The following is a 144179-nucleotide window of genomic DNA, read 5'->3' as shown; positions in this document are numbered from 1 at the left end:
AGTGCTCTGTATTGTATGTTTCCGAACGGTGCTTAATTTAATGCTATGTGCGACGCGAATTGGGTTCCCTTAGGACCAAACTAAAATGCCTTTGGCATATCGGGACATCCAGAACAAGACCTTCTTATAAATGAGAAAGGTACTCAGTCGACCGCAAATATACAAATTTCGGACGATCTGCTTAAATCAGAGAAAAAGAAGGGCTACGCGTTTTGTTTCTTGACAAGGACCGAAAACACGACCAACACACAAAGAACAATGAAGTTAATGGCCCATGTTGTCGCGTGACATTGGACGCAGGTTAATGTCGCAGACCACATCACGTATATCTTATGCGCATAAAAAAAGATTGTTCCCAGTGCAAGGGAATTCGCCATAGTAAAAGAATCAAGCCCCGCACAGCTTTTCGTCCCAACAGTTTCGAGTAGCGACATTTGTCTTCAATCTTCTGTAGCCTTGGCCAAGCTGTGTTTGTGCGGCCGCACGCTGAAACACAGAAGAGAAGCGACGTCGCGTTTCCCACTCTGAACCTTAAGCTCAGCGACGCTGCCCGCTTATGCGAATCATTACGGCACTGTGTCGCGGAAAGCATCACTCGCTGTTCTTGATGCTTAGGCTTTGGTTGTTTTGGAAGTCGCTACCGAAAAAATGTTAGCCTAGACGCTTCGAGCGGTCGGCCTTACATAAACATATGCAAAATGCTTATTACTACCACCACAGCGGCAAATAATTACACACCTCTTCTAAACAAGAACGTAAAATTTTCGGTCTGCTTGCTATATCTTTATTCAGGGCAAATGAGTATACATGGCGGCGCTCAAATGATAACAAAATCACAGTCTCGTCAGTGAGCAATCAATTTCGGCACAATGCAGTACCCCGTGAAAATGCTCAATGCGTGAGGTTTATCTTCAGTCAAGATGATTGTCGTGTTATAGTCCCCCATATTGGCTTTCCGAGAACTTAACTATTCTAATGCGCTACAAGACAGCCTGTTTTTTATATTCTCATAGCACAATTTTATTTTCAATAAGTTTTTTCTCATGCTTTCCAACCCGGTTAAGTTAAAAGTAATACAATAACAACCGAACTAGCTATCTATTCAACTGATAAAATAGGTAACATTTCGCGTCTGTTCAAGTGGAACCTCATCACCAGATGTCATCAGAGAAGAACTAACAAGGGACACCGAAAACATTTGATGACTTATTCTTCAGTTTAAGTCGAGGTGCAACATAACTTTCGCAATTAGTACAAAAAGTAAATATATCTCACTTCTCGAAGCCTCATTAAGAGCAAAAGTCAATTCTACCAGAATGCCTTAAACAATTTCCTAGTTTTCTGTCTTGATTCTTACAGTTCACGTCGTGTGCAGTTTATTTTTGCATGTATTTGTAGGAAAGGCACTCTTTACATCTTGAGATTACTAATGTTACGTTCTTTCGAAGCTCTCGCATGCAAAATTTTGAAGTTGGTATAGGAAGCGCCTTTGTGCGATGTGGGTTCGCTGCATGAGCAGTTGTTGCAAGTTGTGACGGAATGAGGCAAAATACCGATGCAGAACAATCTTTATACGATGAGGGGTTGTTGTTGTAATTATTATTACAAGCGTTATCAACCGAGTGAAACACACGAGTACGCTAAAATATGGCGTAACAAAGATTCATGCCAGAGACAAATTGAGTTTGTCGTTCTCTTCGTGAGAGTGACTTAGATAATATGATACGTAATTGAAGGTCCAGCACAATAGATGGAATCTTCTGTCCATTAAGGGGCACCTAGAAAGGGCTTTCATTGCGAAATAATGTAAAAATTAACATGCAGGAAAAAAATAAAAGACAACAGCGGCAATGTCCACGCAAAATTCACGCGGCCGTAATTGCAGACGTGTATTTGGTAACAAGGTAACTGCGCAATTATTTGGCAGAGCTTCAGTATCACTTAATAATGTAATATCATTTTGTGTGTGCCTCAGGCGGCCAAATTTAGGCCTGTCTAAAAAGGATTCCGGCGTTTCATGATCAGACCTGGAGGTATTATACACGCATGACTAGCATTAAAAGTATGTTATAAGTGGTAGAGTTGCATTCTTTCCATGCCTATTATTTACTTAAACACCTTGGCCTAAAGCAGGTAGGCTACAATGCTAAAACATCTGGGATCCCTGCTTATTAGGGTTCAGTGATTAGACTAAGCAAAAACCGCTTCTCTTACTACTTTCCACGGGCTGTTTGGCACGTAGCAGCGACAAAGAAACTATGAAATAGGTACAGGCCAATAACATTAGCTCGGAAACCCGAAATCTCGAAGTCAAGGCAACGCCTTAGTCTTGATGAATTATCGTAGAATTGCAACGGCACCTGGCTCAAACATCATTTGAGAGAAAAAGAAGAACAAGAAAAAAAAAATACGGCGCTCTCGTGCGCCCGCTGACTTCGTTCTTATGGTCTAGTAATGCCGAGCGCAATTTCATTTTGCGGTTGGTCGCTTTTATGCGCTGTGCATTTTGTAGGAGTCTTACTTTGTATGTGCTGCCATGTCGATTACTGAGCAACGAATACGTCTGCAGTGCTGCCCATCGACTTCGTAAGTGCTGTTTTAACCATATAGCACAAAAGGAGTGAAAACGACCATCGAGTATGCAAGCCCACTGACACAAGTGGCTGTAAACATAAGCTGCTCACACTTGGAACGAAGTGTGAGCGTGGCCGCCCCAAACAGCCAAGAAACCGAAAAGCAATGTTTTGAGAAATCCAGATTTCGCAGAGAGGTCGTACATTGCAGGAGCTATTTTTTCCATGGTTGACAGTGTTTCTATTTTGTCAAGTGTGATTATTTTTATTTATTAAAGCGGCTTGGTTGCCTTAAAGAATTTTTCGCAAATTTTTTTTTGGGGTGTGTGGGTGTGGATTTGAGGGTGGCAGCCTAGCCCTTATTTTATATTCGACCACCGTGAACCTGGCGATGTTTGGCACTGCGAACGACCGCGCCGCAGCTGCCTTCATTGCAAAAGCAAAACTCTTTTGGAACACTTTTCCCTTGCCTCTATTATTAAACCATACAGTTCCGTACTCCTTCCAGTTTGGATGTCAACGCAGCCACAGATAGATTGATGGCATTTTTATTGCTTTCTAGAAAACGTAACCGAATTTCAGGGTTGCACTTTGTTAGTGCTCGATCGATATATTGTTCCATGTTCCCACAGTATGTATTGGCATGCGGTAGTCATACGCACCGCTCTGAGACATGGTGTTGCGTTTCAGCAGCATTGCGCTATTCAGAGCGCTAAGTTTCAAATAAAGCTTGGCCGAAATTATGAGCTTAATAAGGGCGACGTTGGCTAACGCAGGAAAACAAGCAAGGTATGACTGGTTGATACTACAGTGCAATTAAATATGTTACGCTCAACTTAAAAAAACACACATTTGAAATTTGCAATGCGATTATGTTAAGATACGTCCAAATAGCGGCGTTGGAATTACGAAATATTTATAGCCGTCACTAATTCATGACTAATGCAACTTCATAAATAATGCAATAAAGCCAAATATATATTCCAATACTGAAATTGGGGATCAATACAGATCCCTACAAATACAGACATATCGCTACCTTTTGCTGTTCGGAAGCTCCTTGCGCACATTATTCTTGAGCAAACCACTTATAAAATGAAAGTACATTGTTACTTGGCCTATGCGGTTTCTGCCAAGGCCTTTAAACGAGAAGAGAGTGGAACTCCTAGATAAATTAGTCCATAGTACAGCAGGAAAACAAATACAGTTGCAGTTAATAGACTTTCCTAAGACTTTTCATCAGGTACCATATATAAAACTAATATCTAAAGTTAAAGTAAAGTTAGCGAAAGGTCCCGTGGTAAATTCATTAATCGATTGCATCACCCGCCATACCCAATTCTTTGCAATTCAGATGTAAGCCTTATACATAGATCGCGTCACAGTAGAAGTACCTCTCCCCAAATAAGCGTTCTGGCTTCTGTCTAATTTCTTCTAGTCATCGATAACCAGCCTGCTAAAATCAATGTACACGTAAGGTGGTACGCAGACGACTCTACTTTATAACTTGAATTCAAAAGCAGACCATGCCACAGTAAGCGCCTTACAAGTCAGATTCAAGTGATGCATTGATTGGAATATGTACCTCAACATTATAAATATGCGGTTCTTTAAGTAACAAAATACCGTATATCTGCAAATACCTAATGTAACGGACTCAGTACAACATTCAATAAATAGCATGAGAGTATCGGATTGATTAAAACACATGTCATTTGATGGAGCCTTCACAAGGACAATAGGTCCCCTCAAGTGCTTTCAAGTGACCTTGTATATACATACAGCACAGACTGTACTTTGCACTTCCTGACACAACATCGTTCGCATACAGCACTTAAGTGACACCCGTTTCAGTACATTAGAATATTTTATAGTATGCATACGCTAAAAAAGATACGAACAAGCTGGTGAAAATACAGAGGTGGTGGTCGGGACTATTTACCATAAGTACAAATTTTTCCATCGGCAGATAAAGCTTTTTCAAAAATATAGAACGGTCCAGAAATCACCAAATGGAGATTCCTCGCCTATAATTATCTATCAAACACGCTACCAAGAAAGAAATGTTGACATGCATGTTTCCTATGTGCCAAACTATCTATTTTTCCATATCTGAATAAAGACTAACTATAGATGCTAACACGACCGAATGCTACCAGAATACTAGTTTGTCAGTGAATATGTTAGGAGTTCTTTTTCTCTGTTACCGCTAGTAAATAGAACTGCTCAGACGTTTCTGCTGCTAATGTCACAGAAATGAATCAGTTATTTATAGGAATCTAGGATTACGTATATAACGAATAGTGCGTATGTTCATTAGAAATGGTCAATTCTGGTACATTACATAATTGGTAAGGAATATTGTGGCTCTGAGTATTAAAAATCCGTTTATGCTACTTTAAATTTTAACTTCACAGTTTCTCTTTCAGTTTATTACAACTTTTTGGTTATTTTATGCTAATAATAGTGCACAAAATATTCGATCGAAATGCAGGTGTTCTTGTATGCACTTGCCCCATTTGCTATCTTCATGAACAGGATTAGCACTATTTGAAATAAATAAATAAATGTATAAATAAAGTAAACTAAATAAATAAACAAACAAAGATTGTTTTCCTATAGAATTTTGCTGTTCCCAAATATGTACTCATATTATATAAAGAACTGTTGCCTGCGACTCTAAAAACTCCTGAACGCGGAGCTGTGCTAATTGCTTATGCATTTAAGCTTTGAACACATCCAAATTTCACTTCAAGCGTCTGACAAAATGCCCATATTCATAAAGATTCTTACAGAAAGACTGGGTAATAAAATACACTCTTCGATTTCTAGTGTCTCTGTGGTAGAGTTGTTTCAAGAAGAATTGCCATGAACTTTGATATATAGGCCAAATGGCGCAGCTTCACTGGCGAGGCTCCCTTAGTACAGCATTTTTTTGTCTTATGTGCTCCGCCACAAGAGCGTGAGCGGAAGAGGCCTGTGTTGTTTAGTGGTGAGCAGCTGAAAGCGCAGTCAGAAAAAAAGGATGAACAGGAAGTGCCGGTGTCGGTCGCTTTATAGTACGAATACCGCTCTATGGTGCGCCGCAGATTCTTGGCGTTCTCACTACTCTTCATTAGCCGTTATCGATTCGCACCGCATTGAAAGTTCAGAAGTCAGCGCCGTGTATTTGTCTCCGTTCGCCTTTCTTTAAGCGCACTTCCCGTTTTACGAGTGCATCGTCCTTTTTACGCCCTGTTTATGACCCTGCTGCTGAGGTCTTTGTTGGTACGACATTCTACGTTGGAACAAGAGGTCGAAGATCGAATGCTGACCTGGATGGTCGGACGCATGACGGGGCGGAATGCAAGGACATTTGCACGCATAGATTTGGACACACTTGACATATTGTAACGGATACGAAAGGCGCGGACAAGAAGAGAGAAGAGAAGACGAAGAGAACAAAGAATTTGAGAGGCCGGGCTGCGCTACGATCATGCTACGATCATCATCCATCGCCTGTATATAAAACCATTTCTTCGCAACTCTTCGTAACAGTTGTGGTGGAAGGTGCGGGGTAATCGACACCCGAAGACGGAGGCTGAAGCAGAAGTTCTTCGACGGAGCCGTCGCCTTGCTGGACTCCCACTGAATCTACCGGAGTTCAATATGTCCCACAATGCAGACGAACAACGGCCCATTCCAACAGCGGTGCCGAAAAGTTCCGTTCTACAACTGAGAGATGCGCGTCCCCTCGCCGGAAGATCGGACGAAGACATCGAGGAATGGCTCATCCATTATCACCGGGCGAATGCCGCCAACAAGTGGAACAGCGCTTCTCAGCTTTCGAACGTCGTGTTCTTTCTAACGGATACTGCGTTGTTTTGGTTCGACAATCACGAAGAAACGTTTACATCATGGGGAAGATTTGTTTCCGAAATCGAAGAGCGATTCGGCGACTCCGCGACGAAAAAGAAAAGGGCAGAACAGACGCTACTGCAACGTGCTCAAGTGCCAGGCGAAACCTGCACGACCTACATTGAGGCGGTAATAAAACTGTGTAGGATGGTAGAATCTGGAATGTCTGAGGTAGACAAAGTCGGGCACATCCTGAAAGGAATTGCCGAAGACGTTCATAATTTCCTCATCGTAAAGGACAACCTGGCTTCCGTCGCTGACATAATTCGGCACGGTCGTACTTTCGAGCAACTGAAGACGAGGCACATCGCGCCGAAGTTTGGCAAGCTAGCCAATGTGACCACAGTTGCAAGCATGGACAGCAACCAGCCCCGCGATCTGGCATCAACGACACGACAAATAGTTCGGGAAGAGCTCAGCCTGCACGCGCAAGTGACACATCCAGGCACTCATAGCTTCCGCCTACCACCAGATTTCCAGCCAAACGTGGCATCCTTCTCCCCGTATCTTGCGGCGAGGGGCACTGAGGATTATGAACTCGCGCCCCGACAGAAGCCAGGTCTTTACGACAGAGGCCCTAGTTACGACACTCGGCCACAACGAGAGCCGCCGCGTTTTTACCGCCGAGGCCCTGTGACTTCTGTCAGGCCGCGACAAGAACAGCACCGACCCTACTACCACGACCCGACTTATGAATGATATAACGGATTTCAGCGAGCCGCAGAGACGCGTTATCCACATGACAACGAACTTTCTCGCCGCCCGCAGCAGCCTAGCATTGGTTTCGAGGAAGATACTGTGAACCGCGACCCTCCCGTGTGCTACAACTGCGGTTCCACAGGCCATATAGCTCGGTATTGTCGCCAAGGCCGTCAATTACAAAGAACACCACCGATGTTCTCGCCACCCAGAACCCGTACTTCATATGACTAGCGGACGACCGATTTGTTTCCAATGGACCACTTCTCACACGCGACCAGACGCAGTGATTCGCCAACTTCTGAGCGGAGTTTGACGCCACCAAGTAACCGTCCCCGTCGCTCTCCGTCCCCTCGGCGCCGTTCTTCGTCATCGCCGCCGGGAAACTAGCATCTGCGGCCAATGGAGGTATGGTCGCCGGACGGTCTTTGCAAGAAATACCTCTGCCTGTTGTGATGTTCAAAAACAAAGTGAATGTCTCGATTGACGGAATACCGACCATGGCGTTAGTTGATACTGGGGCGACTGTGTCTGTGATGAGCCTCGCTTTCAAAAACCGCCTAGGCCACAAGGTATGTTTTCTTGGAACGACGGTATTACCTTTCGCGGAGTAGGCATCGTGTGGCTTCAACCCCTTGGTGTTTGTGCTTTGAGTGTTTTGTTGGCTGGGAAAGTGTTCGTGTCGGAATTCCTTCTTCTTTCTCGTTGTTCACACGATGTTATTCTTGGCATAGATTTTCTTGAACAATACGCCGCTTCAGTGGACTGTGGTTGAGGCGAAATACCATTGAACAAGTTATTTATATCAGCACAGTCCGGACATAGCTCGGGTGGTGAAGACAGGGACACAGAAATTCCCAGTGTTCTTGATGAAGTGATTGCACCATCCTGGTCCGTGTTTCTGCAACTACTGTGGATGCTGATTGCGTTGACCTTGTAGTTAGGCCTCTCCGCATAAACTGTGCTAAAAAGATATACTTGTGCCCTGCTCTGTCGTGTGCATGACGAAAGGAGTCGCCACATTTTGGGCGCTGAACTGTTCCGCCACGCCGGTTGTCCTTCCTCGCGGTATAAAAATCGTTCTCTTCAATAAAGCCGCATGTAGCTCGATAGCGGCACTAACTACTGACGTTCCTACAGCTTGCTCTCCTTGCGATAATCGGCATTCTGTAGAGCTAATGCTCCGCAAGATTAGCAAGGCTCTCGGCACAACGGAACGGCAAGCGCTGGTACAGGTCCTTGCCAGACATGAGGCTGCATTCGACTTCACGCATGGAGATGCACCCCTTCATTTACCGTCGACTCGAGCTCGTCGCAGAATATATACCGCCTCATCACACCCCATCCGCCGGAAGCCTTACCGAGTGTCATCGTCCGAGCGCAAAGTTATTGCAGAGCAAGTCAAGGAGATGATGAACAAAGGTGTCGTTCAAGAGTCGTGTAGCCCATGGGCAGCCCCACTAGTCCTGGTGCGAAAAGAAAAGGTGGCTCCTGGTGGTTCTGCGTGGACTGCAGACATCTAAACGCAGTGACGAAGGAGGATGTATATCCACTACCGCGAATCGATGACGTCATTGATTGCTTACACGCTGCTTCTTACTTCCCAACACTTTATTTGCGATCGGAGTACTGCAAATACCTATGCACCCTGCCGACAAGGAAAAGACCGTTTTCGTGACTCCAGATGGCCTATTCGAATTTAATGTTATGCCTTTTGGCCTTTGCAGTGCTCCTGCCACCCTTGAAAGATTCATGGACACAGTACTACGTGTTCTAAAGTGGGAGATATGCATGTGCTACCTCGATGATTTTGTAATCTTTGGCCGCACGTTTGAAGAACATAACGAACGCGTCAGCCTTGTTCTCGATTCCATTGAGAAAGCCAAAGTGGTCCTAAACTCAAAAAAGTGTCGGTTTCGCGAACGTCAAACACTGGTCCTGGGACACTTAGTCGACAAGGATGGCGTCAGACCCGATTCTCGTAAGATGGAAGCGGTGAGCTCCTTCAAGCTACCGCAGTCAGCACGAGAACTCCGTTCATTCATTGGCCTATGTTCGTATTTTCGTCGTTTTGTTCCCCGGTTTGCCAACATCGTTTACCCGTTGACATGTATTTTGCGACAAAATGCATGCCTCAATTGGACACTAGAGTGTGACGCATCATTCTCTCAACTGAAGTTTATACTAACGTCAGCAACCCTCTTGCGGCACTTCGGTCCATCTTGCCCGACTGAAGTTCACACTGATGCTAGTGGAATCGGGATAGGAGCGGTGCTTGTACAACGTCACATTGGCTCAGAACATGTTGTCGCATATGCCAGCCGCTGCCCTAGCAAATCTAAACGCAATTATATGGTTACGGAACAGGAATGCTCGGCAGCCTTTTTCGCCATGCAGAAGGAATGCGACTTTGTGGTATCGTACAAGAGTGGGCGTCGTCACGCTGACGCAGACAGCCTCTCTCGGATTCCTCTTGCGACTAGCGACTGCGATGTTGAGAATTTTGACCACTGTCTCGCTGCTGTTACTTCTACGTTCCCTGACGCGGCAGACTTTCAGCGAGAGCAACGGAATGATGTTACCCTCGATCCGCTTTTTATCGCCACCCGTACTTCTAAAGGCAGCGGTCGCTTTACTGTCCGTGATGAATTGCTGTACAAACTTAATTACTCCGGGTATGGAGCGCGTTTTCTGCTCGTTAACCCCGGGAGTCTTCGTTCCGACGTTCTACGCGCCATGCATGACGATGTGACATCCGGCCATTTCGGCTTCGTACGAACGCTGCAGCGCACGCAGGAGCGCTTTTACTGGCCCAAGATGTACGAAATCCCAAGCGTTATGTCGCTAGTGGCGAAACGTGCTAAGGTCACAAGCGACCAACCACCGCAGCCCCGGGTCCCCTTCGGCCATTGACACCACCCAGTACGCCGTTCGAGCAAGTAGGCATTGACCTTTTGGGTCCATTCCCGTTATCTAACAACAGGAACCGTTGGATAAATGTCTGCGTAGACCATCTTACACGGTATGCAGAAACTGCAGCCATACCGTCTTCTACCGCTGCTTGGGTGGCGGTCTTCCTGCTGCGTTCCGTGGTCCTTCGTCATGGCGCACCAGGTGTCACCATCAGCGATCGTGGTCGCCAGTTCACTGCTGATGCCATTGAAGAGTTACTTTGTTTGTGCACTTGACAGTTCCGTCATTCCACGCCGTATCATCCACAGAGAAATGGCCTCGTTGAAAGGACGAACAGAACGCTGACATTATGCTTGCCATGTACGTCTCCTCCAATCATAAAAACTGGGACGACGTGCTTCCATTCATCACTTACGCATACAACACGGCCAAACACGAAACCACGAACTATAGCCCATTTTATCTTGTGTATGCAAGGTTACCGCGAAGCCCTCTGGACACTTTCTTACCCTTCGTACTGCACAGTGACGATTCTGTATCGAAGACTTTGTGTCTCGCCGAAGAAGCCCGTCGAATAGGTCGTCTTCGTACTGTGGCCTCGCAAAGTTGTTCGAAAGAGCGATACGACGACCGTCACGTACAAGTATCGTTGGAAAAAGGTGACTTGGTTCTTCTTTGGACACCGCAACGCAAGCGTGGATTGCGCCAAAAGTTCTTGTCAGATGTTCCTCTCACAGTTACTTTAAACTTTTTGGGGGTTGCACGAAACTATTCTAAACGTAACCCACTAAGACAGGTAATGTTCGAAAGGGCTGCTTGACTTGCAAGCTCACCAAGTTGCTGTATTTCGAGGGATTTTCTGAAACCGCTATTCGTATCCAGTTTACTGAAGCTTTAGCTCCTGCAAACACGCTCTCGATATCTTATCTTTGTGGAAGCTAAAAGTGCTCCTTTTTTTATCACTTTGCCCGCCCCTCTCGGATCTACGCAATTACGGACCTTCACTTTAGTTTTACAGACAACTAACAACCAGTGGGCGCCCAAGTGAGGTGGTTCTGCTGTTTTTGTGATGACTGCTGCTGGTTTCGAAGTGTAGCACTTGCTTTAGTTGAGACTGCAATGCTAGGGGAACACGCTTTGCTGGCTGCGATACTGGCCGTTCGTCTTCCAGTGAGGTCAAGCTGTACTCTCGTGGCAGCTTGCTAATTCCCTTAAACACGTTTTCAAAGACGAGCTGCGTGCATTTTATTCACGTTCGCCTGGCGTAACGCAGACTGTTTCATGTCCACAACTCCGCACTGCTCACGCTATCGAAGCCATAGTCTTACCAGTCTTCCTTCTTTCTTGATAAAAAAAACTTCTGGCTGGCACTGGGATCCTAGCCAGAAAAAAAAGCAGATCTCTACCATGAGTCTAACTTCATTTCCTGCGTAACTGTGAAGAATAGCATTTGCGTGCCGTGAACGCTGGTGGCCATATAATACTTAAAATACGCAGACAGGAACCACGTTCGCTTGAGCACATTTCTCAATATGTAACTTCAACTCACTACATAGGAGAAGATTAGGACTGAGAATCAACGGTAAAAATCTCAAGAACCTTCTATTTTCAGATGATATTGTTTGGTTCAGCAACAGTAGGAACGAAATACAATTAGCTTTTCTCAGGCGCCTTATCTCTCTTTATAATGTTTACACCACAGTATGCGATTATATCTCTCAGCCCCTTTCTTGATTTTGCACAAATAATTCCTTACCTCAACTCAGAAACCTATACAGTGGGATTGAATATTAATATGCGGAAGAAAAAGAGAACGTTCAATAGCTTGGAAATAAAACAATGTTTCTTGATCGCCAGTCATCCTCTACAGCACGCACGGGAGCACGATTATTTAATTCAATTGCTCTCAGGAGACTCTCACCACGAGAGCAAATTTTGCAGAAGGTTAAAAATGGTTCGGAGTGCATACGACAGGTATTACCAAATCCTGACTGGCAACTTACCACCATCTTTGAAAAGTGTACCATCATTGTGTTCTTCCGGTGAAAACATATGGGGCAGAAACATAGCGCTTAAGAAAGAAGCTGAAGAGCAAGATAGGGGCCACGCAAATTGTGATGGAACAAGAATGCTAGGGATAACGTTAAGAGACAGGAAGAGATGAGTGTGGCTCAGGCAGAAATAGGGTATAGCTGTAATTCTGTTTGACATTAAGTTAAAAAATGGAGCTGGGCAGGTCATGTACTCTTGAAGGGGCAGCGCAATATGACGAAGACAGAAGGAAGGAACACGCAGGACCTGTTCCCGCCTTCTGTCTTCGTCATATTGCGCTGCCCCTTCAAGATGTTGAACCAATACCAAGTCGCCGCAATTTCGATCCTTCTACAGGTTATTTAATGCGTAGGGTAGATAAACGGTGGACCACTGCAGTAACACGATGAGTGTCAAGGGAAGTAAAGCGAAGGACGAAGCAAAACTAGGTGGGATGATGAAATTAGGTAATTTGCAGGCGCAAGTAGGAATCAGCTGCCGCAATGCAGGGGTAATTGGAGATCCCAGAAAGAAGCATTCGTCGCGCAGTGCACATAAAAATAGGCTGGTGATGATGATGGTAAATAACAGAATGATGCGAAATAATTCGAATGGCTAGTACTGTTTGCATTTCTTATGAAGTTATAATATTTCAGTTTTTATGAAACGTGGCTGTCATGTCATGAACACTTTCATCGGACGTGTTTATTTGTTTCTTTTTTTCGCAATTGGTCTGATTTTTTAGGCTTTATAAAACAATAGGATCAATAATACAAATGCAAAGCCACCAGTTATTGGGTGTTAGTGCACTTTTAAGCAAGCAGTGTGACAGTATTAGCTGTCGCATAATTACGTTCTTGTTGTGAACATCTTGTAGCGCATATCGCGTCGTATGTTGGCTTCTCACCGCTCCGGCTAAAAAAAGTATTCAGTAAACGCTTGCGTGATTCAATAACTAATCCTTGCGAAATCAACCTAGCGCACTATAGCTGATCTAACTATCATCTCCACTATCTGGATTGCCTTCTATTTTATTGCGGAGGAGATAATAGTGGTCCTCTAGTTCAAGAGCTGCTAATGCAACGCATGAACTCGCAGCCGTCCCCCCTTTCTCATTTGTCTTTATAAAGTATTTCTACAGTATTTTGTATAACTACATGAGCCCCGATTATTATTGTGACAGGAAAACCTATTATTTATTCGTTCCCAATAAAATGCTGCGTAACTTTAAAATTTGGCATGGTATCCATGAGAATAAACATAACGTTTGTTTTTCTAACAGACAGATCTACACATTTCATTACAACTCCGGCAAATTGAATACGTAGAATAAGCCTTAAAACAAATCCAGGGCTTTGGCATCCTGTGCGGAAAAGATCCCGAACAGTGAGAGGTGCGCTATTCTTTCGCACGGCGTTGCAAGGACAGTTCTAAATTTGCATTTAGCAAAGGCGGCGCTGGGTTTAAATATTATGGCGCCAGAATAGTGATTATAATGTCCGCGATCATGAGATGCCAGTGAGCGCAGTCCGGAGAAACTCAAAAGAAGAGCATCACATTCGCAAGGAAAAATACCCTCCCTCTCTCGCGGCGAATGTAAAATAAATTTCAATGCGATATCACTCGAGGACAAGATTTCGTCCTTTAAAATCTGGTACTCAGCTTATTTTTTCTCAGTTACCATTGTTTTCGTGTGCGCTGCTCTATGCTGTGTCTAGTGCCACTTAAGCAATTGCAAAACGTAGGCGCAACAAACTACTGACACGAATACTACTGCCACGAGGGACCACTCGCTTGCCAGCATTGTGAAAACTTGGGTCGCAGCAAAAAAGGGCCCATCGAGGTATTTCTCTGCTTCTACTCGTAAAACAATATTCGTATGTCTCCAGGACGTTGCTTGCTTCTTGAAACGTTGACCCCGGTAAAGGACATTCCTTGTTTGGCCTATGTTAAGCACTTCGCGCCCTCCTCCAGTTAACCTATGCGTTTTATGGATTTCAATTCGTCCTTCTTGTTGGGTTATCTTGGCGATCACGCCAGTTACCGTCGCCCGCGCTTGGTAGAATGGACACCAAGGTTATGCCGAGCCCGCAAAAAGGCGCGTAACAACAAACGGCATTTATCGTTTCGTTTTTGAGCCTACGCGAACCACGATTCTAAAGGTTTCTTGACTTCACGCTGGCGGAATTCGTGGTCTATCATTTTTTTTTGTACTACGAAAACGAAACCTGGGCCGTCCAGCAGGTCTCGGCGGCTCTTGAAAGACAAAGGCCAATTGAAACCGACGGAACCTTGCACCTCAGGGCGACCGACCCCGGGAGTAACCCGCGCTGGAGTTGACTAGAGACCACCCGCTGAGAAGACGTCAGGGCCTGCGTCGCGGCGCCATTTAGTCATGGTGCCGTTCTGCAGGCGGCTAAATAAAGTTGTTTATCTCCCTCTGTCTATCGGTGCTGCCAAGAAGCCTTTTTGCTCGATATAATATTTCTGTAACTTGTCGTCACAAGTGTGAAAGGTAGTGGTGCTTGTAAAACAAAGTTGTGTGGCAGAAACTACCTATAGGCACACGTCTCATTAAGAGAAAAATTCTAATCCACGTGGTCACGTCGAGATAAATATCTCGGTTACCTTTATAACATTTCCATGTATTATCACGACTTCCGGCTTACCCGGCACCGCCCGGCACGCAGTTAGGTACAGCGGGCGGCATATCCTCACCTAGACAAGAACCCCATCCCACTCCCGTCATTTCGACGAGGTTGTGCAGGAAGTTCCGCCTGACGTTCGGAAAAGCATATTGGTGTTACCAATGCCAAACAGCATGCACCACCACGACCACGTGGCCACACATACAGCTAGAGTCAAATGTCGGCGCCACTACATCTAATGTCTGCGTAAACAATTTGGAATCGTCTTAACTGTTGTACGTGCCGGCATAGCCATCTACGCTGTGCAACGCGACGTAATCACGGCCGTAAACGCGCATTTGCCATTATTCACTAGCGCTTCGTTACGCACCACCTCCGCTACGAAGAGAGAGGCGGCGGCTAAAATATTACCGTCCGCAACATTATCGGACATACTGGAAAACTGCCACAACCTTGAGGCTGCTCGAATCCACACAGACCCACCTTTACATGTTGATTTGCTGTCCGGACTACGCAGGGCTCGAGGGTAACGAAAGTGCGGACGCGTGAGCGGATGAATTTAGTAACCGAGCGACGATCTCGGACTCTCGATCGTCGCCCGCTCCAATTCTAGCGACAGAGGTTCTGGCTCAAGCGTTTCGCGCGCCAAAATGATTTATTTGTGAGAGTGCCCAAGAAGAGCTCTACGTCTTAGTATTTCTGCCCTTGTGTTGAATGGAACGCCTCACATGTCACTTATCGTAGAAAAAGTCACCAGCCTAAGAAGAATACAGACTGACTTATATCCGCATCTTTAAAAACATGGAATACGCCCGGCACTTTAACCGGCTAAATATCCGTGGTTCCGGACGTAGGCCAACACTCTACTAGATTTCGTGGGGTGTGTAACCAAGCTCAGAAACCTGAACTCTAGTTTAGGCCATCAAACAGTAATTATTACGGAGCAGTGGGAGACAGCTCGCCAGTTTGAACCAGGAAGTGGAACTAGCACTTCTGGATCAAACTTGGCGGGCGGTGGAGGCCAGTGGAGCCCTGGACAGAGGGCCGCTCTCATAAGACTCCAACATTCATTTTTCTTTTGAATAAACTTTTTCGTTCATTCTTTCACTCACTCATCCACATCACTGTAGTACGAAGATACAAAGGAATCGCAGACCGATGTATCAGAATATAGCTTCCCAGATGAAAGAAACATGGTGTTTTTGCATGGATTGAGCCCGGGACCAACAACTGTATCGGGCGGTCACTCTACCATCTGAGCGAACCTGGAAGCTAGGAAATCACCGAGCGGGGCTGAATTATTCGACCACTGGAAATACAGGCACACCGAATATTGCAAACCATTTTTCAGAAACATGTGTGTTGAGTAGAGAAGGTATACAATACATTGACAAAAAATTGATACGACTGACGCATTGTTTGACTACGTAGCAAAAAGGCCCAGTCTTATATTTGTTAAATAACACATACCACATAAGAAATGGCTAGGTGCATGGCGTGTAGTTAATGGCTGCAGTATTTATCCTTCTTATGCAGAATGCAAAGAAAACCAAGCATAACTATTCATGAAACTGAAGAATAAAGAAAGTGAAAAAAGTAAAATCATTGTTGACAAGTCATACAGCTATCATGATCGTGAGGGGAAGATTACGAGAAGTATAGAAATTTCTAGTACACGTAGCAGCAAGCCCGTGAGAGCCCGCTGTATTCGTGATTCAGGGAATACGCGGCCTGGATAGCAGCGCAGTCGATATTGTAGGATAAAAGTTCCGCACGCATTGCGCGTGTCACTGCAGTAATTCCCCTGCTTCATTTTTTCCCGCCGTCAATTCTTCCGAGTTCGGGTATAGAATAGAGGCACCGAAGGTTAAAGGAAGCCGTCGCATGCTTTCTAGTAAGCACGAGGAAACAATACCAACTCGCAAACTCATCTGCCGTTCACAAGCGGTGCAGGGCGGCCTTTTGTACGATAACAAATGTTTGACGAAAACCAATGCAGCCTCAAGGAGAGTTCAGCGATGTGCAAAAAATGTAACAGGCAGCCGTGTTTCCAGCTCTAACACAGTTCAGCTATTTTCTACGCGAACATCTCATTGTGCAAACAAGAATACGGGAGGGCACGCCTGCCACCCGTGTGTACCATTTTTATGCAGTGTAGGCTGACTGAAATATAGAAAATATAGGGGGGCATAGAAAAGATATACAACGGAGCACACAAAGCTCCGACTTAAAGCGAAGCTGTTTTATGTTGTGAGACGTCGCCCGAAACAATGTTTTATTTTCCAGAGCAGCTGCACAAGACCGGCACAATAAAGGAGAAGAGGGATGATTAAATTAGAGTGAAGTCATTTCGTTTACACATACTACCCTCCAGGAAGACGTCAGTGTGACATCAGTTAGATAAGGTAGGAACAGCTAAGGCAAGTTTTCAGGTTATAAACTTGGAGAACAGCGATGACGGCTGCTAGTACCGGAGTTGGCGGGAGCGACGCGAGCATTAACGACACTTATTTGCAAAATAGCATGTGAAATGAGATCACCATGGAGGAATGCCCCACAGACACTCAATGCGGGAGGCGCACAGGTGTCCGTATTATTGCTCGTTGCCTAGAACCAAGCAACTCTAGACGTCGCATCATAGTAAGTTTGCTTTTGCCTTTCTAAATTATCAGGTGTCGAGTGCCTCTTACCGAAGAGATGCAGTCGAAGAGTGAATACCGCAAAACAATTGATGCGCAAAAGAAGCAAAATGCCGCAGATCGAATGTACCCAAGTTGGAATCTACATCCGACGGAGTTTACCATAAATGCATAACAGAATCGTGTTCCTCTTCATGTGATTGGGTTTTGGATACATAGAGTACATATTGGACAATTATTGATTAAAGCGTTCACTGAGACCCCCAGTAGCACGCGTGTGTCCTCAAGGCTGTGGAACATGGCGACGGAGTGGTATGCATGTTGGATGCACCCCAAGCGTGCCTACTCCGCTGGGTCACTTCTAAAGCAGCATATCGATAAGCAGCCGTGCTCGTGGAAGCTACTCTGAGCAATAATATAAACGTGGAAGTTTGGTGCAGAGAGGCAGCTTCTGGAGCGTTTACTTACAGATCTGAAGCTGCATTAAGAATTGTCCACGTTTTCCTTGCCGTGAGTACTGTTTTCTGTGTGCCTCTTCATTGTACCTTTTGCCCGATATCAAGATGACCAAGGTCATCCGATCTGTAACCGATTTCGATATCGTCACCTCCAAAATGCATGTGGAGGTATTCGAGCGACCTGTCTACAATAAAACTGAAGCTTGGAAGCCCCTGTTTAAATATACGGGAGCAGAGAAATTGGTAAGGTAACAGGTGCACCAATATTGATGCGGTTTATTCTATTTATGCAAAACTCAAAATATCTTTATATGTAAAGTGGATGTTAAGTTCTTTCGCATATCTTAAAGTGATTAGCATTCTTACGACTTTCCACGCATTTTCCGGTATCTACCTATGTCGTCAATCTCTTACGGTTTTCGTCACCCACATCAAATTGGGTCGCTGACTTTGCCGTATGAATTTTCCTTCAATTTGCTAGTTTTCACTACACATGAGTCAGCGCAAATGGGAAACCCCGCAGCAGCTTTTCTGTACATTCGATTCCATATTCATGTTCGTATGTGCTTCTCCTCTCTTGACAGTTTACACTGAATCTGAGAATAGTATTTAACAGATCTAGTTACACTCATGTTTCTGTTAACAGCTGTTATCAGCTAGAAAAGTGGCCACTCGTGTTCGTTGCAATAGTGCTTTGATTCTGGTACCGCAATGGCATGACTGATCTTGAGAGAGATTACGCCTTCGATAAAAAAATTATCCTACTTATTTAAACCAAGCATTGCAGGGACAGAGCACGACGCCAAGAATATTATATATTCGTACAATATGACAATACAGACAAGTCAAACATGCGTGTATATTTCCTTTACTGCATGCAGTTAGACGTAAACCGAGAACGTATCTTCGCGCTACAGGAGGAGTACAATTGTTTAGAAAATTTTATTATATTTGTTAACTTGAACCAGCATAATCTTCAAGAAGATACACTGTTGCATAGTTTTTTGAGTATTGAGCAGAACATGTGAATGAAAGGATGTAGCTTATTGAGAATGGTGCGGCTCTGCGGCCTGTGCTAGGGCACGTAGGAGGGTGTACAGAATAGGGGCAAGTTGAAAAATCTCGCTGTCTGCGTAAATACGTTCGATACTTCAAGATATTAGACCTCGAGCCATCCAAGGATGCTCTGGACACTCACGCGCTGTCTCGTTTCCTGGCTTACAGCAAGTGCCACTCCATCATCCTTCCAGCTAAATTGTGCGCCGGGACCAGGCCTAGTGCCTCCTGGGACGCAATGGCGGCGGTAGATTGGCCGGCGCCGCTTATTACGACGAAATTACCGGCCGCACAATCTATAACTGAGCATGGATCCCAGCTGCTGGTTCCTGCCCCAAGTCCTTCGGCTGCAGTCCGTCGTCGCCTTCTCAATATGCATATCACACCGTGAGTGATCTGCACTCTAGGCGGTCCGAGTGACCCAGTGACCAATTGGGAATGGGGCTCTAATTGTTGTGCCCTAGGAACCGAATACCAATATGGACTTATCTCCTCGCCACCTTTTGCGCCGCCGGCTCCCCGTGGTTCTCAGAATTGTCCTTCGGGAAACTCTCCACCGTATTCGTCTTCGGCCAACAGCGGCTCCCAAACAAAGCGTTCATGTCTAACCACTGACCACCCAGCATGTCGACGCCGGGCTCTGTTTGATCTAAAGCAACCATTAAAGCTCTCGCCCCCACAAACCTCACGGAGATCCCAAACAGGATTATTGAGGCGATCCTAGACGCGTGTTTTCGCACCACAGGCATCCGCGGCTTCACGTCCAGGAAGAAGTCAAATACTATCGCTATGGGGCTCCCGACATTGGCTACTGTCGATCATTTGCAAATATTTCAGCGTCTCTCCATCACAAGCGAAGTCATGGCGCCGTTCTATGTGTATCCGGGAGAGGGCTCGGACCTACAGCGCTGTGTTGTTAACAACGTTCACGTTGGCGAGGATCAGATTGTTCTCCAGCGTGAGCTCTACTGCCCTACCGGCCGTGTAATCAAGGACGTAACATGGGAAAGGGTGTTCTTGAATCGCAACCCTGCAAGGCCCACCAACTCCCCCAGCCTGCCTGTACTACTGTGGTTCTATTCTACAACCTGGGCCCTATAAGCCTACTGTCGTCTATTGTTACAGCTGTTTCCGACCTGCGCACATGCGCCGATCCTGTGTGTTTACAACACCAGATGAAGCTGCACCAGCCGACAGAGTGTCTTACCGATGTGGACTTTCAAAGACCGACGACCGCGACATCACCTTTCAAACTTGTCCCACAAAGCGACATATATTATTTGGGAGCTAAAAGAGAAATATAAAAGAAAGGTGCTTCGGCCGGTACCACTAAGTATAACAGGCCCCTTAGAAGGTTCGCCGCGGGATTCATAACCAATGGCCTCAACATGCTGCCACACAACCACTGCAGATATATAACAGGTCTGCGGGGCTCCAGTGGGATAGCCACGACTGGCCGGAGCTCTCCGATCCCTACCGCCTGCACCCCTAGTCAACAGACTTACAGTGAACAGGTTCGCAAAGGCCGCTGTCGCCTGTTAGTTACGCAGAAGCAGAACATGCTGGAACAGCCGCGTGATGATATGGCAGCAATTGACAATCAAATTGCTCGTCTTTTAACGGAGGTTTCTAAGATCGGAGAACACCGTGAACTATTTGTGCATCGCATACGAGCAGTGGAATCTCACACCAACGCAAATATCGATTCCGCTGCATCATGGTCTATGTCGCGCCCTGCTGTATCGTTGACAGATTCTACCAGGTCTTCTGCTCCGTTGCCGGATAACTCCACAATGGCCCTTCTGCGGTTCATGGTCAGCATGTTATCCATCTTGACATCTGTGATTTTACAGTGCCTGCACCCATAATCAAAATGGCGGGCACAGGTTTTTGTGGTGTGCTCCAGTCGAACAGAAGAGGCCTCTCCACGAAATCGGCATAGCTTAAATCCCGTCTTCGCATGCAAAACCTGCAAGTGTGGGCCCTGTTACAGCAGCAGACCAATGCCTTGCCTGCCATTCCGGGCTTCAGTGGAAACGTGTCTCCGTCGATGAGCGACTTTCGCATGCCAACGGCTGCCCCTCCAGGAAAAGCGGCGGTCTAGGCTGATACGTGTTATCCCCAGGTCCGCGTTTCTCTTGAAAACTGGTGTAACTCATATCAGGAGCCAGTGCGGGTAGCTGTGAAGGTAACGAAGGTAACAGTTGTGGTATTGTCATTCTACGTAAGACCAGCCGGTGGCTCTTCACACAATTACCTGGGCTGGTCATTGAATGTCCGTCGTCAATGCCCAAGGTGTCCTATTGCGGTTACTCGTGACTTCAACGCCCCTCACCCAGATTGGGGGTACCCCCCCTCTAGCCCCCGAAGTAGGCTTGTACGGGACGCCTTCGTGGATGCGTTGTTAGTTCTACTGAACCATCCCTATTCAGCAACGCGGGCTGTGCCTCAAGCTTCGCGTACAATAGACGCACCGAATCTTACGAGGTGGTCGGGTGCCGGCACTTCAACTTAGAACCTGGAGCCTGACTGCTGTTAGTGACCCCAACGCTATCATCATCGGTCTTTATCTGTCGCAGGCCCGTAGATTGCGCCGCAAGTGTACTGTGGTCAAATGAGACACCTTTCGCATCATTTTATAAGATACCTCTGTGGGCTCGTCAGCACTACTTGATGAACGCATACAAAGTGCGCTCAATGAAGCCACAACCATCAGCTGGGTAGACTTCGATAGACCGTTGCCAGATGTCGGCCTGCTCAACTCCGGGATGTTCGCAGACCAGCTGAGCTGGCAGCATCCCGAGACCCCACTTCTGCACAAGCCCGTAAGAGACTGAATTTTCTTTCTACTAAGGGCCGCAGATATGAACGCGACCGCTCGCGGCGGCAGTAACATACGTGGTGAAAGCGGTTTTCATCGAAGACATTCAATGCTTATTTCTGGCGAACGTTCCGTGCCATGGAATAGTTACCGCCGTCTCGACGCGGCAGCCACAGGCTGCATCGCTGCTAACTTATCGGTAGATGATTCCAGAGAAACAGCCCGGAAGTTTTTTTCCCAGTACGAAGGTGTTGCCTCAAAGAACAAATCGTGCTTGCTTGGCAGGCATTCCAGCACATATCGATAACTTACCATCTGCAGCAGACGCCGAGGGAATCACAACCTCTTTCACCGTGCCTTAGTTTCTGGCAGCGATAGATGGTGACAGTCTTGAGACCGCACCCGGTTCAGACTCTATTGCTTATGAGTTTTACAATAACCTCAGCTGCACGGTGCTGGCTCAACTCCTCGATACCATTAACAAGCTATGGCTAGATGGCATCGCCCCTCCGGGCTGGAAATCGTCTTTTGTGATCCCGATTCCGAAACCAGGCAAGCCGCCGACCATCCTTTACAACTTCCGACCCATTTCTCTGACATGAACAATGTGCAAGCTTTCTCAGAAAATACTAGCCACATGACTGTCGGGGTGGCTAGAGCACTACGGTTTCTACCACTCTGCTCAAATTGGCTTCTGTTGATCCATGCGCACTAAAGATGGGCTGGCTGTCTTCGCATCCTCAGTTTTATTATCAACTCGCAGCCGCACGGTCCGTACTGTCCTCGCTATGCACGTCGAAAAGGCGTACGATAACATCTGTCATGATGCCATCTTGGCTTCAATTGACAAGCTGCATTTCCCCCGAGAGTACGGAATTTTGTCAAATCCTTTCTTGAAGACCGTCGACCGACACTTTGCAGTCCGCCTCAGTGATCTTAGTGGTCACGCAGCCGGCTCATTTCTGCTTAATCGCCGCATATTCCAAGGATCGGTATTGCCACCCACATTATTCAATATCGCTTTCAGCCCGATTGCATGAAGCTTACACGATGTGCCTAACGTAAACTTATTGTCGTATGCTGATGACATCACGGTTTGGAACAATTCGTAGTGACCTGCAGACTCAAGCCGCTGGCCTTCAATTGGCTTTAGACATTGGGTCGAATTACGCTTTTTCGTTCGGCCTTACGCTTTACGTCAGCAAATCTGCTTACATGTCAGTCGCCAACCGCTGGGGCTGGCGTAAGCTCTCTGCAATAACCATTCGTATTCATCTATCCGGGATCCCACTTCAACAATGTTTAATTATAACAATTTTGGGTTTCGCAGTCGACGAGTCGGGAACTGGGACTGCTTGGCTCTCCAGAGTTAAAATGAGGCGATTAAGACGTTGGGTATGATTAGACGCATTGCTTCTAAAACTGGAAGCGCACGCTCATATATTGCGCGAAAGCTGATGAATGCGGCAGTGCAATAACGCTTTGTTTATCAAGCCCAATTCCAGCCTTTGACAAGGACACAATGGGATCCTCTTGAAGCCGTTAATCTCGAGGCGATGAGGGTCATCATTAGCCTTCCCCGCTTCGCGCCGATCGTGGCTCTACAAGAGCATGCACAGCTAAACACACCAGATGAGCGTTTGCAGCAGCGACGTAATTGATGCCGGCTTAAGGCCAGCCTTTCGCACGCAACGTGTGCTCTCACTGCTTACGCTTTCTCGCAATCCCCTCTACCACCACCATAGCCAGTTCCTCTTTCTTGGAGCTTTGTACAGCTGAGCGATAACGAGGCAAGAAATATACGTCGCCCGACGTCAACTCAAGCAGCGGCGTCGCTTCGTGGCCGAAATATAGCGTAAGACACGCACATACCACCTGGCTCCATCGTACTTTACGTTGATGCAAGCATCCAGGACTGTGAAACGACCACTGCACTTTATTGACCTTGCGCACCTCCCTGAATAAGAGGGTCCGATTCGAAATTTATGCGCCTCTTTCTTCCTTTTGTGCTGTGCTCCTTGCTGTTCGAGAAGCGCTGTGATCTGTTGCCGCATTTATCATGGTCCCCACAGCCCGCATCGGCATCCGCAGTCATGCCGTGCAGGTGGCACGGCTCCTACAATTCTTCAGTCGCAGTTCTGAAATATGTCAGCAGATCCATCTCCTAGCGGTCCACATCCCACAGCAAGTATCTATCGAGTGGATCCCACGTGATCTTCTGAGTCTCCAAAGCCGTGCGGATTCTGCGACCCACCTAGCGACCTGTCCATCGTCACTGCCTCAGCTCGTTCGCCTAGATGATGCCACCCTCCTTTTAACAAGAAAGGAGCACTTTCGCCACGTCAAATGTGCTCTGATACCTCCGTGTGCGGTAACCATGCCCCCGCGATATTACCCGTGCAGAGAAGGTTGCGCTTCAGAGTGCCCGGGTCGGAGTTTGCCTTACTCCTGCTGTGACTCCGAAGTCGCCGTACTTTCGCCAGTTAAATCCCCACCCTGGGCGTCCTTTCTGCAAGTGACGCATTGCTGAAGCCGACATCCGCCACCAGCTGTGGGTTTGCCCTTCGTTGAAACGGAAGAGGCTCCGGCACCTCGCAGAAGCGGGACTTTCGCCGCATAACCCTAGCCAATACACTGCTTGACGCAGGGCCCACATTATCGATCCCTCTTGGACCTTATTAGCGCCGCAAATATTTTTTCATTTACGTAATTATCCTTAATCGCCCGCATCCCTTACCCCTGTATGCCCTGAGGCATTAAGCTTCACTTACAAAAAACGCTGTTAAGAAACACCCGGCAGTGACGAAAGGTGCCTTTCTACCACTGAAAGCCTAGATCCGGCAGGTCTGGCTAGTCTCCGGGGCGAAGTTCCACAGAGATTGCAGAGCAGCCCTGGCTACCACTCTGGGCAGAACGAGTCACTCGTCCAGAGTTTTAGGTGCGCCACGAGGTAGGTTACGGGAGTCTTGGAGCCCTGGCCAATCCCAGAGCACTTGGTGTATAGTGGGCTAGCGTTGGTCCTGCTATGTCGAACAATTGGTCAGAGTGGTTACGATTGCACGAGGCCAATTTGTGGCACATAAGCTATCCACTTCTCGAGTGCTTTTTCAGTGAAAAAACAACTTTTATGTGTCCGAATGGCACTTAATGCAAGTTAGTGACGTTACTCAGGAATATTTCTTTTCCCCAATTTTGTTGCTTGAGAAGCTTTGTTCCGTTTCCATAATTATTTTAAGGAGCTCGTTCAGTATGATGCTACAGGTGAAGCACATGTGTCAGCGTACAAGTTACATAAGAAATAGAATGAAAATTATAGCTTTTCCACTTGAGCAATAATGATCATAATGGTCGGAAGTCCTTCATCATGTGAACCACCACCACACCGATATAGGCAAAAAATAAAACACTGGAATACAAGAAATTTTGCAACATCTATTGGTTCCTTACGAAACGGGGTATCTTAAAAAATCGCTTAGGCTGCTTCGTAAAAGCAGGTGGCCACCAGTTGTTCGGCGGGTATTACAATATAGAAAGCAGCTTTGAATGACATAATTTTTCTGACCAAATTATATGAACTCGGTGACTGTGTCGCCGCTAAAACGCAGCTGTGAACTAGTGTATGTGAAGCGTAGGCCAGGTTTGTTTTGCTCGCTACCGTACAAGGCCAGTGCCATTTGTAAGTGCGGCTTCTTCCATCAAATTTGAATTCCTGCCCTCTGTCACGCAAGTTTTAGAAAATAATCACTTGGTCATCTTTATGCAAATTATACTTTCGTATAGCCACATTCAACAACAGCTAACCTAGTTTAAACTATAAAGGTTCCTGCAAGATACGTTTTCGGAATATTTGTTGTTTAACTTTATTGCGGTATTGAGATCTGGCATACGAAGCTCGGCAGCAGATATATACGTTGACAAGCAAAGCCTTGGAAATGCCATAAATCCGTTACTAATACCAATGTCATAGATCGATCCGCATACACACATAATGAAATTTATTGAACAACTGCACTAGATTCATCAAGAGCTGAAGATTTTGGTTGTGATTAATAAGGTGTGAATCAAATTCTTTCTCGGAAGTTCCACGGAAAGAAATAAATGAACAAATTGCAGTGTTACGTGGCCATTTCATTTAAAGTGGTATTTCATTCCGTGGGAATTCTTACGTAGGTTATGTGTTCTTTTTTTCAGCGTAAAAAGTGACCAGCAGAAACATTTAGGAAGAAGACTACTTTCAAGCTGCTCACCTCGTTCAAACTTCAGGGACCTTTATATTTCCAGAAGATAAAAGATGTCCGCCGATTGTTTTTTGTAGAATTGATATATTCTGTGATATAAATGCATGTTCCAGAGTTTCAGAGCGTTCTTATTGCCCTGAAGCTACGCAATAGCCTCAATATTTTGTAAATTTATTTTGGTTGGTACCTTTCACTGTGAATTTTCCTGGGAAAATTTTGATATAGGTACTACTTTTCTTGTGAATATTTGCTCTTCTAACAGACACATCGACGTGTCAGTTTGACGATCATGACGATCCAACCGCTGGGCACCTCGGATTCTCCCGGACGCTGTCGAGGATACAGGAAAGGTATTACTTGCCGCGTCTGACCGCCGACGTCACCCGTTATGTCAAGACATGCCGAGACAGTCAGCGACGCAAGACACCACCGACAAGGCCAGCAGGATTACTACAGCCGATCGAACTTACTTGCGACCATTTCAGCAGATTGGGATGGATTTGTTGGGACCGTTTCCAACGTCAACATCCGGAAATAAACGGATTATCGTGGCGACGGACTATCTCACCCAGTTCGCTTGCAACTAAAGCTCGACCGAAAGGAGGCGCAGCCGAAGTGGCGATATTTTTCGTCGTGAACATCCTGCTGCGACATGGTGCTCCAGAAGTCCTCACCACCGACAGAGCTCACTGTAGGGGCAGGGGCTAAAGGCAATGAAGCCTGACAAAGGTCCCTGTCCCTCCGCAGTTCGTGGCAGCTCACATGCTTCGAGTTCAACAGAGTAAAAAAAAAGGATTGCAATACATCAGTTTCAGGAAAATGGACAATTAGCAACTTGCAAGAGTACACCTAACAAATCACATAAACAAGAGAAAAATTTACATAACATCTTTAAATATTCATAAGGAAGAGGTCGCGCAGGCCATAATATATAGCTACACAAAATAAATTCCAAAAAATCTGAAACTGGGAATGCATGAGGATACCATGAAATTACATTATACATGGAACCACTCAGAATACTAGTTCTTGAATGATTTAAGCATTGGTTTATGCATGAAAATCCACAGGTTATTGTTGATACTGTATGCATGTGGTAATTAATAAGTTCTTTACTTGTTTTTTGAATGTAGCACTACTAGCTTTAAAGTTCAATCTATCTGCAAGGATATTCAAAACATGATGTGTCTGGTACGCAGCACTTTGTTTTCCGTAATTAGTTCTTACTTTAGGTGCTCGTGTCCTTTGTTCTCGTAAACAGTAGTATGGTTTTTTGATGCGGCTTTGTTCATATAATTTAGTTTGTTGAATTACTTGGAGCAATTTAAAATGATACAACTGATCAACCCTGAGCATGGAATGTTTTATGAACAGTGGAGCAGTTCGCAGGTCTTGTAATTTTCCCCTGTACTTTTCGAAACAACGCGATATTTTCTTTTGTATAGTAATAAGTCTATGGTAATTTCTTTGCGATGTTGTTCCCCAGACCAATATCCCATAAGTTACCTTAGAATGAAAGAGTGCATAGTACATATTTAGTTTTAACCTTAATGGTATTAAGTGTACTGTTTTGTGAAAACAACCAACTATTCCCGCTAATGCGGTAATCAGGTGATTTACATGTGTATTCCAGTTTAATTCCTCCTGAAACAACACACCAAGAAATTTTTGTTCCCTAACATTTGTAATACAATGTCCTCCAAATGTGACACGCATTTTACTTATAGGCTTGTTTACAGGTCGGAATATCATATAGGTTGTTTTTTTGGCATTTAAGCGTAGCTTATTTTTCTATAACCATTCTCAAAGATGCCTTAAATACTTATTTACACTGACTTCAAGTGATGTTAAATTGTCTGATGAAAAGAAAACGTTTCTATCATCAGCATACATAATAAGTTCAGGGGAATCAGGAATCTGTACAATATCGGTTATATAAGCAGGGAACAATAGTGGACCTAATATGGACCCTTGGGGGACTCCTTGGTTTAACTTTATCTTTTTAGACATTGTGCTATTAATTTGCACGAATTGATAGCGATCTTCAAGGTAACTTTTGAAAAGTTGAAATGCGACTCCACGCACTCCATATCTCGACAATTTCTGAATTAATAGTTGAAATTGTATGGAGTCAAATGCTTAATGGAGATCAAGAAAGAGCCCAAGAGAGTATTTTTTCTTTTCCATATGAACGATTATCTTATCCTTTATATATAACAGAGCTTGTTCTGTTGACTTACTTTTTTGAAACCCATATTGACTTTTTGTTATTATTTGATGTTTATCAAAAAAGGATGCAAGTCTATTGTAAATTACTCCTTCAAATATTTTTGATATTGTTGGAAGCACAGATATTGGTCGATAATTTGCTAAACTATGGATATCACCATCTTTATGTACTGCAGTGACTTTTGCCACCTTTAACTGTTCTGGAAATACACCGGAAGTGATGCTGAGGTTGATAATATAGGCCAATACATCACGTATCAATGGTGATATCAATTTCAACTCAGCAGACCCTATTTCATCAATCCCTGATGAAACATTATTTTTAAGCTTCCTGATTAAGTTTTCTACTTCAACCGGATCTGTGGGTACCAAAAAAATAGAATAAGGCACAGTAGACTTATCACAGTTGGGGCACTTTCCGCATCTCCATCGGTTGCAACGCAGGAGCCCGCGTTTATAAAGCGTTCGTTCATACCATTGGCCAAATTTTCGCCGCTGAGTCTTTCGCCATTAATTGTAAGGTGCTGTGTCCTATGACAGCCTTTATTCCTGTTCGTAAGGCCATTTATGACTTCCCATAATTTCCTCTGATTTTTGTAAATTTTTTCAGATAACTGCTCAAGTAGTTCATTTTAGCCTTTCTTATGTCTGAAGTTAAAACATTTCTATGTCTTATATTTAGTGAACGCGTCAGTCTCTCTCGAGTGCATGAAATCGTGATACAACTTATTCTTTATTTGAATGCGCCTGTAAAGATCAGAATTTATCCAAGGCTTTCTACATTTTTTATTTATATCCCGTGAGAACTCATGAAGTGGAAATGCTGCCTCATAACTAGTACGCAACAGCTTTAGGAAGGCATTATAAGCTTCATCAGGGTTATTTTGCCTATAAACAGTGCTCCAATCTAGGTTATGAACTAAGTGAAAAAAATTTTCCCGAGTTTTGCTGTTTTTAGTTGGATGCAGAAATGTCTGGGTTTTTGGTATGCAAAGGCGGGAAGTAGATGATAGCAGAAAGAAGATGGGCATATGATCACTGATGTCATACGAAAAAACCCTGGTTTTTATATTCTGCGAATTTAAATTTGAAGCACATATATCAAGCAGCGTAGCGCTTGCTGATGTAATCCTAGTAGGTAATGTTATAAAATTTGTACTTCCATATGTAAGCAATAGCGTTTCAAATTCTTTCGCATAGGAATCATTAGAGCAGAGGTCAATATTTATGTCACGCATAATTATGCAAGGAGTGTTCCAGAGAACAGTTGATGATAACACAACGTCAAGGAACTGAATATTTTTTTTCTGGCCACGGGGTGGCCTATATGCACCAATTACTAAAAATGGTACAATACACTTAGTCATGCATTCAATATCATCATTCATGACAGAATATTTATCAAGCAGTTCACAAGAAAGCGCAGCCTTAAAATAAATAGCGAGATCTCCACCTTTTTGCTGTTCACGACAAAGGATTTCATTTCGATAACCTGAAAGGAACGGTGCATCTTCTTTGCAAGTCATCCATGTTTCTGAGAAAACCAGCACATCAAACCAAATTGACAGAGACTGTAGAAAAACAGCAATGTCATCGAATTTTCTTTTTATACTTCTACAATTTATATGTAATGTGGAAAACAAGTTCTTGCTACAGCGGAATTCACTATTAAATTCCGCAACATCATAATACTTGCGGGTATTGACAAGATCAGACATAATAAACCGTTTTCAATTTCTTATTTCACATGGCATGTTCAATTCCCTATTTTAGTCAGGCCTGCCTCATCCGCACTGTGTATCACTCGTGAACCTTGATCCTTGCGTGCTAGCACTTGGCCACCACATGTCCAGACAAATTTCCAGCCAGTTTCTTTCTTTTTCTGTATTGCCGATGCAAGCAAAGCCTTACCCTTCTGAGTCAAATGCTCATTTACAAAAATGGGCATTTTCTTCTTATCCCCAAACACAGAGCTACCCAGCCTTTTCTTTTTACACTTCGCCAGAATATCGTCACGTTTTGTTCTTTTGACAAAACGAATGATTACCTTCTGCACACCTGGTTTAGGAGCGTGAATCCAGTGGCATTTGTCGATGTCAGCCGGATCAAATGTCGTGCCGACAGCTTCCCCTATCTTTGTTACAACAGCCACTGGATCATTTCCCACCGGGGCACCTTTTATCTCAAGATTGTTTAGGCGTTGATACTGCTCGAGCTCATCGCATTTTTGTGCCAGTTTCTTGTTTTCTGCTGTTAGTTCCATGTTTTGTCTGATAAGTTCTTTCATTTCCGCTCTCATATTCTTAATATCAGTGGCTGCATCTTTCACCTCACTGCAAATATCAGAGCAAAATGTTATGCTGTCTTTAATTTGCCTCATTTCTATTCTGAAACCACGTTTGAAATTTTCAAACGCTTTCGACAGCTCTTTAAGATCTTTTGCGTCAGTTGCGTCCTTCTCTGCATCTTTTCCGGCGTTCTTTGCGGAGTCTTTCACCATTAGCAAAGCAAATACACTTCACGCAACACAAATACACTTCACCCTGTGTTCGGCAGCAGTGCACAAGAACAGAAGCAATTTTAAAAGCAAGTAACACCAAACTCTCACCTGCAAAAGCAGAAGGTGTATTACGATTTGCACTGTCTGTGCACTGCCGCCGAACTGCATGGCCCACTCGGTAAAGCCGTCCTTTTATGCGTCTTCCTCGGCCAGCTGGCGTTGCGGCCACGTGAAGATCCAAGCGCAAGCGCAGGACCACGGTGACCAAACTTGCAGCGCAGCGTCCGTCCACGAGGTTGCTAAGGGCGGTTTTCCGTGAGCCGAGCTAAGGACAGCGAGCTGCAAAAGGAGAAGGTGTGTTACGAGATTTATCCCTTCGTTATGCATGTCATTCTATTCCAGAGACTTTCGTGGTAAGGGTGCTCCACTGCAGTTCTCCTGACATGAGAGAAGTATGCCTACGGTTTGTACATGCGTCGGAAACAGTGTTGCCACGACACATAAAAAATATGTACTAGATTTTAACGCAAAAAATCAGTAGAAATCAGTAGATATTTAATTTCGATTTTTGCACTCAGTTGATACGCCCACAAATTCAGCGCTTATATTAGTACTCTGTTGTAGTATTGTAGCTTCTAAGAAAAAGTACAAAAATTGACCCCGAGATTCTTGGCGACATTTTTGAAAAACCCAGGGATCCAGAGAGCCATTGTCAAGAACGAATTTAAAAACAGTGAAGCCCTCCGATGGCCTGTTCAAAGGCGTCAAATGGTAGTTAGCACCTGAAAGCTTTAGAGTATAGTATCTTCCAGACAGGGGTAATTGGAGATCGCTGGGAGAGGCCTCCGTGCTGCAGTGGACATAAAAATAGTTTGATCATGATGATGATGATGGTGGTGTCGTAGTTGTGGGGTACGGTAGCGCACCCACTTTCACGGATTCACCGCTTCACCTTTTCCCATAGAGTTTCATATTATTTATTTAGAAACTTTATGCCTTTTCCCCACTTTGCTCAAAGACAGAGGTATCGCCACGATTGAGAGTCTGGAAACGCAAGAATGTGTGTTAACCTCGGTGCCTACCACGTTTTTTTTTTTCGCTCGCTAGGTAGCATCACATTAATATAAACTCTGTACTGAAAAAGTAGCAGCTTTTGCTCTCGTTTCAGTAGAAAAGCAAGAAAATCAGTAGATTCAAGCGCTTTATCACTGAATCAGCAGAAAAATTTTAAAAATCAGTAGATCTACTGATAAATCAGCAGCCGTGGCATCACTGGTCGGAAATCGGATTTAATGATGCAGATATTTGTGAAGAAGAAGCGAGGAATTGCATTTGGAGCCCAATGCGAGACGCGTAAGCTTACATGTTATTTATCAAAACCAACGCATTCGCTCTGGGAATTTTCGTATTCTTCTGACAAATCCTTCGTCAATATTTGATCAACGAGTACACAACAACAGTCTTCGTGAACTGTACCGGTGGTAGCGAAAGCCGCTTAGCTCATTCTTTACTATGCAAAGCCCTTAAAGAGCACAAGCGCGATTTTGGAGGTCATATTTGGGAGGAACGCGCATTATGAGAGGCGAAAAAAAAAACATGTACGCCTAGCCTCATTTGAAAGAAAAATTTAATTACGTGAATGTCGCCACGTAAGTTTGATGCTGTGAAAGCTGCAGTGATCCAAATTGACTTCAAGAAGAGTTTATTGCCCCCTGTGCCCCCAGTGGCACATATCCAGTGGCCCACATCCTGTGTACACATAATCCCAGTGCGCAATTTCATCACAGCGACATTTGCCATTGTGTACTTTGCATGCAGGGCTGTTCTCATGGTCAGTCATCCCACAACAAAAGCATGCTCGACGTTCTATGCCGTATTGCATTTTACTATCGCGTGCATTGAACTTTTCACCTTGTGCGTGCTAATCTGGAAGTTCCCACAGTTGCGTAAATCTTTGTGCCATTTTAATGCGATAAACTCTGGCATCTTCGGAAATTTCCTCAGCTTGACTCACGGTTTGTTCGTACCGGCTGTTGATAGGGAGAGCTCGTTAGAGATTGAGTACTTTTCTACAATCTCTCTAGCACCAAAAATCAATCGCAGCCATCAGTGATGATTTTCTGGTTTTGGGAAAAAGCAGGTCACGTTTCTTTTCATCAGTAATGTTTGCCGAAATGCAATTGCAATAAGGATTCATAATGTAGTGACGTATACCTTTACCGTCGGGTCTGCACGTTGAACACGACGACTGAAGCACTAAGTTTTCGTGGTGACGTTTACGGAACGCTTGCAGTGGTTGAACAGCGTGGAAACTGCATTATAAAATACGCCCCTTGTCGAAGTAACGATATACTATGAAATACAGTAACGGAATAGTACGAAGGAGCAATGAGTGGTAACGGCAGCTGCGTGATATTCCACATCCGCAGTCTACGACGCCGACAAAATGTGCTGCCTCTCCATTCGAGGGAAATGAACCAGATAGCATGTGGCACTCGATCGGAAGATTAAATGCACTGGAGGCCAACGTGTAAATCTCGAAGGGCTGCTTCCGGTGGTCTCCCGGAATAGCAGCATGACCACGCGAGCGCAGAAAAGGATGGGGCGGTTGAACTCCCAGAACGCTCATTGTGTTGAAATAGGAGATTTGCCAGGAACCGTCCCAGCTTAGACTAATGCTATTCACCAAAATATTGTTTTTACGTGCTCCCAAAGAAATGACATGGAGAAGTAATGTGCAGGTAAACATTCTCTCCTTTACTTTAATCACTGCCCGTACCCTCGCTCCTCGATGGCACAAACTTGATCTTCAATATTTGGCTATATGAATCAAGGCTCCGTCACTAGGGTGTGCATAATTTAGTTACAATGTGATTTGCGTTCATTCGAAACTTCAACCATTTTGCCGTACGTCTGTCAGAACGTATCCAACTTTTACCACGCCAAGTTGGGTAAATGGCTGGAGCATGGTCTAATGGGTAGAGCGTTGGGCTGCTGTGCTGAGCGTAGCGCATTCGAAACCAACCATCGAACATGTGTTAGTGCGGTTAGCGTTGCTGCAGAACTTCACTATGCTTGCGGTTTATATGTTGTATCTAACCTTTTTCACGCCATCTTGGGTCACTGGGTATGGGCCACTAGGTATGTGCGACTTTCAACAAAAAAATCGCGGTGCATTTATTCCTTACAAGTGATTCGCGACTTCAGTACTATTAGCAATCTATCTTAAGGTTTTTCGGGTAATAGTTGTTCATATGTTTCACATAGGGATGAACACGAGATGTACACGATACGTAAGCACACATGTATCAGGTAGATAAGCTGAAGTGATACGTGCCTGCGTGTAGCATCTTCGGTGCATGCTCGCCACTTGTGTGCCCTTTCCTGTACTGGCTGTAAAACGAGCACGAATCAACGCTGGGCTGTCTTCGTTTGCTGAGAACTGGTCCAGGTTTACTCTGTGGGCACTACAAACGATACACGGTGTCAGAAGTCATGCCCATAGTGCTCGGGCACGGTAAAGCAGCATGGAACTTGTGGAGCTGCCAAAGCTGCTACACTTCACCGGCGAAATTAGTAAGCAATGGAAGCTTTTCAAACAAAAGTTTGAACTTTTCTTGGTTGCCTCTGAGCCCGACAAGAAGCCTCGACCGGATGTCTCAAAGATTGCTTTACTGCTAACTGTGGCAAGCGACGACGCACGGGAAATTTACAACTTCACCTTCGGGGACCATGAGAGCCCGGAAAGTTACGCAACTGTCATAGCCAAGTTCGACACCTACTGCGCAGAACAGCTGAATGAAGTGCCCGAGCGCTACCTCTTTAGGCAACGCGTCCAAGCTCAAGGTGAGCCGGTCGAACAGTTTGTCATAAAGCTCAGGAAGATGTATCGTTCATACAGCTTTCGCACCATGGGAGAGTCGTTAATACGTGACCAAAGTCTTTGGTACAAATGATGACAAAGTAAGGCAAAAGTTGCTGCAAGATAAGAAGTTGACCTTGGCTAAAGCGGAAGAAGCCTGCAAGGCTGCGAAAATGACTGGCGCGCAAAACTATATCTGGTCTCGAGAACAGAGACAGATTGACGCTTTCAAACTACAGGAGCATACGAAGCAGCAGTAGTGCGATTAACGACCTGCAATGTTCAAGTGACGCAGGTGTGGACGTACGCACGTCAGCGAAGCTGCCCTGCATTTGGCAAAGTGTGCAGAAAATGCCAAGGGCAGAACCATTTTGCTGTCCGTTGCAAGGCGAATAGACAAATTCGGGAAGTGAGGAGCACCGAAGATAGCGAAGAGGAATTTGACATCTTTGATGTATCTGTCAACAGCGTTGGAAGATCGTATGACCGTGACTGGGTGGTCAGAGCGCAAGTTGCGGAACAATATACTTCAATGTTGACACATGATCGCAAGTCAACCTCGTGCCATTCTCTGCCTACAAAAAACTACAGCCCAGGGTACCCTTGGCTGGAAGCAACTGTATCCTACGATCTTACAATGGAGGAGCCATCAAGCATCTCGGAGTCATGACTACCGCGGTGGCCGTCGGAAGCAAGACGGCAAAGATTGATTTCTTCGTCGTGAAGAAGAACCGACATGCCATGCTTGGAGTGCGAGCCAGCGAACTGCTTGGACTGTTTTCGCGCACCGTAAACGACATCGAAATAAGCAACAGCGAGGGAGTTGTCCAAGAGTTTCAACGACTTTTTTCTGGGACTGGATGTATGAAGCGACCATACAGCATGGTTCTTCGAGAAGATGCGATGCCAGTCGTCCAGACAGCCCGCCATGTACCCCTTTCCCTGAAGGAGCCTCTGCGCGAATAACTTGCCCGAATGGTCAAAGCCGGCATTATCGCCAAACAAGACCAGCCGACGTACTGGGTGAGTCTTCTAGTTATTCTCAGAAAAAAGGACGGAAAACTACGGTTATGCATGGACCCGAGGGAAATTAATGACAGCCTCAAGCGCGAGCACTGTGACATGCCGCGTCGAGACGATATTGAATCGGAACTAGCTGGATCACGTTTTTTTTTCGCGCCTTGACGCCAACTCGGGGGTTTCACCAGATACCACTGCATGATGAGACGTCAACGATTTGTACGTTCGCGACTCCCTTCGGTCGTTACCGCTTTTTGAGGCTGCCCTTCGGTATAGCATCCGCCCCAGAAGTGTTTCAGAAGGCTCTCAGCGAAATATTCGAGACACTGCCAGAAGTGCGAGTGTACGTTGATAACGTCATCGTGTGCCCTGCCACCAGACAAGAGCACGATCAGAGGTTAATAGCGGCGCTAGAAGCAGCATAGAAAGCTGGTCTAACGTTTAATTCAGACAAGTGTAGCATTGGCGTGCGCAAGATCTTTTTTTTCTTGGCGACGTTATTGCGGCAGACGGCACACGCCCAAATCCTAGCCTGGTCAGTTCTCTGTTAAGTATGCCAACGCCGACTGACAAGCAAGCAGTTCCTGCCATCAATTACAGACCGAACGAAACTGATTCGCGACTTGATAAAAAAAGACCGTATCTTTGAGTGGAGGTAAACCTTGTAAAAGAATAGAAAATGATTTGTGACAGTCTGAGCAAAGATCTTGTGCTGGCGATTTTCAATCCTAAACGGATTACGAAGAAGAAACGGATGACGAAGCTGCCAGACAGCAGAGCCTATTCCATTTTGCGAAGCAAAATTGAATAGCCTCTGCTCCCTGGCTGCTTTATGAGGGTTCTTGGAAGCCCATCGCTTATGCTTCACGCGTCTTAACCTAAGCGCAGCGTAGATATTCCCAGATAGAAAAAGAGGCTGTGGCTGTTGTCTTCGGGTGCAAAAAGTTTCACCATTTTGTGTACGGACGTAACGTTGTCCTCGAGACAGACCATCGACCCTTAATAGCTATCTTTTAAGCCGATTGGAGAAATGCCGCCAAGGCTGCAGCGATTTTTTCTTCGTTTGCTTAGATACCACTACAAACTCCAATTTGTTCCAGGAAAACGCTTGGTAGTCGCTGACATCCTGTCTCGAGCGTCCGTCGAAAACCCAGAAACAAACATCGACGATTACGCGGAAGTTCACGCGGTAAGTGTTTTGTCATCACTTTTCAGCGAGGAAACTTTGAAGCGCTTGGCAGAAGAAACTAGCAAGGACGACTACTTGAGTCAAGTCATTCATTGCTTGGAAAGCGAACGTCCAGTCCCTGGGACACTAAAATCCTTCGAAAGTGAATTGGTTGTCTTGAGTGGTGTGTTGCTTAAGGGATGCAAGGTAGTGATACCGTCAAGCATGAGCCCTGAGGTACTTTGAAGAATTCACGAAGACCACTTGGGAAGAAATAAATGTAAAACTCGAGCACGTATGGTGCTGTTTTGGCCTGGTCTCAATGCTGACATTGAAGCAAACATCAAGAAGTGCGAAGTCTGTCAGAAGTATGCATATGGGCAGCAAAGTTAACCGCTCAAGGACCGCCCAGTGCCTGAACATGCATGGTACCGAGTGGGTGTCGATATCTTTCAGTGGGCCGGAAAATTGTACCTGTGTGTTTTTCACGCGTTATCCAACTTTCTGGAGGTGGAACTTCTGAAGGATACAACGACGGCCACCATTGTGAAATAGCTCAGCGCATTGTTTGCACGGTATGGAATACCTATTGAAGTGTGCACAGACAATGGTCCGCAGTTTGCGAGTCATGAGTTTTCACTGTTCGCCAAGAAGTACGATTTTAAACACATTACGTCCAGTCTACGGTTTCCTCGCTCGAATGGCCTCGCAGAAAAAGGCGTTCAAATAGTGAAACTAATTTTAAAGAAGACGACGGAGATGAACGGTGATTTGTGGCTTGAATTGCTCGCTTACAGGAGCAGTCCACTAGAAGACGCTCAGTCGCCTGGAGAGTTGCTTCAGGGCAGACGACTTCGCATAACCCTCCCAGACTTCAATGAAGCTCACAGACAGTCGGTAAAGAAATATAAACAGTACCGAACCCAAAGACGCAGTCTTGCACCACTACAAAAAGGCCAGGTTGTCAGAGTACGAGGAGACTCGTGGTCATCGAAAGCAAAGATTCTTAACGCAACTGCCCAACCAAGGTCGTACCAGGTCGCCACCGAAGACGACGTCATTTTGCGACGCAACCGACAACATCTCATGGCTACGGCTGATCATTTCAGCATTGCGCCTAATGATGACGACATACCAGACGACAGCCACGAGAACGGGTCCCCTTGCGAGGTCAAACCAAACAAGGAAAGTGCTCCCGCCATCACGCCACCGACACGAGAACCAAGAAGATCCCAGCGCGGAAGAAGACAACCACAGCGGTTGAGATATGACGACAATTTCGTGCAAGCTCCGTGAGCTCTAAACCTTCTGAACTGCCTACGCAAACTTTAATCGGTGACGGTGCTGTGTATTCTTCTGAGCGCATTTTTGCGTTAAAGTTGTTTAGCTTCCTTCCAAGAAAGGAAGACGTATCTGGTAGATAAGCTGAAGTGATACGTGCCTGCGTGTAGCATCTTCGGCGCTTGCACGCCTCTTGTGTGCCCTTTCTTGTACTGGGTATATAACGAGCATGAATAAACGCGGGTGTCTTCGTTTGCTGAGAACTTGTCCAGGCTATTACAGTGTCAACACTACAAACGATACAACACACACCCAATAATCCAAGTTGACTATAAGTAGGTTTATTCAACAGCGTCTCGTAACCAGAGACACAAACCGCGTGACTCTAGTTGGCGTCGAATGCTTCATAGAAGAGCCGCTCATAACCACTACAGCATATACCGGTGACCCAAGTAGGTGTGAAAGAGGGTCGTTTTGGAGTGGCCTATCCAGAGTGTCACAAACCTAGTGGGCGAAATTGGCATTAAAGATGTTCCTTAAACAGCGCCACCTACTAATATTTACAAACTGTGTGATGCAAGTCGGCATCAAATAACTTTATTCGAGAGATGCACATAACCTGTACGAAAGGCACTAGGACCCCAGTTGTCTTCATGTGCATTAAAGAGCAGCACTGTACACTGTTCATATCTTCAACACTAAGATCCTCTTCCGGAATTAAGGCCGAATACCCGTTATGTAGCTTGATTCGGAATCCTTCTATGTACCAGTTTCTTCCGTTCCCTCCTGAAGTCTAGGCTAATTCAAGTTCTTACCATCCTATGGTCCCTGCAGTGCACCTTGCCAAGTACGTCCACATCTTGTATGATGTCAGGATTAGCGCAGAGTATAAAGTCTATTTCATTTTTAGTCTCGCCATTCGGGCTCCTTCACGTCCACTTTCAGCTATCCCGCTTGCGGAAGAAGGTATTCATTATCCGCATATTATTCTGTTCTGCAAAGTCTACTAATACCTCTCCCCTGCTATTCCTACTGCCTATGCCATATTCCCCTACTGACTTGTCTCCCGCCTGCTTCTTGCCTACCTTGGCATTGAAGTCGCCCATCAGTATAGTGTATTTCGTTTTGACTTTACCCATCGCCGATTCCACGTCTTCATAGAAGCTTTCGATTTCCTGGTCATCATGACTGGATGTAGAGGCGTAGACCTGTACGATCTTCAATTTGTACCTCTCATTATGTTTCACAACAAGACCTCCCACCCTCTCGTTAGTGCTATAGAATCCTTGTATGTTACTAGCTATTTCCTTATTAATCAGGAATGCGGCGCCTAGTTCTCGTCTCTCCGCTAAGCCCGGTAGCACAGAAGGTGCCCGCTTTTCAGCACTTTATATGCTTCTTTCGTCCGCCTAACTACACGGAGGCCTATTATATCCCATTTACTGCCCTATAATTCCTCCAATAGCACTGCTGGACTCGCCTCTCTAGATAGCGTTCTAGCGGTAAACGTGGCCCGGTTCAGATTTCGATGGCGGCCTGTCCGGAATGTGCATTAAGGAATGTGCAATAGAAGTCGGTGGTAGCTTCGTTAGACAGGATGCCAGTAAGCTATCGCAGGAGACGAAAGATCTGATCAAGAAACGCCAACGTAGGAAAGCCCCTAACCATACATCTAGATTAGAACTGGCAGAACTTTCCAAGTTAATCAACAAGCGTAAGACAGCTGACATAAGGAAGTGTAATATGGATAGAATTGACCATGCCCTCAGGAACGGAGGACCCTAGAAGCAGTGCAGAAAAAACTAGGAATAGGCAAGAGTGAGATGTATGCGTTAAGAGACAAAGCCGGCAATATGATAACTAATAGGGATAAGATCGTTCAAGTGACTGAGGAGTTCTACGGAAATTTATACAGTACCAGTGGCACGCACGACGATAATGGAAGATCGAATAGTCTAGAGCAATTTAAAATCCCCCAAGTAACGCCGGAAGAAGTAAAGAAAACCTTGGGAGCTATGCAAAGTACGAAGACAGCTCGGGAGGATCAGGTAACAGCAGATTTTTTGAAGGATGGTGGGCAGATTCTAATAGAAAACTGGCCACCCAGTATACGCAATGCCTCATGACTTCCAGCATACCGGAATCTTGGAAGAACGCTAACATAATCCTGATTCCTAAGAAAGGGGACACCAAAGACTTGAAAAATTATAGCCCGATCAGCTTACTCTTTGTTGCCTACAAAGTATTTACGCAGGTAATTGCAAATAGAGTCAGGAACACCTTACACTTCCGTCAACCAAAGGACCCGGCAGGATTCCGTAAAGGCTACTCAACTATAGACCATATTCACGCTATCAATCAGGTGATAGAGAAATGTGCGTAATATAACCAACCCTTGTATATAGCTTTCATTGATTACGAGAAAGCCTTTGATTCAGTCGAAACCACAGCAGTCATGGAGGCATTACGGAATCAGGATGTTGACGAGCCGTATGTAAAAATACTGAAAGATATCTATAGCGGCTCCACCGCCACCGCAGTCCTCCATAAAGAAAGCAACAAAATCCCAATAAAGAAAGGCGTCAGGCAGGGAGACACGATCTCTCCAAGCGTGTTTACAGGAGTTATTCGGAGACCTGGATTGGGAAGAATTGGGGATAAAAGGTAATGGAGAATACCTTAGTAACTTGCGATTCGCTGATGATATTGCCATGCTTAGTAACTCAGGGGACCAACTGCAATGCATGCTCACTGACCTGGAGGGGCAAAGCAGAAGGGTTGGTCTAAAAATTATTCTGCAGAATGCATAAGTAATGTTTAACACTCTCGGAACAGAACAGCAGTTTACGATAGGTAGCGAGGCACTGGAAGTGGTAAGTGGTAAGCTACTTAGGACAGGAAGCGACTGTGGATCCAGATCATGAGACTGAAATAATGAGAAGAATAAGATTGGGCTGGGGTGCGTTTGGCAGGCATTCTGAGATCATGAGCATAACGTTGCCACAATTCCTGAAGAGAAAAGTGTATAATAGCTGCGTCTATCCAGTACTCACGTACGGGACACAAACGTTGAGGCTTATGAAAAAGGTGCTACTTAAATTGAGGACTACACAACGAGCTATGGAAAGAAGAATGGTAGGTGTAACGTTAAGCGATAAGAAAAGAGCAGATTGGATGAGGGAACAAACGCGAGGTAATGACATCTTAGTTGAAATCAAGAAAAAAAATGGGCATGGGCAGGATATGTAATCAGGAGCGAAGATAACCGATGGTCATTAAGGGCTACGGAGTGGATTCCAAGGGAAGGGAAGCGTAGCAGGTGGCGGAAGAAAGTTAAGTGGGCGGGTGAGACTAAGAAGTTTGCAGGGACGACATGGCCACGATTAGTACATGACCGGGGTAGCTGGACAAGTATGGGAGAGCGCTTTGCCCTGCAGTGGACGTAACCAGGCTGATGATGATAATGACTGTATACAGTGACACAAACCAGTTGCCCAAATTGACCTCAGTTAACGAGGTTCGCCGAAGAGTGGCAAATACACTATGTCACTAATCTCGTCACTCGAATTCGCATCAAGGAGGAGCACTTGTGATCCAAGTCGGCATGAAAAAATTGATTGAAGTGGGGCATGTACCCAGTGCGATATACCCTGTGACGCGAGTTGGCCGCTTGAAGTGCATCGCAGAGCTACACGTACACACTGACACATACGAGTTACCTAAGTTGACGTCAATGAAGGAGGATCACTGACGAGCGGCAATTACACATTGTCACATACCCAGTTGCCCTAAGTGGCACCAAGAAGGTTCCTTGAGCAGGACCATGCACCCACAGTATCATGCCTTGTTACCCAAGTTGCTCAGACCGCTGGTTCTGAACCCGGTTCCCTCAACACAGCAACCTGACACTCCACCTATTTGACGATGGACTACCAAGTGACCCAACTTGCCGGGGAAGAGGTTAGATGCGGACAAATATATGTAGAAAAAGTGCACAAATAGGGTGAAGTTCGCAAATAATGCTAACACCATTATAACCTATTTTCCAGCGCTACGCGGCATCCAACGAGCGTCACGTACAGTAAGAGAATCTTATCTGAATACATTTCAGCCACGCGCTAGCAGAAGACTTCACAGGGGCGCCACAATACGGCGCAGCGGATCCGAAGGAAAGTATATTAGGTTATTGCGGTAGCAGTAGACACCTCACACATTATGTATTTAGGCGGTGGCGTAACGGTGCGTCGGCACATTGCTTGAGTGATAAGCGATTTATTGTCTACTGTTACCAAGCGATGATTTATAGGTTATATAGTGTTTGCTTTACTGAAGTGTTTACTTCGCATTTAAAGAAAGGATTTATGACAAAGAGAAATTTTGGCCAATGAAGATAACAAAATATGCGATAGGTTGTATCTTCTCAGTTCATATTAGGTATCCATAGTAGTGGCAATACCAGGTCACAGTTCTTAAAATTCACAATTATCAATTCTTCTGCTGATGTGCACCGCTGTTCTTAAAATTCGCCTCATGGCGAGTGCATCGTAAAAAAATTGATCGTTTATATAACTTCAATCCTCTTAGAATAGTGACATTTTATCGCAAATTCATGGGACTTGCAAAGTCGCGCTTGAAAGCAAAGTGCTTTTTTTTTCGAAAGGTAAGCGCAACTTATAGTGTAGAAGTGATTATCTCAGCATAAGATACCGCCTAATACTACCATTCATACGAACAGCAGCACTAACACGTAATGTATCAGGTTGCTATAACGTTGTGCTTTTGAGGGTTGAGGTTTGAGGGTTGTAGTTCCTGCAAATTCACAGCGTATTGTGTTTTTCCTAACCTTTCCTTACGATGATTATTCTTCAGAGACATTTTCAACTATATCTTCAGTCATTCTGCTCCAATCGCTTGTGTCTTGTAACATATTCTAGCAGAAACGATCGAAGACGGTCACTCAAGTCAAGAATGGATTATTCCGAAATTTGCTAACGGCAGGCTTCCATGCCATCATTGCACCATGAAACAATATATACGTACATCAGCCGGCAAACGAAGCGGTAATGTCGCTGCTAAGCACAATGCAAATTGATAGCACGACATAGCATATCTTATCATTACTGCACCCCAGATGAAACTCTTTAAACCCCTCCCCCTTCCGCAACCCTTCATTGATAGTATTCTGGTGGCAGCTTGGCTGCGCGGACTGTCCATCAAACGATCGTGCTAGACATGGAGCGCATTGGAGTGTACGTGTTTTTACAGTTGAATTGAGATTAGCACATATTGCACCCCGTCGGTCCATTTCTTATATGAGATCGGCAAAGTCTGCTTCCGCACCTACTGCCATATGCGCAATCGCTCATGCCTGTCGGTACCGTTGTACATTCGACATCATGCGCAGTAGTACATAGGGAGTGGCCCAAGTTCTATGTTTGAAATAACAGCAGCTGGTACCTACCTTCTGCAAAGTGGGATGAAAAGGTTAAGAAATATTTGTGATAAAATAAAAGAAAGATAGGGAACAAAGCATCGGAATTACATATGCCCATATGCCATTAAATAAACGTGTTATGAATATTCTTTAAGAATAAATTTGTCGAGAACCTTAGCGATGCGGCTAAAGAGTTTGTTCACCGCCAAAGTGCGAAGCCATTTACAATATCTATTCGGACAAGTTCACCATGAACGCTTTAACTCGGCTAGTTTCTAATCAGCAGCATTTACAGAAAAAGGCGGTGTACTTTCCTTCGTTAGCCATTATATTTACACGCGTCTAAGTGGTTAAAGTTTTGCGGCGATGGTCTTTCAAAAGTAAACAATTTTACAATGTTATTGATCGCGGCAAGACTCAAGCTCATCTATTGGAGCTCTCTTGGATGTTGTTGCCTCTTCTATGGTTAGCGAACCTTGAGTAATCAGATTGCATGGGCATCGCCGTTAGTGTTGTACGTTATGAAAGAACGCGGGCACCAGTACTACACTGAAGTCTTCCACCAGTCGTGTATAGATGGCTGACGCGCTTGACCCATGGATCAGATTTTGATGACCGACGCCTGTGCTCATGTGTCGTTGCGTTCAGGTGATAGTTGCATTTCTGGGCACAGGTTCACCCGTAAAAATTGTGGTTCCGTGAGTTACAGTTGCGTTACTTTCTGTTCTCAAGTGCGATGACAACGATTGAATATTTTTTATTCAATATCCTTACGCTGAACCGTGAGAGGCCTACAAGTGCTCCTTACAGAGGTGTAGTTTTACTCTAATAACGGGTGCAGTGGTGAGACTTCCGTGTTCTTAAACCTGGAACTACCCCAACATGAAAAAAGTACACAACGTCTAAAAACTGCAGAGAAAAATATCAATTTTACTTTTTCCAAACTATGCAGTGGCTGGCTACCCCTGGGCTTGGCGTAACTGCAGCCATATGCTGCATCTAGCTCAGTAACCGTAAGATAGCCGTAAAATTAAAACTTGACTAAAAACTTTTAAGATGACTACAATAATACTAAAGGAAATATGGGAGACGATATACAAAGCAAAGAAGAGCGATTTCGTCCATCGAGGGAAGGAGGCGAGCTGTTCACGCCGTAGACTCTTTCGATGTAGTATGTAATGGTTTTAAGGTTTCACTCAACTGAGAACACTTTTGTTGTTGTCAACGTTCAAATGCATCGCAGGAAAGTAGAATTGTTGTTTGTATTTTGTAAATCGGTTGCACTATCTTGACCTTGACTAGTGTTCCCTGCATTCTTTACATTACTGTGCACTAATGAAACCCTTATGAAGCATCCGAACCATAATAAACAGGCTGCTTCACCCTGGTGAATATGCTCGCAATAGTGGCTAACGCAATTGTGATAGTTGAATGTAATAGAAAGAATTTTGTGGTATCTAGTCCTGAATTGCGGCCCGTGTATTTTTCGAAGATGGTCACAGTGGGATTAATACGCTTCTCTGAACGTTCGTGCTTAAGATACTTGAAACTTCGTTTTGCTTAAAAAATAACACTGTCACCACGACCATGAATGAAAAAAGTGTTAGGAGAGCTTTTTACCCCTACCACAAAGTGACACAAAGAAACAAAAACTGCCTCATCCTTTCAAATGAAAGAACACCGCCTCCACAGACAAACACAAACAATATTAACGCTTCAAAACAGCCGAGCAGCAGGAAGGAAGTATGTAAATATTTTCTTGACTAACTCGGTCACTGAGCAGTTTCTGGTCAAATGAGTACATCGGGGTTTCGTGCTGAGGAAAGAGGGCCCGCACCCAACCGTTAAACCAACTTGGGCAGCTGAGTATGTGGCAATGTGTACACATGGACCGCTGTTCAATGAAACACTTTCACGCAGAATCGGCGCACTCGGTATGTGCGCCGCCTCGGTTTGTGGTGGTCGTCGATAAACCTCTTTGGTGCCGACTTGGGTGAATTGTTATGTACGAGACGGCGTGTGCCACTGTTCAACGAAAGTCTTTGTCGCTAAATTTGCTTACTACGCATTTACCACTGAAAATGTGCCGTTCGAGAATGGGCAAAAAGGTACTTTAATTTATGGGATCCTCGGAGGAATCGAGTCCATGTCGCACGGGTTCCTCAAGGAATGCAACCCGACGCTCCAGCAGGCTGTGCAACGATTGAATTGTGTATGTTTCCGTTTTTCAGTGACAGTCCTTCATGCCAACTTTTGCGAGCTGCGTGAATAATGCAGTGGTCTGTGCCGCTGTGTGTGCGACAATTTCGGCAACAATTCCCAGGGTTCACAGGCACCGGCGTGACGCGCTTCTTATCTTGGTACACCACGTGCGGATATTTCTGAAGCAAAGCCGGCCTTAAAATGTCTGCAGTCATCTCTTCGTCGTGGATCCTGTTTACAACTCGTGTTGCAGATACGAGAAATGCACCATCATATGATCGCGAAAGGACACGACGTCGTGTTTCAGTGGCTGCCAGGCCATAGCTGTATCTGCGGTGCCCACCTCGCTGACGAAGCTGCTAGGAAAGCACACGAAGGAACAACCCTCGTTTCAATACCTTTATCGCGGACTGACGCAGCCCACGGCTCAAGCACGACAGCCCACCGTATCGGATTGGAGAAGTGGCACACACCTGAGTTCACTAAAGATCGATTGCATTCCCTCGACCCATCTATGCAACTGCGGGAGTTACCAGGGCTTCCGGGAGATGAGGAAACAATGCTGTGCGGCTTACGGTTAGGCCTTGCATTCACTAATTCCCTATAAGTTTTTGATTGAAATGGCTGATAGCGCCGAGTGCAATGCCAATGGGCAAGGGTTACTGCCCATCTTTTGAAAATGAAAGGCAGGACCTCTGCAGAACTCTCAATCAGTTAAATAGAAAACCGTTCACCTTGAACAAGATCTTGGGACCATGGCCTCGCATATCGCAGCTACAAAAAGTCACAAAAGCGCTGCTGCGATATTTAAAAGCTACCGCATTGAGTCACCGTTTGTGATCCGGACTGAGTGACCGAATATCCCCAGTGGAGTTTTTCTTCTTTTAAGCTTTGCGTCCCCTTTCCCTTTCACCAGTGTAGGGTAGCCAACCGGGCTCAGTGCTGGTTAACCTCCGTACCACTTATTTATCATTTGCTCTCTCTCTCTCTCTGAAGCACCACTCGTGAAACCGCACTGACCACGGGTTTCGTTCACCGGACTAAGAGATGTTTTTATAAAGGGGATGTTTCTTTAAACATTTGAATGACTTACATATAAATTTTTGCTACATTGAGAATTTACATGTATTTTAGTTATTAGCTTGTAAACATTTTTCCAGTTACCCCATTTTGCGTTGTCCATGTTTATAATGCATCGGTCTGACTTGCCCCACATCGCGTCTATTGTATTGTGGGGTTGATGAGGCCTCTTTAGTGGTCCTCGTAATATTGTCACGTGGTGGTGACGTTAAGAACACAGTAGCAGTACTGTGAAAGGCAAAACTAGGTTTTATTGGGCGAACCTGTGCCCACAAAACAGGCTACACTTATAGCACAACGAAAGCGGCGAACAGAGCCGGCGATCGTCGGAAATCTGATCAGCGGGTCAAGCGCGTCGGCTTTTATAGAGCAGTCGTCGAATGTTCCAGACTAATCGTTTGGACCCGCGTGCCTTCCACAAAGTTCTACACCATTCGCGTTACGCGATGAAATCAGACAACACAAGGTTCGGCGACAACAGACAGCCGGGTAGAAGCATCGATAACTTTCCAGAAACATCGGATACATGCAGGCGTGTCCGTCGCTGTGCGATTACATTTGTTAAGCGGCGAAACGTGTTCGCCCGATAAAGATAAGCACACGTGTCAATACCCCCCTCTTAAAAAGCATCGACCCGATGCTGCATACAAACGAAAGTAATAAAGAAAAAAATTACCGACGAATACGTTACTTCCTAATGCGAAATTTGAGCGCAGCAAATAAGCTGTTTCACCTTTTCGATAGATTGAGGCAAAGAAATCGAGCAACACATGTATGCGCTATCACAGAATTTTTTTTTATATTTCCCGTACTCCTGGATCATCTCGACGGCGGCGACGGTAAGATTCTGCTTCGGCGGCACGCACCTCTGGATTCTGACGGCGACGGCGCTGGGCCTCTGCTCTGGCAGCTCGTTTAGCAGCAGCAGCAGCAGCAGACGGAGGACTTCCATCGGTCGTCTCGCTCATGGCTCAGAAAGAACTGGCAGATAATTTCGCAGTGGCGAACGGCAGCGGCAATTTCGGCTCGGGCGGTGCACATATACAGATCCGCCGCCACCGATCTGGCTCTCTGATTGCCACCGCACAGGGCGAACGGCAGCGGCAATTTCGGCTCGGGCGGTGCACATATACAGATCCGCCGCCACCGATCTGGCTCTCTTATTGCCACCGCACAGGGGTTGCATTGGAGGAGGAGCGAAGAAAGGAATTAAGTTCGTGCCGGCGCTTTGACAACCGGAGACTCGCAGGAAGAGGGGGGAGGGGGGCGGCGTGTACACCCAGCGGCAAACGATGGGGGCAGAAGCGCGCGCAGCAAGCGGACAACACGATAAAGGGAGGAGGGAAGAGATAGCAGCGACTGACTGATGCCGCTGACGCCGATAGTGAGTCAACCCCAGCTGCGGAGTTGGTTTCAGGGACAACGCCGCCGATGCCGACACAAACAATATGATACCCTCGCTTCCGCAGCGCTAAGAACCAGGTCTAGCCGTGGGAAGGTGGTCACGTATTCGTCGACGTGCCGGGGCCTACGTGAAAAAACCGGCACGTCGGCAACTGAAGAGCACCCTATCCGCCACACAAGAACAGGGGGGGGGACCCTTTCCTCCTCTTTCTGCATGGCGGCGACGGTGTTCTATGCAGTCACGTTATCTTGACTCTCTAGCGGCGTCAGCGGCATCCAGCGGTATCAGTCGGTCGCTGCTAGCGCTAGGGGGATGAAAGGGGGGCGGAGCTGGTTACGAGGCCGACGACAACGCCGACGACGACGCGAAACCCAGGAACGGACGCCAAAGAGCTGCGCTCTAAAACACCCGTAGCAAAGAAAACAATAAAATAAGAAAGTTCCTCAGCGTCCGTAAAAGGGTTTCAGACGCACCACGTGAACCACTTCAGATCGTGCGCGGCGCCGCTGTGAATGCGAAATTCCGTCTGGCACGACCTCATAGTCCAGTGCGCCAATACGTCGAATGACCTTGTAGGGTCCGAAATAGCGGCGCAATAGTTTCTCACTCAGACCTTATCGGCGTATCGGTGTCCAAAACCAAACACGGTCGCCGGGCTGGTACTCGACGAAGCGTCGTCGGAGGTTCTAGTGTCGGCTGTCGGTCCTCTGTTGGTTCTTGATCCGTAGGCGGGCGAGCTGTCGGGCTTCTTCGGCGAGCTGCAGATAGCTAGCGACGTCAACATTCTCTTCGTCAGTGACGTGGGGCAGCATGGCGTCGAGCGTCGTTGTCGGGATCCTGCCGTAAACCAGCTTAAACGGCGTGACCTGTGTTGTTTCTTGCACAGCCGTGTTGTAAGCGAAGGTTACATACGGCAGGACCGCGTCCCACGTCTTGTGCTCGACGTCGACGTACATTGCTAGCATGTCGGCGAGGGTCTTGTTCAGGCGCTCCGTGAGACCATTCGTATGCGGATGGTAGGCAGTTGTCCTCCTGTGGCTCGTCTGGCTATACTGCAGAATGGCCTGGGTGAGCTCTGCTGTAAAAGCCGTTCCTCTGTCGGTGATGAGGACTTCTGGAGCACCATGTCGCAGCAGGATGTTCTCGACGAAAAATTTCGCCACTTCGGCTGCGCTGCCTTTTGGTAGAGCTTTAGTTTCAGCAAAGCGGGTGAGATAGTCCGTTGCCACGACGATCCACTTGTTCCCGGATGTTGACATCGGAAACGGCCCCAACAAATCCATCCCAATCTGCTGGAATGGTCGGCGAGGAGGTTCGATCGGCTGTAGTAATCCTGCTGGCCTTGTCGGTGGTGTCTTGCGTCGTTGACCATCTCGCCATGTCTTGACGTAACGGGCGACGTCGGCGGTCAGACGCGGCCAGTAATACCTTTCCTGTATTCTCGACAGCGTCCGGGAGAACCCCAGGTGCCCAGCGGTTGGATCTTCGGTAGGGCGTGCAGTATTTCTAGACGCAGCGCTGAGGGTACAACAAGAAGGTACCTGGCGCGGACTGGTGAGAAGTTCTTCTTCACGAGCAGGTTGTTTTGTAGCGTGAACGAAGAAAACCCGCGCTTAAATGCCCTAGGGACCACGTCGGTGTTCCCTTCCAAATACTCGACGAGGCCTTTTAGCTCCGGGTCTGCTCGTTGCTGTTTAGTGAAGTCTTCCGCGCTTATTATCCCAAGGAAGGCGTCGTCGTCCTCGTCGTCTTGCGGCGGGGGATCGATGGGGGCGCGTGATAAGCAGTCGGCGTCGGAGTGTTTTCTTCCGGACTTGTATATTACCGTGACGTCATTTTCTTGTCTTCGGAGGCTCCACCGCGCCAGCCGTCCTGAAGGGTCCTTTAAGTTAGCTAGCCAACACAACGCGTGGTGGTCGCTGACGACATTGAATGGCCTGCCATAGAGGTAAGGGCGGAATTTAGCTGTAACCCAAATGATGGCGAGGCATTCCTTTTCAGTCGTAGAATAAATGCTTTCCGCTTTTGACAGCGACCGGCTAGCATACGATATCACCCGTTCAAGTCCTTCTTTCCTCTGAACTAGGACGGCACCGAGGCCTAGGCTACTGGCGTCAGTGTGGATTTCGGTATCGGCGTCCTCGTCGAAGTGTGCAAGTACCGGCGGCGACTGCATGCGTCGTTTGAGTTCTTGAAATGCCTTGGCCTGCGGCGTTTCCCACTTTACCTCGACATCACATTTGGTTAGATGTGTTAGCGGCTCCGCGATGCGTGAAAAGTCCTTGACAAAGCGCCTATAGTAGGCACACATGCCAAGGAATCTGCGCACTGCCTTCTTGTCGGTTGGCTGCGGGAACTTTGCGATGGCAGCTGTCTTCTGTGGGTCGGGGCGTACTCCTGATTTGCTGATGACGTGGCCTAGAAACAGAAGCTCATCGTAAGCGAATCGGCACTTTTCCGCCTTCAGAGTGAGCCCTGATGACTTGATGGCCTCTAGTACTGTCGCAAGCCGCCTCAGGTGATCGTCGAAATTTCCGGCGAAGACGACGAGGTCATACAAGTAAACGAGACAGGTCTGCCACTTCAATCCTGCTAAAACCGTGTCCATCACGCGCTGGAACGTTGCAGGCGCCGAGCACAGTCCGAATGGCATAACCTTGAACTCGTAAAAGCCGTCTGGGGTGATGCAGGCCGTCTTTTCGCGATCTCTTTCGTCGACTTCTAATTGCCAATAGCCAGACATGAGGTCCATTGACGAGAAGTATTTAGCGTTGCAGAGCCGATCCAGTGCGTCGTCTATCCGTGGGAGGGGGTATACGTCCTTCTTCGTGATCTTGTTCAGACGACGATCATCGACGCAGAAACGCAGGGTTCCGTCCTTTTTTTCACCAAGACTACAGGAGATGCCCACGGGCTTTTGGACGGCTGGATGGTGTCGTCGCGCAGCATTTCGTCGACTTGGTGCCTTATAGCTTCGCGTTCTCGCGTCGAAACTCCGTATGGGCTCTGGCGGAGAGGTCGAGCGCCCTCTTCGGTTATTATGCGATGCTTTGCGACTGGGGTTCGTCGAATCCTTGATGACGTCGAAAAGCACTCTTTGTATCGTCGAAGTAGACTTCTGAGCTGTTGTTGCTTAATCGCGGGGAGACTTGGATTTATGTCGAAGTCTGGCTCGGGAACTAAGGTCGTCGGAGTAGATGCTGCGGAATCCGAGAGGACAAACGCATTGCTGTTTTCCAGAATTTCCTCGATGTATGCGATCGTCGTGCCCTTGTTGATGTGCTTGAACTCCTGGCTGAAGTTTGTCAGCAACACTTTCGTGTTTCCTCCGTGCAGTCGAGCGATCCCTCTTGCGACGCAAATTTCACGGTCTAGCAGCAGACGTTGGTCACCTTCGATGACGCCTTCTACGTCAGCGAGTGTTTCGGTGCCGACCGAAATAACAACGCTGGAGCGAGGCGGGATGCTCACTTGATGTTCGAGCACACTCAAGGCGTGGTGACTACGAGGGCTCTCCGGCGGTATCGCATGATCTTCCGACAGCGTTATGGACTTCGACTTCAGGTCGATGACTGCGCCGTGTTGGTTGGGGAAGTCCATGCCGAGAATGACGTCTCGTGAACACTGTTGGACGATAACGAAGGTGACAGGGTAAGTGCGGTCGTGAATGGTAATTCTTGCCGTGCACATTCCTGTCGGCGTAATCAGGTGTCCTCCAGCGGTCCGAATTTCAGGGCCTTCCCATGCAGTCTTAACCTTCTTTAACTGGACGGCGATGTGTCCACTCATGACTGAGTAATCGGCGCCTGTGTCGACTAAGACGGTGACTGCGTGGCCGTCTAGAAGCACGTCGAGGTCGGTGGTTCTTTGTCTTGCATTGCAGTTGGGTCTTGGCGTCGGATCACTACTGCGTCGTGTTGAACTGAAGCTGGTACGTCGCATCGTCAAGTCGTGTTTCGTCGGTGTAGTCTTGGCTTCCTGACTTCCTCTGGACGGCGGCGTGTCGTTATTATGTCGTCGAGATGGTTTCTTCGGCGTCTTCGTCGGCGGCGGAGGATCTTCGTCAGTTCGCCGAACAGCAACCGCACCTCCATCGGTTGCTGCCTTTAGTTTTCCGGATATGGGCTCGCTGACCGGCCCCGGGCTGGGCCAGTGTATGGCCGGCGCTGCGGCGACAGGTAGCGGCCTGGTGATGGCGAACGCGACGGTCGTCGAGAGCTCCACTGAGTAGCGGCGAGGTAGTCGGCGATATCCCGGGGGCGTTCACCTTGCTGCGGGCGCGGAGCGTTCACGGCGAAACCTCCCAGTCCCATCTCCCGGTATGGACATTGTCGGTAGACATGACCCGCTTCTCCGCAGTGGTAGCAGAGCGGGCGGTGGTCAGGAGCGCGCCAAATGTCCGTCTTCATCGCGTAGGTGCGCTGGACGACGGGTGGTCGTGCTGGCTGCGGCGGCGGCGGACGACGGAACAGCGGCGAGACAGGGCCCTGGGGCGATCGCGGAGGGGGACCTTGACGGCGCGCGACGGCGGCGTAGGTCATCGCTTGCGGCTCAGGCTGCGGCGATTCAGGGGCTACTCCAAGCTGTTGTTGGAGCTCCTCACGCACGGCGTCGGCAATCGAAGCCACTTGAGGCTGTGATGATGGGAACAGCTTTTGTAGCTCCTCTCGCACGACAGCTCGGATAGTCTCGCGTAGGTCGTCGGTGGCCAGTGATTGAACCCCGGCCTAGTTTGTATAGTTCGTGCGGCGATCAAATTGCCGGTTCCGGATCTCGAGTGTCTTCTCAATGTTCGTCGCCTCACGAAGAAACTCTTCGACGGTCTTCGGTGGGCTTCTTACCATCCCGGCGAAAAGTTCCTCCTTTACACCACGCATCAGTAAGCGGACTTTCTTCTCCTCGGCCATATCCGGGTCGGCGTGGCGGAACAAACGGCTCATTTCCTCCGTAAAGATGGCGACGTTCTCGTTTGGCAGCTGCACTCGGGCGTCCAGCATAGCTTCAGCCCTTTCCTTGTGCACGACGCTTGTAAAGGTGCGTAGGAAGCCGGTACGGAACAGGTCCCACGTTGTCAAGGTCGATTCCCTGTTCTCAGACCAAGTTCTGGCGGTGTCTTCTGAGGCGAAGTAGACATGCCGCAGCTTCTCGTCGGAGTCCCAGTTGTTGAATGGTGCGATTCGTTCGTAGGTCTCCAGCCATGATTCCGGGTCTTCAGTCGCTGCTCCATGGAAGGTTGGTGGGTCCCGAGGTTGTTCTAGGATAACGGGGGACGCTGGGGCAGCCATTGGGGTTGTCTTGACCACGATCTTCTTTGTCGTCTCAGGTAGAAGTCCGAGCTCTGGGGGCAGTCCTTGCAGTCTGCGGCTAGCACGCTGGTCTTGGGCGATGTTGGTTCTGTCCTCGGGCTTCGGGCTGGGATCGCGGCTTTGCGGGGGCGTTCGGTACATGAACGCAAAAGCACCTCCACCAGATGTCACGTGGTGGTGACGTTAAGAACACAGTAACAGTACTGTGAAAGGCAAAACTAGATTTTATTGGGCGAACCTGTGCCCACAAAACAGGCTACACTTATAGCACAACGAAAGCGGCGAACAGAGTCGGCGATCGTCGGAAATCTGATCTGCGGGTCAAGCGCGTCGGCTTTTATAGAGCAGTCGTCGAATGTTCCAGACTAATTGTTTGGACCCGCGTGCCTTCCACAAAGTTCTACACAATTCGCGTTACGCGATGAAATCAGACAACACAAGGTTCGGCGACAACAGACAGCCGGGTAGAAGCATCGATAACTTTCCAGAAACGTCGGATACATGCAGGCGCGTCCGTCGCTGTGCGATTACATTTGTTAAGCGGCGAAACGTGTTCGCCCGATAAAGATAAGCACACGTGTCAATATGTTTCTTTTTTAATCGTGGATTGCATATTTTGTGTCTGATAAATGAAAGAAGCTTTGGTTTATTAATGAATTTTTGGCCATAACGTCGGCAATTAGACGGGTGCCACGTCCAGGAATCTGCAATTATCCCAGTATTGTTTACTGCATCTTTGCAGACTCAAGCTGTGTATGGCTAGGTTTCCGTTTCTTCTGCGTGCGTCGAAGATGTGCGTGCAGCGCAAGACATATAGGCAAGGCCAGCCCTCAGACGCACCCAGCGTCGAGCAACGCTCGCCCGCGCACCGATAACGACGGACTATAGACGCTAAAGGCGCGTTTGCAGTCCAACTTTTTGTGTGCTCCTCTTTACTGTGACTTCAATATCGCCACGTGACGTTGGTAGCAAATGCATGCTGGCTGTGCTATGGGTAGGATTCGTATTGTGTGCACTGAGGAAGAGTAGCTTGCCATCGAAGAGCGACGGCGTGAGCAGAATCGGGAATGGGCGCGAGCGTGGTGGCAAGCCGCTAAGGCCGAGCGCGCGTCGTTCGGCGGGCCTGGACCGTCGCGTAGCCACCTTCCGTCCGACTAAGGACAGCAGTGTGCCCGCGAAGATTGCCTTCGCGAAGAGAAACGGGAATGGGCACGACCAGCAGCCCGCCAATGTCAAGCGTGTGCACGATGCCCGTTGGGACATCGAATACCGCGATGAGGATAGGTTCGGCATTCAATGCTACGCACTCAGGATTGCACTAACTCTTCGTCAACGGTCGTGTTGACGAAGAATAAAAGATTCATTAACGAATCAAAGCTTCTTTCATTTATGAAACACCAAATATGCAATCCAGGATAAAAAAGGAAACATATTACGAGGACCATTAAAGCAGACGCATGCTAAAAATCTATCCAACATTGCCGTTCAGCCCATGACCGTGCAACATAGTGAGCATAAAGCCTTGATCGCAATATTAACAAAATAAAAAGAAAGTCAGTGCCCTTACATTCTCTATTGAAGGATGAGTAGTGAAACTGAGTGCGTGGGCCTCTTAACAGAGAAGTGCACCTTCGCCGTGGGTCGATCCAGCATTGCATTATCTTCGCGATCGGCGGACCTATGGAGACTGCTTAAGGCGCCTGCATCTCCTCAGGCGCGGGTCTTTCCTGTATTGCACTATCTTCCGGATCGGCCACTGTTTGGGGTGTGCTCCACGCCTGCTGCACCTCCGCCGCGGGTTGGCACGGTATTGCGCTATCTTGGCGATCGGTCCACGCACAGGGAGTGCTTGACGTCTGCAGCGCTTCCGCCGCGGGTCGGCCCGGCGTCGCCTTATATTCGGGATCGGCCACTTATGGGCACTGCTTTAGGCGTGCTTCAGCTCCGACGCGGGTCGGCCCGTTATTGCACTATTTTCGGGATCGGCCCAGGTATGGGGAGTACTTGACACCTGCTTCACCTTCGCAGCGGGTTTGCCCGTTATTGCACTATTTTTAGGATCGGCCCTGGTATGGTGAATGCTTGACACCTACTTCAGCTGCAGCGCGGGTCCACCTGGTATTGCATTATCTTCGTACCGTTTCCTTGTAAATGTTTCAGAGGTCCGTCAGCCACTTAAAGCTAATTCTGTGCGCATTTAGTGGGATGCTGCAAAATGGTGCCGTCACGACTACGTCATACCCTCAGCATTGTTAAGCATTCTTCTTCATACGCTTCGAAGTTGGAAGTTGGAATAAAAATAAGCAAATGGACGTCAACACCGTGGCATGACCACAATAGTATGACAAGAATCAGACGACTACGATTGTAACCAGTATGGCGTGGATGGCCTGATGATGACTCTATGGGGGCGATGGCGTGAGACTGAGGCCGTGACAACAGCGGTACAAATGCAATGGCGCATACCCAGCACCAGGTACCTTTCAGAACAATGTGCTGCGCTGTCTGGGAGCGCCGCCATTGCAAAAGACCCGAGCGGCTGAAAATGGAGCAAATAGCAAAGAAAGCTTAAGGCAATAAAAAAAATCGCTGCCACTTCCAATCCGGGAAGATTGTCGAAGAGCGAATCATTGTTAATTATACCAAGTTTACACAATGGACTTTAAACTTCGCAAGCAGTCTTGCTTTCGCTCGCGGTCGGCAGCTTCTTCCTCAGGAGTACGCACTAGTCGTGGTCTTCCCATAGATGTGGTTGGAAGGGAATGTGTAGAACCCACAATCCAAATTTCGCGTGTTGGGCACAAGGCCCACCAATGGAGGTGCGGGTGCTGCAATCGTTTTGACGATTGGTTGGGTTGGTCCAACGATTGACGTGGCTGACGGCGCTTCTTGCTGGCTCAAGAAGTGGCGGCAGCCACGTACTCTTAGTACGCGTTTCAATAGCTGGGCGCTGCTCGTTGTCCGGAAACAGCCGGCATAACATTTGTATATTTAATGGCAGGGTGGGGGGAGTCGATCGTCCATAGATTCGATTCCCACCTGGTTGTATTGCCGTAAATCCACCGTCTGACGACCGTATATGATTCAAGTATAACATAGCACTCTCACTGGGGGAAAGGGGTCACTCGAACCCCTTTCCCAATGTATATTGCTTCTTTTTCTTTCCCGCTAGGTCACGTGTCCCCATATTTAGCCAAGTCTGACAACGACGACGCTGAGTCCGCAAAATTCCTTAGCTGTAAAAGAAGTTCAGAGTTTGCATGAAAAATACTTGAATGAAAAAACGTGCTTGGCACACCTGGTCAAATTAGGCAGTCTAGGTGATTGTTTGGGACCATCCTGTTTCAAAAGGAGCACAAATAAATCATCATCATAATTAGTATCGTATTGCGCCTAGAGGTGTGTGCCTAGACGTGGGCACGCCGCCACCGCCTTATTTTCCTTGCGGCGAGATTGGCAAGCCATTTAAATATGAATAAAGATTGATGTTTTAGATCAATCCAGCCTGGCTTGAGATTTTGTGCAGTCTGGTTTAATTTTTTTGCCTGTCTTAAGCACAGAAACATGTCAAGCAGGGGAGCAATGAATAACACAGTGCAAAGAAAAGTAACCATGCTCTCCATACGTCGGCGCGTGCGTTTCGTCAGAAGTCAGCGCAACGTGGAATCCCAAAACTTCTCCTTCAAGAGCGTAATATGGCGCAACGAGAAGATGCAGCTGCCTCAAAAAGTCGGCACCACGGCTTGAGGGTTGTGGGAACTCTATTTTCTGGTAGAATCGGCGATACGTCATATAACGGCATAAGCACGAGAGATGCATATTGTAGCAAGATAGAAGTTTCTTTCCACGATGTGTTTAACATTCCGATTGAAAGTTTTCCCATTATTCGAGCTGTTGCATTTGTAAGAGTATTTCTTGATTTCTACGTAAAGAAAATACGTTTACATATCTACTGCTTGGAGCAGTCTATTCGTAGTATTCATGCAAAAAAATTAATGCAACTGACACCGATTGCTACTGTGAACTATAATATAGTTTCGACTGCAGGTTCAAGAAGGGCTCCCTTTTTGACACAAATAATTGTTGCATCAGAGTGTCGCCTGTATTTCTGCTAATCCACACTTTGTTCCCTCAACCTGCTGACGACGAGTTAACAAATTGAGAGCTTTAGTTTTTACAGCATCATAACTTGTCTCAGTTGGAAATAAAAAAAATTTCACTTGATGCACAAAAAAGAGTATTTTAGGCAATTTTTCTTCAGGGAAAAAGGAGGTCGTAAGAAAAGTTACATTGGCAAAGGGTGAGAAATTTTCATAACAAGTGATCTGACATTTTGTCCAGTCGGGAAGATGCGTTATAACATGTGCTGATTGGCCGACAGCTTTAAGGCTGAACTCAGGAAAAGTATACCATAGAGGAGGTCTGTTTTTTTATGTAAAGCGCATTGTTTAAACACAATCTCATTCTGAACAATTGCAAGGAAGGTAAACGTATATAAACCATGGCAGGGGCGTCAGCGCTGGCTTAGCCATTCTAGACGAATTTACTGACTCTATGCATAACGAAAAAATATCTTGTATAAACTGAGGCATAGCAAAAAAGTAAACAATTGCGACTACGGCGCAACAGCAACGCTATGCACATTCATGGAGAAAGGAATATACAAACACACTCAGCATAGACGCTTCTAAATCTGTACCCAAATGTCTTTTTTTAATATGTCGGCTGAAGAGCACAGAACGTAGGAAACGTTTTGTATTTCTCTTACTTTCGACACCTCTGTGTGCGGCCCTCTGAGCCCTTAGCGTAAGATTGCCAGAATTTCAACCAGTTTAACGAAGGAAATTAAAGCGAAACGGCTTGAAAACGGAAATGCGATGTGACATGCGCGCCGCTTAGTGTCGATATGTGCAAACATTGCACTGCAGCTGCGTTGTATTACACCAGCTACTACGACATGTAGCAGATGCATGCTACATGTAGCCGAAATTGGTTAACTCATGCAGACTTGCTCACTACTTGTCACCGCGACGTAGCAGGATGTCAATAAATCATGAGCAGCATCTTATTGTGCCACAGGTCTAGAGATCTGAAGTGTGCGCCGTGTAGTATCGATATCTTCGTTACACGTAATGGCGCAACTCGCGAGGTACTAATCGCTGCTTAAGAAGCGCTTCGCAGAAGCTACGCACGCGGATGAAACCAAGGAACGTCGGGGTCAGCAGTCCGCTGTGAAGACAGCAGGACAAGCCGCAGCTCGCCTTCGAAGCCGGGTGGACATTTGAGATTGTTCTTCTCAAGACGACGCGAATTGACATCAGCGCGAAGAGGTTCTAGTTCTTGCTACTGAAAATAGAGATCCTACGGAGTCGCTCCACCAGCTCACGCTGGGATTGGGCTTTGTATGCCTACAAGTGATGTTACTTTTTAAATTTGGAACGTTAAGGTCCTCCTATGTAGGCCTTTATATCATTCTTTGCTGGCTTCTTATTCACCACCCTACATATTCGTAGTCAGAGAAAGCACGATGGACCATGGACAAAATAAAAAGGCACACACACACACACACAAACACACACACACACACACACACACACACACACACACACGCGCGCGCGCGCGCGCGCGCACGCACACGCACACGCACACGCACACGCACACGCACACACAAGGGGTGCCCCAGCTATGTTTAGCCAGTGTTTAACAATATGCCGCTGCACTCTACGGCGAAGCCAGGAAATGCACGTTGCTATTTTTTTGTATGTAGTGAGTCACTTTTTTGTATTCGCCTTAATTGTGAAGTTAGTCAACACTAATTAAACAACTTGGGAAGCAAGGATGTTAGGCAAAAAATTCTAATTAGAAATATGTAGAGCGCTGTACGTAATAGTTGTGCATAATACATAACTCACTGCCTATAATGTATTAGTCTTTTTCGTCGTATTGCAGATCTCCGTGAAATTAAAAAAAATATCGCGTGAGGTTCCCCCTTGCACGCCGTGACTGCTGCTCTACAAAATTTTTCTTGTAGAAACGAACATAGCATCTAGCAGTGTGTGCTGTCTCAATAAGGGAGACAGGGCAGTGACGCATGCGTTGGCTGCGTGGTTTACGCCTCCAATGTGCTCCCCTCGCACTGGTTCATGATAGCGATAAGCAGTGCAGCTTATCGTGAGACATACGTCTGCTTTTTTTTTGCCCACAACTTGGCTCTTAGTTGCCTGTTCCTGCATTGACCGTTGGCGTCGGCGTAACCGAGTGAACGAGCACAGCGAAGGATGAAAGAGTCACGCGAAGCGGGGCATGAAGGACGACGATAGAGAAGAAAGTGCGAGGAAAGCGGAGGAGGAAGGTATGGTGAAAGCTTGAGAAGCGTAGTGCCGAGCAAAACGGGTTCGGCGGCGACGACCGCTAGGAGATTATGCCAGAGTAGCGTGAGAACGTCTATTAACAGATGGCATGCAAAGAATCAGTTCACCGATACCATGTATAGAAACAAAGCTCTGCTTGAGCGGAGGTCTTTCTGCGCGGCTGCCGAGAATCGTGCTCGCGCGTAACCCCCACACAGTCTCGCGATCCCCTGATTAGCAAGGTAGTCGCGCGACATTTCGCTCCGTTCGCAGTTTGCCACGCGAAAGAGATTGTCGGCGGCAGCGTATATAGCTCGAAATGAAAACAATTATCAACTTTTCATTATGGAGTACCGTAATCGACAGCGAATTCTTCACTCCAGAAAGAAACGGCACAACCTGGGTCAAATTAGGAAGTCGTACAATGTCTCGCAGCGGCTCTGTAAGGTTCTGCTGCGAGGGAAAGACTGGGAAATGAGCGCCGACCCGGCAGGTGGGGTGCAGGTTAACACAAGGTCCGAAAGCGTTAGCTACCAGAAGGCTAGAATGGAAAAAAAAAACTCTCCCACTCGTGACGCAAGGAATACGGTCATACGTTCGAGTGGCCGAATGGAAGCTAGAGCTCACGTAAGTGCTCCAGCTTGTGCTACGTAGGATGTTTTGTATACGTGCCAGTCCTGTGAAAAAAGCGTAATGCGGGCGACCGCCTTTTTAACGGAAGGCTTGCGCCTCCGGAATCCTTCGTTATACAGGTCACATCATTGCAAAGGTCGCACAGCCAACAGCTCGCACAAGAACATGGACAAGTTATTCTTGCGTTATACAGCTCATCACGTTCCAGAGACATTCGTTGTAGAAGTGCTCGACTGTAGTTCCCGTCGGCGAGAGGGAAGCATCCTTACGGTTTGAACATCGTGGTGCTATGTCTGTGGCGTCAGGAGTTCTGTCTCAGGAGCGACGGAAGATCTATTCGCAGATTGCTGTTGGAGCCAAATTGCAGACGCGCAAGCATGTTTGTTATCGCTCATATCCCCTGCAGTTACTCTGGCAATTTTTGTAGTTATCAGAAAAATGCATTGTCCTTCTATGACCTAAGGTGAAATTCAGAATTGTCTTCATGAAAAGCATCAGTTGTAGCGAAATGTTTTTGGCTCATTATGCGCTATGCAAACCAGTAAAGAGTACAAATGTGCTCTTGAGCGTCATAATTGGCAAGAAAGCTAATTTCGAGAGGCTAAAGAGAGGAATATCTACGCCGACCCTCATTTGCAAGAAAAATCTCGTTATGTGAGCGTCAACGGGCGATTGTGATGTTATCAAGTTGAAGTCAAAAAAGGTTTTTGAAGAGCGCTAGATGCCCGTTGGACCCTGGGGCCCTGTTGACACATAATCCAATTGCCCAATTTCACCACAGCGACATTTGCCATGAGGAGGGAAGATAACCGATGGTCATTAAGGGTTACGGACTAGGTTCCAAGGGAAGGGAAGCGTAGCAGGGTGCGGCAGAAAGTTAGGTGGGCGGATGAGATTAAGAAGTTTGCAGGGACGACGTGGCCACAATTAGTACATGACCGGGGTTGTTGGAGAAGAATGGGAGAGGCCTTTGCCTTGCAGTGAGCGTAACCAGGCTGATGATGATGATGATGATGATATTTGCCATTGCGTACTTTGTGTGCAGGGCTGTTCGCAAGAAGATCAGCCACTAAGCAGCAATAGCATGCTCGTAGTTCTATGATGCCTTGCATTTCACGATCGGGCGCTTTGCCCTTTTCACCTCGTTGATGCTAATCTGCAAGTTCCGAAAGTGCTGTAAAGCTTTATGCTTTTTTAACGTGATGAACTGTTGCATCGTCGCAAGTTTCCTTCGTTTGACTCACGGTTTGTTCGTACCGGTTGTTGATAGGGAAGGCTCATGAGATAGTCAGTACTTACACTACAGTCCCTCTAGCTCCAAAAAGCAAAGGCAGCCGTAACTGATGATGTGTTTTAGGAGCAAAGCAGGCCAGGTATGATATCATCAGCAAAGCTTGCCGTTGTGCGGTTGTAGTAAGGATTTGTAATGTAATGACGTATTCCTTTACCATCACGTATGCACGTTGAGCACGGCTACTTAACCACTTACTTTACGTTATTACGCTGACAGAACGTTTGCACTTGTTGAACAGCGTGGAAATTGCCAAAAAATATGCCGCTCGTCGAAGTGGTATCAGTAACAAAATAGTAGGTAGGAGTATTGAGTCGTAACTGCAGGGGCGTGATATTCCACGTGCGCGATCTACCGCGCCGAGAAAGTTTGCTGTCGCTCCATGCCGAGAGAAATGAGCGAAATCACTTTGTGGCAGTCAGCCGGAAGCCAAAAGGCACCGGAGGCGAACGCGTAAATCTCAATGGCCTAACTTCGACGGTCTCCAGGAATAACAGGATGACCAGGCGAACGCAGAAATCGAGAGGGTGGTTGAAGCCCCAGGGCACTCTGTGTTGAAATAGAAGAAGATTTGCCAGAAACCTTTCGTGGTTAAGCGAATCCTATTCGCCAATATATCGTATTTAGGTTCTCCCGAAGAGATAACACGGGCATGTCATATGGCGGTAAAAATCCTCTTCGTCGCTGGCAGATATTGGTATTTTCTACATGGCTATTTGTAGGAAACACGGCTCTACAACTACGGTTTACCTGATTATAATGTGGTTAGTTATACCTAGTTCCTAGGTTTACCTAGTTATAATGTGGTTAGCATTCTTTGGCAACTTGACCCATTTTGCCATATGCCTTTTTGACCGTATCCAAATTTAAGCGCGCCAAACAGGTATGTGCATGGGTCATGGTCTTATGGTTAGAGCGTTCCGCTGATGGGCTTTAGGTTAGATGATTCGAAACCAGTTATCGATCATGTGTTAATGCGATTAGCACTGCTGCAGAACTTGACCATGCTTGCGGGATATATGTATCTACCCTCTTTCACGCCAACTTCGGTAACTGAGTATGGGTCACTTGGTATGTGCGACCTTATTAAAAAAATCGGGGTGCATTGATTCTTTAGACATGATTGGTGATTTTAGTACTATTAGTAATTCATCTTACGGTTTTTTGAGTAATTGCTGTTCCCTTCTTTCATATATTAATTAACATGGAATGTAGCACATAGTCAGAGACACATACCCATGCACCCGATGTGGCAAAGGGTACGTTGATTAAAGACCGGAGCACACCGAGTGAGAAACACACTTTGACCCTAATTGGTGCCGCTCAGGTTTATTGAAGTAGCACCACGTACCTTGTTTCATACTGTGTTACACAAGTCGCTCCGACTATTCGCTTCGAACCTCGTTCCCTCAACAGAGCAACCTGGTATTCGACCCATTTTATGATGAGATACCCAGTGTGCCAAGTTGCTGGGGACGAGTTTAGGCGCGGATATATATGTGCGTGCGTGCGTGTGCGTGTGCGTGTGCGTGTGCGCGTGCGTGTGCGTGTGTGTGTGTGTGTGTGTGTGTAGAAGAACGAGCAGCTGGCACTGATTCGAGACAGACGACGACAACGAGGGTTGGATGCGTTGCGGCTGTTTTGCCGAAGCTCTGTGTCTTCTCGCTGCGGTGCTCTGCTATGTGTAGGTTTCTTCAATGAAACTATGACGCCTCTTGACATTTGGTTAGCGTGCTGAGACATTTATAAACCTGGAACTCTGCAGCCGGACGCCCCCTACCGTTTTTGCCATGCCTCAGAACGCCGCGCAGCCCGATCCTCTATTGGCATCGCCTGTCGTCTTCTCCGGTGCTCTACGCCAACGAGATCCCCCACTCTTCAGTGGAAGCGACCACCATAACGTGGAGGATTGGCTCTCGTCATACTATCGCATGAGTGCGCACTACAAATGGGATGTCACAGCTAGACTGACCAATGTCATCTATCTTTCTCGAGACGCAAATCTCTGGTTTCGGAATCATGAATCCAACCTTTCTGCCTGTAAAGCATTTACGCATTCTTTAAAAGAAGTCTTCGGTCACCGTGCTGTTCGCAAGCTTCAGGCAGAACAACGCTTGCGTGGTCGCGCTCAGCAAAAGGGTGAAAACTTCACCAGCTACTTTGAAGACGTAGTGTACCTTTGGCGGCGCATTGATCCCTTTGTGCCCGACTCCGAAAAGATCAAGAAAGTCATGAAGGGCATAGAGGATGACGCTTTCCAAATGCTCTTGGCCAAAAAATACTCAAAGAACTGACGAGGTCATTACCCTGTGCCAGAGCTACGATGAGCTCCGCAAACGACGTCTTACTATGCGCCGAGATGCCATGCCGGATGACGTGGATTCGGCTTTAACTGCTCCCGTCCGCGCTTCGTTCCTGGACCAAATCAAGCAATTCGTCGCGAAGATGTCGTGCGCCAGCTGTCACTGCTGCCTGCTGCCCAGTCGTCTGAGTCCTCTATGTCCCCGAAACACCGACGGGTCATGCATGAATAAGTGAGCGACGCACTACCTGTCAGTAATCAGCCACCTTCAGCGCCGGTTCCGTTGACGTAGGCTGCCGGCGTCGCCTGGCGAACAGCTTAGCCTGAGTTTGCGCACTATACGCCCGCAAACTGCTTCTGCACCTGGCCTTCCGCAGCTGCGAGCTACTTGCCTATAAGCGGCTTCTGCGCGCCTGCGCAGACCCTACGCCCAGCTCAGAACTGGGCACCGCCACATACGTCCCCTGTTGCCAATCCGTCGCTTACCCAAGACAACCGGCCGATCTGCTTTGAGTGTGGCTTCTCTGGCCACGCGGCGTGGTTCTGCCGCGTGCGGGGTTAGTATGCTCCCGATACTGCGAGACTTCAAGGGAATTCTCCTGACCCTTTGGCCCGCCATTCGCTACAAGTTCCGCACTTCGCTTCTTCATCTCCTGTTCCCCAAAGCTTCAAACACTCGTCGGCTTCCATCTCGACCGTCAACATCCCTGTCCCCCATCAGCCGCCGCCCTCCAGCTGTGGAGGAAAACTAAAAGGCGCAGTTCCTGAGGCAAGAACTGGAATCCCTTCGAACTGCTCAAGCCATGGTTTATTCCCTACGAGCGTCATTGAAGATTTTGCCGAAGGTATCGCCATTCACGCGCTTGTCAACACGGGTGCGGCAGTGTCTGTGATTGCCGACCAGCTTCGCCGTTAGCTCCTAGAAGTCGCGACGCCATTTTTTGCCATTTCGCTACGTACAGCAAGCGATGAGCTAATTGAGCCCTCAGGAATACGTACCGTCCATGTCACCATACAAGACAGTTTATACCGCATTGAGTCTGTTGTTCTTCCCCGCTGCTCTCATGCTATCATTCTAGGGTGGGACTTCCTCTCATCTCATCACGCTCTTATCAATTTGGCCCGTGCAGAACTTGTGCTGACTCCATTTTGTGGCAGTCTTTCTTAAGATTTGCCTCCAGCTTCTGCTGGAGTGTTCGTCTCCACCGACACTCATATCCCTCGTTTCTCTTCCTCCCTTCTACCCGTTTCCTGTGCTATAATTTACGATTCTACATTTCTTTTCACGCGATCTCAACTTCTTGCGCGCCGTCATCCCTTCTTGCTTCCCTTTGCCCTCCTTCCCTTTCGCGAGGGCTCCAGCGCACTTTACGTTTCGAATCCGTTTTCCTTTCTTACACCATGGCGAGTGCCTATGTTTTGCTGACGAATTCGACCCGAGCCCTCTCTACGATGTGCCAAATGACTAGACACCTCTTCAGGTTGAGGCCATAACTCTCCCTGTCTGCGCGCATGCGCCTGCATGTGACCGAACGTTTGTTCCGTCTATTGATCTCAACCTCACTCCTAGTCAGCGCACGGAGATCGTAGAGCTCGTTAATCGGTTTCGAACTTCTTTCTACCCCCAGAGACAAAGTTTAGGACGTACCTCCACAGTTGCTCATCACATCGAAACCGGCAGCCACGTGCCTTTACGTCAACGTTCATACCGTGTGCGCGATGGAGCGCCGTGTCATCGATGAGCACGTAGGAGACATGATTCGACGCGGCGTGATACAGCCATCACACAGAGTCCCAGGGCGTCTCCGGCAGTGTTGGTCATAAAGAAATACGGGAGAATTCGTTTTTGTGTCGACTATCGACGACTCAACAAAATAACCCGGAAACATGTCTATCCTTTTCCCCTTATTGGTGACGCATTGGACAGCGTACAAGGCGCTGAATTTTTTTCGTCCTTAGACTTACGATCCGGTTATTGGCAAGTCGCGTGGCTGATGCATACGGCCCGAAAACGGAATTTGTTACGCCTGGCGGCTTTTATGAATTTACCGGGATGGCCTTTGGCGTTGGTAATGTCCCTGCAACATTTGAAAGAGTGATGGATAACATCCTCCGGGGCCTCAAATGGCAGACATACCTTTGTTATCTCGATGATATTGTTTTCTTTTCCCCGAACTTTTCTTCTCACCTGCTCCAGCTCAAATGTGTGCTCAGTTGCCTTACCGATGCTGGACAGCAGCTCAGCTTAAAGAAGTGTCACTTCGCCGCCCGGCAGCTAGACATCTTTGGCCACGTTGTTTCGAAAGATGGTGTGCTTCCAGATCGAACCAACCTCTAAGCCGTCGCTGAATTCCCACGACCAAAGACCACAAAAGAAGTCCGCAGCTTCATCGGGTTGTACTCCTACTTTTGTCGTTTCATCCGCAACTTCGTCACCACAATAGCTCCTTGGACAAAGCTTCTCGCAGGTAACATTTTTGACCAGAACGCACCGACAGAAATACACACGGATGCCAATGGCATAGGCATTGGCGCTCTTCTTGCACAACGAAAGACAGGCTTTGATGAGTACGTTGTTGGCTTCGCTCTCCGCTCGCTCACGAAAGCGGAAGCAAGCTATTCCGTTACAGAAAAGAGTGCCTGGCTATCATTTGGGCCATAACTAAGTTTCGTCTTTACCTGTACGGCCACCGGGTGTACGCCATTACGGACCACCATGGACTCTGCTGGCTGTCGTCTTTGAAAAATCCTTCAGGTCTCCTCAATCAATGGGCGTTTCGCCTACTTGAGTTTGATATTCGAGGGCTGTACCGGTCTGGCCATAAACATTCGGACGTGGATGTCTTGTCTCGATTCCGAGTGACAGGCCAGCCCAATTATCAGAAAGTACGAATATGCGCGTCCTTCCTCACCGCCACCGATATGTTTTCGGAGTAGCAGAAGCACCAATAGATTGTTGTTATGCTGGCTCTTCTGTCGGACCCATCAGCCCCTTCTAATGGCCGTGCATTGGATCGCCAAGCACACCACTTCGCTATTAGTGACTGGGTCCTATACCACCGTAACTACTTATTGGACGGGTGCAAATGGTTACTAGTGGTTCCTCGGCATCTTTGTTCGGACATATGTGCAACTTTTCACGATGAACCGAAATGCGCACATGCAGGAGTACTAAAGACTAAAATTCGTTATTAGTACTAAAATTCGTTATTACTGGCGCGGGATGTACCGATTCGTATGCCAATATGTCCGCTCCTGCCTCGCTTGCCAACGCTGCAAGAATACCACTCACGCCTTAGCTGCTCCGCTGCAACCATTGCCTTGTCCAGGAGGGGCCTTTCACCGGGTCGGAGTTGATCTTTCTAGGCCCCTTCCGAGTACTTCAGATGGCAACCGCTGGGTGTTATTGGCGATAGACCATCTCACGCGCTCAGCGGAAACTTCGCCTCTGCCCAACGCATCTGCGCGGGATGTTGCCTGGTTCCTTCTGCTAACATCATACTTCGCCATGGAGCCCCGAGATAGTGGTTGAGCGACAGAGGAATCGTCTTTCTGTCTGATGTTATAGAATCCCTGCTCAAGGAACGCCAGGTAATTCACCGCACCACTATTGCATACCACCCGCAAACAAATAGGATGACTGAATGTTTTAACTGCACCCTTGGTGATATGTTAGCAATCTACGTCGCTTCTGACCAAACCAAATGGGACCGTATTTTACTCTTCATGACGTACACTTATATTACCGCCACACAGACCACTACAACATTTTCCCCGCTCTTTCTTCTTTATGGACGCGAGCCTTCCTGCAATATGGATACCATCGTTCCGTATCGCCCTCACGCAACGCAGGCTGCTACCTTGTCCGAAACTCCTGCACATGGGGAAGAGGGCCGAAAGCTCGCCCGCACACTTACTTCGGAAGACCAGCAGCGGCAAAAGCACCTTCGGGATATTCCCTCTTCTCCGCACCCTATGCCCCTGACCCTCTAGGCAGGCTTTTGGTACCCTCTACCAGCCCTGGACTTTCACCCAAGTTTGTTTCCAAGTACCAAGGCCCCTACCGTGTCGTTAGTCAAACGTCTCCTCTGAACTTTTTAATAGAACCTCTTGAGCCGCTATTGAAAGTCATGATAGCGGACAAGATGAGAAAGAAGAAGACGAAGGGCTCCAAAGGCGTGCACGCCAAAAAATCAACAAAGAAAAAAAGAAGAATCTTGATTTCGTTCGCATCGAACGCAGCTGTCTCGTCTCGTTGCTGTGACATGATGCCATGACCAGGATAGTGGCTACTCCTCTTCCGACTGGCCACGGACTACCACAAAGACGGACTGGCCACAGAAGACGGACGAAGAGGAGGCCCGAAGGTGAACCAACGGCCGCGAAGTGAGACATCGACAGCAAGGAGTGGCCCGGACACAGAGGGCGACCAAGACTCAGATTACTTCTCACCGCTAGAATCTGTGAGTGACCAGCCGTTTCCTCAGTTATTCAAGATGAACAGAGACGGGATAGTGAAAAGCGAAAACCCTGAGGACACAAATAACAAACTTAGTGAGCGATGCTGAAAAGAAACCGGAGGAAAATCAGGATCCTGAAGCGATGTCGCTGATAGCCAGCCAGATTAAAGGTATTGCAGACTTGCTAAAGAAAAGCAGATGGAGCAGTTCATAACACCCGAAACAGCTGAATCGGAGTTTCCAAAAACCACTGAGTACGAGTTAAATATAAGTGCTCTGCACAGCATCAACGCGTACCTTTCTCGAAGATAAATACGGGAAACAGCGAGGGAGCAACCCAACTTTAATGGCGAAACTAGACAATCGGAGGAAGCAACGATAATGAAGTTACCAAAGCTAGAAATAATGAAGTCTGACGGCGATAAAATGAAATGGCAGAGATTTTGGCGAAAATATGAAGCAGCTGTACACGAAATAACCGATTTAACGAAAATCAGAAATTTACGTACCTTCTGTTATCACTAACCGGAAAAGCGGCAGCTTCCGTGGAGGGACTAGAGTTATCCGACAGTAACAATGGGAATTGCATTGATCTAATCAAGCAGAAGTACGGAAAAGATGACGTGCTAGTAGAAATTGATATGAAAGAATTAACTTACTTGGACATAGTGGCAAGCTGCAATGACCACGATGGCTTAAGAAAGCTGTCACAAATCTTGCAAGTGCACATACGTGGAGTGGAATCCTTACGATTGAAAAGCGAGTTCTATGCATCGATGGTGCTTCCGATCCTGAAAAGAGCTTTGCCAGTGTATCTGTACATTGGATTCCAATTAAAACGAAGAGAAGTGATCTGTAGATCTTCAGCACAAGATCAGAATGTGGCTTTACGTCAAGAAGATATTGTTAGGTGCTTGATGAAATATGGTACTTAACGTCAACGTGGATAACTCTCAAATACAGCCAGAATACATACATTTATGGGATATTGAAACTCTAGGCGTAAAGTGCCCTGAGAAAGAAACCAAGAGACAAGAGGAAGAGATTCAGCCCTTCAAGAGGCACATAAAAGTTGAGGGGAAGTGATATTCTGTGAGACTTCCGTGGAAAGAAAACGTGTAATCTATTGCAGAAACAGTTATTCTTGAAGACTCCCTCAGTGGAAATGAGGATGGTGCATTCGGCCAAGAGAGCTTCCAAGGACATCACAGGAAACTCACGACCGCTCCACCCGTCGCCACCATTGTAGAAGAGCGCACGATTCATGTAGCTGAAGGTAGGGAAGAAGCCGCGGTATCCAACGTCACACTGATCATCAATCCAGCACCATCAAACATTACTCAAGTAATCCAGCAACCTTCATCAGAACAACCGAAAAGGGAAGTCTTGAATCTCCTTGTGACTGTGCTGGGTATCGATGCTGACGACTCCCATCAGGACAACATCACGGGACAGAAGGCGTCGTCGACGAACACTCTGTCATTTGGCGAATTGGATACCATGTACGAGGACAAGTCCAGCATGCCCACGCCATCTATGTACACCGAATCACCAGGGCCCCAAACAGTAGTTAAAATAGTCCAAGACAGAATTAAGGGTGCATCAGGGTTGAAATGCAGTATAAGTGACTCGGACGTCAGCAATGTCTTTAGTCTTTCGAAAGCTAGTTGCTGCTCTTCACCCCATTTCCACGTACTGTCATTGTCCAGTACGTGGCAGAGCACTTCTGCAACTTCAGACCGACCCTTTAAGAAGTGATTGTAAAGATTCACCCTACCTAGAAAAGCATGGAGCTCCTTCTTTGGTGTAGGTGCTTTGAGAATCGCCTCAACTTTAGCGTTTCACAGGTAGACGCCATTTGCTTCTATCCGGTGTCCCAAGTACTCCAGGCTCTCTTTAAAGAACTGACACTTGGCACCTTGTATACGCAGTCCCGCTTTTGACAGTCGGTTGAGAACCTCCATGAGGACTTCGTGGTGCTGCTCTGCCCTTTAGCAGGCCTCAAGGTTGTTGAGGTATGGCGCTCCCTGATGTAGAGCTGCAAGCTCTACATCAGTTTCTTTTTGAATTTCTTTCTATCAATTTCTTTTTGAAATAATCCGGGTCCCACCGACACACCAAACGGCAAACGTCGCACTTTGTACAGGCTCTTTACTGTATTTATCGTGAGCATTTCTGCTGAAGCGTCACCAACTGCAAGTTGCTGGTACGGTTGGATCAAATCAATTTTAGAAAAGAATACGGCCTTTCCCCAAATTTGCGAGAAGTTCCTTGCTAGTAGATAAAGGATAAACGTTGTTCTTTACCGCTTGGTTGACTGTACTGCAATTGTCGCCGCGTATTCTTAATGACCCATCCTTATTACGGACGATGACCACAGGGGCGGCCCATTCGAAGTACTGCGTCGCTTGCAGAACACCTTGGCGTTCCAGTTGGTCCAGTTCTGTGATGACGTCATCCTTTAGCGCGAACGGAATGCTGCGGCATTTTAAAAACTTGGGCTGGGTGTCCTGCTTCAGCTCGATGTTAATGGTGGCAGAGAGGCACCTGGAAATATTTCGCCAAAAACGTCCGGAAACTTTTGATAAGGGCTTATAAGTTCCTCATATTTTCTAAGTGTAGGCTAACCTGACCTCTTTGTTTCTTATGGCACGCTTTTGCCAAGTGTCCTTTCACGGAACAGGCGAAACTGCAGCAGCATACTGCAGCATACTGCGGTTTTAAACCCACAACGGTATGCAGTGTGGTTGCCCAAACACCGGAAACACTGTCGTTTCAACTGCTCGCTTGAAGTTTTTCGTCGTGCCCATTCTTATGCTGCTTCATGTGTTGCCTGTCCACTTTGGCTGTCAAATCTGAGACGTCCTGACGCAGGCCGCCCATAACCCTTTGATTTGTTGGAACAGCGGATCTGCCGTCGCTGCTAGATCGTAGACCGTCTTAAAGGTTAGGTCTTTCTCGACCAACAAACGTCGCTGCACAATGCTGTCGGAGATTGCAAAAACGAACCGGTCCCTCAGTATTACAACAAGAGGAAGCTGGTTGTCGTTCAACCTGCAGTTCTTCGTTAGCTTACGTAAAGCTGTAACGTAGTCCGCGACATATTCGGCATCATGCTGATGTCGCTTCGAGAACACGTACCTTGAATATAGCTCGAATGGCTTGGGTTAATGTGGTTTTTCACGGCATTTACGATGGACTGGTAATCAGCATGGTCGGAGAGGCTTCACGAGGGTAGCTATCAGGGACTGTGTATCCTCCCCACAGCAGCTCAGCAATACTGTCCTCTTGTCTGCGCCTTCCTTGAGCTTGTTTGCCGTGCACCATAGCTCTATACTCTCGACATAATCCTCCCATGAAGCTTAACCATTTCAGTGAAATTCGTCGATACGAACGCCGAAAGCCATCTTGCCGGGAACACCTTCCCCGCACGGGCACAACCGTGCGTCGTCGGCAGTGTGATAACCGATGTGGACGCAGCAGCAGCTTTTGCAAGATTCCTTTATTGCGCAAAAAACAAGGGTTTATGTAGGCACTGTGGATCGCTTATCGGTACATGTGTGATGGGTTTAAACACGGAAGACATGCGCACAAGATAGCCAACTCAGTCGCGTCCCTCTGTTATCACAAAAGCAAAGCGCTTACTTCCTTTGAAAGGTGGGCGCGACTTCTAGTCTAGCATTGATTACCTCAGCGTAGGATGGTGCCTAGCACTACCATTATAAAAGACCATTCATATGAATAGCAACACCAAGTAATAGTCTAACAGATAACGTTGACGATTGCTATAACGCTGCTGATGATATCGATTTGCCGAAAAACAAGTTTCTTAGTCGTCGGTTCCTGGAAATTCTCAACGTATTGCGTTTTCGTAAAATTTTTGTTACAGAGATTATTCTTCACGGACACTTTCAACCGCATATTCAGTCATCCCGCTCCAATCTTTTGTGTCTTCATGTTGTAAGAAATTCTAGCAAAATCTATCGAAGATGATCACCCCATTCGACAACTGATTATATGGCTTACCTGCTAGGGGCTGACTACCATGCCATTTCTGTATCATGAAACCTTATACGTACATCAGCCGACAAACGACGTGGTAATGTCGATCCCAAGCACAATAAACATCCATACCGCGCGATAGCATATATTATCATAAAAGCACACCAGCACCCGAAAGATCTGAAGTTCATTTCTCGATATGTCTTTATGTTAAAAAAACATATTGCGATTAAACTGCAAAAATAAATATGTCAGGAACCTTGGTGATGCGGTTAAGGAGGTTGTTCACCGCCCAAGCGCAAAACCATTTACAAGTTCCATTCGGAAGAGAAGGATGAGGAGGAGGAACTTTATTGTTGCCGGAACCGTTGCGTGGTTTATTCCTGCGTGGTTCCCTCTGGCAGGGCTCCACTGGCGATCGCGGCTCGCCGGGCCAGGTCGAGGGTCGCCAGTTGGCTTCCCAGGTCCAGTTCGGAGAGTCTCACCTCCCAAGACCACGTATTGAGTGTGTGTGTTGTGACTCGTGGCGAAATTGCGTCTCCCGGATTGTCGGTGCATTCGTGTGTAATGTGCGCGAGTGTCGCCGTGTGGTTGCTACACCAGGGACATGTCCGGGACGAATAACTGTCTGGGGAGATTACGTGTAGACGAGAGAAGTGTGGGTATGTGTTACTTTGCAGGCGGCGCCAGTCCCTTGCCTGGAGTTTATTGAGAGCTCTGTGCGGAGGAGGGTACTGTTTTCTTTCTAGACGTTGATCTTGTAGTATTTGTTGATTTGTCGTTAATAACTCGTGGGTCGCTCGTCGCTCTGTCCGTGGCTGAAGAACGGTGTGGTCTGCCGCTCGGCTAGTGAGACCTCGAGCTGCGCAGTCCGCCTCTTCGTTGCCTCGCAGGCCTTCGTGCCCGGGGCACTAGACGATACCGGGGCCCATTCTAGTGAGCGACCCAGGATTCAAATGGCTTGTATAGGGAGTGTTCCATTCATGTATAAACTACCCGCCGCTTGTGAGTCCATAAGGAAGCGGGCGGACATTCCCTTGCTCTAGACGTCGCGAATTGCGCGAGCGATCGCTGCTCCTTCTGCTGCTGCGCTGAATGTGGCGTGGATGGAAGCAGAGGCTACTAGGTTCCCCTGATTGACAACGGCGAATGTGTATTTGGGCCCGCGACGTGGCGTCGAGGGATGCGGGCTAGCGTCCGTGTAGTATATATATGGGTCTCTGAAACAGCGTTTGTGCAACATGCGGGCACGCGCTTCTCTTCTCTCTTGATTGTGGGTGGGGGGCACATTCTTGTGGATAGGGTCTACTACAATTTTCTCTCTAATGTGGTTAGGCAAGAGTTGTGTTTCTTCTTTGCAGTACTGAGGTGTCTATGTACTGAGGTAACTATGAACCCCTCTGCTCGGGTAGTTTCTACTAAACAGCATTTGCACAAGAATGCTGTATGGCTTTTCTGTTTTAGCCATTACATTGAAACGCGTCTAAGTGGATTAGGCTTTGCGGCGATGGCATTTTAACCGACAATACTTTTTACAGTGTTATCACTCGGCGCAAGACGCAAGCTCATGTATTTGAGCACTTTAGGATGTTGTTGTCTCTTCTATAGCAAGTGAACCTTGTGTAAACTGATTGCATGGGCGACGGCTATAGTGTGTTCCGTTACAAAAGCACGCGAGCCCCGGTACTACACTGAAATATTCGACGACTCGTAGGCTTGAAACATGTTTGAGATTTCGACGACCGACCCCTGCGCTCGTATATCGTTGTGCTTAGGTGTTTCTTGCATTTCTGGGCACAAGTTCATCCAAAAAATTTTGTTTTTGTGGGTTACAGTAGCACTACATTTTTGTTCTTAACCGCAACCATAACGTATAAATATTTTTGCTCAATTTCGTTACCCTCAACAGTCATCGATCTAAAATTGCTCGGTATAGAGACTTAGAGTAACCCTAATGACGGGTACAATGTTGACACTTCTACGCTCCTAAATCTGGAAACTACCACAAATAGAAAATGTACACGTTGTGTCAGAACTTCCGCACAATGAACTTAACATTTGAAAATACGGAGTAACAGGCTGCCCTAGTGCGAGTCCTTACTGCACACATATGCCGTTGCTATGTAAATTTAAAAAATATATATATATCAATAAGATACTCAATGAAGTCCAGGTTTTGACTTCATTGAGTGTCCTTCTTTTTTTACCCTTCTTCAATAAGATACTCCCGCAAGGCATTCTCTAGAAAACTGATTTATAAAACTAATAATAATAATAAACTAAAAATAATTTGGTACAACACTAAATTTACACACCTTTACCGCCTGCATGCCAAAACCTATAAACTATCTTTACGATATGCTCATATAAGACACTAGTTATTACATGTTGCTCAAATTTAAATTAAAATAAAATATAGCAACTCGAAAGGACAATAAACATTCACTAAAATGCGTCGGTTTCAGGATTGTGTTGTCACGTGTGGACAAGAGTGCCTAAGAGTGAAAATTAGATAGCAGTTCTGTACTGCCTTTATTTGGTAGAGAGAAGATGGAGCGCCGAGAAATAAAATTTCAACAATGCTGCAGCAAATTCTATGCAAAGTCCATTGGCAGTACGCATAAATGCGTGATCCGCCAATGTATGTTGAAGTTTTTATGTGCTTCAGTGCTCTTACACAAAACTGTGGTTGCGGGATGAAGAATGTCTCAAACCCTAACCAAACGACGCGCCGTGACTTCTTGAAATTAATCTTCTGGTAGAATAAACCTCCTTATCTAATGCACAAAGAAAAACTCATTCCCACCTGCAGTCATGCACTTTAGCCCGGCGTTGTTTGCAGTATTTTTGCATAATAGGCACGAAGCTTCCGTAGTGATCGATTCAGGGAATGTCCCTGCTCCGTAAAGCCACTAGGCGGGAGTGCGTTTATATGCTATGCTGCGTCATATTGTTACTTGCTTCGACCAAAGCGCTCATTATCTACCAAACAAGCTAAAAGAAAAGCAAACGTTATAATTTGAGAGCTTAGTCAACTTGCAGGATAGATACCACGCGCGCAGAACTCTAGCGCTTATTCTGCTTGCAAAAAAGATGGCCAATCTAGATAATACCAAAGCCTGCCTGATTAGCTCTTTGCATCCATCTTTTGCAGATCTTTGCTTCACATCAATTTTGCTTGACAGACTTTCTGAACTTGCCCTAAACTCGCTCTACACTTTTCCAGCCACATCATCTGTCTCACAATACTTATTCTGAGGAGAATATCCCTCTTGCTAAGCTCTCTCGAGGGTTTCGTCGTGTCGTGTATTCATAATTGCATTAGAAAAAAAAGATTTTTTTCGCATTACAAACTTTTATGATAAGCACAGTATTTTGACAAACTTACAGTATGGTTTTGGGAAGGGGCGGTCAACTGAAGCCGCCTTGTTTGCCTTGAAGGAAATAATTTTGGAAAATATCAATAATAATTTACTGGCAGCCGGAATGTTCCTCAATTTTAGTAAAGCATTTGACTCCATTGATCACAGTATTCTCATTAGCAAGCTTTCATCATATAGAATTCGTGGTACTGCTTTGGCCTTAGTTAAATCCTACTTAGAAAATAGGTACCAGTGCGTGTATATTAACTAAAGATCATCATTCTTACCAATTGCATGTGGCGTGCCACAAGGAAGTATACTGGGGCCCCTTTTATTTAATACGTTTATCAATGATATCGTAAATATCGACACCACAGTAAAATTTGTAATGTATGCCGATGATAGCACCTTACTTATTTCTGGGAGTAATATTAGCACACTAGAACTAAAGTGCAATGATATCCTTATAAACTATCAGCATGGACTGCAGTAAATCGAATCAAAGTAAACCCAACTAAATCCAAAGCAGTTATTTTTCGTGCTCAAAATGAAGCAGTTCCTCCGGTGAATTCATTCATTTTTCAAGACCAGCATATAGAAATAGTCCCAGAGCACAAGGATCTTGGTGTGTATTTTTCTGCCCATGTAAAATGTGACGCTCATATTGTTTACGTCTCCAGGAAAGCTGTCTGCAGCTGTCTGCAGCTGTAATCTCACGCTGCGGCACACTTCTTCCCACAAGCGCTAAACTACAAACATATTACGCCCTTTTTCTTTCTCACATAAACTATTGTAGACTGGTATGCGCAACAACAACTAAAAGAAATATGAACAAGCTTCTTGTACTGCAGAGGAAAATTATTAGTCTCATCGTCAACATTGAACCAACGTCGAGTGTTAATCCCGCAATAGCATCATTCAATTTGATCCGTGTAGATAATATCTACGAATTTCGTTTGTTACAAATAACATACTTTTCTTCCACAAGTATGAGTAATTTCCTGACACAACTTGCTTCCCTTGAATATCGTACACCAATAGTTAACACTCATTGTAGTGATACCTGGTCCTTACCACAGTTTCGAACCGATTACAAGCTGCAATCCTAGGCTCAAACACTAAGAAAAAAAGGAGTACCTTTTACTCTTTTCGGAGAGTCTGGACTCGCCACGTATACGACACACTTTGTGGGAGACACCCGAACTCCCTTTCGGAAGAGAGTCCCGAGACTATCTGTGCTCCATACAAGGTGGTGACGTGACTCCACACCCAATAGTCATGCATACTCTCTTGTAGTAGTCTCCTAACCCTCTCAAAAGGGTTACACAACTAGTGCTGAGGGAGTCCATTAACTACTCTGCATGAGTCAGACGACTCAAGATAAGGGGTCACATGACCACTGCTGAAGGATTCGGATAACTATTCTTGATGAGTCAGATGACTCCAGCAGTGTGTGTCAAGTTACCCTTGGTGTGTGGTGCAGGACTCTTGCAGATAGAGTAAAATAACTAATCCATGTAAGTCTTTTGACTCTCGGATGGCAGTGTCGAGCCGCTTTTCAAAATGTGTCACCAACTTTTGCTGTAAGTACACACCACAACGGCTAGTTCTCAAGATTCCTGTAAAAAGACAACACATAAGAACCCATAGCAAACTTGCCAAAAAGGACATGGCAGGTTAGCAACAAAAAGTTAACATTTCATCACCCTTTGTCGTCTTCTGGAAAATTCAAATGTATTAGTCAGCACAGAATCACCATGAAAGCAAGACAGTTCTCATTACTATTAAACTGGAATCAATAGCCAACCATGCAAAACAGTGTTAAATAAACATCCAATATGTAGCCTGCAGGTGCATATGCATGACACTGCAATGCAACTCAGAACCATAATGAGACCCCAAAAATTATGTAACTCGTGTAGAAGTTCAATTCAGCACTGCACAAGTCTCTAATGTCAAAAATTTATAAGTTAAACCTATTTCACTGTTCTTCAAGGCGTGTTTTTCTTTAGAACTTACGATTTAACATATTAAGCAAGTAAGCTACACATAACAAATAAAGAAGGCTGCACTTATGTACAAAGGAGACCCAGATAATCAAGTGCAATAAAAACAATATTCCAACTTAGATTACATAATCTATGCATTATACTATGCTTGCTGAAAACAACTGGTTGGCAATTGATAATCCAATCTAACAGTAAAAACAGCTGTCTTACCTTATGGTACTCTTGTTGGCACTTTTCCCCCACAGCTTGTGCGTGTTAGCGTCAGTTGAAAATTTATCTGAAAAATACCACATTAAAAATTTGTGCATCAGTTTTATTCTGTCATACAACATGCAACAGTGTATAAAAGCTTCACAACAGATAATATTAAAAAAATAAATACAGCAACATTTATACTAATTGTTTATTTATGTTGACAAACATACTTTTCCAAGACGAAGCATAATAGCTGACACAGACAATTTCACAGATTGCAATAACCACTAATACAAAACTTGCCATAATGCAAACACGCTGACAAAATATGTAGCACAGGTAGCTGTATTTTGTTACAGCAAAGATAGCAAGATAGCAAACAAACTATACCCAGCTGCATGCACGCAGCTGTAACAATACACATGGCGCACCAAGATCCAAAAGAAACAGAGGAAGATGTGAGGAAGGCTTTTTTGTACTTATCACAAGTTATCCTGTAAGAGCAGATTATGCACTGCCTGTAATCTACCCTCAGCACATACGTAAATAAGTTACATTAGGTGCCACATTTACAAATCACTCATCTGATGTTCTTGTGATTGTCCTTATTCCGATTTTTAACTTGGAAAGCATGACTGAGTTACGTAAAGCCTCCCGACGGCTTGGCATATATACAGAAAGAAGTGTTTCTATAAACACTGGAGGCCATGGAAGGATGACTGACACATACCTCTTTTAATTCTTTTGTCTTTGTCTTTATGATTATCTACCACAGTAGTCTTTTGTAGAGTGAAACACATCTAGATAATACACTGTGGGCAACAAAGTGTGAATACCTGTTCTTGATTTCTACCTTTCTCTGATGTCCCGCTAAGGTAAGATTGGTGCAAAAAATTGTCTTCCCAATGTATGCGTTCCCACAAAACAAAACAGGAGCAGATGATAAGCCACATTATTGGTGCGTGAAATAAAACATCTGTTCTTAACTTACCCCTGCCATTCCAATCTGGTGTGATTTTCTGCTTTGTTGTGTACTCTAGCACAGGTGCTACGCAGTTCACTTGGTGCCCAAAGCAACTCTCACACCATAGCAGGATGTCAATTTTGTTTTTCAAATTCTAAGCGAAACTCTGGTTATGGGGGACAATGGCAAACTTATAGTTTTGCTTTGTATCTTCATTATGTTGTAGAGCAGGCTAGAAAGCAAGAACAGATATCTATAATTTGGGTTCCCACTGTGCATTGCATGGATATGTTTCAATGAATGATACAACTATTTGGTAGATAAACATATGAAAGATAAGAGAATTAAGCTCTCAGTCTACCATATCATTAACTGGGAATATTATGTGTAATTGAAATTTTTCGATTCCCAGTGAAGAAACAGTTTTGACAATATGTGCCAAGGCAACTAAGTCACTCATGCTCACAAAGGAAACAAAAACAAGCAAGATTACAAGAAGTTCGAACTTGCAACCTAAAATGAGACACCTCACATGACGGATTTATGTATTTACTGAGCATAAATTACATCTGGCGCATAATCTGCTTGTACAAAATGACGAACAATAGGTTACTGTTGCTTTCTCTCTGGGGCATTTGGCTCTTCTGAACACATGCACATTGCGTGGCACAGCTGCGTGGATGTAGCTGGGCACAGCTGTTATTCAGCATCAATCTGTTTTTATGGTCCTGTACTACTATTGTAATTTATAATTAGTAAATAGCCTAACTATTGCGTTGATCAGCTCCATTTTAAACAAAACATACTGACAGATTTCCCTGTTTATCGCTAACAAAGAGATGGGTACATCATTTCAGATTTCAAGAAACAGCTGTGGAACAGAACAAATGCTGAAGACAGAAAATCTACAGACCAATACTTTTTTTATTAAATGCCATGTACTAGCCCTTTCTGCAATGAATACCATTATTAGCAAAAATTGTAGCCTGAAAAAATAATTGGGAAATATTTACAAGTGCGCGTAAAAATATTTTGCCACTATGTAGGACATAACTAAGAAACACCAGCAATACAAAAACTAATGAGAATTCAAATCTACATAAAACTCTCTATGAATGGCAGTATATTCAAACCTCTAGTACAAATAATTAAAAAAAGTTGTTTCGAGAAGCACTTCCCCTTAATAAGTGGGTGTTAGTGTTTCTACAAAAGGGTTAGAAAATGCCTTCCGGCATACCATAGGGAGTTCTATAAATAGCACATGCACGCATCTGCCTAGAAAGCCCCACGCCCTGCTTGTATTCCTTAGTCATTTTTCTGCATTCTGTTGTATGTCACCGTTTGGATCCCTTAACACTGAGTGCGCAAAACCAAAAAACAGCCTATTAATACACTGAATTTTTAGGCTGTAAAGGGGTTGTGTGGCAATGGGGGCAGCCAACTCTAGTGTGAGAACAAACAAATATTTGTTCTCGCGTTAGTGAAACCAGTCAAAATATAATCTCACAAATTTGGAAATGAATGCACAAAGAACCTTGCTGATTGTCACATTATTGTCCCGGACAAGATCTTTTGGTGTTTACAATTCCTAGTTTAATTCACTTGCCTCTAGTAAATAGGCTCTGACCTAGAATACTCAGTGTAGGAGACTAACCCAGACCTGGAAGCCAATGTTTAAATCTGAAATAAAGACATTCATCCCCCGACCACATGGCACTGCTTCGTCATCAGAAGAATCATGCATCCATGGACATAGTCTGTAAAATTATTTATACATGATCTGTAGCGTTAATCTTGCATTAACAAATTCTGAAATTAGGAAATACATCTGCTATGTAAAGCACAGCTGTAAACCTGCGTGTTTGAGAAATGCAATACTCGAAAGGTGTAATACAACCAATGTGTGCATGAAACCTATGCTGCATTTGACATTCGTCAGTGTGACAAATAAGCACTGAGAAATGCCAAGGGTATCATAGCTTGTATGTCTCAAACCTTGTATGTGAGTACCACTGGTATATTTGCAGCGAAAAAAAGTCACATTATTACCAGACATATGAGGGGAACCCATGTTTCTCTAGTTTAATATTTTCTTTCTTGTGCTCTTATACCCTTGAGTTTTTCAAAAATAACGGGTGCTTGAAATAAGTACTCTATATTGCTCTTAAATTTATCCTGCACCTGAGCCCGTGTTCTGTTAAATTTCTTGAACACATTGCAGTGCTGTAGGTTATCAAAGAAATAAAAAATACCGTAAGTTTTCAGTTTAGCCTTATGTACAACAAGAATTAAGAACCTATCGATTACATCCACAAGTAATAAAGAACTATGAGAAAGGGGGCATAAAGGCAGGTATACATTATAATAGCAGGAGTTGATGGCGAGAGCTCTACGAGAAAGGAACTATTAAAAACTAGGTACTAAAGAAACATGAATTATAATAATAGAAATATTTGCAAAGAATTTGAAGAGACAAATAGAATGTCTGTTCAAATCACTCCACCCCAACAATCATCCATGGTTAGATAAGTGATCGATAAGAAAAGAAACAGCTGGTGCTGCTGTTTGGATAGATGGAAACTGAGGTACAGCTGTGAAATAGATGGAACACATAGAGGGGTCACCAAGTGTTGCGCGCTGGTTGCACAGCAGGTTTCCTTGAGCTCCGGACTCACTCGACACTGATGCGTTGAGCCTGGTTATACGTAGTTCGCTAGAGGCCTGGCCCGAGTATGTGGCATGGCTTGGGTAAAATTTCAAGGCAACCTGAAAAACACAGATCCAAATATGTAAGCGCCAAAATATTCTGCACCATAGGGCAAATCTGAAGTTTACCATCTGCACATAGCAGATGATGAAAACAGACACAAGTCACCAGACTCAAGGTATATAAATGTGCAAAAGTGTAAATGAATGTGAAGAGCTGCTTGTAGGATGGAATCCTTCATTCTGTCTTTTCTAGATCAATAATAGTATCTTAACATAAAGTCAAGTGTACACGACCCTCCCTATTTGTGTCAGTAGGCTATTCCATGCCAGCTGTTCCAACCTGGCACATGACCACTTGGAATTTCTTTTTGAAAACTGGGGGCCCTTCAATATAGAACAAATTGCAATTTCACGCAATACTTAAAGCAAGAAAAAAATTTTACTGGCCTAAACACTATGTCACATTTTGTGTAACGCACCAAACTATGCATCACAAAATGGCATAGCCAAAAAAATTGTTTCCTTCATTAAGAAGGACAAATTTTTAACGACAACGAAGAGAGGCCTAACACCAAAAACTTAACTGCTTATTAGCCTGTGCTCACTTTATTATGGCCGATTAAAAATGGACCAAATGGCTTATTAACTTTATTTTCACAGAAGTGACCTACAGCAAAAGCTGTAAATTTATGTAATCCATGTGTTTAGGACTTGTGCTGTGTGCAAGAACTGGTTTCAGAAAGATACATTATGCAGCAGAGCAGAGATAGTAGGATGAACTTGGAAAAGAAGTGTTTTGGTGTACGTTTATTGGCCTACTTACCATTGAGGCAGCCCTAGTAAATTTATGCCAAATACCATGTTTGAGAGTACACTGTATTGTTTTTAAAGTGGTAAAGCCTTATCAAAGTAGTTTTTGTGTTACGCAAGAAAACAATTTTACAATTGGTCTCTTGTAGTTTCAAAATTTGCATCGCGTTTCGTCTAATACACACAGCCTCTTGGAAGCTAAGACAAACTGCATGGACTTGAGCATCCCTGCACAGACAGAAGGGAGTCTAAACTGCTTCAAAGTTACCTCTTTCATTGCTGAGTGGTTACAAGCCACTTCACTCAAAAAGACGCCGCTTAATTACAGGTATTTACCTGAATATTTCTGTATGCTGTCAGCCTGCTTGGCATCATCACTAAGGCTGCCAACTCCCTAGTGGATGTGGTCAGACATGGTGGTGGCAGGATGCAGTGGCAGAAGCCGCCAAAGGCTCCCAACTCCCTAGTGGACATAGTCAGGACAGGCTGGTGGTAGGACGCAGGGGTAGGAGCCGCCACAGTCTACCTGCAACAAATTTGCACAAAAGTTCTTAGTTCTACCACGTCACGATTCACAATAAAAATTGAGCTGTCTGTGTAACATGGCTACCAATACAAATAAAGGCGAACAGCTAGGTCCTACCACTCAAACAGAACCCCGACAAAAAAGAAACGGTACTTAAAGGGACACTAAAGTGAAACAATAAATCAGTTTAGACTAATGAAGCATTGTTTGAGAACCCTGCAGGCAGTCATTTCAAAAAAATAGTTTGATTATTAGATGAGAAAATGAAAGTCCAAGTATCAGTATTTGAATTACGCGCCGAAACCCCAGTGCCGGTACGTCAGCGTGACGTCAGGGATTCTAAAGCATGTTTTCGCATTTGGGCTGTGTTCGCTGAATAAAGGTTCCCGAAACTGCCCATGTTTATTATTTGGTTCTTTTAGAACACAATGCAGTCAACCTGTACCACTATATATAATTAGTAGGCCCTAGAAGATGCCATCAAAATCCAAGACATCACAGCCCCCAGGTGCGGGAATTTAAGTAGGCGTCGCCACCCGTATTTCGTTCCTGCGCTTTTCGTGGCTTGCCAGACGTCTTATCGTTGTAAGAGTGGTGTTTTTGGTGTTGCAGAACGGTAATTTACTGATGCAGAAGAAATCATTTTTCACTGTAGTGTCCCTTTAAGTTTATGAAAATCCAAACAATGAAAAAAAAATGTGCAACTGATTTGTGCATGGAAGCTCGGTTGAAACCTGAGCTCATACTATCAAGTGATCTGCTAGTCAACTGCAAGCCTGCCACCTTAAAATGTCATTGTAAATTTCTTTACATGCATTATGTAAGCTGCATTATTACAAGTTGAAAATCTCTTAACATAAGTAAATCACCAAGCTAATTAAATTAACAAATTCCAGTGGTCGTTAATGCAACAAAGTGCAAGCTCGGAATGACGCTGATTAAACTAGGCAGTGAAAAATAACAATGTGGTTCTCTACATCTTGTTTTTCCGGCTTTCACTTTAGCGTTGGAATATACAAGAATTTTGACATCCCTGATATTTCCCCCTAATTTCTATTCCATAATGCATAATACTTGAGCAAGAGCAATACTGCTTTCTTTTAACCGTAAATAGTGATAGAACAAGAAAATTCACTGGAGCCAACGTTTTGAGAAAAATCTCCTCTTTGTCGAAACATTGGCTCCAGCGATGCTCCTTGTTCTACGGCTCTTCATCATGTCAAATCTCTGTCTTCCTGTGCACCTCTGTACTTTCGATGTTATGTCAATGAAATTGTAATAACAGATCATTAGTAAATGTAGCTGATGAGGAATTTGCCCTTGTTGGTAGATAACGACAGAGTAACTGCACAATATAGAGATATGGACAAAGGAGGCTTGTGTGTCTTGTCTTCTCCAGCCATTGGGCGATTACTCTGTCTCAATGTAAAACTTTTACCCTTTGCACAATAATACTAAAATACATAAAGACAGGAAAGTGGACACAAAAATTACAACAGATAGCATCATATGCTAATGAGATATGCAAAAGTGCCTGCTACAATATTTCTCACCCATAACGTGCTGGATAAGATGGCGACTTCTGGCTGTTGCCATTTCTTGAATACCTAAAATAATATATATATCAATATTATAAAAATACACAGGACAACAGCAGTAGCCGAGGACATAACGCATTGTTTAGTACAAGAAGGTAAACTAATCTCTGATACACGGCAGACGAGATTTCCTTTATTAAGTTAGTAGAAAAATACACCACACTTCATTTCATTCAATACTGTCGGCATTTCTTGGTACAAGAAAAAAAAAAGGTATTTGTGCATGGAAGCAGCAAAATAATAAATGGCCTTCTACTTTTACAAAATATTCTGCAGCGACAAAGCTAACTACAGCTGTATATACTTAAAATTGTTGTATGCACATTACAATAGCCAAGAGAGGATAAACTTGGGTTATATGCAGCTCACTGGAAGGTACAACTTCGCAATTAACTCATTTCTGCTTGGCAAATATACACATTAACATAAAACTACAAATAAAAGGATCCTTTTTTCATAAAACGCCGGACTCAATATAAAAAAATCCAGTAGCAATATTACAATTTCACCACATAACACAGCCAGGATTTGTAAGCCTAGTAGGATTTACTATATAAATGTTGCAGCAAGTTCATGCTTTTAAATATTTGCAACCGTGAAAATAAAGATTACGTAAAAATAATACATTATATATAGGCTTAGATTGTGAGCTAATGTGTTTTCTATTTACAGCCAAATGCACATAAAATTTGTTCTGTTTCAGCGCTTTTAAAGTGCTGTGTCTGTTCGCTTGAGCAGGCAGCCGCTTTACTGCTCTTAAAATATCTGTGCTCCCACATCGCCTGACACTGCCATACAGCGTTGTAGCGCTTTTATTATTCGCCGTAATATACCTAAAGCGCTAGCAAATCTTCAGATCACACAAGCTGTCTTTTCGACTACCTGTCTTCGCCAGCGAAAGTCACACTGGTGCGAGTATTGTATCTACACTTCAAGTTACGCAGTACTTGATATTCTACGAATTTTTCGACGCGACAGGCCACTCGTCACTAGAGTCGTTAAGAAGGGTGTTTCTCCTGGCAGTACAGCTTTGCAATAATTTCAGACGCTCTCCTGAGGCTTCCGTCTGCCAGTAGTATTTTGGCATACATAGGCGCACACATGCCTAAGAAACGTCTGTGAACTGCCAAGAGAAACGTGGAGCAAAAATGTAGCCATACCGGAAGGGCCGAGTACGCGCCGTTTATAAATTCGGAACAAAAGCTGATATGCTTACCTGAGACGTTAAGAGAAATATGGCACAGGTCACTGCCCACCGGTAGTCGTTCGTATGCATCTGGTCGTCTCTGTCCGTTGCGATCTCCCATATCACAATGAAAGATGCAGTGCAAACCGCAGCACTTCGGGCGCTTGTGACGGTCCGGCGAGCTGCACTTGGTCGATGTCGGCAAAGACGACATCGGCGACACGCTGCTGCTGGCGGTGGTCCCCCTCGTCGCAATCACACAGCACGGGCAGAAGCTCCCAATGTAACTTGCCGCAACGCCTGATTGCAGTCGCCCCTAACACAGCGATTTCAGAACCACTCAACGACAACGTACTCGCGCGTGATGCAGCGCAACTGTAAAATGGCGTCATGCTATTGACGGCTTCGGCTTTGGATCATTTTGTATCTGCACAACTGAGCAAAGCAGTTGCGATATTTTCGGTTTTGTTTCCTCGCGTTGAGATAAAAACTGTTTTGCTCACTGATAATTTTACGTCACTTAAGTAATGTTCACGAATGAAACAGCAATGAATTTAACACGCGTCTTGAAATACCCGCTACGTTCACTTGGCAGAAGCAAAATTTGCTCGTCCGAGTGTGGTTGCGTTTGAAATATCTATCGTTGCGCTGTCGGAGCGTGCTCGAAGTGTGAAGACACAGCGTAATTGTCCTTAATTTGCTTAGCTATAACGGTGCGGCTGCCCTTGATTTCTGTCGAGTGCAGTTTGCTCTGATATAAGGTAGAACTACAAAGCCGCCCATGTTACTGAACGATCTAGTGCACCTGAAGCTGCCAGAACTCCGGTATTTCCTCCACAAGTTCATGCGACTGTGTGCCGCTGTCATCAAATGCGAGCGTAGACATTTGGCGGAGATTTAGCAATACATTTTCTAGAACCATAGTTCACCGCTCTATCACGACATGGAGAAGCAGCGAGATTGCTCCTTAGTAAAATTTTCTGTTTATTGCGAATTTTCCAATAGCAATTATATGGACACAACCGCCGAAATATATCTGTCGGTGTTGCCGTGAGCTTAAGTATATAGTCAAGTGCGATAAGATCCCATCCTGCGCCGTTGGCTGTGCGCATTAAAGGAAGTGTACGAGGGTGAGCCGAGACGTATAGTGCCTGGATGGGTGTCCAAGTATCTATTGGTGGCCACGTGCTAAAACGCGCGCAAGCCGGGGAAAGGAGGCGCTGGTTTAGCACGCTCCTCCTCTGGCCGTTGCTCTAGCCCGGTCTGGCGCCACTCTCGCTCTGTCTTGGCGATAATTTCCGATGGGTGCAAAGCGGGGGGAAGGGGGGGGGAGAGAGGGAGAGCGCTTTCATAGCGCCACTTCAAGTTTCGGAGACGCTTTGAAGGGCGAGGCAGCAGAAGCGTTCTGTCCGCTCTGTTCGCGCTCTTCATCACGCCGACTCTGTGACAGAGAGTGGTCGCGGTCATTGAGTGAGATCTGTTCATGTTTGCACGTGCGCGCGTGACCCCGTGCTTGCTAATTTACGGAATAAGCGATTGTTTACTGCACTTTATTCAGGCGATGAATCTACGAAGCTTGGTTCGTGCAGTTGTTCGTGCAGTGGTTCACGCAGCATTGGGGGAAAACTGCTACATTTTTGTTTTTACATTTCTAGGGGGTTCAAAAGCAGTGCTGCGTACGCTAATGGTTGTTTCTGGTCGCGGGACGCAACGCACTGCGGCGGCCCAGTGGCTTTGGTGTTGCGCTGCTGAGCTCGAGGTCACGGGTCCAATCAAGCCGCAGCAGTCGCATTCCAATGGAGGCAGAATGCGAAAACGCGCGTATACTGTGCATTCCGTGCACATTAAATAACCCGAGCTGCTGAAAATAAATGTGCAGTTTTCCATTACCGTGCGCCTCATAACAAGATCTTGATTTTGGAACCTAAATCCTCAAAATTTAATTTTACGTAGCGCAATTACATTTGCAATCGACACTGTTGAGTGCGCCTACTGAACTTATCTCGTTGCAGTGCTCTCTTTAGTAGTCAATGCTTTTTTTTTTAGATTTACTTATAGTCAGAATCCAGTGTGACAAATCCGGGTCTTCCTTTGTATAGAAGCCAGCTATCACTTAAGCGTGTGAGATATTAACAAACATGTTGAAGGAAAATCGATATTTGGAGTTCGATGTAATTGCAGAGCATGACAAGGACGAAAGAATGATACACCGCATTACAACCAGGACAGGAACCCGAGGGCCCACCTCAAACAGAAGACGTTATCTGGTATTTCTTCTCCCGCATTCTAATCTTTCTCTCGCCAGACTCATCTCGAATATCAGAGGAGTCGGGATCTTCCACAACGACTCTTCGCGTGCTATTAAGAGTCAAACGACCCATACACAAATGTTGACTCTTGTTTTGTGACTCTACCCGCGCGAAAATGGGTCTTCGTAAGAAAAAAGAGAGTCAAGTTGCCGTGACTCACTTTTTACTCTCTTTTTTCTTAGAGTGAAGGACTTTATTCACTTTGGAGAAGCCGAACGATCGGCAGATATGCCGAGCCACCTTTCTCGACAAAATCTGTCTTTCGAGAAGAGGCTGCTCAAGTGCCCAATGTGGTTGCTACCTTTGATCCCGTCCCTGGATTGATTTCACGTCTGGACGCTTGTGTTTGTTTGCCTGAATTTTGAACTTTCACCGGACTGCGTAGAATGTGTGCATTTGTTCATGTGTGTTCAAACTCAATGCAAAAATTTTCAAAAGACACTACTCAGCATTCCATGCAACAAAGTGATGATGATGAAATAAAATGATGAAGATGAAAAAAGAAGGACTGGCGTGGCTAAGTGATAGAGTCGTGTACTCCCACACCGGGGGCCGGGGTTCGATCCTGGTGGGAAGTGCGAATGCTTTTCTCATGCCCGGCGATAAGTGCGACGGACACCTGCGGCGGCGGACACCATCACGAAGCGTAGCGGCTATTAGGATGACTCCATAATAGGTTACGCTGTATAATAGTTTCGCACAGTTATGGTAAAAATACCTCAAAACTATTTCTAAATGCGAACGCAGCCACAGCAAAAAGTCTCTATAACCGCCAAGGGGTTGCACCTGATGCCTGAAACAAAGTATAGTGGCTGATGACATGACGATCCATCTTTCTCTCTCTTACGCGCGTTCATTAACTGTGTAGAATAAAACAATCGCGTCAATTATGGCTGGCGTCAAACAGCCGGTGTTTATAGTCCGTAGCCGACATACGATCTTCTGCAACTTGGTTCTTTTCACACGCACGTACGCTCGCGAACCCCAAACATAACTATTCAATTTAAAAGAACACGTTGGCACACATGGTGTCTTCTTGTGCAACCATAAACAATACTGAATAGGTGGGTACCTGCAAAGTGCTTCGAGTAACATAGATTCTCACAGTTGGTTGGATCTTCGCATTTCTTTCGCCGACTCAGATTACGTACAGTCGAAAAAAAACTGCGTATAACAAATGGGATCATTAAGTCACTGGGCGTCGTGTCGGTCTTTAACCAGTGGCTCAATGTGTTTACTTAGGTGAGGCCTGTCTTAGAGACGTAGATTTTCCCTGTGTCCTCCCTTTTCTCCAGTGAATTCTGAAGTGTTTAAGCTCAAATGGGTCGAGATGAAGATAGAAAAGAGGGGCAAGGAATATCGCTCTTTTGCCGATTCGTACACTGGGGACATAGGTAGGGAAACTCATTCACAAGCCCACTCATCCAGACTCAGACCAAGCCGCTAGTCTGAGTCCCAGTAAGTACTGCTGAGTAGAATTTTCGTGAGGCTGAGTCCGAGCGAGCACTGCTGGGTGTAATCTTGGTGAGTCTGGGTCCGAGTGAGGCCTAGCTAAATAGAATTTGTGAGTCTGAGTACGAATGAGTGTGGCTTTGGTGAATTCTGGTGTGCTTAAACTCCCCCCCCCCCTTCCCCGAGAGAAGCTCTAAGCACGAAATATTATTTGTCAGTATGTCTGATTCACTACTGTTGTTTGTACCGACCTATGCTGGGGAGCGCCACTACTACACACAAAGATGATTGGGATTAATCTAGTGCAACTCTCTGTCCTTACCTTGCAGGGACACATCTGCTTAAATGTTCCTTTATTTTCCAGAAATATACGAGAATGGAATGACGTTGGCATCGGGTCGTTGTGGTTATTGTGACCTCGAGAGTCTCACTGAACACAGTTTATTTTATTCTTCTCAAAAGACTATTGTTCTCGAGCAGCTGAGCCGGCCAGCACCGAGTAGGCGTTTACAAACAGTGCCGTAACAGAAAGTCCAGCGAGCAACGGAAAGAGTTTTCAGTTGTAAATGCTGGAATTTTTCGCCCTCAACATCGCCACCCGTCTTAAAGATACAAAAAATTTAGTTGTACTTGCAAAATACTCTGTTACAGCCGCAATAAATATGCTGTTACTGCAAGAAGTAAGTTGATAGGCTAGAAAAGCCGCAAAAATAAACGAGACAAATGGCGACATCGCCTAGAATTTCCTGCTATAGATCACCGTGACGTCATTGTTTACGTCCGCATCTACACGGGCCTAGTAGGATCGACTAAATATATTTTAAGAGCCAATGACTCAGCTGAGCAAGTTTCAAGAACATTTATTAAAGCAGAATGACCTAAATACGACAAAAAATGCAGTTATCTGTGACGTCACACCAAGCTAGCGCATGACATTTCTTTTGTAAAGTAAATTCATAAGAAAGCACCCTGCTCTTCAGTTTCTCTTCTAATGCTCGACCTTGTACTGCTTAATTACTGAACATCGAGCTTCGAACATCGAGCATCCGTGTAAGATCATTCAGTGCTACTTGATTGTTACAAGTTTGCTTCTCTATAGTGTTAACTTCCATTTTCGACTTGGTATTCTTAGGCGCTCATCTAGCGAAGAATGACTTCTGTTGCGAAGTAATTGACGGACTCTGAGATCATAAAGGTGATTTGTTATCGCTCTCTTGTCCAACCTACAAATCATCCTATACGTTTACAAGTTTCCCTGACTTCACTCGTGTGGACGATGATTTCATTAGTGACATTTAGATGATCATTTCGATACTTTTGCTCTTTGTCAGGCAGACAGGGTGTAAATTGTCTTAGTAATTATTTTCAAGGTCTTTTCAAGTCATGTGTTCAACGATATGTGCCCGTAAAAACTAAGAAAAGTAACGCTAACCTTCCCTGGATAAATCGCGACATCTTTCATTTATCTCTTCGGATCCGTAGGCTTAGGCATTCTAAACTAACCAACGATCCCATAACCAGCCGCCGTGGTTGCTTAGTAGCCATGGCGTTGAGCTGCTAACCACGAGGTCGCGGGATCGAATCCCGACCACAGCTGCCAGATTTCTATGGAGGCTAAATGCGAGATCCCCCGTGTACGTAGATTTAGGAGCAGGTTAAAGAATCTTAAGTGGTCCAAATTTCTGAAGTCTCCCACGATGGCGTGCTTCATAATCAGGAAGTGGTTTTCGCACGTAAAACCCCCTAATTTAATTTTTAATCCCATAACCCGAGGCAGGTTTCACAACGCAAAAAAATGAACCTAATTTGAAAATGGATGTGGCAAAAGGTTTCTTTTTTCGCGTTCGACTGGCTCATCTGTGCAGAACTAACCCTCGCAAATTTTGGTCTTCTATTTTAGCTCGTGATGCTTCATCCACCTAATTCAACATTGAGAATAACGCCATCAGTGGTCCGTCAGTAATATCGGATGATTTCAACAAGTATTTCAGTCCGTTTTTGCACCGGATAACAAATTGATTCCCTCTCTCACCAATATAGTTTGTTCTGAAGGAATCACTGACATTGACAAAAACAAGGAAGGCGTTCTTGATCTCGTACTAAACTTGGATGCCAAGAAATGCATTGGTCGGGAGGGGATACAAAATGCATTCTTGTTTCGATATTTCTTGTGGTCATCAAGGTATAAAACGGCCATATACAAACAAATCTTCATCATCTGCCCCTGTTTCTTTCTGATAGAAGTTAGCTAAAGTGCTTCCTCTTTATAAATCCGGTGACAAGCAGTCCTTTTTAAACTACAGACGGATTTCAAGAACATCGCAGCCATGCAAGATCTTAGAACATATCAATCACAAACACCTAGTGCTTTTCCTGGAATCTCACTGCTATCTAACATACAGCATGGGTTTAGGCGAGGTTTTGGTACGACAACGCAGTTTGTTGAGTTTACGCATGACATTTTCCTTAACCTTGATGTCGGCAACCAGGTTGGCGCTATATTTATAGACCTCTCTACGCATTCGACACAGTATTACATTCTAAATTCCTTGCTAAACTTAACTCAGTACTAAATTATCCTCAACTAGTTAAGTGGACTTCAAGCTTTCTTTCACTTCGTTCCGAGTTCGTCTCTTAATAGCTCGACCGAATCTACTGCTATTGATGTGACATCTCGAGTGTCTCAAGGCTCCGTTCTTGGGTCACTGCTTTTAATTTATATATATATATATATATATATATATATATATATATATATATATATATATATATAAATAATGATATGGGGGGGCTAGTAACATCTCTTCTAACATTCCTCTTTATGCTTATAATTGTGTTTCGTATGAAGTTATTAACTCTTCTGATGATCATTACCACTTCCAAGAGTCATTTTCTAGGTTTTGCACTTGGTGCAACACCGGGCAAATGAGCATTAACTTTGATAAAACCGTTCTTATGTCGTTCTGTAAAAAATCGTGTCCTTCTCACGTTACCATGGAAGGTGACGCGCTCCCGAACCTAAACGAGACGGCACACCGGACGGCGCGAGACATGACCCGCCGTGGCGAACAGGCCAACGCCTCTCGCACGATAGCGAACGGGACAGGCTCACCAGATACAACGACATAACCAGTGCATATTTGAACACCAGAAGGATATACACACCGCCGAGTCCCAAATTGAACAGGAGGCAGGCTGTCGCATCGAGACAACTCCAGACGAACACCTTCCCTAATCCATTCCGTCAGAAGCGTATCTTCCCTGATAAGCATCAGGGCGACACGTGCAAATTGTGCCAGGAAGGAACAGCAACACTCAAACACACGCTGTGGGAGTGCCATGTAGTTATAGGAGGGATGGCAGTTACAACGGAGACCCTGTCGTCGAGGTGGGCCGCCGCTCTGCAGAGCTCAGACCTCGGAATCCAGACGTGAGCAGTCCAGCAAGCCCGTTAGGCGGCGTTGAGGCAGGGCTTTGACGTTCACCCGTGGGAGACCTGAGCCCGGGTAACGTTAAACCTTGCCGGACGTACAAGAAAGTTGTATCCATCCATCCATCCATCCATCCATCCATCCATCCATCCATCCATCCATATATTCTCTTTTTCATTACTCTTTCAATAACCGCGCTGTGTGCAGGATATCTGAGTATAAGTATCTCGGTGTCATTTTTACGCACATGTCACGGTCTAATCACATTCATTGCATTTGTAACAAAGCACTAAAAACTAGATTATTTACGTCTAGCCACGTCACGTCGCACACTATCCAACTCTCCGAAAGATACTAAGTTACGGTTATATAAATCGCTCAACCGTGCTGTTGACTACGCATCTGCCGTTTGGTGCCTTTATAAGCAGTGTGAGATTAGCACGCTAGAAGCAATTGCGAAAAGAGCTTCAAGATTTATGTCACCATTATTATCATGACTTTTCACCCTCTTCTGCACTTCGTTCCTTGAATTTACCTTCGCTCTGTTCACGTCGCCGCATAGCATCGTTAGATTTCGTGCAGCAGCCTTGGGCAATTCTTCCGCTAGACTTTCAAAAAGCTACACTAACCTCGCGCCAGAGTCATCGAAGAGACGACATCACAACTTGAACTTGATGCCCTAATTTTCCCACGCTAGTATGTTCAAATTCCGCTTTTTCCCTAGCTCCGTAGAAGACTGGAATTCCTTACCTGGGTCTATTTGCCCATGCAAACTTCGAAGTTTTGGATCTGCGATACAGGATGAATGGTCCTACACATCACCCTTGTCGTTGTATCGTACTTTTTTCTGTATAATTTCCTCTGCTAATCCCCTCCTCGTATATCGCTTATTGTGCTGCAGTATGTATGTATAGATAAATACATAAATAAATAAATAAACTCTTTTTATTTCTTCTACTCATGCTCTCGCCGTTCTACAGGGACTGTGCCGCCCTTGTTCACGCCATCGTCATCAGTGACTCGCTATCATGCCTCCAGTGTCAGACCGTCGTCGTAATGCCGTCGTGCCATCATCATCACTCAAACCTTGTCATCCGACTCGCGTCATGCCGTTGCCGTCACGCCGTCGTCATCATACAGCTTCCTTCCTTAAGCTGTTTCCAAGCCATTGTCACCGCACACTCGTCATCCCATTGTCATAATGCCATTATCATGCCATCGTTATCATTGCATCGTCCTCATACAGTTATCGTCATGCATTCGCTGTAACACCATCCTTGGGATGCCGCCGCGGTCATTCCGTCGTCATCATTATAATTTCGGCATCCTACTCTTGTCATGATGTCGTCGTCATGTCATTGTAATCATGTCGATGTGGTCACGCTGTCGTTTCAATAGCGTCATCACTTCAGTTTATTCACCCCGTTGTTGTCACGTCATCATTTCACCCCCGTCGATCGATCGACGTCATGCCTTGTTTCTTTTGTCGTAATCATGCAGTCGTGATTCAGTCGCGATTATGCCATCGTTGGCGTGCCATCGTTGTCATTGGGTTGTAAAATTGTCATTGTCAGTTTTGACAGGGGAGAGAATGCCACCACCACGTGCGCTAAGAAGAGAACGACCAAGCTTTCACGCTTTGTCAAGAAAGGTCTACTCCTGCTCATTATTCATATTTTAGTAAATTTCACGGCTGGTACGGTATACTTAAAGATAAACACCAATGCACAAACTAATTTTTGAATTTTAGCATGTTGGAAGACGTCGTTCTGAGGTCAATAATATTGGTGATCTGCCAGAAAAAAGGCAGATCAACCAACACCTTGCAGATCAACTATATCAGAATTGCGATAAATGCAAGATTGTTAGCTTAGCACTGTTGGCGGCAGTCGCAGAGTCATTACGTGTATTGCGAAAACCAACTTGTGAGAGTTATGTCTGCAGCATAAATGTACCAGCGCTTCCTTCAATGCGGCGTGAGTGTGTGCCACAAGAAGTGCAAGCTATGAACAAGAATGCTCCACACACCATATCACCTTTCGTGGTAGCAATTTAGTTCTTCTTTGTACTGTATTCCTAGCTGGTACCTAGAAATGCAATATATGCCCCTGCTCCACTTCCTCGCCCCATGTACGATTCGCGCGCTGCTATAATGAACCGAAATACCTGACGGCGAATATCACAGTTGCATCCAATATACGGAGAAAGTGACAGGCGGCCAAGGAAATTTACACCACACCAAACGGGAAGATTGCATTTCTTGGTCCCCAATAGCAAGCTGCTCGCCAGCAGCGAGAACCGAAGCAGAGTAAATGTCTGAGTGTGAATGAACAGTGCATCCATGTTTACCAGAGTCATTTCTTGCGCCTGATGGTTGTGCGCCCAACGTTGGCCATGTCCGCTCGTCACGGTTTCTTCGCATTTATTTTATTTCAGGTCCTTACCTGCGATTCTTGTTCGTCCTCATATCTTCTGTTTGCCTCTCGGTTCTTTCGTGGCTGCTGCTCTGCAAAGGCACCAATGCACACAAGAGGCGGAAAAGGGGAGAGAAGGAAGGGAAGAAGGCTATAAGAGAACACTGAGAGCAAACCTCTGGTAATGCAACTGACACAGTACAAGCAGCTCTTATGGAAGGAACCACGCCGTGCGAGACATGAAAAGGAAGATAAGAAATTCAAGCTATCAGGCAGAGCTATGGTCAGTCGCATAATCTGTTCACCATGCATCGCACATCACAAATGTTTTAACAATGACAACGGGCATCAAAGCCACGTTAGGTATGAATATTCTGGTATAGTAACATTGAAATATGAAATATTGCTGGAATAGACCCCCGTTATCTTCGTGCAAGTTCATGTTGTAAATTCGCCGTGCTTTTTTGATGAGGTGACATTTGGGATCAGAATCTTACAAAGAAAACATTCAAAATGCGCTAAATTGAAAATTATGACTAGCGTTTGAAGCGCAAACGTGGAATTCACTTGAACAAAGCCGGTGCTACTAAGGAAACTCACGGGTTCTCAGAAATATTTGTCGGTTTTCTTCGCAGCACTACGCTTCTTTGTACTGCATTCTAACATTCGTTTCCATGATGGTTCTATCTCTATTGCGCATTTTCGCATAACTTTATTTGGTTCGACCAAATAAAGTTATGTGGTGCACAACTTTATTTGTACATAACTTTACTTGGCCATGTACGTTTTAGTACATGGCCCTGATTATCAAAACAGTGCAAAGCACTGAACTTATACATAGTAGTTATTATAACTCAGTATAATAATTATGCTCAGAAAATTGTGATTAGCGCTTTCTTTCTTTGCAATCAAGAAGATGGGTTCTTTTTTTTTCTCTCAATCAACCGTCGAGATTAGGAGAGCTGTGCTTAAACCCGAAATATTACAGGAATTATCTATTTTTCTATGTTTTCAACCTGTGCTTACCTTTTTCGATTTATTATCAAGTTGGTGAATATATTCAGTGCAAACACACTGTAGTCCAACAAAGAGCTTTGTCTCGCTGTTCGTTACACGAAGCGAGGGCGCAGTTGTTTTAAGTCAGTACACATATAATAAAAGAAGTGCGGGTGCACGTTCAAAAGCAAAAACAGACATCTAACTTCTACGCCGAGGCCGAGGTGCAGCCTCCATCAAGGGTGCGATTGCAAGAACGCAGAGCTCAATAATACATTTTTTTCAAAGAGTATAGCGAATCTAAAGGAAAATAAAGAGAAAAGAAAACGTATGGCGTCATCTTTACTAACACGCCTACATTCATTAGGAAAATAACAGAAAAGGAAAAGAGAAACAAAAGAGAGAATAGGTAGCTTATGAATACAAACACGCGTACATTAAGTGCTTTGCGTCCACAAGGTGTGAGAACTATAAAATGGAAAGATGTAGCTAGGGGAATGCAGGTGAGAGGGTTCTCCTGTTAGCATACAGCATGCGAAGGGTCGGAGCTACCCAAGAGTGTTTTTATTCTTCTTTGTTTGAAGTAACTGCAACTTTTGTGAGACTACTAAGACGGTCGATGCCCCCCTACCTGGTTATATGACACCCACACTGTGACCTCCACTAACCTCCGAGTTCCAGGAATTGCATTTTATTGGATTTTTCGCACAGGTAGTATATTTGGTTACTGCGCGGAAATTTTTTTATACAAAGTCTACGCGTATATGAAACGTAAAATAAATGAAGTATTATACGACGAAACAAAGTGATGAGCATCAAAGTAAGAGAAGGGCATGAAGAACCTCTAATGAATAATAGGGAAATCTATATATAGCTTTATAAACTTGCTGTATATTATGTACCACACATAACATTTAGTAATGCGTAAAACAGACAGGAGGAATATTCATTGCTGCACCAAACATGGCAATCTTGGAAACATTCTTGCTAGTTGCGCATGCACGTCAGCGTACCTATATTTTCATTAATTCCCCTAGAAAGTGAGCTGAAGCTGTGTATTGGAAATGACTGGCAAGCTTCTTTGTCATAGTAAGTGGAGAATCTTGATTTAAGAATAGTGGCGTTAAATTTATCGAGAGAGAGAGAAGGAGATTCTTGAATATGGGAAGGAAAGGTTGGGGTAAAGTGCAGCGCAGTAACTGTCTCTCAGCAGAGGACACCTCAACCGCGCTGCACAGGGGGTAGGGAATGAAAGTAGGGGGAGAGAAAGAGCACCACAAACAGCAGCACGCCGCGGAAATGTGATGGAGCTAAAGGCGGTCGGCGAGGCCGACAGCCTCGGCGAATGTCAGGAGCGCACGTAGAAGTGTCCTGTGGCGTGAAGGGCAGCCCGAGGGGTGCAGGAGTTCAGTCACGGTGTCGCACGGCAGGCCGTGCCCACGGTAAACACGGGCAAGGGACGCGCGCGCGAGCGAGAAGTTGGGGCACTCACATAGCAGGTGCTCGAGTGTCTCGATCGCGCCGCAGTCGCCGCAAAGGGGAGAGGGGGCTCCACGCAGTCGATGCCGCCGCTCGGCGGGCCACACAGAACCGGTCCGAAGGGCGAGGAGGAAGGCGCGCTCGCGCCTAGTGAATCCGGTCTGCGGGAGCTGACGCGGTGGGCGCCCCTGCGCAACTCGGTCGTCGGGATGGCGGAGCGCGAGCTCCCGTCTGAAGTGGAGTCGCGCTGTATCCAGCGAGCTCACCCGGTCTGTCAGCGCGGTCGACGGGTCGTGTGCGCGCCTGGCCAGCTGGTCCGCCGTCTCGTTGCCCGCGACTCCGACGTGCGAGGGGATCCATTGCAGGCGTAGGTTGCATCGCCCCTTCAGTGCGTGCAGACGGACGGCAAGGCGCTGTGCAAGGGGCGGCGCGCGCTCGTCGAGTAGCAGCTGCTGCAGCGCGGACCTCGAGTCGCAGAGAATCGCCGCGCTGGTGATGTGCGGCGACTCCTCGAGGATGTCCGCAGCGAGGTGAAGTCCAGCTAGCTCCGCCGTGGTAGAGGAAGCCCGGTAGTAGAGCCGGCACTGCTTCGTGATGCCAAGTTCGGGAGCAACACAGGCGGCAGCCGCCGAGCCGTCGCTGAGGACGGAGCCATCGGCATACAAGTGCGTCCTTCCTCCCAGGTCGTCCTCGATCCTGGCAGCAGCCTCCTGCTGTACAGCGCAGAGAGGCGTGCGATGTTTGGAGCGGACGCCCGGGAGGTCGAGACACACGTGAAGTGGCGTGCGCTGGTGTGGCGGTGGCCAGGTCGGCGGTACGGGCGGAGGGTCGACCACCAGGCTGTCGTACAGTTCGCACACTGTTCCCACTCGTGACTGGGGCAGGCAACGGATGAGGGACAGGATGGGTCCTGCGTCCGGGGCACAGGAGAGGCGCTCGAGGTGACCGAGGGCACGCAGGTCAGCCGTCAAAGAGAAGGGCCACGCGCCAGTTTCCGCGAGCGTCTCCGCAACCCGCGATGAGCGAGGGAGGCCGTGGCACATGCGAAGCACTCGGCGGTGGTCGCTGTCGATGAGCTGCCACAGCCGGGGACTGACACGACACAGTGGTAGCGCGTACAACACTTTCGGCAGTGCCACCGCAGAGTAGAGCGCCGCCGCGAACGAGGCAGGGCAGCCGTCGCCACGGGCGAGAAGGCAGCGCACCGCACTCTCCACTCGGCGCATCTCAGCGCGCAGCCGGCGCACAGCAGCGAACCACGTGAGGCGGTTGTCTATCGTGAGCCCCAGGTACCGCACTGTCAGGCGCCAGGGCAGGGGCACTCCTTCGACGAGCACGCAGCCGGTGCGGCGGCGAACACCGCAGGGGCGGATCAGGATAGCCTCGGATTTCGTCGACGACAGCCGCAAGCCGATGGCGCGCAGGAAGTTCGCGACGCCGTCCAGCGCCTCCTGAAGCCGGTAGCGCATCTCCCCCGTCGCCGAGGTCGGCCCGTGCACGAGAAGCGCGATGTCGTCTGCGTAGAGCACAGCACGCACAGGGAAGCGGCCCGTTTTGGGAATGCACTCGATGATGGGCGCGAGGGCAAGGTTGAACAAAAACGGGCTCAACACGCTTCCCTGAGGCACACCGCAGCTCACAGGACGGGGCGAGCCGACCGTGCCCCCGACTCGGACAGCTGATGTTCTCCCGGCGAGGAAGGCCTCGATGTAAGCAAGGAGCCTGCCCTCCACACCGAGCGCCCGCACGGCCGAGAGGATGGCGTCGTGAGGGAGGCAGTCGAATGCGCTCTGGACATCGAGGAGCAGCAAGAAGGCAGTCTCCCTGTCGAGCCTGGCCTGCTCGAGGGTGCCGACGACGACAGCGATGCAATCCGCCGTGGAGCGGCGAGCGCGGAAGCCGCACTGCTCGGGAGGTAGAGCACCGCGGGCATCCGCAATCCACTGGAGCCGGGACAGAGCCATCGCCTCCATCGTCTTGCCCGGGATAGACGTGAGGGAGATCGGCCGGTATGAGGCAGGGCTGTGAGGTGGCTTGCCGCGTTTCAGCACGGGGACGATTACAGCATGTCGCCACGAATCCGGGAGGGAGCCGCTGTGCAGGACGTCGTTGTAAGCGTCGAGCAGGAGGCGGCGCTGCGGCTCGTCCAGGTTTCGCAGCATCTGCAGCGTTACCTCGTCCGCCCCAGGCGCGCTGCGGCGGCGCCGGCCGCGCGACAGGGCCCGCTGCAGCTCGTGATGAGTGAAGTCACTCTCGCACAGGCTTGTGATTGCCTGTGCATGGTTTGTGTGAGCTTCGCCCCGCACGAACACCGCAGCGTACAGCGCCTGCAACACAGCCGGGGGCGCGCTGGGAGCAGGAGGGGTGGCAGCAAAAGCGTTCGCCAGAAGCTCTGCGAGCTCCAGCTCGCTGATCTCGCGCGCTATGGCGATGGCTAGCACGGGGAACCGCGGTGCCTTCGGGTTCAGGAGGGCCCGGAGGACTCGCCATCCACGGCGCTCGTTGCACGGCTGGGCGAGCGACGAGCAGAGGCCGGCCCAAGATCGGCGGCGCAGCTGACGGGCGTGTCGTCTGCACACAGCGTCCAGGCGGTTGTACAAAGTCCAGTCCGCCTCGGCTCCGGTTCGCATCGCTCTCCGCTGAGCGCGGCGGCGAGCGGCGCGCACATTGAGGAGCTTGATGTCCGGGCAAGGGGAACCGGCAGGTACGGCAACACGCGTCGAAGCCCGATTCGCGCACTCTGCGATGTGCGCGAAGAAATCGTCGCCGCGCGGTGTTTGGGCACAGAAATCGCGGAACATGGGCCAGCGCACGACCGTGTACACACGCCTGGCGCCGCGATTCGGCCGCACGGGGGAGAGGGAGATGGGGAAGTGGTCGGATCCCGCGGTGTCCGGGGCACGCTGCCACTCGTATGAGCAGCGCTCCGAAACAAGCGCGAGATCGATCACTGTGGCGGTCCCGCTGCGACGGGCGAAGGTGGGCTGGCCGCTGTTGATGACGGCAAGGCCCGCCGCACCGGCCGCGCCCATCAAGTTCTTCCCCCGGATGGTGGTCTTTGCAGAGCCCCAGCACCCATGATGCGCGTTGAAATCGCCGCACACCACACAGTCACGCGCGAGCGAAGCGGCGAGGCGCGACAGGAATGTCATGTCGCACTGCAGAGCGGGTTGCACGTACACACTCGCGACCGACGTATTGGTGCCGCGCACACGGACGGTAACGGCCACGCACTCGACCACTGCACAGCACAGATGTTCCGTGGCGATGAGGGCGTGCGGGAGAGAGGCACGCACATACACCGCTGCGCGAGGGGAGCCAGGCGGGTGCGCCGCGTCGGTGCAGGGCGCAGCATCGCAGTCGTCGCGTCGGCACTCTGTGGGGCTGCTGTATCCGATGTAGCCGGGCAGCGAGACCTCCTCTGCACTCGCATACGTTTCCTGAAAGGCGAGGACGTCGTAGTCGTGCAGAGGCAGCTGCTCGGCCAACTCGGCATGCCTTCGCCGCAGGGAGTTGCAGTTCCACTGCAGGATGCGCGGCCGACATTCAGCAGTGGGACTGGCCATGATGGTTCGGTGGCTGTTGTAAAGCCACTGCCTGCAGGCAGATGGGTCGTAGCGGGTGGTCAGCTGGCAGCATAGCGCCGACTGCTTGCATGGTCACCAGCAGGTTTGCTACCAGCTGATCCACTGTAGTCTGGCCAGGGGGGGCAGCATTGTCCCGTGTCTCCTGACGGCGGCAGGTTCGAGGGGCTGGTACCGGACGCTTGGGTGCGGGGCTGGGGCCTTTCAGCGCGCTCGCATATGACCGCGCCAAGGTTGAGGACTGCTGCTGCTGCTCCTCCCTGACTGCTGCCCTGACAGCACGCCTCGACAGTGCTGCGGTGGAAGAAGCCATGATGGTTGCCACCTGGCGTTCTTCTTGCCATTTGGGGCAGGCGGGGGTGTCGGCCCTGTGGGGGCCCCCGCAGTTCCTGCAGCGAACCTTCCGGCAGGGTTCGCCCTCCGCATGGCTTTTGCCGCAGGAGATGCAGTCGGATGGCCAACTGCAGGATTCCAGCACGTGCCCGAAGCGGCCGCACTGGCGACACTACACCGGACGCGGCCTGGCCGGCCTCACCCTGAAGCCGAGCTTGAAGAGGCTCAGGTGTTCAGGGGGGACCGGTCCCGCGAACCGGACAGTGACGGTGCTCCCGTCCCGCGTCGCCGACAGCACTGGAACGCTCGACTCCATGGCTCCTAGCAGGTCAGCATCCGCAGGTAATCCATTCACCCCGTGGAGGTAGCCGGTGCTCTGGCCGCGCACGGCCGGCAGTCGGGCAGTCACCGAGATGCCGTGCAGCTCGGTTATTGCCAGTAGCTCCTCCTGGCATGCCCGGGTGGTGGTGTCGGCGGCCACGATGTTGCGCCTGTGGTTGACGCGCACCGCAGCAACACCGGCCCGCGATGAGAGGGCCGCCGCGAGTGCGAGGCGCGGTGCTCCCCTGAAGGCTCCCCCGGGCGCCGAGGGCCGGAAGAGCACCGTACCGATGACCGCAGGGTCCACCGGGAGTGCTGCAGTCTCCAGGGCCCTCGCACGCCGCCTGTCCCACCTCGACTGCACGAGGGTGAAGCCATCTGAGGTTGGCTCGCTGGCGGGTGGTGTCTGCCTCATTACAGCCGCTGCAGGCACTCTGGGGGCGACAGGGCTGGCGGGCGGGCGCCGCGAGCCGTCCGAAGCGACGGGAGGCGAAGACGAGGCAACGGCAGGAGCTTTGTTGGGCTTCTGGTGCTTCTTCCCCTTTCGCTTCGGCAGCGGGGCAGGCTGGCGTGGCGGGTCCCTCAGGAACCGCGCCGCGGGGTGCTCGGCGCCCCGCTTGGACGAGCTGGGAGGAGGTGCGTCCGCCAGCTCCATCGCGTCGGTAGCGTTGTCGCGTGCAGCCGAAGCGCTAGCAGACGCCGTTTCCGGAGGGGCACCTGGTTGGGCGGCCGGAGAGGAGAGGGTGGCGGCTGCTTCTCGGGAGGGTGGCAAGATGGCGCCGCCCTGGCCTGCCTGCTCCACGTGGCCGCTGGCTTCAACATGCTGCTCCGCGCTGGGGGGAGCATACGGCGGCTGCTTGCGACGCGCGGTTGCCTCGTCGTCGTCGCTCTCCGTTTCACGAGCTCGTTTTCTGGAGCTCGACAGGTCCATCTCCTCGTCGTCAGAGGAAGGGAGCGGGACTGAAGCATGGGGCTCCTCGCTTGCTGAGAAACCGTCTGCGGTAGGCTTCGAGGCTACCTCGGGGGCTGACGGATTCGTGGTGTCTCCCGGGGCAGCCTCAGTCCGTGAGGGAACCACGGGTGGAGCAGTGGTGGTGGTGGCTCGTTGACGAAGCCATTCGCCCAGCATGAGTGAGGCCCTCACATGCAGATCGTCCCTGGCGCGTAGCTCGTCAAGGGACGCGGGGCCGAGCGTCAGCCGGCTCATGCCAGCATGGCGTCGGTGGCGCACGGGCGGCGGGCACTCGCTTGGCGAGCGAAACTCCATCATAGGCTGCGATGGCCTCTTCTCGCGAGCGGGAAGAAGGCCAAGTGCAGCGAAGGCACGTCACACGTGAATCTCGAAGGTCGCAGGAGGCGTCCGTTGTCGTGCTCGGAATAGGCGAGGAAGAGCGCATGAGACGCTGTAGCGTCTGCTGCTGACGCAGGAGCTCCAAACCTCACGTCCGCACACGATGGTAGCTCCGAGTGAACTCCCAAGGGTGGTCTAGTGTATGCACACGTTGGGAGAGGGGGAGATGTTGTATAGATTTTACATGTGATTTGTGATTATTAAAACATAGGCTAAAAGACGTTTCCGTTTGTGCGATGTATTGTGCGAGCAAATGGTGCTTTCTAGGAGATATAAAGAGTTACCCAAGTGTCGCAGTTGTAATGCCCTTGGATATTTAAAGCGAAGCTCTCAAGGGCTAGTTCCCCCAGGATCGTGTTTGCGTGTCGATACAATACTCGAGCCTTCTCCTCCGACGTCCGCGTCAGACGCCATCTGCGTTCGTGCCGTGGAGTGCGCGCCGTGATTGACGCGGCCCTATTATAAAGAAACGTCATTACGTGGGCCGATCCTGAATATCATGCCATGCCGGGCCGACCCGCGGAGGAGGTGCAGTTCGCCATTAAGGGGCGCACATGCGGGGTTTCGCTGGTCATCCTTTTTCAGAGTGAAAGAGCACTGAGTTTTAATTGAAAATGTAGACACGGTGCTCATGGCCTCATTAGCGGCACTCATCATGGGGCAGAGTGTACAGTCGCGATCAATTTGAAGGTGATCGCTCGAGCGGCGACCAAAACTAGGAGCAGCGCCACGTTACGTCATCACCGTCGGTCGAGAGGGAAACATCAGATAGCTCCCCTCTCTCTCTTTTGGCGTTCCCTGAAAAGCTGTCACTCCCGTCACGGTTCACGGCATAACCTGCGAATTCATTTCGATTGCGTTATGAACTTTTGCACAGAGGCGTCATTGTTAGCCAAGATTTGCATGAGGAAGCGAAGCACACGGATCATTGCCATAAAAGGGAAACAAACACAAAAATGTGGCAAATTGGCCTTGGGGGTGATGACTGCAGCCTGGAAGAGCATAATAGGGGAAGAAGGCAGCGCAATTTTTATCTTCGCAGTTCCGAAATCAGCCGCTATGCTGCTTGGAAGGCCCGCCGGTCGATGCTTGCGCGATCACCTTCAAATTGATCGCGACTGTACATCGAAGTTTTCCGCATTGTGCCCTTCCTTTGAGGTTAGCTGAGTTGACTTTGGAGGACGTGACAACATATCAGAGGTTGGTGCTGTGTCTGTATACCAGCGGCGGAGGTTCAGCATCAATTTGGTGCAGTTACTTGCTCTTTAAGGGTAAAGCATAGTAGACATTCCGTATAGTTTCCAGCGGATGCTATTCATGTTAGCAGTTGATGGTGAGTACTTAAGAATAAAGTTATTCTGTGAATCGGTGGGAACTGGTTTGCTGCTGATGAGCACATGACGATCCAGGTGGTCTGCTTTTTTAATCGCGTCGCTCAAAGCAGAGGAAGTGTACCGTTGGCGTAGTCTTTACGGAGTTCTTCACAGTTCGACAGAAAGTCTTCTTTAGTGCATATTTGCTTGAAACGAAGCATTGACTGCACGCGATTGCCGCTTTACGATGTTTTACATGGATACTATGAAAATGTATGTATTGGCGTCTATCGGTTGGTTTTCTGGAAACTGATGTGAAAAGCTTGTTGTGAAGCGTCCTTCCACCGATATCCAGAAAGGTGATTGCTGAAGCCGAAAATGTATGGAAGAATGAGATGGTTGGATGGAATGCATTGATCTTAGAAACAAACTTCAAGAATTCTTTCTCTATGCAACAAAGAGTTGAGGCGTGCAGACAGGACAGAAGAGTAGAGAAGTGGACAACACAAATGCCTGGGGTTCGTGTTGTCCACTTCTCTAATTTTGTGTCCTGTCTGCACGCCTCACCTCTTTGTGGCATAATGAATCCTTACTAAGTAGCTCAGCTTTCTGTCGTTCTAAAATTCTTTCTCGCCGTGGGACCACATTAGGAATGTGTCGTCTATGAACATTTTTACACTGTTTTTAGCGCGCAGCTCTCAAGAAAGTATGCCCATGAATACATTGTCATAACTGCGACCTATATTAGAGCCCGTTTCTGTGCCGTTCACTCGTGCGAAATATTTTCAATTAAATACGATATAATTTAGCTCTAATAACAATTTAAATAGGGTGTGAAGCGTGCGACAATCGAGTGGTTTTTCAAACAATGATTCTTAAAACGGGTGTACAACTACGCGAATTCCATCCACATAGTGTATATTTGTATACAGGGATCCAATGTGCAGGGTCATTAAGAGGCTGCTTGCGCGAATGCAAAGGTCAGTTAGTTCTAAAAGGAAGTGAGTGATATTTTTATGTGAGAAGCGAATCAAGGCGGAATTCCTCTAATTAGGCCATCTATGTAACTCAATTTTTTTTCTGGTATGATTCCAATCTCCGAGACAATGAATCGGCACGAATAATTGTTTATGTATTTTTGTAGAAGACAAAACCTGCCGGAGGTAGGGTTAGAGGAAGCATAGACTTGGCAACGACATTACGGAAACTACTTTCGTTTAATAAGGTCACTAAGGTTTTTCCGAAGGCATTCTTTAAATGCTGAAGTGGTGGTCACAGTATGGGTGCCATATAATAGGGTGCGCGAGCATTGACCATCTTCGTGATTTCACAAAAGTTGCTTTAACTTCAAACAAAGAACAACAGAAACGAATTCTTCAAGTACTGAAAAGTACTACAAGTACTGCTTCTCTACTAGCTTTGCCTTGGGTTCGGTTTCTTGTGCGCGTTGCAGTTTCATAATGAACAAGAGAAGCGTTCTGCTTGTAGCTGCGACCCCTCGCACACTCTATGCTGACATGCGACCCTTATTCCATGCATTACACTGACTGCTTCTTTCCATTTTATATTTCTCATGCCTAGTGGACGCCACTGAATTTACACGTGTTTGTTTCATAGGGTACATACGCTTTTTTTTTTTACTTCAAGTAGTCTACGCATGTTGGTACACTAGACGCTGTATTCGTGACGCCACCGATTATGCGCGTGTTTGGGTTCATAGGCAACCCAGCCTTTCCATACTTTTTAAGTTATTGTACACGTACGTGTGTATTCATCCTTTTTAAAGTTTGCTTCACTCTTACAGTGGAAATGTCTAAATTGAGCTCTGGGTGCCTGAAATCTCACTCTAGATGAAGGCTGGACCCTGGCCGAAACGACGAAATTAAAGGTTTTGTTTTTGCTTTTCTCGCTTAGTTATATACAAAGTGTGTGTCGTGGACTGCTGCCAAAACATTGGCACAGTCTACGGATTCTTTTAAAGAAGAGCACAACTTTTTCAATTATAACCTTGCAAAACGATGGAAACTTCTACCTTGATGGCATTAATTTAAAGCGAGAGAGATGTGATTTTTCATTGGGCCAAACAAATATAGAAGGTTTACTTTCTATACTCTTTTTTCCAGGACTTTTCTTTGCTTACCGCTGATAAGGCCTATTGTCTTTGCAGGTAGTGGTTTTTAAGTACTAAAGTAAACACGTTGGTAATCTAGGAACTATGAGCGTGATGCTCCGACATGCTAGCAAACAGTGTCAAGGCAGTCATAGCAAACATTATGGCAATGAAAACAATATTTATTAGCTGTAAGCGGGTTTGGCTGTATATTTATGTATAAAGAAAGAAATATTTCAGTTACATACTCCATTTCTCAAATTCTTCATTATTTATTATGAAAGGGGGAATCTAGAGACTGGCAGGATACGGAATTCTACTGTACACGCATGCCGTTAGGAAGTTGTCAAATGTGTAGTTGTAGTGAAAACTAAATCTCAGGAAATAATTCGCACACTTGTTAAGTACTTCAAATATGTTGGCTCCCAGGCATGGTGTGTACTTTGTTTTCCGTGTTGTTTCGGATATTCGCTCGCGACCTCGTTTAAAGCAAGATTTCAAATGACAGCATTAGTGCTATATAACATACAAGGCCAGGGTTGCAGTAAACGTCACGCATTTTGAATATCAAGACACGTTTGCTTTGTTCTAAAGGGGTCAGGTCAGTCATCAAAGAGTCATGGACGAATTTGGGCAAAAAAGGGCTCTTCTGAGAGTAGACTGAATTATCAAGGATTGCAGATTTAGATTACAAGGCAGATTTCGTTCTAAGTATGACATCGTCTCAATACTCCTTGCATTTGATAATATATACATCAGCAGCAGCAATGCTCCTCATTTTTTTAGATTAACTGCTGACCCAATTTATGTGAATTGATACTCGCAAATAACCGCGCAGATGATACCAAGAACATAGTCAGCAAGGGTATGTCTTACATTTGCAAGATTCGAGGCTCCTGAACGCGCATCTAACAAAGCTTGGGTTGCATTAGCGGCATCGCCCCAGAACGATATATAACTGTCATGTCTTCTCAGAACCATAAATAAAAAAAATTATTTAAGCAAATTGTGTGGCAAATTATGTATTGGGTGTATTTCTTCGAACATAAAAGTATGGCTTCGCAAAGCGAGGTATGAAAAGAAAACCGAATGCAAAAAGATATTCAGTAGAGAGTTTGCTTTGCACTTGAGCACTGCGAAATCTGCAAAGTATCAGAGGATTTGCACTCTCAGACACTAGGAACCCTAGAATGAAGTGTGTTGAGACACAATTTAAAAAAAACTTTTTTCAATGCATTTCTTCGTTTTCTACGTTATCAAGCATTCCTCGTTATCCAGTAAGCTTATTCTGGCATCAGATTGGGCAACAGCGCTTCCTGACTTCCGTTGAAGGGTTAGGAACGGCTAGAGAAAGCTTCCAATATTCTTAAGTCTCCCTTGAGTGCTGCCGGTAAATATTGGCCACATATACAATGAAAAAAAAAACTGCGCCCTGAATAATAAAAGAGCGACAAATAGAATCGGTATTTTAGACACTCACAAATCTTAACACAGAAACATAAGCGATAGCTATATGAGTCACAAGTTTCCGAAATACTTCTGACAAACACAGATTGCAAAACCTCTAGGACTACCGCCACTCCGTGAAGTTACATCGAGAATCAAATTTTTTAATTGACCCTGCGGAAAGTGAGCCAAGACATAAAGAAGAGTTTTTTCTAGTTCTGGCCCTTTACTCTTTAATAATTTCGGCCCTTTACTATTACAGGTTGTCATCGCACACAACCGCCCGTAGTAAGCACTGAACTGTGCGCAGTTCCTCCATGCACAAGAGGTTTTCTCCCTCACCTGGACATCAGCTTCACCCGTCCATAGACTGTCGCCCTTCCTGAGGATAATGCATATCTACTAGCAACTGGGCCCAAATGTTTACGTTAAAGTGTGCTTTCTTAACGGAATGTCTAAACCGAAAACAAGGACCGCGAGGTGTCTTGCTAAGCCAACAGCGAAAATACCAACGGGAATGAATCTGGGACTAAGATTTCATTTGAGCTTTGGAGTACACAATAATAAATATGTGCGCTTGCAGCTGTATGACGCCCAAAATATCAAAATTTGTTGCAAATTCTGTCGTCGTGAACGAATCGCCCGAGTATTGTTTGCTGGAAGGTAACTGTAGTCACAGGGGTTCTGCATTCGCGAATGATCTATGGCTGCCCCCGGACCGTTGTGAGGTCTGGCCATGCGCCTGACGAGCTTGAAACGTTTGTGATGCGCTTGCGAGTGCAAAGCACTGTCCGTGATATACAATACCTGGATTTTCACTCAAAATTCAACTTCTACCAATTTACTTAGGAGAAGTTCACCTTGCAGTAGTTTGCGGGTCAACTCTGCGACTTGCTTGTCATGTTTGAATAAAAGCCGGTATTTGGACAAATGTTGTCTCACCGGCTCTCTACAAAGCTATGCTGTAGTTGGAGGAAGAAATAATACCATGCATGAGCCACAAAGTATGTTGCGAGATGGGCGACTCACGCGCCCTCTTCAAGCTGTTTGAGTTTTGAAAACCTGAGAAGCACCCACCTTCAACTGCCACATGATTCGCCTGCGTGTGCAACTGAACTCTACAATTGAGTTCGAGCAAATGTCGATTCATTGCAGTTGGCGACCTAGTTCCTTCCCGCTCGTTGCCATTTCTTGTTCTTACGGAACGCGCCCGCCACCTCCGGCATGAAATGCGCACTACCTTTCTGACGAGTGCAGGGAAAGCTGTGAACTCGACCTGCACAAATCCTGCGCAGAGTGTAACGAATGACGGCCCGCAGACGTCGTCGTGTTGAACATGCGAAAGGAATCGCCGAGTCCAGCACTTCCTGGACTATGTTAGAAAATGCAGCTCAAAGGAATCGACCTTACATGCATTTGTTCTAATGCGTTGCTGTTCCTGCACACGTGTGTTTGTGTGTGTGTGTGTGTCTGTCTGCGTGTTATGGGGGGGGAGGCGTACACGCACGCTTGCGTATACACCGTTCCATGCATAGCGGTCAATGCTGTGGAAGCTACGCCAGTAGTTCGGCAACGAAAAGTTATCACTCCGCGCATTCCGTCTGTGCTTCGCAGCGCGACAACAGCGTTCGCTCGCGCGAACATGCTCGTGAGGCTCCTCGCGACGTATTGCGAATAAAAAAACCCGAAAGGAACAACAAAAATAAAAAGGATGATTTAAAACAACACATTAGCAGCCGAATACCACAGTGTGTTTGTTTCTAAGAATTAAAACTTGTTTGCTTCAATACTGACCCTGTATAAAAAATTACGCACAATTACGGTCGCAGAAACATCGAACTATATCCAAGCGCGAATGAAGCCGGTGCAAGAAGACTGCCTTGAAGCGTAGTATAGGTGTGTATCGGTGTGTGCACGTGTGTGTGCGCTTGCGTGCGTGTGCGCGTCTCTGTGTAATAGAGCCATGCGCACGCGGCATATTGTGAATGGCAGGTCTGCCCTGGAGCATCAGTCATGTCTAAGCATATTGATGTATAATTTGTCAGATGGTTCTGCTATAAAAAAGCAAACATTTTTCTGTGTTATGGCGACCTGCCAAATTTAAGGTTATTAGCGCTTTTTGCACTGCTGCGAGGTTTCAGAAACTAAACAACGTGGTTTTTGAAAGCGACATCGGGTATATTCTAGCGCTACAATGGGCTAACTTGCAGGACGTTTCTCATGGGTCTTTTGAAGGGCTTACTTTGAGGTGCGGGAAGAAATAGCAAACTCTTCTATGCAGACTTAGGTTTGCGAAGGTCTGCCGTTATGATTTCGCTCACGCACGTAACTTTTTTTATCGATTCCAAAGAACTTAGGAAATTACCATTCGCCAACCGTGCGATAGCATCATCTCCTCTTTGAGCAATGGCAAGCTCGTAGACGTTTTCCATTAGCCGTTTTTATTATTACTAGAAGTTAGACTTCGGTATAACTTATTGCCTAAGAAGTGTTTTTAAAATGGGGCATGGAAAGAAGAGAACACTAGATTTAAATTGAAGCAATCACTTGGCTCTTTAACAAGATAACGCACTACATGTTATGCACTGGTAGAAAAGAAAGAAGTGAATGTAAAGACGGCCATCTCATACATAATAACGCGTCAGCGTCAGTGGTAAGCGCCATTTGACAAAGCCTTGCGGCGAAGGGGATAAGGACACGTACTATAAGCATAAATTGCAAAGCGTTTACGAACGAAGCCACGTTACGCCCAAAACGTAAACGTGCGACGTGTTATCGCTCTGTAGCAGATTTCCAAGCGCAAAAAAAAATTTAATTCTCGACACTCAAGCGTCATAATGAGAATCGCGCTACGAGGCAACTGCATAGTGAGGGACGCCGGTATAATTTTGACCACCTCAATATTTTTACGTGCATTCATGCATAGGTACAGCAGCGTCTTTTTCATTTCGTCCCCATTGAATTCCGGCCGCGGCGGGCGGAGTCAAATCCGTCAGGTCGAGCTCAGCATCGCGACGCGATAGGCATTGCACCACCGAGGCTGGTTTCGTGCAGTCGTCCAAAGCGTAAGTTTAGGATCCTGAACTTTAGTTGCTGTTACAAGTGTTACAAATGCAGGCGAACCTGATGAACCATCAACGAAGAGAATCTGGTTTACCAAGAACGAAGTGAACAACCTGGTGAACAACTGGTGAACCCCGTGATCCAACAATGAATGGAATAGTTTCGGAAGTGTTTGCGTTTAGGCTTATGTTGATAGCGTGGGCGTTCAAAACTTGGTCCTTTGGACGTCTGAAACATTTGGCAAGCTCATGTCCATGACCAAGGAAGTAATCAATGCATGGGTCAGAAGATAGGATATTAAGGGCGCCCAGATGTCTACCTGAAGTAGGCACAATATATTGAGATATTTTTACTACAACCCTACCACCTAACCCAGTAACACATTCATAGAACTTGACGAAAAGCTTCTTAATACATTGCAAAAAGCCTCCGATTCACTGTCGTTGAGAACTTCCCTCTTATTTTTATCGAAAGGAATTTGGTATATGGCCCGACGAACGACCATGGCCTAATTCTTCTGACTCTTGTTTGAGTTGCTTGCTCCCTTTTTTTGGCAATCTGTTACCTTTTCTTTGCAGCACGGTGCTGTCTGCGCGCGTTCTTGTTTGTGCGGGTTAGTCAACAAGGAGACTACATATATATATATATATATATATATATATATATATATATATATATATATATATATATATATATATATATTGCTACGGCACAATATGTACGATCACGAAAGGCGAGCAGTGTGAAGACGACGACGACGATTAGAAGCTAGCGCGGGCTGTTGCCTCTTGGCCAAGCGCAGCGTATTGCCTTGTAGCCTTGTAAATATACTTGTAAATAGCTTTTCGTGGGTGTCTTCCTACGTAACATATCTGGTGGCGGTGGACGTTCCCTGTACCTCGTCACGGAGCTTCGCAGTGGACGGTACGTCGAGCCTTCCTTCATGGCTCCCGGCGACGACAACCCGACTCCGCCGGCTCCGACACCTGCTGCCACTTCGACGACCTACATCACTCTCCCCGCTCCCCGTGATCCTGGCGTATTCTCAGGCAAAGATGGGGAAGACGTCGATGACTGGATCAGCCTGTATGAAAACTTCAGCAGTAATAACCGGTGGGACCCTACTATTATGCTCGCCAACGTAGTCTTTTACCTCGGTGGCACACCTAGAGTTTGGTATCGCACGCACGAAGATGAGCTCACCAGTTGGGATTCACTTAAGAGACAGCTTCGAGACTTGTTCCGCAACCCCTACGGTCACCAACTTGCTGCACAGAAGGCGCTTTCCGGCCGTGTGCAGACGTGAACAGAGCCCTATGTCACGTACATTCAGGACGTCTTGGCTCTGTGCCGCAAAGTTGACACCCACATGACTGAGTCAGACAAGGTTTCCCACATCCTCAAAGGCATTGCCGATGACGCCTTCAACTTGCTCGTGTGCAACAACGTAGCGACGGTGGATGCTGTTATAAAAGAGTGCCGCCGCCTGGACCTCGCCAAAAGCTGACGTATCGACCCGAAATTTGCCCGTCTGCCCAACACCCCAGCGACATCTTCCTGTGCCGACGCTCCTCGTCCCAACAACACTGCTGATGTTACCAGGATCGCCCGGCGTGAGATCGAGGCCGCCTATCCGGCTGCCTTCGACTCCAGTCCCACCAACACATCTGCAGTCACGGTCTCACTGATCCAGGCAGTTGTCCGCCAGGAGTTCGAAAACATGGGTCTTCACACCATCTGCTCGGCCCATCGCCCTGATACCCGCCCGGCTTCTTCCATTCCGCCCCGTCCAGCATTTTCTTACCCACCACGTTTCCGCAACCCATCTGAATGGCGCACTGCTGACGACAAGCCCATTTGTTTCTCCTGCCATCGGATCGGGCACATTTCTCGGCACTGTTGCAGTCGCTGGAGTTCCCCGATCCGGTCTACTTACACTGCCTACTCTCGCTCCCCAGGTGGCCCTTCTCGTCCCTATGCCGCACGCTCCGATAATGCCGCCACTGATTCTCCTGCAACGAACCGCCCCTATTCTAGTTCGCCTTCGCCCCAACGACGCCAATCTCGCTCTCCCCAGCCCCGTCGCTCCTATTCGCCGACTCCCTTCGGGCGCCGCTCCCAGCCGGAAAACTAGACGATGCAGCGCCTCGAGGTGACGCTGCATTGCTCCCTACGCCGCCAAATCCTCTACTGACGTTGCCCACTCATCTGCACCTTCTTGACGTGCAAGTCGACGGTGTTTCTGTGTCTGCACTCATAGACACTGGGGCGCATTTGTCCGTAATGAGCGCGGACCTTCGTTACCGGCTCAAGAAAATTATCACGCTCGCCACGACGCCTGTTGTCCGTGTCGCCGATGGCGGAACAGCCCCCGTTATTCGTATGTGTACCGCCCGCGTCTCCTTCGCCGATCCCTCAGCAATCGTGCTATTCACAGTCATCGCCCACTGTCCCCACGACATCATCCTCGGCTTAGACTTCCTCTCCGCACATTCTGCTCTCATCGATTGTTCCGCCAGTACTCTCCGCCTTGACCTGCCTGTTCTCGATCGTGCTGAACCACACCCCTGTTGCCTCAGTTCCGCCGACTTCGTTCGCTTGCCACCTTCGGCACTGACCTACGTTGCCCTAGTGTCATCCTCACCAGTCCCCGACGGTCACTACATCGCGGCTCCTATGCAAGACGTCCTCCTTACACACGGGATCACAGTACCTCATACAGTTTTATCTATTACGGCGAATTGCGTCTGCCTGCCAGTGGTCAACTTTGGCTTGACGATACAAGTGCTGCCACGTGGGATGTCTCTGGCCCACCTTTGCTCATTCGAGCATCACTCAGTAGCATCCATTGCAGTTGACACCACTTGATCCGATACTCCTCTACCATCGCAGTAGGCGAATTTTACCATCGCTGACTTCCAGAAAATGGTTGCCCCCGACTTGCCGTCCGAGCACGCTCGTGAACTCTACCGCGTTCTGTTTTCCTACCACGATATTTGTGACTTTAACGATCGTCCTTTGGCCCAAACTACAGCTGTCAAACATCGCATTAATACCGGCGATGCCCCTCCTATTCATCGCCGTCCGTATCGAGTGTCACCAGCTGAGCGTCAAGTTATTCACGCAGAAGTTCGCAAAATGCTTGCCAAGAACATTATTGAACCATCATATAGTCCATGGGCGTCACCTGTAGTACTGGTCAAAAAGAAGGATGGCTCATGGCGCTTTTGCGTGGATTATCGGCACCTTAATAGGGTTACCAAAAAGGACGTGTATCCCCTACCTCGGATTGATGACGCCCTTGACAGGCTCCACGGTGCTCGCTATTTCTCCTCTATTGACCTTCGCTCCGGCTACTGGCAGATTGCCGTGGACGATCTCGACCGCGAGAAGACTCCTTTTGTCACACCCGACGGTCTTTATCAATTCAAAGTGATGCCGTTCGGTCTATGTAACGCCCCTGCCACTTTTGAACGCATGATGGACTCCCTTCTTCATGGATTCAAATGGTCCACGTGCCTGTGCTACCTGGACGACGTTATCGTATTCTCCCCAACGTTCGCTACGCACCTCGAGCGCCTTTCAGCAGTCCTGGACGTTTTTCGTCGAGCCGGTCTGCAACTCAACGCATCCAAGTGCCAATTCGGCCATCGCCAGATTACCGTCCTTGGACATCTCGTTGACGCGAACGGAGTGCAACGGGACCCACGCAAGATCCATGCTGTTGCGCACTTCCCTGTTCCGAAGTGTGTCAAGGATGTGCGCAGCTTCATCGGCCTTTGTTCGTACTTCCGCCGTTTCGTGAGAAATTTCGCCGCCATAGCACGACCACTAACCGAGCTTTTGAAAAAAGACGCCCCTTTCCAGTGGGGCGATAACGAGGCCTCTGCATTCTCACATCTAATCGACATTCTCACAATGCCTCCCGTTCTGGCCCATTTCGATCCTTCTGCGCCTACCGAAGTCCGTACTGATGCCAGCGGTCACGGAATTGGCGCGGTACTGGCACAACGCCAGCGAGGCCACGACCGGGTTATCGCTTACGCCAGCAGGCTCCTCTCACCCGCGGAGCGCAACTATTCCATCACTGAGCGTGAGTGTCTGGTCCGAGTTTGGGCGGTTGCGAAATTCCGCCCATACTTATAAGACCGATCCCTTTCCGTTGTCACAGACCATCACGCGCTCTGCTGGTTATGCTCACTGAAAGATCCTACAGGAAGACTTGGTCGCTGGGCCTTACGCCTCCAAGAATATTCGTATACTGTCACCTATAAATCTGGCCGACTACACAAGGACGCTGACTGCCTGTCTCGCTACCCGGTCGACGAGCCTGACGACGCCGACAGTAGTACCGCCGACGGCATTTTCTCTGTGTCTGCCTTCGCTAACATCGCCGATGAGCAGTACCGAGACCTATCGCTGCGAGCACTTATCGAGCGTCTGCGTTCTACACCTACCGACGCATCCGTTTCCCGATATGTCCTCCAGGGCGGCATTCTGTATCGAAGGAACTTCCTCCCTGACGGCTCTGACCTTCTTCTTGTCGTGCCAAAACACCTACGACAGACTGTGCTCTTTGAGATGCATGACGCACCCACTGCAGGACATCTTGGGGTAACCCGCACGTACGACCGCGTCCGCCGCCGCTTCTATTGGCCTGGTCTCGCTCGCTCCGTTCGACGCTATGTTGCTGCCTGTGATCCCTGCCAGCGTCGGAAAACACCTCAGGTGCTACCTGCCGGTCATCTCCAGCCGATCACCGTCCCTGTGGAACCGTTCTTTCGTGTTGGATTAGACCTGCTCGGTCACTTTCCCACGTCATCCTCTGGGAACAAATGGGTAGCCGTCGCGACTGATTACGCCACCCGATACGCTATCACTCGGGCTCTCCCTACTAGTTGCGCCACTGACGTCGCGGACTTTCTCTTGCGTGACATTATCTTGCTTCATGGCGCCCCGCGACAGCTCCTTACTGACCGTGGTCGAAACTTTCTCTCGAAAGTTATCGCTGACATTGTGCGTTCCTGCTCCATTCAACACAAACTGACTACCTCATACCATCCTCAAACCAATGGCCTGACAGAGCGGTTAAACCGTACTCTTACCGATATGCTGGCCAAGTACGTTTCCAAGGACCACCACGACTGGGACATTGCCCTTCCTTAAGTAACATTTGCGTACAATTCTTCCCGGCATGACACCGCAGGATTTTCTCCATTTTATCTACTGTACGATCGCGAACCTACCTTGCCCTTAGACACGGCACTTCCTCCTGCTGCGGTCTCAACAAGCGAGTATGCGCGCGACGCCATCGCCCTCGTCGACCATGCACGCCAGCTTGCCCGTGCTCGACTGACGGCCTCACAAACCACTCAGCAGTGCCAGTACGACGCCCGCCATCGTGACGTACAGTTTTCGCCTCGTGCGCTCGTGCTCCTGTGGTCGCCCACTCGTCACGTCGGACTTTCAGAGAGGCTCCTTTCGCGATACACAGTGCCCCACCGCGTGCTGCGCCAGGTGACGCCTGTGACTTACGAAATTGCTCCTGTGGGTTCAACCTCGTCCTCTCCTCTGGCATCTAGTGATGTCGTACACGTCAGTAGGCTCAAGGCCTACTACACTGCTTCCGAGTCCGATCTTTAGTCGCTCCGGGACGGCGATTTTGCCGCCGGGGGTAGTGCTACGGCACAATATGTGCGATCACGAAAGGCGAGCAGTGTGAAGACGACGACGACGATTAGAAGGTAGCGCGGGCTGTTGCCTCTTGGCCAAGCGCAGCGTATTGCCTTGTAGCCTTGTAAATATACTTGTAAATAGCTTTTCGTCGGTGTCTTCCTACGTAACAATATATATATATAGCGAGTTAGCGCGCGGGCGCGGTGTGTATGTGTGTGTGTGTGTGTGTGTACGCGCGATTGCTTGCGCGCTTCCCCGTATATACTCTCCTAAGAATAATTGCGCACACAACGGGGACTGTGGGCAGAGAGCATCGCTCACCTTTCTCGTGGTTATGCAAAAAAGAGGTGAGGCGTGCAGACAAGACACAAGAGTAGAGAAATGGACAACATGAACGCCTCACCATTCCTTCATCCTTACCAACTAGCTCAGCTTTCTGTCGTCCTAAACTTATTGGTGGTGACGCCCGACTGCGTCCTAGATCTGTTTTCTACGTGTGCACGTTCTATTTTATAAGCCGGCTCGCTCGCTTGTTTATTTATACCCCGCGCGCACGAAGACCACGGCGAGGGAGCGAGGTGCCGCTTCTGCAGCAGTTCGCCGCACGCAACTCGATACGCCAAGGCAGGGTAGCAGCTTTCGCCTGCATCCAGTGGCGCAGCCAGAAATTTAGTTCAAGAGGGGGGAGGGGGGGGGGGGGGCTCACGTTGCAGCTTGGCCTCCTCCTTAAGAGGAAGCTTTATCTCGGAGGCTCCTATCTAAATACATGTAGAAGGTGAATTAGTTGTTCTCGGCAACCACTGCACAAAATTTCATGAGGTTTGTTGCATTAAAAAAAAACTTAAATTCTACATTCTTCTGGTTTATAGTTTTGCATTTAGCTTGTCAATTTTTTATTAAAAATTGGCACAAATCTCAGATTTTCAGAAAACGAAACTATCACGTTTAAAACTCTAACTCAGCAATGAAAAATAACATCACAATTCTGTGAATTGCATCTAATAGTGCATCTACAGCGGACAAAATTCAGATGTTGCAAATTAATCTCAAACAATTTAGCATTACCGAAATACGGCTTTTGCAGAACCCTTGCGCACCACGTAACCGCTTCACGTTAGATACAAATTGACATACCCAATTTGTCCGCTTTGGCTCTCATAATAGATGCCGTTTAAAGAACCTCGGTATCTGTTTTTGATGAAGAGCTTTTAGTTCGTAAACGTCGTGCTTCTATTTTTTTCGTACTTTCAGATTTTTCAAAATATTTTAAACAAAATTGAGGCCCGAAATCGAACTTGCGCTTCCCACAGATACTAGAAGTTAACTTCCTCAAATTCAACAAATTCCATTAAAAGTGATCCAGGGGTTATCTCAGAAAAGCGTTTCTAGTTTTACATTTATTTGAATAGGCCGCGTCGGAGTTGGGCCCTAGCTAAAGCTTCCTCTTAAACAATTTGCCGAGAGAATACATGAATAACAACTGCATTGCCATTGCCTAAGATGCTGCAAACGAATTCTTGAACGCTACGCACTGTGAAAACAAGTAATATATGTATTTTTTAATAAAAAGATATATTCGTATGTACCAGAAATTGAGCTCAAGGTAACTGATATCAATGCTTCCATGTTTTTGTCTATTTGGTAAGTAAAGAAAATATCACACGATCCTTGGAACTATATCAGTTCGAAATCAGAAAAGCAGTGCATGCAACTATTATGAAAAATGTAAAGGCCATGAAATGAACAAGTTAAGGACAAATGTGTTAATGAAAATTTGTCATTCAACAACCTTGTTTACATTTTCGTTAGCTTAATCGGAATGAAAGTGGAGGAAAAAACAACTTCTCGCAGGTGTGGAACGATCCCACGTCTTCGCATTACGCGTGCGTTGCTCTATCAATTCAGCTACCCCGGCACCGTTCTCCATACACTTTCTGGGGTACTTATGTGTTACTACTAGAACTACCCTGGGAGTGTTAGCCAGCGCCACCACTCACAAACATTGGCGGCGGATGTGGAACAACCTTTCTGCCGCTGGCGTCACGAGTACGTGATGTTTTTGGGTGAAAGCAACTGGTCAATAAACCCACACGTGCTACCAGAAGGCAGCAGTGCTGCCGGATTCGAAACCCTCTTTGTGTAATGAACGAGAAGAAATGGGGTTAACCGAGGCGTCACGCAGGCGTCATGTTCTCGTGAAGCCTGTGGCAGAAAGGAAGTTCCACATCCGCCGCCAAGGTCGCTGAGTGGCGGTGCTGGCTAACACTGCCACTGTTCTCACTAGGAAACATAAAAGCCCGGGAAAGTGGTTGGGGAAACGGCACCGCGGTAGCTCAATTCGTAGAGCATCGCACGCGAAATGCGAAGGTCTGTTTCTGCGCGTTCGGGAGGCAGCTTTCGGCCCAGCTCACCTGTTGTCGCTTCTAGCTCGAGTGACTCAGGGTCTCCAAACGTCTGTTTCACGTGATTCTGTTCTTCGACCTAGATCTTCTGCCCCCTCACAGCTGCGGTGCCACCTTTCGGGCTCTGCTTCTGAAGCGCCTCCGAGATCGCAATCCCTGCCTGCGACTCCTGCACGGTTGCCGACCTTGCGTCACTTTCGTTGTGGTGCTTTCGTTGTGCGCCTGCTTCTTGCGCGGCCTGTGCAACGAGGGCAGTGCGGGTACCATTTGGGAATTCCTTCGACGCCGTGGCGTGATTGCCCACGCAAAACGAGCACTTTAGATTGCACAAGTGCCCGTCGCTGGGTGCCGCTGCTCTGAAGCTTTCGAACCTGCGCTTGTCCGGTGACAATCAAACGTCGGTCCCGTGCCCTACTTGTTGAGACTTGCCGTTTACTTTGAGCGTGTGTCGCTTTGCAGCGTGGAAGGTGATGTACAGGGTGGTCCTTTATGAAAGGGAATTCTAGCAGGCGTATGTATGCCTGTCGGCCGTGACTGGTTATTCTGGATGCCAACAGATGACGCCACAAGCGCGCGTGCTCGCCCATGCTGCCACTTGCGTGAGCTCTAAGCAGCCTCCGCAGAGCACAGGCCACGCGTCCCTTTTCATTTCATAAAGGAACGCCTTGTACCTTGGTACCGTTCTTACTTAGAATGTAGTCAGAGTGTTCACGCATGGTCCTAAGATCCGCGCTTGTAAGGTTTGCCTTGTGTGTGCCTACAGCCCGCGCACTAACTCCGCTTGTTGCCGTGAGATGTCGTAGGTGTCTCCGAGAGCCCATTTCACTGGTGGAACCATTTATGTTGCCACTGCATGCTTTCTGGCGCCACTGCACAGGGCTGATGTCTCGTATCTTGGCCGCCATGTCTTCACTCAGAGTTCTGACTACTGCGATGTTCTCCGTGCTTGCTACCCACACGATGAAATTCTTGGTCGTATTGGTGCGCGGTGACTGCCTCGCGGTTAGTCATGCCCAGGCTACGATCGTAGTCAGCCACCTCGAGAAAACAAGAAGCCTTCTCTTAGCTTCAGTATCCGTTTCAGTTGCCGCTTCGGGATTGGTGGTGGTCTGCCTGGCAAGCGTTAAGGTGCCTCCGAAATCACATCGGGATTCTTCGGTGCTTCCTTATCGCGTTGTTTACGACATTTACCTGCTAGCAAACAGCCATGGAAGAGCTGTGGCTATTGCGCTATTCTGCACCGAAGCTTCCACCTGTGCCACTCTGCTCCAAAGCACACTTATAAGGATCAAATTGAGCGGGATGTGCGCGTTCACTGGCAGCTACACAGCCATAGCCACAAGTTGGTCTTTTTTATGGGTATCGTCGAATTCCGCCATAATGCCAGCTGTGATTGGCAAAGTGGACTGCTGCGGCCTGATTGCCTCACACAGCTTTTTCTGCCGGCCTCTAGTGTGGAGTACACTACACGTGACACAAAGGGCATTATTATTATTATTATTATTATTATTATTATTATTATTATTATTATTATTATTATTATAAAATGCCACCTTTACAGGATTTGGCATCATGGAATTCGATGACTCCCGAATAGCGTTCGTGAACTCCCAGCCTAGGCAGCCACCTTCAGCTGTGGTATCTGCAGCATGGGCACTATAGGTGGTGCATTATAACTTGGCCTGAGGGAAATGAAAAATCTATAAGGCTTGTTTACAATTCTTATTCATTCGCGAACTACGCGGACTTGCTCAAAATGATTTGCATTGGCACTCGTTTTGTGGTGAAGACACAAATACAATCCACAATATCAGTAAAGTAAATAAGCCGTATCGGTCTGTCCATCGTGTAGCTCATTCTAATTGTGATGACACGATGGCGAATCTGGAAGTCTTCGCCGCTATTTTTTTAGCCACACTACGGCTGCAAATGCGAATTCAACATATACATTCCCAGCTGTGGACCTTTCTTGGACCGGTGCAGCCTTATCTGCCGGCAGCTTCGCGGCACGGCGCTGCTGTTGTTTGAGATGGAGGTTGTGCCTCCCACGTCCACGGCGTACGAGCAACGAAGTGTATTCGTTTTCTATGGAGCAAGGAACGAACTCCCATCAAAATCCAAAGGAAATGCCGCCCACGTATGGGGAAAAGTGTCTCCCTTTGAGAAATGTGAGGTGGTGGTGTGAGCTCGCAAAAGACCGTGAAGACTTGAGACTAACTGACTAACGACATTTCCCGCATGGATGCAATGGTGAAAGCGGATCGGCGTCTGCACCACAAGGACATTTTCTGGGAGCTTGTCATATCGTATGGGGGTGTGTACGACATCATTTACGGGGACTTAGGGTACCGGAACCTTTCAAGTCGGCGGGCACCTAAGCAGTTGGACGACATGATGAAGGGAAATTGAATGATTGTTTCACTGAATTGAATGATTGTTTCAGTGAGAAGGGTGAAAGTTTCCTGGACCTCATTGTTGATGAAACATGGGTACCGTATTTCCCGCCGGAATCGAAGTAGCACTACATAGTGCGGAAACACCCCAGTTTGCCTGTGACCAAAAAAAAAAATCGTTCAGCGCCATCTCTTTGGAAAATGATGTAAACGGTCATCTGGGATCGCCGAGGTGGAAGAACCTTTCTGCCGCATTTGATGCCACAAGTGCAACCATTAATGCTGACAGTTATTGTTCTACACCTTCACGCCTGCTGGCTGCCATCAAGCAAAAACCCCAAGGGATTCTCGATGTGGACAACGCGGTGATCCTACAAGGCAATGCGAGGCTACACGAGGTAATCATAGCCACCGACAAGCTCCGGTCATTTCACTGGGGGAGTCTAGACCACACCCTACAACCTGAACATCGCCCCTAGTGATTTCTACGTTTTCGGTCCGCTGAAGAAGTTCCTGGCACTACTGTGATTCACGTGCAACGATGATGCCATGACAGCAGTCCGACCGCGGTTCCACAGTCAGCCGGACAAATTCTACCCCAGGGGCATGTAAATGTAAGCTATGGAATGGGACAAATGTCTGAACCGGCGTGGTTTGGGGAGTGTGTGGTAAAATAGTGTATGGTGCCCATAATAGTACGTATATTTGTAATTACCTGTATGTACCTTATTTTGGGTAACAAAAATAGGGCCAACTACTTTCTCATTCGCACACATATATTTTCGTGCTAGTTTGCACGCCACTTTCAGTAAACCTGTGCCAATAATTGGCGAACAACTTGTTCGTATACCGGCACGAATGTATTTCACCGACCCACCACGTCTGGTCGCAACTTTGAGAGAGCGGCAGGGCCACAAACTACCTGCTTGCTTGTGAAACATCTCGACCGCCAACCTTCACTGGTCCAGCAATTGCACTCAGATTAGGATTCTACATTTACTCCATATTCTGAGCGACCACATTCGCCATGTCCATATATTCTTAAGTTATTTTTCTCATTTTTTGGCTACATTTGGTCGACACAGACAGTACGTAACTTAGTGCCATTCTTACTGAAGCAGAAATAAAGGAAAATAAAGAAAATCTAAGGTGGACCTTTCGAGGGGTTCTTGCGCCGCAGAACACAAGCCAGGGATTTAAATTTTCAGTTTTATTCACGATTTTAGGGAACTTCAGCGTCCAAATGGCAGCCGCAAAGACCGTAGAAAACATAAATTGCAGGAACTGTACCCTTGGCAGCGATGCTGACGCCAGCGTTCGGTGTTCGAAATATATGTCACGTTGTAGTACATCGGGTCGTAGGACCGTGAATATATTAAAGCTTGTCCAAAAAATTGGTCTATTGGCATAGACTATGATATTGGTGCTGATGCGCATAGCAAAAACGCAGAGATCTTTATTTTCCATTTACATTCGTCAAAACACAGCAGTTCTCTTTTTCTTTCTAGTTTTCGGAAAAACTGGTAAACATATGCAATGACGAAGCAACTTCAGGTTTGTTTTATTAAGCTTTAATACCGGCTTATGTCGCGAACAAATATTGTCAATAAGAATAAATATAACGCACGGCTTTAGACGAATGGTAGTCGTTTGTATTGATTGGCGTTGTTCAGGCTTACCATGGGTGTTTTGTTAAATAAGAAGGAGAAATATTTACACTGAACTAGCTTTTCCTAGCCTGCTTTATTCACATGGTGTCAATGCAGAAGTTGCGAAGGGCCCTGAGAAATTACCGGTAGGGACTTTAAGCAACGTACAGGTACTGTGCGGACCTTTTATGTCGTGTGAAATTTTAAAAAGAAAGCAGGAAGCATAGGTCGTCATGACACTTTCGTGCGCCCGGTACTGCAGCGGCATCAAACGTAAATTTTGTCAAAAAATTTGGAGGACGCTTACGCTTCGCGTTTAAGAGTGGAACGGGACAGCATTCAAAGATTCCTGATCGCTTCTCACGCTTCCTAGCAACTGCAGCTTGTGTAACCGTAACGTTTACCGGGAAACGCTGGCAGCGAACACTTTGCACGAAGGCGAGCTCTCTGGTAGAAACGCGGCCTCCTTAGTGGGCCGCGATGCGGCGGTTGCGAGCGCCATCTGGAGATGTTGCAAGGAACCGGGTACACCATTTTGTGGTGCTTGATATTTGCGCGCGCAAATCTGGAAGGCCATGGCCGCTGTATTATTAGTAAAAACGCTGCAAAGAAGGTTGTAGTATTTTTTTTAGTTTTCGCGTAACTGAATTACGTTTTCTAGTATATTCAAATTACAGTCCGACGCTACCATGTCTGTAGGTTGCGTATAAGTTGTACTTTACGATTTTTGTAAGTATTTTACCTTGAGAAATTCAGTTATATCAGTAACTCCCTTGCGCCACATGGAGGGCATGCGTGGTTGGGTGTGCGTGGTTCGAAATTCTTTTTGCCGAAATGACGTCCGACGCGGGGTGCCGGGTGCGGGACGCCTACACAAGATTTTCTGCGACATGGGGCCCTTAACACTCTCGGGTTAATATACCGGCTTACTTCATAGTATTTCGAACAAGTGGGCGCACTTTTCCCTGACGCACCAGCTACATGCGGCGCGTACCTTCGCCCCTGATGAAACGCGATTACATGGTTGGAACATGACGAAGATGCGTAATGTGCCACGTGGCGAAGTTTACATTTGAGACCACTGATATCGCTAGAGTAGGGGCTCGTTATCACCTAGAATTTTTGTATAATTTTGCGGAATCCCTTTTTCTTATCTTTAAGAATACCACAAAAAGCCTAGGTTCCCTTAAACACTCTTATCGGTCATTCCTTCCCATCTACCGCAACCTTTGCAACTACACATTATCAATGCAGTTAAAGAAACGTAGCTAGCTAAACCTGAATATAATTTTCTTATTTGTGAATGGAAAAGTCCTTATGACTATCATGAACTACACCACTAACATAGCGTAAGCGCCATGTCCATATATCCTTAAGTTATTTTTCTCATTTTCTGGCTACATTTGGTTGACACAGACAGTACGTAACTTAGTGCCATTCTTACTGAAGCAGAAATAAAGGAAAATAAAGAAAATCTAAGGTGGACCTTTCGAGGCCCTTCCAGGCCTCTTGGTCACAATGACAACAAAGATGCGCAGTCCTTGTTTACGTACTGCGAAGATGGCGCAATGAGCGTGGGTAGGTTTCTGCTAGATTGACCCACATCCTGTTAAACAGGTGCGCTGCTGTCTGTATCCGGAATGAATAAACAGCAAGGGTGTAGGTAGGGATCTTTCCTTGGTGATCATAGCTGCTGCATCCCAGTTAGTGATGTGGTCTGTCTTGTAATGCAAGGCCAGTACATTCGATGATGTGTTTGCGGTTGCCGCCTCGTACTGGTGCTCCTTCTTGCTTTTCCTAAAGTGGCCCCATTCACCGAGGAAGATTGCATCACAGTCTTTACAACGAATCTTGCAAATAAAGCTTCGTTGAAGGTTACGCTCGATGTGGTCATTCATGCGCATTAGACGGTCGCGAAGCTTTCCGGAGGGCACATGAACCACACGTGCGTCATAGTTCAAAGCTCCGGTTAAGTGCCTCACCTAAACCATGTACATATGGGAAAGCAACGCTTTTTTTCTTCTTAGGAGCCAATCGGCGGTTAGGTGTTGAGGCCCGACGCTCCTTTTGTCAGTAGGGTGCAAGGGTAGCCATTAATACTCAGGTTTTCTCTTATACAATTCGGTTCCCAGCGACTTCTTTTGTGAGGGCATATACGGAACGCCCGGTCAAAAAGTGCTGAGGCTACTGACCGCTTGCATCCGATGTGGTGCGTTGGGTGGAAATCGAGGTGCCTCCCAGTATGCGAGGGTTTGCGGTACACGCTTCTGGTGAGAGCTTTGTCGTAGGTTCGCTCAATAAGAGACTCTAGAAAGGCAACGCAATCATTTTTCTCTTCCTCCAAGGTCAATTGAATGCTTGTCTCAAAAGAGTTCAAGTAGTCCAAGAAACCGTGCAAAGGAACACAGTAACCTAATACTAACAATAACCTCAAAAGAGCTAACTAACTATAGGAGCCCTTTTAGGGCTGATGAAGTTGCTGAAGTTGTAAATGAAGTGTAGAGGGAACGAGAATATGTTGTAATCACAGCAGCCACTGCACTCAAATGGAGTTGACGCGCTAAAAGAATCATTGCCAAATCTCATGTTATTATTAAATTACTTGGTAATCTCATTCGGATGCGTTATTACTTGCCATTTACCTGTTTTCTCCTACCAATAGTCGTGGGTTCGAGTGCCTTAACACTGTGTTATTTACTTTGCCTTAACTTCGCCTTAACACCCAATGTCGGGGCTCTACTCCCAGCAAGGGTTGTGGGTTCGAGTCCCATTATTAACTTTGCAATAATTGAAACCAAAGGTCGTGTATGGCACCATAAATCCTTGGTGCCACATAATATTGGTGCCAATAATGGTCGAGGGTTCAACTCTCGCCAAAGGCCTGGCTTCTAGTGCCTTAAATAACTCTATCCTAATTAACTTCACCTTAATTAACACCACAGGTTATGAGCTAGAATACCTTAACTAAATATATGGTAATTACCCGTCTTAATTGCGTTCGCCCTAATTAACACCAAAGGTCGTGGGTTCGACCATCAATGGTGGCAACATCAATTTTCGTGCCATTGAATTTTGGTCCCATCAAAGGTCGAGGGTTCTAGTGCCTTAACAAACTTTGCCTTAATTAAAAAGAAGAGTCGTGGGTGGCACTATTAATCTTGTTCTCAATAGCGGGTACGCCTTCGGCTATAGCATACGACGACCTGAAAAGTAGGGTCCTGCAGCGCGTCAAAACATTGCGACAGAGTAGACTCCAACAGATCTTCCCCGAGGAACTCGGCGACCAACGAGCGCCACAACTCCTGCGCCGGTCGCATCAGTTTCTGGGTGGCCACCCCGCCAACGAAAGCGAGGTTCCAATTTTGCGCCAGCTGTTCTTGCGACGCCTCCCACAGTCCACACGCTTGGTGCTGGCGGGTTCCGACAAGACGAATCTCGATCAGCTAGCTGCACTCGCTGACCGCACATGTGATTGCTCGTCTACGGCACCGCTAAGTATTGGCACTGCGAGAGTCTCAGACTCAGGAGACCAACTTTGGCCCCTGAAGGAGACAGTCGACCAACTACTACTGCACCGGAAAAGCTGACGACGAGTGGCAACATTTGCTTTCAACTTCTGCGTAACCGCTCGCCTTCATAGTCTCGCAGCGCCCCTATAGAGACTCGCCGCGGCAGTTGTGCTGGTATCATCATCGCTTTTGCGAACAAGCAAGTCGCTGCACCCAGGCCTGTTCGTGGACGGGAAACGCACCGGCCAGTCGCTAGCGGCGGCATGCGACATCGGCCCTCGCGCAAGCCGCCTATTCTTCAGAGTCGACCGCATCACCGGCATCCGCCTCCTCGTCGGCGCTGGAGCCGAGCTGTCTATCGTTCCCGCCACAGCCGCATGTCGCGAACGCGGCCAGTGGATTCGCCGCGTTGGCGTACTGAACGTTGGCGTTGGCGTACCGGTGGGCACCGACGCTCCACGTACTGAACAGCACTGCTCCGGTTGAAAACGCCAGACATCGGGCTCCAGTGCTTGCGCAGATGGGTGTTTGAGGTACCCGACGTCAGATTTCCTATACTGGGAGCGGACTTCCTCTGACATTTCATCCTAGATGTGAGTGTTCGCGATTGACGCCTCAAAAATAACGTCACATCCCTCGATGTGCTTAATCTGCAGTCCATCATCACCCCATTTGGCGGCCATACCTTTTGGCAGGTCTCAGCGTGCAACAACATACTTGCTGTGTACTCGCAATTCACGAAGCCCGAAACGATGCGCTGCCCGTGAAACACAAAGTGACACATCATATGACCACTACAGGCCCACCTGTCGTTGCGCGGCCACGGAGGGTCGCTGGACGGAGGCTGGAAATTGCCCGCCGTGAGTTCGAACACATGCTGCAGCGCGACGTTATTCGTCCTTCCTCCAGCAATTGGTCTTCACCTCTCCATCTGGTCCCAAAGCAGGACAGTGTCGACTGGCGGCCTTGCAGTGATTACCGAGCTTTGAATGCCTTCTCTACTCCGGATCAATATCCCGTTCCCTACCTACGTGACCTCGGCGCTTGTCTCACAAGAACCAAATATATAGCAATGCTGATTTGATGGGGACGTACCACCACATTCATGTCGAACCCAGCGACATACCGAAGACAGCGCTCACTACTCCATTTCCCCTATTAAAGTTTGTCCGTCTGCCTTACGGTTTCAAGAATGCAGCGCAAACTTTTCACAGAGTCAGGAACGAGGCTATGCGTGTACATCCGTTCATTCTCGTTAGCAGTTGCCGAGATGAAGGGCACAAAGAGCACCTTCGTCTTCTATTTGAGCGAATGGGCGAACACCGCCCGGTCCTAAAGCCCAAGAAATGCATTTTCGGAGTTGAAGCACTGGATTTTCTCGGCCATCGCATTGCACTCCTAGGCATCCTGTCACTGGAATCTCGAGTTTGAGTAATCGAGGTCTTCCCCCCTCCAACGTACTTCCGAAAGTTGCGCAAGTTTCTGGGGCTAATACATTTTTTTCAGGCGCGTCATACCATCATGTGCGCAAGTTCTTCACCCGGTTAGCGACCTGCTGCGTCATGACTTAAAAAAAACGCCTACCCTTCACTCTTTCCGAGCACGAGAACTCTTTCCAGCAAGCAAGAAACAAGGTTAGCGACCACAGTGTTGCTGATTCATCCTTTGCCAGACGTGTCAACTCGCTTTATTTTAGACGCGTCGACCACGGCAATAAGCGAAGTACTGCAGCAGTACTGCAACAGCATAGTGTTGCGTACTCCAGGGTAGCGTATCGTACTGCTGCCGAGAAGTAGCGACGCCTGCCTATCGAAGCTCGACCGACGTTACTTATTGGGTAGCGGGGGGTTGTCGGCGGGCTGCAGGCATCCGGTAGCCCATGGCGACCAAGCAAGGGCGAGACGATTTCTAGTGCGAAATTTGAACGGTTTATTCAAAGCTAGATGAAAGAAAATGAGAAGAGCAGGAAGTAATCAAAAGTACATTTTGGAGCCTCTTAAATAGGCTCTCTATAATTGTGGGTGGGAATTTGCTTCCGTCGACGTCACGTGACCGGCACAGAAAGAGCTGCTGCAGACAGGAACTACACCGAGCTTGCTCCCGAGAGGAGGTCGTTACGCCTCCTGGAATTGTAGACGCCTGTCCGTCTCTTCTGCGCGTTGCGGGTTCATGGAAGTTCTTCTCTAGGTTCAATTCGAGGAAAGAGCATCTCTAAACTCGCACACCCACACACGCATACACACACAAAAGAGGCCTGTACAATGAAGGGCTTCCGGCAGACAGGCAAACACTCGAAACGGTCATGGCAAATTAGAAAATCACGCTTCATTTCGACGAGGCCTGTTGGAAGGAGGTTGGGTGAGAGAAAGTTTTTTTCTGCCCGTGGATCGGGACGCCAACAATAGCAGGCGAAGTCACGCCTCATTTCGACGACGCAGGCTCAGATGGTCGGTTGAAATTGCTTTCAACACGCGATGCCAGACGCCAACCCTAACAACAGAATGGAGGCCGCTGGGCTTCTTCTCAAAGTGCCTGAAATCTTGAGAAGCTCGCTGCAGCACCTTCGGATGAGAAATGTTGGACATCTATTGCGCTGTCAAGAATTTCTGTTTCTTTTTTTCTTGAAGGCTATGGCTTTTACATCCTGACAGACCACAAGCCGTTAACCTTCGTTTTCAAGAACAGTTCCTCGTACTCAGATAAAGAGCTTTGGCAACATTCTTTTATCTCCGAATTTTCTACCGATATCCGCCATATATCTGGGACCACAAATCCGGCAACTAACGCACTATCGCGGATCGGCGCTGTGCCTGTTGGCCCTGTCGATTTCCAAGCTCTAGCCTCCGCCTTGTAAAACGACCGCAAAATGCGCCAATTGCGGGAGAAAGACTCCAGCTTGCGCAGGTGTCGCTTCCCTACACAACGACGTTGGTAACGTGCGATGCATTGCCGGCAGCTTCTCGCCTGTTGGTGGCCCATCAGTTTCGGTGGGCAATATTCCATTCACTGCACGGCTAAGCCATTCTGGCATCAGAGCGTCACAGAGGCTTATCACAGACCGCTTCGTCTAGCCAGGGATGAACAAAGCAAAAGAAAATTAAATTATGGGGTTTTATGTGCCAAAACCACTTTCTGACTATAAGGCACGCCGTAGTGGAGGACTCCGGAAATTTCCACCACCTGGGGTTCTTTACCGTGCACCTAAATCTAGGTACACGGGTGTTTTCGCCCCCACCGAAATGTCGCCGCCGTGGCCGGGATTCGATCCCGCGACCTCGTGCTCAGTAGCCTAACACCATAGCAACTGAGCAACCACGGCGTGTATTAACAAAGCTGTTCGCAGCTAGGCAAGAAGCTGCCAAGCCTGTCAAGCCTTGAACGTGACTCGGCACATGCGTTCACCGGTGCAGCCGTTTCGACCACCGGAGAACAGCTTCGATCATGTGGTTGGTGGGGCCTCTTCTGCTCTGCTAAGATTTCAGGCACCTCCTCCTGCGTGTCGACGGTACTCAAGGTTGTCTGAGGCGACGCTTCCAGAAGACATCACGGCCGAAAAAGTGGCTGAAGCACTTGTTGCTACGTGGGTGTTACGGTGGGCTTGTCTTTTGCGCATAACTACTGACCGAGGCCGACAATGCCAAAGATCACTTTTTTTCTGCGCTGGCGACGCGCTGATGCGCAAACATAACACCACGCCTTACCATCCGCAGAGCAGCGGCATGGTCAAGTGTCTCCACCGACACCGAAAACGTCATTGCCTGACATGCTCGACAGACATTACTGTGTGGAAAGGCCACCCCTAGTAATACTAGGGTCGTGAAGAACAATCAAGGATGACCTCCCTTTCAGCGCAGCCGAGCTTCTCTATGGATCAGCAATCGGCGTTCCAGGTCCGTTTTTTGGAACTCAGCAAGGCACTCCGCCAGCGGCCGCGCAGTACTTAGAGAGGCTACATTCCTGGCTCAACCAGCTTCGGCCTACAGCCCCATGTATCGCCCATGGGCAGCCTGTTTAGTTTCTCGACAATGGACAGAATCACGCACGTCTTGCTGTGGCGCGACTCTATCAAGTCACCATTGACTCCGACTGCCGCCGTCGCCTCGACCATCGCCGACTGTATTCGCCGCTATCGTTGTGCATTGATTGTCACTTGCTTGTAGGGGCACAAGTTCCCCCAGTAATGAGCTGGCTTCGTCAGTCACAGTTTTGCTATCATCACGTGGTCGTGACTACAAAGAACATAGTAGCAATACCGTGAACGACAAAACTAACTTTTATTGGGCGAACCTGTGCCCACAAAACAGGCTACACTTATAGCACAAGTTATAGCGGCGAACACGGTCGGCGATCGTCGAAAATCTGACCGGCGGGTGAAGCGCGTCCGCTTTTATACATCAGTCGTCGATTGTTCCAGAGTAATCGCTGGGACCCGCGTGCCTTGCACAAAGTTCTACATTATTCCCGTCGCGCACACATGTGAATCAGATTACACAAGGTTCGGTCAGAGACAGCGGATACAACCATCGATAACATTCCAGAAACTTCCGATACATGCAGGCGCGTCCTGCGCTGTGCGATAACATTTGTTATTCGGTAAAAAATGCCTCCTGATAAAGACAAACAAGTACACGTGTCACTACTGTATTCCTGACCATCACTGCAACGTGACAATATCATTTTTTTACTTATTGGACGTAGTCCACTGTGAACATGTTCGGGCTTAATGTTTCAGACAGACTCCGCTCCAGGATACAAATAATGGCCGATTTAACATAACGTGGAATCACCCTCGAAGTAGTTTCGTGAAATCCCAAACAAGTGGAATCATAAGTTATTTATGCGTACTTAATCTCACTCAAATACGAGCTATCTCCAGTTCACTAGAGATGAATCAAACAGAATCGCGTCCCTAGGACTTGCCCAGAGTCACTCCTCCGACTCACCGGTCTTTGGAAAACACAATGGAGCCTGAACTCACTCATACTCACCGTTCTGTATGAGTTTGAGCGAGTAGACGCATGACTGAGTTCGCCGAACTTCGCAAGTTGTTAAAACCAAGGCACTTTAGCAACAATTCTTATCTTTTGCAGGGCACTATGAATGCTCCAGGAACTCTGTGTGAAGATTGAAGCAGCGCTTTATTTTCTGCAATCCGCAAAAGGTACACAATGAAGAACAACAGCAAGATTACAGATTGCCTCAACTGTGAGTAGTTACCGCTCTCTTATTTTTGCTTCCTAATACGTGAAGCTAGTCAACTATTCATTTCTTTCATTATATTTTCAGAATCCACACCCTGCAAAGATGAAAAAACCGAGGAAGAACCTAAAGTTGCTGCTATAGTATGCGTGCGACACCCAACAGAAAAGATTAAACTAAAAAATTGGCTTAAGGCGTTATCCGGCAGTACACGTGTTACGATAATGATGCAGACAGTATGCTTAGAATATTTTCGCATTTGCAAAACATTTCTGTCACGCGGACACGACACAAGCAAAAACGCAAGTAAAAGGTAACATTGCAATCACGTTAGGTCGCATTTCTTTCCGAAGTATTTCCATACACTTTTCGGACGCCATGCCTCCACATACAGCATGCATTCAAATTTTTCTAACTACAACTTTAATTGTAGTATCTGGAATTCTAGTGCACACGGCAAAGGCGCCTCTTACCCAAAATATGCTTACGGCGATTGCCGAGTCTAAATCATGTTCGGATCGGCCAGTGTTCCTGTACTCCTCTTCCGATACAGAAAGTCTCTACAAGAGCGCGAAAGAGCTGCCCATTCCGGTGAAATTTCTAAGAGCATCTATGGATGACATAACATGCGAAATGTACGGTTATATTAATGGGCATCCTGGAAAATGCGGCATCGTGTACAGTAGGCGTACCCTCGACATCCAGCAAACAAGGTTATTCTTTTTAACTTTTCCTTGGCTCCATCTTCCACAGAGTTTACGAACTCAACTTTCAGATGCAGCCCGATTGACAGCTGTTCGCTTCTTTATTCCTGCAACTTCGCACGAGGAATTGGTCCGTCAATTATCAGTGTTGCTTTGTGACCTAGCCATCGTAACATCGGACTATGTATACGCTCCGGTAAACCGTTTCCGGAATTGCAGTGTTCAACGTGTTGTTAATGTGTCATGGGTATTCTCTGATATTAAGCCAGATGGAAGATATCCTAACGGACATACGTTAAGAATAGCTCGGTCTGACAAAACTGGCACGGCGGGTGGAAGCCTCAGACCAGAGGCATTGGCACTGATAGACGCGTACAAAACACTGAATAACAGCGTTTACATGACAGATGTTGGTACCTGGCGAGACGTTCAGAGCAAGCGGGTTGACTTGGTCCTCAATCCCATTGGAAGCGGCATCCTAATCAGGAGAAGCATATTCGCGGACGCGCAATACAGCCCAGCGCCGCTGTGTTATTTTACTTCAATTCGAAGGGCAAACAAGGTGGCTTTCATTGACTCGTGGACGTCTCTCCTGTGGCTGGTTATGAGCCTTGTATCGGCTGGTGGCGCACTCGCTCTCTACATTCAAATACGATGCCGAATTTTATCAGACGTGCAGCAGCGCTACCGTGCCACCGACTTCTTTTTGTTTTTTGTTGCCACGTTTCTCGGCAAAAGCCCTCCGTCATTTCCAGCAAACGCTCTGGCTTTTCGTGGTCTGGCAACTGGTGCATGGATGGTAGGTATGATGGTGTTGGGCAACTACGTCCAGTCCAGTATCACCGCCATTCGCACTGCACCGACAACCATGATGAACGTGTCCTCTTTTCCGGAACTGTACCGCTCTTTCGACAGCCGTAGTTTATGTCCTTGTCTAAACAGGGACTGGCAGTTATTCCTTACTGCTTCGTTTAGTGACGGGTTCTTGAATCGAATCTTATGGCTGGCACAAATTGTGAAATATTGTAACAGAAACACCACTTTTGAGCATGATGTCAGTAGGTGCTACCATAGAACTCAGCTAGGTACACACGTGGCCCTATCAGTTTGCACCGGCGAAGAGGTTGAAGTCGCGTCCCATTGGAACGTTCTTCCGGGCGACCTGTACCAGACCATGGTTCAAGCGCCAGCAATACACGTCTTGAATCCGCTCAGGTAAGCTGTTCCTCTACTAAGCTATTAGGAAAGCAAATGAGTTGCACTACCATTTCTTTTGTAGTATAGTGTTTGTGTAGCTCTGGAAGTCATTAAGGGACTGAACCAATTTTCATGGTACCCATTTTTTTAGTGCAATCGGAAGCTTAACGGTAAGAGTGTCTTATCATGAAGTGCTGACGCAGAAAACGCCGTGGAACATTTTCTATCAGAATTTCTCGATATGTAGTGAGGGTGTAGTTCACTGGAAGCATGCTATAAATGGTGATAGGTGAGCGCGATAGCGAGTAGACGCCGGAATTAGTGGGAGACAGACGACAAGTGTTGCCGTAGCTGTAACAAAGTATGATTTTGTTTATCAAGTTGATGTTCCAGCAATTCGTGTTTTTCGGATTGTTCAAGTTATTTCTACCACATTAGCCACTTGTTTTCGTGGTTTGCTGTCCAACTTGTTCGGTATTTAACCAGTGAAAACGAAACCAATCTGATCGAAAACGAAACGTCGTTTTTACACGTGATACTGGGTTAGGCGTGTCTCCGTAGCCACGCGTGCGTCTTGCTTTTCGCAGCATAGAATTATGCGCAAGTGTCTAATATTATACCAACTGCAGTTTTAAGCAATAATTATTCTGTACTTAATAACAGTCGACTTATGTATGGTAATCTCATTGTATACATCTGAAATACCAAGATTTCAAAGCCAGGTCTCGCTGCTTCCTGGTTCTTGAGAATTTCATTGCCAATTTAAAATTGTGATTCCTATCTAAATCGCGAACAGCATGCTGGATTTTATCACTATAAATCATAGTTATTTCATTTCCGTCAACGTCTAATAACAAATTCTTCTCAGTTGTCACTCGCTTTAAACCAACAGAGCGATATTGTTTAATTTGAGCGATCTAACGTGTCAGACAGCTCAACCGGAAACATGCAGTTTTGTCTCGCTGCCCGATGAAGCCTACTGCACTCTTTAGCATTTCACTGTGTAAAGCACAGGGAGGGGAAATATTTACATTCCTTGTGCAGTGCTTGCATACACAACTTTCTCTTTTATTTATTCTGTTACCGCTTCGGGCATCAACTCACGAAGCCATTCCAGCTATTCACATTTGTGGAAGTGAACAGGTAATATGTCTAAAAAAAATTTTCGGCGGTAGCGCTTATATGTATTGTTAAACCTCAGTTCATAAGTCACGAGCTCACGTGATACTTAAAGAAACTTCTGCGCAGAACATGAAAGTTATACGAACAATGTCCACAAGAATTCTCATTAGATGCTAGTCACACATATAGATGGGGAAGAGAAGGAAGATATTCTGTGCAGTAATGAAGCTTTGGGCAAAGAGGGAGTAAAAAGTACTCAATTTGTTTTATTTCGGCGGGACAAGCAGTTACTAGAATTTTAGAACGCGCAATGCTTGCGTGAGCGTTAGCGGGAAGCGCAACGATAACGCTATGGTAAGCTACAGAGCACTGTCAAAAGTAGACTTTTGAATAGCGGGACAAATCGGAACACTAATGCAAACGGCTGCAACGTAAACCAAGCGTCCGTGTTCACAAACTACAAGTTATTTAAATACACACCAAACGTAAACATAATCCTACCTGTGTCCGTATTATTTGAACAACACTCACAACGATGACATTGACCAGTTCACAAAAATTTAGGTTGTTGCTCATGGGGCTAACGCGCTGGACCTGGCGGCGCTCAACGAAGTTCGCTGGGTAGAACGGAAAATAAACCGTCCCGTAGAGTAGCTCGAATCTCGCTCGTTTATCGCTTTGTTTTGAGTTTTGTTTGTAGTTGTCGCACTCGAAAAGTGTTCGACACGTACGTAGGGCGTTGTGCGCTACCGAATGCAGCACAGGTCATGGAGCCCGACACGCCGTGCTAAAGGCGAGCCGACCCGGCGAGTATACGGTAGACTGCGCCGAGCAGCGCACTGTCCCCAAACATCGTCACCACCGTTTTTTAAGTGTGGTGAATTGTCACGAGGGCCTTGAGCCTGACACACTGGAATTCTCAACACAGTGTGCGACGACTTCGCTGTGAGATACAAAATTGGCTGAGTAGTATGCAAGTCGCAGCTCTCCCCATTAAGTTACGCTGTCCGCGGGCTGTCTACAGCCGGTATCGCCTGTTTGTGCGCGTGTTGAGGGTTCATTTCCTGTTTTATTTTAGTTTTCAGCTATCGGAAGAAGCGCCTGCATTCGCTGAGTGTAGCCTGTGGATCATCTCGTCGAGACTGGTCAGTCATGAAAGATTTGAATTTAATTTTAGCTTAACAAGGAAAAATGCAGTCATCTGTAAAGGTTCATGCGGATTTATTTTTATTAGAAAACTGCCACGCACAGAAAATTACAGGACCTAAAGCAATTTCTTATGGTGAAGCGGTCCACCTAACTAAACGAAAGTTCATATAGAGTGGTTGAAATTGTTTCAGAAGCGTTGTTGAGAGAACAAGCGAAAGGAAATGGATCGACTGACGTGACCCAGTTAGTCGCGGCAATAAGATAGGGAACTGTACATGATGATGATGATGACAAAATGTATTTATTAAAGGATGGCGCGAAGGCCTATAATAGGGAATAGGAAGAGGAGGGGGGAGGCGTATTCAGAGCCGTCCTAGGAGCTGCGCGTCCTTGGCGAAAGCCAAGAGCGAGTCCAGAATGGCCCTGTCAGAATCCATCGATCCAGTTGCCGGCCTAATCCACTCCTCGGAGGACGACACTCGCACCGCCCTCAGGCGGTGGTCCCGCTGTTGAGCGTGTCGCTGGCACTCCCAAAACAGATGGGCTGCGGATGGCCGCGTAGCCATGTCGCACTCAGGGCACCTGTGTGGCGTATGGAGCGCTTCTTGGTCCGCGGAGGCTGTGGAATGGCCGGGTTCCTGCGATGGAAGGGAGTTGGGAGACGGAGATGGAGGGCGTCTTTCCCGGCGTGGCCGGTACTGTCGCCACCGTTCCAGCACATCCGGTGTGAGGACGAAGCCGGAATGGAGCCTATGCAACAGCACCTGCCCCGACCTGGGAAGACCCGCTGGAAGTGGGTCTGGGTCTGAGGGCACACTCGCACGGAGTTCCCTCTTGCGTCGGTTGGCTGCTGCTCTCAGAGCTCTGTCGGGGTCATACGGGGCTCCATTTGTCGTGTTGCCTGTGCTCGTTGTGAGGGCTTCTGAAGGATCCCAGGAGACGACGCGGTTGGAAAGAAGGGCGCGCACCGCCTCGTGGGCTCTCTCATTTCCCTCGATGCCCTGGTGACCAGGGATCCAATGAAGTGTTGCAGTGACCCCGTGGGCTTCCGCGCGCCTGAAGGCCTGCTTGACGAGGAGTACTTCCGATGATGATGTGTGGCGCGACTTGCAGGCATGCAGCGCATACTGAGAGTCCGTGTATATATCGATGTGTTTTGCTTGCGTGGTGCTTGAAACTCTATCTAATGCCCAGGCTATTGCGCGGAGTTCAAGTTCCGTTGGGTCGTCAGCATCAGCAGTTGTAAAGGTAGAATGTGTCTCATAAGAACCCACTACGTGGTAGGCGACTGCTCCCTCGTTGGTGCGTGGGTCGAAAGCTGCGTCAGTGTACACTTGTTCATGGCTTGGCGGTGCGTCTGCCAATGTCTGCACATGACGCGCAGCGAATGCTGCCCGGCGGTGCGCATGTTGGGCACCCATGTTTCGGGGCGTTGGTGTAGTGTCGACGACAGCAATGTCATCCCACGGTGAGATGTCGGATGGCAGTTGTGGCAAAGTTGTTATATCCTTTCCCATGTAGGCCAGTAGAGTCCTGCCTTGTCTGGTGTGCTTCAGGCGTTCCTCGTGTCCTGCCTTCGATGCTTCGATGGTTGCACGGAGGGTAGGCAACTTCGCATAGCGATGTAGCTCCTCGACACGTGTGTGTTTGGGGAGCCCTGTGATAACACGGAGAGCTGATCTGTGGAGTACCTCTAGCTGTGTCCAGTGCCGAGCAAGCAGGTCATAACAGCGCGCTCCGTATATCGCTCGGGATGTCAGCAAAGCACTAACAAGCTTTCGGCATACGTCGGTACCAGCACCGCCCATGCGGAAACAGATTCGTTTTATGAGGTGCAGAGTGTTGTGCCATGTCCGACGAAGGTCTGCGAGTCACGCATCCGCTGTGCCTGTGCGGTCAATAGGTATCCCGAGAACGCGCACTGATTTTTCTGCTCGCTGCAGCGTTTTGCCTGCGAGAGTGAGCGTGAGGGCTGCTTCGTCCTGCGTTGAACCTCGGATCACCACATAGGTTGTCTTCTCTGGAGATGGCCGCATGCCAGTTTGTGGCAGGTAGTCGTCAATAACGTCAAGTGCCGCCTGCAGGGTCTCCTGCTGCTCATCAATTGGTCGTGATGCAGTCCATAACGTGATGTCATCTGCGTAAATTGTGATGCCCAGTTCGGAAATAGCCTCCAGTCGCTCAGCCAGGCCTATCAAAGTCAAATTAAAGAGGAGGGGTGATAGTATGGAGCCTTGTGGGACTCCCACTATGTTTGGGTAAACCTTCCCGACGTCTCCGTCGACCCGTATGGAAAAAGTGCGATCTTGAAGGAAGGAACGCACAAAGTTGAGGGGGCGGCCCGTGATTCCGTGCCTCTCAGCTGCCTCGATGATAGTCTCATGCGTCACAGTGTCAAAAGCTTTACGGAGGTCCACCGCCACCAGGACGCTCGGGTGTCGCTTTGCGCGACCGACTGTCTTTCGACGCAGTACACCTTCCCTCACAAGTAGGAGGCTGTCATGAGTGCCAAGGTTTGGTCTAAACCCTGTCTTGGCTGGATGAAAGCGACCCTCTGTTTCTAGAAAGTGAGATATGCGTGTCAAGGCCATTCGCTCCGCCAGCTTACACGTAGTAAGTGTGAGAGATACAGGGCGCATGTTCGACAGTACATCTGGCTGTTTGTTTGGTTTCGGTATGGGTGTGACTATCGAATGCTTCCATTCTGCTGGGATTTCACCGTTGATCCACACTTCGTTAATCTCCTCGAGAAGTTGCTTTTTTGCGTATTCTTCCAGATTTCTCAGAGCCGCCCACGTCACGCCATCATAGCCTGGCGCGCTGCGCGCGTTGATGGAAGAAAGTGCCTGTTCGAGCTCGAAGACTGAGAATGGAGCCTGGATGCCCTCATCGGTCACTGGCGGCGTTTTCCGGTAAATGTCGACGTTCGGGGGCGTCGCCGGTTGGGGAAAAAACGTGTTGGCGGCATCATCTTGGAGTTGGCTGACTGACTGGCTAGTTTTGAGCAAGACGTTTGAAATAGCGCTGCGTGTTTTACGCTGACCTGTCATAGCCTTGAACGTGTGCCACACCTTGTGGAGGCCAGTTCTTTCGTTGAATGAGGAGCAGTGCTGGCTCCAACGTTCCCGATACAGGCGCTTGGCGTATCTTCTAGCGATGGCAGTGCGACGTCGAAGTCGCACGCGGTCGCGATGTCGTCGGCCATTGGCTTCGTACGTCAACTGTGCTCGCTTGCGCGCATCCCAAAGGTTTAGCATATGTATGTCCGGCGCCGGAGCATCAGCTCTCACCTCAGTCTCAGTAGTGGCCTTGCGCAGGGCGCGTGACGCCCGCTCCCGTACGGATGAAGTCTTGGGTTGCTCCACAAATGCTCTCCTGTAGGCATCCCATCTGATCGTGCGCACAGTGCGCCCGGCCGCACGCTTTCGTCCCACGTTCAAAGTAATCCACAGTGGATAGTGGTCGCTGCCCCAGGCGTCCGGATCGCATCGCCAGTCTTTCACCTAGGCTGCTGTGGATAACGTCAGGTCTGGGGTCGTGTTACGTTGTCCACTATGCAGGGCGGCGCGGGTGGGGTAGTCGGTGTCATTTGCGAGCACTAAGTCAGCTGACTCCGTGGCATCTGCGAGCGCCATTCCGCGGGGCGTGTGATAGTCATAGCCCCACTGCGGATGCTTGGCGTTGAAATCGCCGCCTATCAGGAAGTCGTCATTTGGGTAACGTCTCCGCAAAGCGTGAATCCACGTGAATGAACCGCGTGTACGGGAGCTAACTTCAGGGCGCATGTATACCGATACCAGCACTGCATTTCGCTTTGCAATCTTGCAACGGACAGCCACCACCTCCTGCACGGCAGTCGAGTACTGAGAAGTGTCAATCTGCGTTTGCGGAATGTCTGTGCGGACAAAGGCAGCCGCTTGTCCCGGTATTACAAATTCTTCGGCTGCACTGGCGATACCATTGTGCTGCGGGTTTCGGTGTCGTTTCCTGTTTCTATGCTCTATTGACGGTTGGTAATAACCATTGAACTGTCGTAGTGTCCGATCTGTGCCATTAGTTTCTTGAAGTAAAAGCGCAAGGGGGCGTCCGACACAGTCAAACAAGAGGTTCAGTTCTGTCGCACAAGTGCCGAGCCCTCGGCAGTTCCACTGTAAAACGTGTGGAGTGGGACTGTCGAGGGCTGTACGCGAAGCCGGGTGGCTATTGACGCGAGGCGAAGAGCTGTTGGAGCAAGCCATATTGTCGTTGGAAGTGCTTCTCCTGCGCTTGGAGGAGAGGGTGCAAAAGTTGTTGTACCAGCAGAGCCAGGTCTGTCTGCTGTGTGGTAGTAGAGGTTGTTTCTTGCGTTTTAGTGAGCTCCTGCGGATTGCATGGCTGCTGCTGTCGCTTGGCACGAACACTTTCGAGCAGTGCTGCATGCCTTTTTTCGTTCTCTTCTAGTTTCCGCCGCAGTTCGACGTTCTGTCGTGCGAGTTCCGCAATCTCAGCTTCTACACTGTCTTTCGATGTATCAACCAGCTGCGATGGTGAAGGCAGCATAGGTGTGGTATAAGGTAAAGAGTTCGCCGGTTTGTCTCCACTTGGTTGAGTTCGCTTGAGCGCTGCTGCGTAGTTGAGGTTGCAGCCGTTTCCTCCCGTTGTTGGTTGTACGCAGTTCTTTGAAACAATCTCGTTCACTGCTTCCTTTATGGTACGTGGCTGCGGTGAGATGTTTTCACTTTCACGTAGCTGCTGCGTCAATTTGACGTCATGGCACGGGACAGTTCTAGTGCGGCTTCTCGATCGGTGTGCGCCGTGCCTTCTACGACGAGAGCGGGGCCTTGAGCGGAGTTTCTTAGCAATTTTCGCGTCGGACTTCAGTTTAGCTGGACACTTCGGGTCAGTCGCCGTGTGACCTTCTTCTTCACAGTTGCGGCATCTGGGCGTCGTCTGTTTACATTCATTGCCAGTAGGACTACCTTCGTGTGTCTTGCCGCATGTAGGACATACCGCTTCGTGCGGGCAGACATCCTTCTTGTGACCAAAGCGATGACAACGATTACACACGATGCTTTTAGGTTCGTAAATTGAAACTCGGGTGATGCGGCCGTAATACACGACTCTGTTAGGAGGGTGGCGTCCCTCAAAAGTCAGCAGACATGCCCCACGCTTTCCCATTGGGCGCGCGTCAAGGATACGTCGGTGCTCACAGGTCAAGGCTGCCCGGAGTTCAGCCTTTGTTTCATTGCAGTCAACGTTGTATATAAAACCTCGACACATGTCTCGTCCGGGTGCCTGATACACTTGTACTGGTATCTGTCCGTGGTTCACGTCTAGGTGTGAAAGTTTGAGAAGCCCGTCTGCTTGCCTCTTGTGAACGAGCAATCTTATGGTGTTAGATGCTGGTTGCAACGTGTACGTCAAAGGCTTGGTGTTGACGGCAGCGGGTGTGGCCATCACGAAGTTGCGGTGGAGGTCCTTGCCCGGTACAGTCGTGAGCGCCACGTTTACCCGTGGTTTCACGACTAGCACAAAAGTTTCTGGCGGTGTTTCCTTCTCGGGCCGCGTTTGGTTGTGCTTACGGCGTTGCACTTTCCACGCTCCTTCGTCACCGTAATCTTCAAACGCGTCCTGGGAGAGGGCTCCGGCGTCTCGAAGTGTCTCTAGCTTCTCAGTTGAGTTTGCGTAAAAAAAACAGTTCTTGAGACGCGTGCAATGCAGTCTCTGCTTGACGTGGCGTTGTCACATCAGACTGTAGGCTTGAGGATGTCGGTGATGCTTGTGTTTGCATGTCGTCTTCGTCACTGGAAGGGGCGCACGCGTCTTCGTAGGTCGATGACGTGAAAGAGTCGTGCCGCGTTCGTTTCGATACCGCACTGGCCGTCGTTGACAGACTTGCAGAGCGGTCTCTATCACGACGGTGGCGGCTGCGGCTGCGTTCGTTCGGTTCCCTATTGTTCTTTCGTCTTTGGCGTTCGCGTCTATGTTGTTGGTCAGCGGTAGCATGCCCACAGCGTTCTTCATGCATCCCAGCGGAGCGTTCTGTGGTAGACGCTTCCGGAACGCCTTCGGGACGTGGCGTAGCCGCTTCCTGGCCCCAGTCTTGGGCAGGCGTCATCAAAGCTGATTGTCCCTGGCGTTGTTCATGGTCGTCAGATGGAGGTAGCTGCGATGACTCGGGCTCGGTCATCAACGCAGTCGTGGCCATGCATTAGGCTTAGCAAGGCCGCCCGCTGGCGCGTAAAAGCGGCCGTAAAACGGCCAGAAAGCAACGCACCTTTCCGAGGCTAGTCTCGACGTGTGGCCGAAGCCACACCGATGAAGAGGATGTGCGACAGAAGATGGTGAGACGCGAACAGCACGCGTAACTGTCGAAAAGAAACGGAGCGCCAGGAAAAAACGTGCGCTCGCATCCAAACCGGAAGTTGATCTCCCGGGAACTGTACATAAAAAGTGGTCTCTAAACAGCATTTGTCACATCATATGTTACTGTAAACAAATGAATGACAACACACGAAGCTGTTGCTGCGCCTGCATCGTTCTTCCTCCAAAAAAGAAATGAGCTACTGCGTGTCAGCTAGCGCTAAGGATACAGACACTCAAATACAGTAATTACAGATTCCCGTGTCTTGAAATGAGCTTTTGCGGCAGAAGCATGTTTGTGGCCTGCAGTCTCAGCGTCAACACATACCAGAGCCGCTTAAGCTGAGTCATGGTGCTAACGCCAGCAGATTACTATATTAGTTTCTTTAGTTAATTCATTGTTATCGGGCCACGGTTCTGAGTTAGTCTACGTGCTTAAGCGAATAGACACACATTGCAGCAGTCTGCCATTGCAGCTCAGTTGCCATCGCGCGACTGGAGCAGTACACGCATTGAGGGCGGCAGCCTACAGAAACGGCGTCTGCGATTTCTCGACCGCAGTGCACGCATTCGGCACCGCGCTTTGCTTTGCACCGCACCGCGCTTTGCGGCGACGGAGAGCGTGCTACATTGCCTCCAATGCGTGAAATTCTTCAAAATGCCCACCGCAGCGCAGCTGAGACGAGCAGATATACCACGACGCCATGTATTCACCAGCAGGGCGTCGCGTTTTGTACTACCCGAAACCTCTAAGCGCGGCGTAGAGCGCTCTGTCGACCGGCGTTTCCGCAGCACCGCCTTGGCAGCCCGTCAAGCTCATATATATATATATATATAAACAAATACAAGCAAAATATTTCTGATTGATGCTTCCTGAGATCTGGTAACGCTCGTGGCTTGCAGCCCGCGACGTGAAATCTTGGAGGTTTTGTATCGTCAATAACACTATTGCTAGGACCAGCCAATTCAGCCTCTGCTCTCAAGCCTATAGCACCGAAAGATCGAGAACTAATCTTGGTAACAGCGCTCAATTTTCTCTAACAATTTGCTCTCGAAACATGATGACTCAAATCTAGAGTAAATGCAAGCATCACTTCGGAACGAAGAGGCCAAGGTGTGCAGGACAACCATGTATGCTCGACGGGTGCCGCCAAGACAGGATGGGTCACTTAGTGTCCCAGTTCCTCTAGGGAAGGTTTGTTTTACGCTCTTTAGCTTTAAACGATAAATGCCGAAAATAATGGGCGCTTGCAAGAGCGAAAGCGTTCATTACCTACTCGACCTGTGCAGTGTGTCCGACGCAACACTAAAGCCAAATCCTGTAGGAACTGGCACGCTAATCCGCCGCATCGCGGCTAGTGGTGGAAGGAGAAGACGA

The sequence above is a fragment of the Dermacentor variabilis genome, chromosome 4 (assembly GCF_050947875.1).
Source record: "Dermacentor variabilis isolate Ectoservices chromosome 4, ASM5094787v1, whole genome shotgun sequence".
NCBI lineage: Eukaryota > Metazoa > Arthropoda > Arachnida > Ixodida > Ixodidae > Dermacentor > Dermacentor variabilis.
This window is presented reverse-complemented; position numbering follows the sequence as displayed.